Raw genomic sequence first — 144,179 nt, 5'->3', positions numbered from 1 at the left:
AGAGCCTCCATTTTTATTGCACCTCATTAATAGTTTTTTTTTTTTTTTTTATTTCAACTGGGTTAGATTTTAGTTCTTTTATTTCTCCGGAAAGGGTCTTTATTTCTCCAGACAGGGTTTCTTTAATATCTGCCATGCCTTTTTTGAGCCCAGCTAACACCTTGACAATCATCATTCTGAATTCGAGATCTGACATATTGCCAATGTTCGTATTCATTAGATCCCTAGCCTTCAGTAGTGCCTCTTTTTCTTTTTTTTTGTGGTGAGTTTTTCCATCTTGCCATTTTATCCAGATAGGAATATATGAACGAGAGAATAAAATACTAAAAAGGTGGCAAAAACCCCAGAAAAGTGTACACTAACCAAATCAGAAGAGACCCCAAATTGAGGGGAGAAGAAAAGGGGTAAAAAGAAGTTTAAATTTTTTTTTTTAAATTAAAAAAATATATATTAGACTGATGAATAGAATAGAGCCACCCATTTGATTTTGGGTGTATTTTGGTCTCAGACGAAAGTACCTCCCAAAATTTTAAAGAAAGAAAAACTTATATATATACAAAAATAAGGGTAAACATGATGAAGGGGTACAATATGACTGTAAAGATGAAAATTAAAAAAAATTCTAAAAAAGGAATTGTTAAAATAATTTGGTTGGGAAAAGAAAGAAAAAGAAAATGGAGAGAATTTGCTCAGGCTGAAGACTAGAACAAAGCCCTGTGCTAGATTTAGGGTGTATTCTCATCTATTAGAAGTTGTATCCCAAAATTTCTTAGAAGAAAAAACCCTAAATATATACAAAAATAAAGTTAGATATAACGAAGGATAAAATATGACTATAATAATGAAGTTAAAAAAAATTTTTAAGAAAGGTATTGTTAAGATAAACTAGTTAAAAACATTGAAAGCAGGAGAAAAATTTTTAAAAATTAGAATAAGAAAAATAATAAAATTTGAAAAATTAGGTAATTTTGCAAGATTAAAGAATCATGGGGAGAAAGCCAGGAATTCCGTGCTTTGCTTTCCCCTCCTCTAGTAATCTGCTGTTTTCATTGATCCATGAGCTTTGTCTTGGCTAGATGTTCTTGCTGATCTTCTGGGGGAGGGGCCTGTTGTAGTGATTCTCAAATGTCTTTGCTGGAGGCATAATTGCACTGCCCTTGCCAGAGGCCAGGCTAAGTAATGTTCTTGGGTTTGCTCTCGGGGGAACTTTTGTTCCCTGAATGCTTTCCATAGAGCTCTAGAGGATGGGAATGAAAATGGTAGCCTCCCAGTCTCCGGCCTGGAGGAGCTGAGAGCTCGGGGCCCCACTCCTCAGTGCGCCCTTGGAGAAAAGCACTCAATCACTCCTGACTCCCTGGTCTCTGGCTGTGCTCCGAGCTTGACCAGCCTGTGACCGAGTATTACTGTCTCTGGCACACAGCCCCGTTTGGAGTCTCCAAACCCAGTGGATTCCTGCCACTCTGCTCTTCCGGCAGGTCTCCCTGGATCTGCCACTTGTGGGGTCTCTGTTGACGGAGCCGTGGCCTGACTGTGCCATGGATCATGGTTTAAGGTAACCCCAAGCTGAGAACTCACTCCTTGGCTCTGTCTCTGTAGCCGACCTCCCTGCTCTGATACTTAGGAGCTCTGCTACACTCAGACACCCCCGATCCTTTTGTGACCCTGCGGGACCTGAGATCATGCTGTTCCTGCGAGGTCTCCACCCCCACTTAGCCTGGAGCGATGTCCCTTGGTGGAGCAGACCTTTAAAAATTTGAATTTTGTATTCCTTTGCTCCACCACTTGCCGGGAGCCAGCTCCTCCTCCCATAGTCTATCTTCCCGTTGCTTCAGATTCACTTCTCCACACGCCCTACCTTTCAGAAAGTGGTCAATTTTCTGTTTCTAGAATTGCTTCTCTTCTTCTCTTCTATCTCCTATTGGGTTTGTAGGTGTTCAGAATGGTTTGATAACTATCTAACTGAATTCCTGCGACCTGATATCATCTCAGTTGGCTACTCCTCTGCCATCTTGATTCCTCTTCCAAGATTATTCTGTTTTAATATGTTTAAATTAAAACACACTTTCAAAGACCTGGTCAAAGACCAACAAACTGTTGTTGTTGTTTGTTTGTTTTTTAATAATTGTGATGTAGAAAGGCTTGAGTTCAGTAGAATCAAATGCTTTGTTGAATCTATTTAAATATCTTCAAAAGTGAACTCACTGTTCATATTTACTATTGCTCTTCTTACAATGTTTTATTTTTCCATAGTAAGTGTTATCCCCTGATACCAAACTAAAGAAATAGATTATACAATAATAGAGTGTAATATATTAGGAAATAAGTTAAAGATACTCTAAATTCTTCAGCAAGATACTATTACTCAATTACTCTAGGCAGTGGGGGAATTTAAAAATAATAATAAGGAAATTATATGAGAGTCACTTTTACATAAGATTATCTAGAGTGGAAAAATATTTTCCCTAAGAACAAAAGTACATATGTTCTTTGCTGAAATAAAAAAGAAAAAATCCCTATACTAAACTTATTTTTGCCAATCTTTAAATTGGGTAATTGAGTTTTAAATTGAATCAAACCTCAAATGTCCTGTAGATTCATTGAATTACTGTTGTGTTTTCTCATAACACCATATGCAATACAATAAAAATGGTGCTGTGCCTTAATTCTTTTTTATTATCCAAGAATGGATTCCTCTGTTCTTCCATCCTACTCTGATTCCTCTCTGCTTTTATGGCTTTGTTCTGTAAGAGCATAGTCGCTCAGATTTAAGTGAGCACCCGGGTGGATTTAAGAGAGAATGCATCCCGAGGTCTCTCCCCTGGAAGTATTTCCAGAATGTATGATCTAAATTATTGGAATAATGGTTTAAATCTAACTCTGATAAATCTAGTCTTGTACCTCATATACGTAATGAAGCAAAATTAGAGAGATACATATACACATAAACAGCAGATAGTGTGAAAATGTAAATTTACTGAAAATGAACCTTTTATAATGGATAAGAACCTTTTTGAATGGTGTGTTAGAACAATTTTTTTCTTCCATATCAACCAACTTTATTTTCTAGTGCCACTTTTTTGGTGAAAATTGGAATTACCAAAACATGAACACTTCATATCTGCAGAGAACCTCATCTCCAAAATGTGATTATTTCTGTTAATTCCTTAATATTCTCCCCATTTTCACAGTATATTTAAGTATACAAATGATGTGTTTATAAAGTCTAATTACTAATTTTATATTCCTTGAATATGTGAAACACCTAAACTTTTTTTGAGTTGACATTCTGGTTTTAGGCAAATGCACATAGATGCACACAACTTCTTACACATTTTGTTAAGTTCTTCTATTTTTGATTACATTTTGCTAACATATTTTCATTGTTTCTAGGGCTGTCAGTAATGATAAGTGCATTGTCATAAGCAGATCACTTATACATGCATCTTGGCATAACTTGTTCAACTGTATCCATTTGTCTCTTCATTATTGAAAAAAAAAATGTTCCCCAATGCATACTATCTGCTAGAAAATGTGCCAGACGGTGTGTGTACAAGAAGCTCTGTTTTTTGACCTCATAGAATTGATTTTTCATTTTTATGAAAGACATAGAATAAGCAATTGCATACATAAAGAATAATAAGTGTTGTGATGTGAAAAGTATAGTGTCATCAGAGAGCATAATAAATAGTAACTCACCTAGTTATAGGATATTTGAAATCTTAAGGTGAGACCTAAAATATACCAGTGTAAACATTCTGATTTTAATAGATGATGTTTATTTTATTCATTTAACCTGGGTCAACTCCCAATATTCTACATATCAGATATATAGTAGGCATACAGAAAACCTATGGAAGGGGCACCTGGGTGGCTATTAAGCATCCGCCTTCGGCTCAGGTCATGGTCCCCGTGTCCTGGGATCGAGCCCCGCATTGGGCTCCCTGCTTGGCGAGAGGCCTGCTTCTCCCTCTCCCACTCCTCCTGCTTGTGTTCCCTCTCTCACTGTGTTTCTCTCTGTCAAATAAATAAAGAAAATTTTTAAATAACAAAACAAAACTATGGAATGAAGGATGGCTGAATAAGAGTTTGGCCAAGTGGTTTGGCAGTGAGGTAGGTGCAGGGTTGCAGAGAGAACAGAAATAAGAAGGACTTAAAGTAAGGGAATACAGAGGGAAAATGTTCGCCATTACCAGGGGAAGAATGAAGAGATTAAGCTGAAGAGGTAAATGTTGGCCAGATTCCCAAAGGTTTGTAAGATAATTAGAAAACACTGAAATGATCTAAACACATCATCATCGAATTATATTTCAGAAAGATCACTCTCTTTGCTCAGTGGAAGATAGCTTAGAAGAGCCAAATCTGGTAGAAGAGATTTTTAAAAACACTGTAAGGGTCATCAAGCTGAGATCAGATGGTCCTCAGACTAGTAAGATAACAGAGGTTTTCATGAAATGTGGGCATATTCCTGAAATACTTAGTTTAGAGATGTGACAGACTGGTTTTGACTAGATATGAGGAATGTGGGAGAGAGTGGCATCAAAAAGGATTCCCAGGTACTTAGAGAAGCAACAGTGGCAACTGAGGGAGAATCAGGCCCATGCATGTAGAATCTGAGATACTATGAAGGAACCCAGTTGACAGATGAAAGGAAGAGGTCTAAAAGGGCTGTCAGTTTCCTCCTCAATAAGTTGACAATATATGCCTCCAAGTTGGGAAGGGTAGTTTAGTGACTTAATGTCTAATTTGTAGGAAAGTAATTGACTGTTTCAGCTGAGAAGTCATTTCTGAGGATTTTGCTTTAAAAAAAATGGGAAGTTTAAGATGCTGTTACAATAGAGGCAAAGAGTTGGATCATGGAATCTAAACTAGACAGCCTAGTAAGTGGAGGCAGGAGGAAGTGGTGAAAGGAACTGAATGTTCTTGAATCAAAAATAGCATGTAGGAGTAATTGACCAGCTGTTTGGAGGGAAGCATTCTTATTATTCTAGGTTAATTAAGAGTATGAAGGCTTAAAATTTTTGTTAGAAAATTGAGTGTAAACATATAATCATATGTCAGTATCTACATGCTGAGCATGTAACTAAATTTATTGAAGCAACCAGGATGAGAAATAAGCCTTGCTATCTTATTTATCTTTTCTTCCTAATTGCAAAATAGAGAGGTGGATTCATCAACACGTTGGGCTAACACTGTTCAAAAATTAAAGTAGGTGAGAAATGACAGATGTCTAGCATCTCTCCACGGACTCATTGACATCTAGGCCAAACAGTCTGAGAGCAAATAGGGGACTATTTTCATGTGAAAATTGTTCTCTCAGGGCAAATACAAATTCCTGCATATTCTGATACACAGTGATGCAGTACTTCCACTTTTAGCTTCATCCCAGGCCAATATATATATGAATGAATTTCTTGGCTCTTTTATAGGACAGACTTCTTTTTATTTAGATGCTAAGAAATTCTAGTATATTATCTGTTCAAGAAAAAATCAATTGACAAAGGTATTTGGTGGTTCAAAAATTATTTATATAGTAGGGAATCAAAAAATACCTAATCTGAAATAAAATTAAATGAAACTATTTCACCTCCTAGACAATCCTGCTTTTGACAAATAGATAGGATCAGTTTAAATGGACACCACTGTCAACTCTCTCTGTTCATTGTTCTCCAAGAGAAAATAAAATGAGATAAATGATTTCTGAAATAAATGACTTCTATCTCTTTTATAAAGACAGGAGTTATAGGATAAATGTTTACATTCAACACTTCCAGGTGGTTGAATATTATACAGGAAGTTACTTAATTTTCTTCAAAATGAGCAAAAGTTCAGGAATGTAAATTCCTATTTTGCTAGGGAGATAATTGACTATTTTGTTGAGAAATCAATTCCAAAGATTTAGTTACTGTGAGAATGAAGATTCTGAGACAAAGGAGATGTGGAAAAAACCTGCTTAGCATTGTCAAAACAGAATGAATTGTATAAACACAGTCTATTGGGGAAGTAGGGAATGATTTTCTAGCTATGTCTGTAGGGATCTGAGCTTACTATGCTAAATTATTCCTCATTATCACTTTCAGTTTACCACATGAGTCTCCCAAATTTTATGTGGCATAGACCAAAATGAGTGAAATCAGGGAGAGGCCAATATATGATACTTCTAGATAAACCTAGCCAAGAAGCAGTCTCTTTTATTCCATTCTGAAATTATATATATATCTATATATAGATATAGATATAGATATAGATATAGTGATGACCTTTATCTGTTCTTAAAACACTGCTTGTTGTCATAATCATAAGGAAAGTGTTGAATTAGTAGTTTAAGCACGGACTTTATACTCTCACATCTAAGAAAAATGTTTTTAACTTTAGATCATCCCTTTTATAAGATAATCCCTTTTATAAGATAATAACCTTCATTGTTAGCCTGATACATGATTTAACAATATTTCATACCTGCCATTTTCTCCTTTTACTTCTGATTAAATAAAATCATGATGTCAAAACTGTGCAACTCAACATGGTAACTCCTAACATCTGTCTTTTTAAATTTAAATTTAAATTTAAGTTAATTAAAATCAGAGACAATAAAAATTCATATCTTTGGTCACACTAGCCCAATTTCAAATGCTCAAAAGCCGCATTTGACTAGAGGCTATTTCTTTATATTATAGAACATATCCATCACTCTACAAAGTTCTGTTGGACAGTACTATCATAGAGTTACACTGAAAACACTCCACTATACAGGTATCTGATCACTTCTAAAAGACTAGGTCATTATATTTTTATGGGTATTTTCCAATAAAGAAGCAACATGTGTTAAGAGAAGTTACATTGTTGGTTAAAAATTCAGACTAAATTTATGCAAGACAAAAACAAAGGTTACAATATAGGTTAGATTCTCTGTCTAGTCCACAAAACCTATTTAATAGTCATTGAACTGTATTAACCAACAGTAGTATTCTCAAGTCCTTCTGGGCCTTACAGATTTTTTGGCAGAAGTTTTTAAGGAGCGAGATTGTATATCCTCACTGACAGATCTCTAAATTTAAAACTATTTATACAACGAAGCAGTAAATAATCCAATAAATAATTCAGTCAGATTAGATTTACAGATATTTACTAAGCTTAAATGTAACTGTTAGGAATGAAATTTCCCCAAAGCTCAGTGATTAGAGTAGATTGCATTTTCAATTATATACAATGATACCTATTCTTTCTGCTTCTTTGTAAGGTGACCTTTACTTTCCCTAGAAAAAGTGGAATCTGTTTTCCCTACCCTTGAGTTTGGGCTGTCCAGGGCAGCCAGCCTTCCAGATTTGCCCAGGAGTACCCTGGTTTTAGCGTTGAAAGTCCTGTGCCTCAGGAAAAAATTGGCCCCAGGCAAAGAAGAATGGTCAGTGACCTTCACTGTCCCTGTGATTCATTCTGAGCAATACAGTGCAGAATAAGTATCTGTAACTTCTGAGGATGGGCTTTAAGAGATCTATAATTTCTACCTTCAATACTTGGAATGTTCTTTCTTAAAGTTAGTCACTATACTGTGAGGAAACTGAAGAAGCCACATTAGGAGGTCACATGGAGAACAAAGGCCCCATGCCGATAACATCAGCGAATCTCCCAACCAGCAGCTAATTCAAACTGATAACCTTGTAAAGGGTCATTTTGGACATTTTGGACTTTAATATACCTTCTTATCATTCCACATCAAGTAAGAACAAAAAACCAGCTTAGTTTACCCATGGAATCAGGAGAGATAGATAACGGTGGTTGTTTTAATCCTCTAGTTTGTGGATAGTTTTTATGTAGCAATGAATAATTGAAACAAGTGGCAAAAAGATCAGCAAATGTCTAAACATTAAATACTGCGTGTGGTAGAAAATGGATTGGCTGTGTGATCACTATGCTGATTTTTGAGCTCCAGATCCTCATTTTTTAGCTCTGGGATTTGGAACAGATCAGTTAGCCTAATTTCTTCCTGAATAAACTGGAGATTACAATATTTTACAAAACTTTGAGAATTTTTGGATAAGGTGACAAATACAGCCTTAAACCACAAAGTACTACAAGGATACAAGAAAATGTTACTATGTCAGCCATAAATAAGCAGTCATTATGCTATTATTAAAATGTAAATATAACAACATGTTTATTTAGAATATGAATTTCATTAAAGAGGGGCAGCTTAGATAGAGGTGAAAGTTACCATTGGTTTCCATGAAAGCTTATTAGTAAAATCTTGACTAGGAGGAAAAGCAACACATCCTATTCCTAACTTAGCCAAATACACTAAGGTACTTTGTATAATATCAAGATCTATCCCTTCATGTTCACTGAGAACCCACAAAATTATTTTAGACCTCATGAGACTCTTCGACATTTCATTTCACTATGGTCTTTCATTTTAGTATTTTAAAGTTTCAAGATTTACTTTGCTCCTAGTGTTAAATTCTCATTAGTTTTCCTGTTTTTTGTTTGTTTGTTTGTTTGTTGTTTGTTTTGGCTCATTTTCTCTGTGATATGGGCAATGTAAAAAGAATAACCCAGATAAAGTAACACACAACTTCTAGCTCCTATGATGATATAGGAAGAAAGTAATTCTGTTGCAGAAGGGTCTTTGAGACAATAGTGAAAAAGGAATGCTCTGTATTAAAAAACATTTAATAAGCATGCGACTTGAAATAAGTTTTTGGCTTATTTTGTTAGAAAAATTGACATTTGGTTAATGTACAGAAATACTATATTGTGAAAATTTTAATTAAAAATTTAGTAAACCCATGAAGAAAGGTTAACCATGTAACTTCCAGGTCTTAATATAGAAATGATGATAAAAGCATCTCTACAAAACCATAATGTTTTTTGGTGTCAGTGTATTTCAGAACATGGTAAAAATAAAGCTGAGTTTTTACCAGGCAAAATATTTTTATCCTTTTCATGGTTAGTATAATGCTGCTGAATTTTTAACTTTGTTATAGAGATCTGTTAAATTTTACTGCTAAAATTGAGGAAGGAAAATTATACACATGGGGTCTTTAACAGGTTCTGTGTCTAACAGCTTTGACACTATTCCACTGATTTTTGTCCCTGCCCTGATGGGTAGTCTTGAGAAGTGCCTGTTGTCTGGAGTCTAATGTCACAGCAATTAAATTCCCACAGGAAGCAGTAGCTTTAGGAGATGTGATTAGATCGGAGACACTGATGCTTGTTTTGATTTTGAAAATGCATCATCGATCAAGACTACTGATTTCAGCAATGGCTCTTGCTGAGGGGAGGCGTGGGCTTAGCTTCTGCCTTTATATTTCACTGTGGGGAAAATGAAGTCTTTGCCTGTCAAGCCTTTACTCTGATACAAGGCCAATGCCTTTAGCAGATAATCCCCCAAATGTCAAATAACCTTTATTTCCCAGAGGTCATGTTGATCTTTTTCTTTTCATTCTGACCTCAGAACAGACCTATTCATTTTACATCTGACATCAGACCGTGAGAAAACATAGTAAGTTTAAGCTTTTTTCCAGGGCTTGTTGGGATGCTTTTTGTTGTTGCTCTTACTGTTCTTTCCAACCCTAGCACCAGCCACCAAAGGAATGTGGTGTGTGTGTGTGTGTGTGTGTGCGTGCGTGTACACATATGTGTTGTTATTGTTCAAGGCATATCAGAGAAATTCTAAGCACTTCATTTAAGTCAACTAATTTTGGAAACAAAGGAAAGCATCAGTAATAGGAGGGAGTTGCCAAATGAAATTAATCACGAGTTTCTTGTTAATAGGCAAGATTTTCACCAGCCACCATTTTGGAACAGATTCCTCTCTTCCATGATTACCAGCCCTCTAAATCCCATAAGATATTTTTCAAAGGCCCTGCACATCTGAAAATGAAGTTAAATGATTCTACTCATTATATCCAGTGCATGTTTATTCACACAAAACTGCACTCTAATAGAGGTGACTCTATCATATATTGATGTTTAATTATCAGAGTAATATATATAATGAATATGCATGTGATATGAATTGTGGAATCAAATGATTGCCTGACCAATTATATAAGTTTACCAATCCATACTATTGAGAATCCTGTAGCTTTCCCTAAAAAGACCCTCAAAATTATTACTTTTTACTTCAACTGCCAAATTATCCTAAGGTTAATGTTCTCAATATTATCTCAACATTATTCTGTAAAGAAAAACTCAAAAAGTTAAAAACTCCTTTTTTTGTTGTTCCCAAAATAAAGAATGTTGGAGAAAAGTACTAGTTTAAAAATAAGTCAGCCTTTCCTAAAATTACTTATATTGCATTAAAATACATATTCTTCCTCATATGAAAACTGCTTTTCAAAAAAACAAAAAAGACAAATTACTTTTAAAATGATTTTAAAATGATTTACAATGATTAAGCTTCAATAACTGGGTCCACCATCAAGTTTTGTTATTTTAGGAAATATACATAATCTTATTAATCCTCAATTGTTTTACCTGCAAATGGGAATTATAATAATACTTAACTCACAAGGTTGTTGTGAGGATATAATTAGATATATATGTGAATCACTGTAATTGAGTGAATGATACAATAGTAAGAGGGCAGTAAATATTAGTGGCTGCTAGGCTAGCTCTTGAAATATAATTTTAAGGTATCATTTCTGTAAATATTGCTTTGCTTTAAGAATTAATCCTGAGTCTCCATTCAGAAGTATTTTCTTGGGTGCCAACTATGAGTGAGCAATGTGCTTGGAGCTTAGATTATGAACTAAGTTAGGACAAATTAGGAACTAAGAGTTTGGAATGGGACAAAGAATGGTGTACACACTCAAACACACAGCAATGGAGAGCTTCGATACATACTGTGGCAGCATCATAGAGGAATGTACACAGTGATCTGGGCCCCTAGCCCCTTCTAGACAAATGATGACAATCAATGACACAGAGGATGAAGAGGTATGGATCATGGTGATTGACTTGGAAGTATAATTAAAGCAAAGAACTACTAGCATGATCAAATGCACAAAGGTAGAAATAGCATAGGGCAGAACTGTAACTAAAGCACTGGATGAGAGCTAGGAGGACCTCGAATGTTCTTAGATGCTCTGACATTATTTGGTGGATGATAGGTGGTTGGTAAGCAGCTAAGAGATGTCATCAAACTTTGCATTTTAAGTAGACCATTATAGCAAAAATTGTAAGTATGCATTTACTTAGGGTCTCTGAGAAGGATTTAGGCTGGGTTCTTAATCTTTGTAACAGAAGATGAGTTAGGTCAAGAACTTGTTGGAGATAGAAGCCCATTGTTTTCAAAGGAACTGATACAGATACCCCTTTTCCCACAGTACACATACCATGAATGCTCCTTCAACCCTTTGGATACTATTACCACTTCACCTCAAACCACCTCCATAATTCATTGGTTTCAGGGATGCCACCACAAGAAAACTGAGGTGTTCTTTGTATGTGTTTTTAATTTCTCAAACTCTTTTAAAGTGTATTGATATTGCTGTATTTAAACCTAAATCAGATGGGCAGAAGGAGTAGACTGCACTTAGAGACAACTACTGCCAGATTGGGGAGGGTTTCTTCTGTGTCTTCTGTTACTTTGCAGCCACAGCTGACTTCAGGGATCAGATTTTAAGAGTAAAGGAAGATGAGAATGTTCCATCTCTGCTGCTTCATAACAAATCAGATTTAGGAGATAAAAAGAAGGTTTCTGTAGAAGAGATAGAGACCAGAGCCAATCAGTGGAATGTTAGCTATGTGGAAACATCTGCTAAAATGTGAGCTAATGTTGACAAAGTATTTTTTTTTTAATTTAATAAGGGAAAGTCTAGCAAGAAAGATGAAAGACCTCTGAAATGGAATTTGCTGTGGTTCTGATTACGTACACGTGAGATGTGCCTGGCCCAGCCTTCTGACTCACCTGGTTTGTACCATAAGTATCTCTGAGGGGCCTGCTCCCTGTGTCTGGTCTATAAGTGCCCATGCTAGTGGTTCAGTCCACCTTCCAGGATCCCAGGTTCATAAGACCCTAGATCACCTTCTCAGCACATTTGGCCCCCGGCATTCCTTGCATTTCTGGGTCAACTCAGCCTTTACCTGCTGGCTTCCTTGGTGTCAGGCCTTCCCAGTTGTTGCTGCCCTATGAGTTTGGTCTCAGCTTAATATGTAGAGAATATTGCTTATAATGTTACATATGCACACAATTATAAATATGCATGAACTTTGCAAACAATGAAAGTCCCAACTAGAGAAGAAAAAAACTAAAGATTTTGTGCCATGAGAAAAATAAATAAATAAGATGAAGTGAGTTGATAATTGAAATCATTAAGGTTGCACTGATACTGAAAAATGAGACTCATGTATCAAAAACACATTAAAGAAGTCATTTTAGCTTGTGGTCAAGAACTCTTCATGGATATGATACCAAATTTTCATGGATATGGTATCAAGGCAAAACATTTATTTATTTTTTCTTACCCACTCAGTATATGTTAGTTTCTAGCAATGTTTGCCATATATGAGGATGAACAGAATGGTTTGAAATAAGAAACAGAGCTTTAATGACCCAGGAATAATGGTCTCAGGATTCTGTGAGAATTTTACCTCTTGGGTTTAATAGAAAAGTCAAGACATAAAACATATCAAAGTACATGTACAATCTTGAAATAGTGACAAAATAAAATGTGTGATATTCTTGAATATTTTATCTATTATTAAAAATGTATTCAGTAATAGTACAAGCATCATTTATGGTATTGATTTGATTATGCCAGTTTATTTTTTTCACAGTATCATTCTTTGAATATATGCTGTTGAAAAAGATGCTGCAACATCATATACACAATGTGTTTATATAAACATGTATAGATATGTATAGACATATACATATATATACACATAGCCAATATATATGAATACTCAATACATATATATAAACATACTCAAGTGTGTGTTTTTTATATATACATATACATACCCAAGGATATTGGCAGTTTTTTCAAGTAATAGGTATTTTCAGATGAGGGTATTCTGTAAACAATGACATTTTAAAAGAAATATTTAACTGGAGCTTATTAATAGGATGAAGAGAAAACAAAAGTACATTGAAACTATGGGATTGTTCCTCATAAAATGGGAACATTGTGTTATTCAGATATAGTAATAGGTATATCTACTCAAGTTTATGAGAGCATATTATAAGGCAGTGACTTATTTATTAGCAAATAAATAATATGCATTTGCAGACCTAAGATAGTTTCAATTTGTTGAGTACTCAAGTAACTTCTTCAAGAACAATTTTTTTTTTCTGGGCGTATAGAGACAACTCATTCAAATAAATGATTTATAATCATAAAAGCAATTGTTGGTCAAGATTCTGCTTCTTAATGTGGCTTTTTTGGTGTTATTTTCTTTTTTTGTATTGACATTTTAGGTAATGTTAGCTTCTGTTTAAATGTAATAATTCTAAAAATGTAGGTTGTGATAAGCATCAAAGTTAAGAAAGAGGAGGGAAGGATTGGAAAGAGGGAGGTGAGTGGGATGACAGGGAGGAAAGAAGGAATGAGAGAGTGAGAAAAGAGAGAAATTGAAAGAAAAACAGAAAAAATAAAATATGAAAATGACATTTTCTACTAAGTAACTTTTACATGCAATGCACATGTTTTCAAGTAAGTACTGTATCAGAGGAAAAACTACTGTAAGCTTAAGTACAGTCTCAGGATTGTCAGGAAAACTGATTAATTTTGCTCTCATTCCCATTTTCTCAACAATCTTTGTCTTCAGAGTGGATAAATGCAGTGTCACTCTGGGTTCACTTGGCAATCTTAAAATTGTCACAAGAATGGATTGGGTGCCGTTTTCTCTTCTTGTTACAATCTTTGTCATGAGCTCTCACAGACCTTTTAATGCTTGATATGCTCTCATTCTCATTACATATTCTCATTCCCATAACAAAGATTATAATGAAAGAAGAAAATGTCATAAAATTAATCCATTCTCATAACAGTCTGTAACGAGGGCAGAAAATTGAGCAAAATTAATCCGTTCTCATAACAATCTGAAGATTGTAATGAGAACAGAAAATGGCATGAAATTTATCCTTCTTTTGACAATCTTTAAATTGTAACAGGACAGGAATGGGATACAAGATTAACAAGCCCTTGGGACAAAGGCTCTAAGTAGAAGTGAAAATCATACAAAATTAATTTGGGTATGTGTGTGTGTATGTATGTGTGGGGTGTGTGTTTGAGAAGGCCTGAAAGCCTGAAATTGTAATGCCTGGTTCCATTGGGATACCAAACTAAAAGCAGTAACTATTTTAATTTGCCCTAAAATACTAGAGCCTGACACCTTCGCTAAGATAGTGAATTAAAACAAATATAAATGTTCACTCTTCAAGTAGACCCTAAGGGCAAAACTGTTTAAGTAAGTAGGATAGTAGAGAAAGTGGAATTTGTTATTGAATTCATGAATTTATGAATAACCCGTTTGTTATCCAATAATTTTAATTTAAAAATCTTTGGAAATGAATAGTAGTAGATGTAGTCTGATATTGAGCAACAGTTGTGTGACCACAAAGTTTAATTCCTTTGTATGCGTAACTGGCCCCTGTGCCTATATGTATGCAAATTACAGTCGCCCATTTCCACTAGCGTACATCTGTGGTCAAATATCCAGATTTTTGGTTTACACTAACTTTTTAAAATAGTTTATCAGTTGTATAATTTCTTCAGTTAGTCACTTAATGAGTTGAATTTATGATTGCCTTTCAGAACGTTTTTGTTTTATAATATCCTCACTTGCTAAAAGGAAACTAAGGTCAAACAACACTTGCAGAGACTGCAAATCTATTCAAGCAGAACATGAACAGCTTTTTATTTGCCTTTATAATTGAAGTATAAACAATGTAATGAATTAATTGCTAATTATTTTTACTTATGAGGGCACACATATTTGTGCATAGAATGGATTTTAAAAATACTTATTTAGCACCAATGTTAAAACATCCATTATAAATGGATTTATGAATATATTCACACTTTACAAAAATTATAAACTTTTTTTCTGTGAGTACAGGACCTGTTACAAATAAGCAATAATTTTAGTTGCTTAAACAATAGCCTATGATTTTAAAGGTATACATTAGGAACTAATAATGAATGGCAATAATATTAAATACTTCACAAAGTTTTATTTTTATAGCATTAAAATGAAAAGTCTCATTTATGTATTGTTTTCCCTCATTAAAACTGAACCTCCAATAACATTTGAGAAAATTGAAAGTTTATCAGTGAAATTGCAATAAATTATTGGGATGCAAACCTATTTTGTGGTATTTTCCTGATACTTTACAAGGAAATATCTATTTGAAAACCCTTGTAGTTATGTATAATGATATCACTGGTTGAAATGCATTATTGAACATCAATTGTCTTGAACATAAAGATAGTATTCCAATAAATTGGAGGTATAATTAGCATCTTTAAAAAATATGCCTTCTTAAGTTGCACTATTAGGTTTTTCATACCCAGAGCCTAGCTGTGAATGATTTGCTGAACTGTATCTTCTCTGTTTCTTTTGACAAGAAAATATATACAACTGTAACTACAATTAAGAGTGCTTTTTTGATAAAAATAAAATTAGAGTCTAGGTCAAGTAAGTAAATCGAGACATGGTCATGGTGCCATATTTTGAGAAATTTGCAAGGCCTGGGTATAAATTGCCACCCATTTTTCTACATCCAGAAGAAAGATAAATATAGTGATTCATAGTACTTGTGAAACCTTCAGAAAGTAAACCTTTTGCTTCATGGAAAAATGAGAAATTTGGGAGGTGGCACTTTTCATCATCAACAAAAGCTATTTTTGCAGACCAAAGAAGAAATGAAAAACTTTTCATTTATTTAGCTGTTCCTGGAAAGGTTGTAAAAGGTCCTATCATGAAAGACGAAAAGGAAGAGCTGTTCATAGAAAGCTTTTAAAGAACAAACATCATAAGCTCAGATTCATATGGTAGGTGGAATATTGTAGGAAGGTGCAGGGGGCAAAAGCACCAGGATGTGATCCCAGAAAGAGGAGCCTCTTCTCTGTACTTTTTCCATTGTTCCCACCTTTTATATACTTAGCTATAGGTATGTTCCAATTTAATGTACTATTCTGTGTGGAAATCCAGGTTTCAAAAAAATATGAGTGGAAGTTCTCTTTTAAATTAGTTTTATTAAATAGTACACCATGGGGCAGCTTTACAGCGTATACTCAATATAATTCCAATGCAATAGGTACCATTATCAAAATGTGTTTATCATTCATGGTAGGCTTTTTCAAATTGTACTGGTATGGTACACCAGTCTTTGTATCTGAATATATTGATGCATACTACTAGTAACAATATACCTCATTGTCATTGTTTTACTGAAGTAAAAATTAGCCACTTCTGACCTGGGCAAAATTGAATATTTTCATTATAGCAAAATCATTAAAAAAAAACTTTCATGTGAAATATATGGAGAATGTGTTGTGTTTTCACCAATTATATGAGAATTCCTTTGCAGTGGAGGAAACTCCAAGAGATTGTGGTAACCATAGTGGCAGATGAAATAGAGCCTTAGAGAAGAAAAAAGGGACTTGATAATACAGGGAGGAGTGGAAGGCAGAGTACTGTGTGAGGAAAGGATGCAGAGAGAATAGAAAAGCTCCAGGTGACAGTGGTAACAGATTTGTGGGCTTGATTAAAGTGTTTGTTTTGTATATATGATGAAAATATTTTCCTCTTGGTCATCTACAAAATAGTAAATAATTTATATATTACTCTCTAATTCACCTATATAAACAGAATTTTGTTTTGGAAGCTTGAAGAATTGGATAAAGTGATACTGATGATACTGAGTTATACATGTGAGGAATGGAGCAAGATAATTCATATCTTGTATTCAGCTAGTGGATAGAACTTTTACCAAAATAGAGAAAACTGGACTTGGGATATGGCAGTTTCTCCAAACTTTGTCAGTCTGGGAGTATAGATATGATCCAAGATAATGAATAGATTATTTAATATATTTTAAAAGAAAGTTCTGGAAACATATTTTATCATAATGGTCAAGATAGTTCTCCAGGCAATATAAATTTTATTGGTTATCAGTAGAAATATACTTAAGAATGTCATTCAGGGCAATTACCTTAAAACTACCTACCACCAAAATCAACTTATATTCTACTTATATTCTACTAATAAGAAAAAAAAATGCTTTTTGTTACACTTTTGGCTTTATAACAGAATCTGAAAACATGTGGAAACTCAAATAAAAATGATCCCTCTCTTTATTTCTCTTTTTAAGTGTGACCCACCTCCATCCAACTGAGACTTTCTCATTCCTAATTTCAATTTTGGTTCCCATTCTTATTTTCTTATCTTTTATAAAGCATTATACAAAGTCTCAGAACTATTAGGACTCAGGACTAGTTTCTAAGACAGGCTTTGCTTGTAAGAAACAGCTGTCAGAAGTGACAGGGTACAATTGTTAAAATGTCTAAAATAAAGGCTAAATAAATTCCTACATATAAAGTGGTATTTTTCTTCTATGTCTAAACAAAGCATTTTCTTTCCATTCATGTTGTTTGCCAGACTTAATATATCACTTGTCTCATTCTTATTAAAATGAATTTTCAGTGCAGTGCTGCACATGATCAGTGAAATCCAAAGGAATTACCTATATTACTAATTCTAGACAGGACAGAACCACTTCATGATTTTAGTGTTGCTAGAAAAAAACAAACTGATCATTTTACTGGCTGAACATGTTATATTGAATTTTATTTGGTGGGAAGGAGTGTACAACTATACCTTTTCAATGGGTTTTGATTCACAGATTTAATTCAAATCTAGGGATTTAACACAAATATAGGGATTTAATATAAAGTTTATAGATTTCAGTTTGAGAGTTAACAGGGGAGCATAAAACCAAAACATAATTCAAGAGAGGTGTTGGTAAATAGGAAAAAAATAAAAATAAAAATAAAAATAAAATTTGGGGGCAGAACAAAATAAACTAAAGGAATTCAAAAGGAACCTTTGGCACTACTGTCAAGTAATCTAAAATGGGAGATAAAATGGTGTGGGGGGAAAAAAAAAGAAATGCCAAAATAACAAAGGAATCAGAATATGATTTTCTACCTTAGAGCCTAGGCTTTAGAAGATCAGGTCCTTGAGAAACATGAAGATGAATACAGACAATTCAGAATCATCATCAGAAGTAAAATGATAGGGAGATGGACAGACTCATCCATAGTTCGATACTAGAGAAAAGTGACTATGTTTCCAGGGGAACACAGTTTCCACAGTAAAGAGTGGTGCACAAGGAATATCTAGGCTTGAGATGATGACACCTTCCATTTGCAATGGTGGGTGGATACTGACCCACCTGGCAAGGTCTTCTGGGATGGAGCAATGGTTTGCTATGCTCAGAAAATGCTGCAGCTGAAGTAACTTCAGTGATAAGGGGCCTCTGAGAAGTTCTCAATACCACCTAGTAAATAATCTATTCATTAAAAAAATTAAAAATAAAATAAAATATATTAATCAACAAAGTAGTAGAATACTTATTTATTAACAAAACAAATCTGTGTGTGCATATAAAGGAAATGTTCACACAGTAATACACCGTTCATTGATTTGCTTTATTAATAGCTTTGAGATAATAAAAAGAATTATTTTTGTCTATTCGGTAATGATTTCTGTGCAGTCAGTCAGTAATTTCCTCTCTGTTCTTCTAGGTACAATGGAAGTCCAGGTTATTTCAGAGTCAACTTCATCAGTGAATGGAAGAGAAAGAACAAAGGAGAGAGGGAAACAGTAAGTTTGATGTTGAAATTTGTAATAACTTGCACCTAGGAAGTATAATTATTATGAGACTTTGCCTAGGTATCTATGATCTGCTATAAGTGAAGGGATTAGATATTGTACATTAGATATAAAATAATTAAAATGTTTAGATGAGCATAAATTACTTAATGGGGTAATTTATTGTTTTCTCTCTTGATTTGTACAATTTGGGAATTGTACAAAGAGGAGAAGATGAAACCATGACTAATGTTGACAGATGGTCTCATTTATTTTTGATACATACTCAAAAGGCTTGCAAAGTTTCATATTTCTAAAATTGTATTTGGTAGGTTTCCTTCTGGGTAGTGCAGGTCTCCTCTTCCTCCAAAAATAGTCTTTGTGTAGCAGAGGAACTGTTGTTGGATTATCTCCTATTTCTATACCAGTCTCTTTTACCCCAGCTGCCACTGCTGAGTCCTTACAGAAAAGTGAAAGGCCACAATAAAGACAGTATCCAGAATTTAGTTAACATGTGGAGGCAATATCCCTCTGTTTTGTTTCTGAAGAAACATAGACATTTTATTGAAACACTATGTAAGTTATGCTTTAAGATTTTCAAAAATTTAAATGTTTTTTAAAACAATGCTAGTATTGGTATCAATGTGTCAAATGTGAAACTAATAATGAATCACATAAATTATTACACTTAATATTTAGAGAGAAGAATCTTGAGGGTATGCACTTGAAAATCCATTATATACTGAGTTTTTACTTTCTACTATAATATTCCTTTAGTTTATTTTTTTATATTTTATTTATTTATTTGACAGAGAGAGAGAGAGAGAGAGAGATCACAAGTAGGCAGAGAGGCAGGCAGAGAGAGGGGGGAAGCAGGCTCCCCACTGAGCAGAGAGCCCCACGTGGGGCTCGATCCCAGGACCCTGAGATCATGACCTGAGCCAAAGGCAGAGGCTTAACCCACTGAGCCACCCAAGCGCTCCAATATTCCTTTAGTTTTAAGACCATTCATCATTTTTAAAGAAAATTGATCTTCACTAATAAATTGATGTTTTAATGTTTAAAACTTGTATTTATGAACTGAGAATCAATGAAAATATTAGAGAAATAATTTTATTTATGATTGCCTAAGTCATTGCTTAGCTTAATCATGTGAACTAGTTAGTTTATGCTGATTATAAGCAAAGGAATACTGTAATGGTAAATTGGAATATATCTTATTCATTATTGTACTTCTGTGATATAATCAAGAAACGTCTTTAGGGGCGCCTGGGTGGCTCAATGGGTTAAAGCCTCTGCCTTCAACTCAGGTCATGATCCCAGGGTCTTGGGATCAAGTCCCCAAGTCCGGCATCGCATCTGGCTCTCTGCTCAGCAGGGAGCCTGCTTCTTCCTCTTTCTCTGCCTGTCTCTCTGACTACTTGTGATCTCTGTCTGTCAAATAAATAACTAAATAAATAAATTAAATCTTTTACAAAAATAAATAAAAATAAAGAAAATTAAAAAAAAAAGAAAACATCTTTAAAAGGGAATTTTTATTTTAGCTTTTCCTTATAAAGCCTTATCTATAGCTTTAGGTGCTCATACTTAACCTTCATGTTGTAGTTGGCCTTAACAGATTTTCCTATTAAAAATAAGTTCATTTAAAAATAATGCAAAATATGTATGCAAATATATTATAAAATTAATTGATATATACATATATCAAGTAAAAATTGTGTTGATGAGAGATTCTACTGACATTTTATTTAATCATATATATCATACATACATACACACATATATATGGTATCATACTAAGCTATTTTTAAATTTTTTTCATTTGATATGTCATGTGGACAAAAATGAGGATTGAATGTGATAATAATATGTGGAAAATTTGTTGGAGGTAGTTTTTTGTTTTGTTTTTTTAGTGGATTGCTGTTCCAGTTACTATTGTTGCATAAAAATAGTCTCCAGAACTTAAAGGCTTAAAGCAATATTAATTATTTTGTTACTTCTCAGTTTTGGGTTAGGAATTTGGAATGTACTAGCAGGATAGTCTGGCTGCAGGTCTTTTTTGAAATTTTAGCTAGATGGTGGATGGAGCTGGAATAGCTGGTGATTGGAGAAGCTAGGGGCTTTGCTAGACATCTTTTTTTTATGTAGTTTCTGGGATGTGAGCCCTCCATGCTGGACCATCCTGAGTCCCCTCAGCATGGTGGCCTGAAGGCAGTTAGACTGCCTACATGACTGCTCAGAGCTCCAGCATTGGTGCTCACATGATCGAGTCAGAAGCTGAATCGCCTTTTATGATCTAGCTTTGGAAGTCACACATCATTTCCATCCTATTCTTTTTGATGAAATAGTCACAAATAGAATTATTCTGTCTGTGGGTATGATGATCATCAATTCTGGTTTGCTTGGAGACTGTCCTGGTGTTAACATTATAATCCCACCTCCTGGGAACCCCTAGGAGAGTTGTTCATCCTACTCTTAGTTAACAGAAAAGTGTTTAAGTTTAATAAATTTCTTTAGTAAATTTCAGCAGTGTTTTATTTCATGGTTATTGATTTTAGGGTTCTGTATAGCCACCATTTACCTTTATCAAACCATGAAGTCTCCAGTGTTATATTCTAGAAGAAAGATTGTTTTGCTTTAATTTAGCTTTTAATCTGTAATTACTTTTTGTATTATGGTAGAAAGGAGGTCAGGTTTATTTTCTTCCATATAATTTATTTATTTGTTTAATTTATTGGAAAGAGCACTTCCCCCAACAAATATTTATAAAATATATATGTGTGTGTGTGTGTGTGTATAATGTAATTGTTTTTACATGATTTCCACTGCATGATTAATAGAAATGTCTTTATGTCTTGAATTCTGGTACTAAAAGTCCTTCACTTTTGTGCTCTTATTATTCAGTATCACCTTGGTTATTCTAGATCTTTACATTTCCTTCTAGATTTTATAAGCAGCTTGTGGGTTTAAGAAAATGTATCTAGGATTGTATTGAAACTATGTATCAGTTTGGACAAAATGGGCATTTTAAATATACTCAGTCATTTAATATACTAACATGGTTTTGATGTACATTTATTTAGTTACTGAGTTTTTCTCAGTACTTCTCTGTATTTTCCAGTTTCAAGATCTTGCTTATTTTCATTATGTAATTTCCAGATATTTGATATTGATGTTCTTATAGAGAAATGTAACTGATATTTTAATTTCATTTTTTCTTGCTTCTTATGTGTGTGTATGTATGTGAATATGTGATTTTTTGTGTGTATGTATGTTGTATCTATATGATTTTTCACATACTGACCTTGTGTTTGGAAACCTTCCTAAATTATTTATTACTGTCAACATCTTATATTTAGATTATTTTGTATTCTCTGTGTAAAATGTATGTTATCTAAAGTAAAACTAACGTAGTTTTTTTTTTAACCGTATTTTTTTTCTGACCTGATTTTTTTTTTAAGATTTTATTTATTTATTTATTTATTTGACAGACAGAGATCACAAGTAGGCAGAGAGGCAGGCAGAGAGAGAGAGGGTGAAGCAGGCTCCCCGCCGAGCAGAGAGCCCGATGTGGGGCTCGATCACAGGACCCTGGGATCACGGCCTGAGCTGAAGGCAGAGGCTTCAACCCACTGAGCCACCCAGGCGCCCCTCTGACCTGACTTTAAAAGCTAAAATGTTCAGTAAAATTTGAATCGTAGTGTTACAGTATATCTAATCTTTATCTAGCCTTGGTCTAAAGTTTAATAGTGTGTCTAATTAGTGAGAAAACAGTCAACATTTTGTCTTTCAGTGTAATATTAGAGACAGATATATTTGGTAAATTCTCTTAGTTATAGTTTTAAAATGTTATTTGCTATGCCCAGTTTCATGAGAATAAAATTTTTAATGATAAAATGGTAGTGAATTTTAGCAAATAATTTTTCTAACTCTTTGGTTTTGTCCTTTATTTTGTTAATATGGTAAATCATAGGTAATGGTTTTCCATAAATAAATCCCACTTTATTATCATGTATTAACCATTTGATGCATCAACTGGATTAAATTTGCTGTGATTTTAAAATTTTCACATCAATTTTCATGGAAAAATCTTTTCCCTAATTTTTTCTTTCTGATGTCTTTGTTTCCAGGTTATGGTATCAGCATTATGCTGGTTACATAAAATGAGATAGAAAGTGTTGCTTTTTTTTTTTCTATTCTATGGGAGATTTTTAGGAACATTTGATACTATTTCTTCCTTAAGTATTTTGAAGAATGCAGCAGTGGAAATACCTGACCTATTTATTTTCTTTTTGACAAAGATTTTACATATGGATTAAATTTCTCTTACAGATATAAGATTATTCACATTTTCTATTCATTTTGTATTAGTATCAGTAAATTGAATTTCTAAGAAATTTGCCTATTTCTAAGAAATTTGCCTTAAAAATTCTAAGCTATTATCGTAAAGTTATATGTAATATCTGTTATTATATTTTTAGTATTTATAGTTGTGATGACCCTATTTCCATTTCCATTACTGCAATTTGTGTATTCTTGTTTATTCTTTCCTCTTAAGAGTTTATCAATTTTATAATTCTTTTTGAAGATCTACCAATTGGTTCTACTGATTTTTTTCTGTTGTACATCTGTTTTTGTTCTTTGATATTTCCTCATTTAATTTTTTTTTTACTTTCTTCTTTTATACTTTGGCTTTAATTTACTGTTGTTTTTCTCTGATTGAGTCAGAAGCTTAGATAATTTATTCTCAGTCTTTTCTTGGTAATATGTGCTTTTTAAGTCATAAATTTGGTACATTACACAAGTTTTGATATGTTTTATTTTCATTGTCATTCAGCTCAAAAGACTTCTTAATTTCTATTGTGGCATTTTTTTTGGGGGGGAGGGGTATTGGGGTCCTTAATTTCCAAACCCCTGCAAAAAGATATAGTATTCTACTGTGTGCTATACTGTACAATTTTTATTTTTAACTACTTAGAGTTTCTTTATGGCTTAAGTTAAAATCTACTTTTGTAAATGTTATATGTGTACTTTAGAAGAATCCTTTTTTCTACCATATAGGCATAATGATCTATAAGTATCTATCAGAGTAGGTTATTAAATTATATCATAAAAATCTTTCTTACCAATATGTTTAATTTGCATCACCTGTGGTACTGCGAGGTAATTGTTAAAATCTCTAGACAGGATGGTTGATGGCTTTCTCTCTTTTTGAGTTCTGTTTTCAAACTGTATATTTCGGTGGGTATCAAAATTGGATTTATATGTCTTTTTATCTAATTAAGCCATTTATCAGTATAGAATATTTTATTTATATCCAATGAACTTCTTGCTTTAAGGATTATTTTATCTGATAACATTAGTAGCACCCACTTTGATTTCCAGTGTTCACATGGTAAATATTTCTCCATCCATTTACTTTCAGTTTAATTGCGTCCTCATATTTAGAGAGGACTGTGTGTGTGCGTGTGTGTGTAATATTATTTTAACAATGTGGTTATCTTTGATTTTTACTAGGAGTCTTAATATCATTTAATTTAATGTAATTGGTAAATGAGTTGAATTTAAGTCTACCATATTGCTCCTGTTTCTAATTTATCCCATCTGTTCTTTGTTTATTCTGAATTTTTTTCTTTGATTTAATCAGATTTTAAATTACTTTACCATTTTATCATCTTTTAGCTTTTGTTTATGATTACTTCTGTTGATCTGTTAATTATACTATTCATTTTTTAATTTGTTAAAAACTACATTAAAACAACATATGAGCCACTTCTCAAATGTTGCCATAGGTAGGCTCCATTTACCCTCTATGTGCCATTTGTTCTATTCTTATGTTTTACTATGTGTTACAGATTCTGCGATAAATTCTATCATTACTCTAAGATGTCAATATTTGTTATATTTACCAATTTATTTACTCTTTTTGGAAACTTACAGTTTTTCTTAAAGGTTTTTTATTTCATCTGGGATGCTTTACCTTTAACATAAGTAACTACTTTTAGTATTTCTTAGGGTTCATATCTGTTGAAGACAAATTATTTCAGCTTTTCTCTTTTTTATAAAATCTTAATTCTGCCTTTGTTTTTGAATAATATTTTATTGTCATGTTATATCTTTCAATATTTTAAACCTGTAATTCTGTTGTATTCTGACTTTTATTGTTTCTGTTAAAAAGCCAGCTTTTTATTCCTTCATTTGCTTTTAAGTATTTTCAATCTGTATTTGTTTTGTTTTTGTTTTTAGCAATCTGTGATTTTCTTCATAGTTTTTCAGCTGTATGGTCACTGAATTGCTTGAATCTGTGGTTTTATATCTTTCATCAGGTTTAGACAATTCCTAGTCTTTTTTTTTTTTAAATATTTTTTCCAATATTCTCTTTTCTTCTCCTCTTATACCTCCACTACATATATTAGAAATATTTTGAACTCTTCTTTGTATATCTTTTGGTCTCCCCGCTTTTCTATTTTTTCCCCATGTTTCAGTTTGAAGATTTCTATTCATCTCTTTTTGAAATCACTAATCCCATCTTCTGTTAGTTATAGGCTTCTGTTGAACCATTCCATCAAGACTTTAACTAGTTATATATTGGTAGTTATATATTGGTACTTACAGGGTACAGATTAGATTCTTATTTCTATTGATTCCAGATATATTTTGAAGTTATTTTGCTTTTCATTCATTCTTTCTATATGCTATTCCATTTTATTTAGTATATTAATCACATTATCTGAGATCTTTGTGCATCACATCCAATATATGAATCATCCCTGGTTCTGCTGCTATTCACTAATAAACATAACTAGTAAATTTTTTAAAAGAGTTTGACGTTATAATTTCTTTTGAATATAAGTCACTTTTTGCAAGCTTGTAAACAGAATCAAATTAAGGCTGTCCAGTCCTCTAGGGATGCAGGCCAAGACTTGTGATCTTCAACAGAATAACATCATAATACAAGGTGCTAACAATGGGGTTATAAACACTAAGTAATTACCACTTACTTATATATTTCCCTTAGGAAACAGCCCAAATCCCAGAGCTTAAATGAATGATATATAGAACATCTCTATCTGCAGAGGACAGGATCACCCGAATTATATGCTTGGCTAAACTATTGGTAAACCAGATCAGAGCTAGCCATTAATTAATGAGCAGGGGAGATTTTTATATTTTAAAAACTTGCTCTGAGGTTTTTATAAAAAAAGGACAAAAACCACTTCTGATTGCTATTAATAAGAAAGGAAATAAAAAAATATTACAGATGCATCCAGACCAATATTTAATTTTGCCAGGACCTTCCACTAGAACACAAAGTTGGAGATAAGTATAGAGGATAAAATACTTAGATATTTTCAAAATAAATTACCCAACTGCCACCGGTATCTGTCCTTCCCCAAATGTGATTATCTAAGTGTTGGATATTGAGTGCTAGAATGCGGTGCACCAGAAGTCCAAAACTAGTAACTTTTTGTTTGCTAGAATTATGTATTATATATTATAGAATCCTGGATTTTTTACTTTTTTCTAAAAATTATTAGATTTTCTTCTTTCATGCACTTAAAAATTTATTGTTAAGTCATTGTTTAATATTTTTAGGACAGGTTATCTTAGGTTCTCCTTTTTTCAGTGTTGAAAATATCACCCCTTGGGTGTGCTTTTTATTCACAGTTAATGGTCTTTCTGGAATTTCAGTTAAAGATCCAGCATGGTCACCAGGGTCACTCCATTACAGCTGGGCTTGAAATCCAAATTCTGTTTCTTCACTTTATATTGCCTCTAAGATATTTTCACATTTTCCTGGCCTCCAAGTGGCTATGTTCTACTAAGCATGCACAGATATCAAGGACTTTTTCTCTGAAGACTTTTCCTCTCTAAGACTTTATCCCCTAAAATGCCACTTGTCTAAACAACTTTGATATGTAATATCTGTCACCTCTGCCAATTGAGATCTCTCTTTTTGTGGGTTCTCTTTCCTCACAGTATGATCTGGACTCTTCATTCAAGGCAAAACTACTGTGAATGTTGGCCTTATCTTCTAAGTTTATCTTGTCTCATAAATCGTGGCCCAAAGTTGATTATTGCCCAATACCTAAAAAAGAATTTCTTTATATATTTTGTTAGTTTTGAAAATAATATTTTTTCCTTCTCCCTCTCTTCTTCCTCCTCTTCTTCTTCCTAATTTTCCATGAAATTTAGAATTTGAACATGAAATACTTAGTGGAAAGTATGCCAATAACAGAGCAAATAAACATAGAGTGATCTATTCCAGTTCACATTTTAGTGCTACATGGAACAGTTTTCTCTCTTTTAAATTTTTTTTTTATTTTTTATTAACATATCACTGCACTTACCATAGCACATACCTTCCCCAATGTCCATAACCCAACCACCCTCTCCCTACCCTCTTCCTCCTGGCAACCCTCAGTTTGTTTTGTGAGATTAAGAGTCTCTTATGGTTTGTCTCCCTCCCAATCCCATCTTGCTTCATTTTTTCCTTCCCTACCCCCCAAACACCCCACTTTGCCTCTCAACTTCCTCATATCAGGGAGATCATATGATAATTGTTTTTCTCTGATTGACTTATTTCGCTCAGCATAATACCCTCTTGTTCCATTCACATCATCACAAATGGCAAGATTTTATTTCTTTTGGTGGCTGCATGGTATTCCATTGTATGTATATATACCACTTCTTCTTTATCCATTCATCTGTTGATGGACATCTAGGTTCTTTCCATTCTTTGGCTATTGTGGACATTGCTGCTATAAACATTCGGTGCACATGCCCTTTTGGATCACTACATTTGTATCTTTAGGGTAAATACCCAGTAGTGCAATTGCTGGGTCATATGTAGCTCTGTTTCCAACTTTTTGAGGAACCTCCATGCTGTTTTCCAGAGTGGCTGTACCAGCTTGCATTCCCACCAACAGTGTAGGAGGGTTCTCCTTTCTCTGCATCCTTGCCAGCATCTGTTGTTTCCTGACTTATTAATTTTAGCCATTCTGACTGGCATGAGGTGGTATCTCATTGTGGTTTTGATTTGTATTTCCCTGATGCCAAGTGATATGGAGCATTTTTTCATGTGTCTATTGGCCATCTGAATGTCTTCTTTGCAGAAATGTCTGTTCATGATTGAACAGTTTTCTGTACATTTTTTTAGGTTAACAAGCCAACACTGCAGCCGTTACTTTTATATGAGAGGATTTTTCTTCTAGTTCATTCAGTGTTTGGTAATAATATAACACAGTTTTAAAAAAACATACTTCTTTTACTTTTCTCTGCCTTCACTTTTGGGGCCTTAATTAATAAGGCTTTTCATTTGACTTGATTTCCAAGAGGGAAATGTATATAATATAATAACATTTATTCTAAAACTTTACATTTTTCCAAAGAATAATTGTAAATATTAAAAAGAGAAATTAATCATATTTGTGATACTTTAATGACATCATTGCCTGATCCTCAGAGTCTTCCTACAAGAGCAATATACACTATTTTAAGCCTCTTCGCAGTGTTTGGAAATAATACAAAGTCTAGTAAGAATCAGTAAAATAGTATGATAGAGAACCCTTACCTCAGTTTATAAATCTTGGTGTTTATGACTAAATTGCCTGAGTGCTGGTTTATAAACAGAGTACCAATTAGAAGTTTGTGGATTTTAAGAAATAATACTCCAAATTAGGTAAACTTATCTTTTTAGGGAACCCATTGACTAAAGAAAGAGAGATATTGTCCCAAGCTTCATATTAAACTTAATATTTACAAGTAAGGTATAATACCCAATTTCTTTTATGTACAAACTCTTTTAACATTATTGGTATACCTTGTGCTGGCAGGCTGCTCAAAAAGTGTTGCTTTTGTTTTGTTTTTCTGTAATCCAGTTCTCCTTAAATATGAATGTATATAGATATATCTATCTATAATCTAGATACCTAGATATCTCTATAATCTAGATATCTATATATCTAGATATATCTATCTATAATCTGTATATCTATTTCTATATCTGTATATCAACAGTGACATAAGGTGCCTGTTCAAAGTGTATGTCCTTTGGCTTCAAACTCAGAGATACCAAATGCCAAGTCTAGACTGGGGACTCAGATATATGCAGTATTGGAAATCTGATCCAAGTAGTTCAAGGACAATATTTGGTAAATACTACTGCGAGTACTCTAGTAAGTGCTCTGTAGCATTGGAGTTGTTGCTTAATATCTCTGAGACTGAATTTCCCATATTTTAGTAAATGGTATGATTAATCTAGCTCATCCTTTAGATAGAGTTTTAGATATATGGTAAGTATGGCAGTATTATCTATTTCTATATTTGCCAGTAGTCAGGAATCATAGGTCTCAGGATGAAATCATGGTAAGCTTATTGTATATAATAATTTATACATTTATGATGTTTTATACCTTTTTCCTTAATTGTTGCGTGTGCACACACTACATGCATGTACACACACACACTCACAAGTAAAAACCAAAACCAACCAAACAAAAAAACACTGTACAAATGAGAGCATTGAGCCTGAGAAAGAATAAATGATTTTTAAACTGAGAGTACAAAAGGACTGAGGTGGAACCCGAACCCAACCTGACAGATTCTGAGTTCGTTCTCCTCTGATTATACTGTAGGTCATCCCTGTTATCTCTGCTGATTAAATCATCAGAGAAAGAGTTGACCTACGCATTCCGTAAATATTTATTTAGTGCAAACTATGAAAAAGGCAATGTACAAGATACTAGATTATAACAGTTAATAAAGGCAACAAAAATCCTTGCCTTTATATGGGTTGCATTCTACAGTGGAGAGAAAAGAATGCAAAGAGGTTTTGAGCCATGTGTAAGTTGCAAGACCATGAGATAAAAATGTACCTGGCACATTTGAGAAAATCAAGGAAATCCATTTGTTTGTGAGTAGTGAGAAAGGAGAAGAGCAATAGGAGATAAGGTTAAACGTGTTAGATAGTTTTGTAGACCATCCATAGGACTTTGGCTTTTAACATAAATAAGATAGAAAGTCATTAAAGTTTTCTGATGAGAAAAGTACTATAATCCAATTTATATTGTTCCACATTAATTTTGGTTGCTATTTTGAGATTATTGTGAAAGATCTAAGTGCATAAGCAAAAAAGAAAAGAAGAAGAAAACTAGAAAGTTATTGAAATGAAAGATGTAAGTGATGTGGGCCAGCTTGGTAGCTGTGGAAGTAGAAAGAAGACACTATATTCCCTATTATAAGAGTAGAAATAATAGTATTTTCTAACAGATTGGATATTGGCTTTGAGAGAAAGAAATCAGAAATGATTCCCTTGGTCTTTCTTGACAGTATATTGAGCTGGGGACAGTTACAGAGAGCATTCCTTCCTTGGAGGAAGCCCATGATTTCACTTTGGACTTTTTAAGTTTGGAATGCCTAAGAGGCATTCAATTGTATAATCCTAATTATGGAGATGAACTCGAAGACCTAGAGTTCAGGGAAAGATTCAGATTGAAATCATAAAGGTGGGAGCCCTCAGCATATATATGAGATACATCCATGAGACTGGATGAGGTCTTTAAGTAGACACAATGAAAAAAGAGATACCAGGGCAGAAATTGAGAATGTAAGGAAGAAGCTAAAAGGGAGATTGAAAAATACCAAGCAATGTAGGAGTAAAACCAGATAAGGGTATTACTTTAGATACTTAGTGAAAAAAAAAAAAATGCTTTGAAGAAGACAAGATGCCTGCCAAAATATCCAGAGAGATTATAATCTTTGATGTTTCTCTGGATTTTTCTAAGACAGGAAATACTTCAGTGTTAAAGTATTTTATAAGGGACGCTTATGCTTAACCTGGACAGACTTAAAGTACAACTTTTGTTCTCTAATAGATACTAGACTCAACTTTAGATCAATTTTCAGTTTGGAAACTCTGTAACTCCAAAGAACTCTCCTAAGCTCTCCACTTTTATTTTCTCTTTCTTTTTTGACATCTGGGGACTTCTCTTTATTTAGCTTATCTTTATATATTTTTTTCCATTCATTTTCTAATTTATTCTACTTTTTGTGTGTTAATCAAGTGTTGACTTAATCAGAATCAGTCAGAGTTGTGTGATATTTTCCTTGACTATTCCATGAGAAACTTATGTCTGATTCCAAACTAAACACAATGCAGAATAAAACCATGTTATGGAACCAACCTGTCTTAAAATAAGCATGCTCCATTTTTTTGAGTTGGGCGGGGTCTTAGTTCCTCTTTCTTGGCAATCTTATTTTGTGAATTAGTTAGCCAGTAATATATAAGTCTTCTTCAGCACAATGAGTTCATGAAATTAAATCTTAAAATTATTTTTCTAAGTTCTCACATTACCATAGAAGTGGTATTTCATTTGTTTTTGTTTTTTGGAATTTTTTTTTCTTTTATTTTTGTCCTTGAAAAAAATGATATTAAATTGCCTTGATGTCATCTTTTCAAGAAAATTCAGGTATTGATTGAGTCTTTATAATAATGATCAATGTTGAACACATCAGAATGGGAAAAAATGGCAAATGAGAACCATTATGGGATATTCTCAGCACTTAGATTATGGCAGGTGTCCAATTCTCATTTATTAACCCTACTTATGCTTTCTGGGGCACATAGTAGACTGAGGTTCTCCTTGAAGTTAGGTATCCCCCATTTCCCTTTCACTTGATTTTCAAGAATGCCAGAGGAAAGACATACCAAAATGTTCAGTCTTGTTTTCGGTTAGCATCCAGAAATTATAAGATTTTAGATCACTAAAATCTATTATAAAGAAACTTTGAACATAAATTTGAGTAATTAACCCTTAAACAAGAGTATTCAGCTGATTATCAGTGGTACTTGCTTCCTGGAAGAGTCTAATTTCCCCTTATTAATAGTGAGTCTACCCAAGTTAGCTGTTCTGAACAGATTACACATTCTGGAGAGAAGATGAAAGTTTGGAAAAGGCAAAGGCAAAAGTAAAATCTATTGGGAAATAAAGTCAAGGCCTGATATGGGCAGAATAATGAAAAAAATGAATAAAGAGCTAAGAACAAGGCTAAGCACTTACAGAATGTTTAGTTAGTGCATCATCGTTAGTCTTGCTATTATTGAACCAAAAGGTTCTACATTACAACAGCCAGTGCTTTAATATTAATAAAGTGTTTTATATACAGTAATTGATTTGGTACATAGAACAAAGGGCAGGTCTTCTTGTCTTTACTGTACCAAGAAGAAGCTTTACTGTTTCTTTCCATTTTACTGCATGGCCTTCAGCCATGCTGAAGTAAAAGATCTGGAGAACTAAATCAGTTTCCTGATACACAAAATTGTTGTATGATTCCTATCAGTATGGAACTTATCCCAGTGTAAGCAGCCAGGTTTAACAGCAGGTAATAGACACCTTCATTTCAGAAAAAGAACCTGAGAAGGAGGGAGGAAAAAGGGAGGGTGGAAGGAAGGAAAGGAAGGAGTGAAGGAGAGAGAAACAGAATATGACTGTTTTTTTGTTTTTTTTTTTTTCCTGGCAATCAGAGATGTCTTTCTTCTGACAGATAATGTTTTAAAGAGAGGAAAATTTTCCATAGCTTCTTTCCACTATAGACAGCCTGAGGCTACATTCTGATATTCATTGAAGCTATTATGGCATTATTAGTTAGTTCTTGGTGAATGGAAATTATTGATAGAATACCCATAATTCTTAATAAGCATTCTAGGCAGGCTGAAATGTACTTCAGAATATATGTAAATGTACAGGCAAAGAAACTATTTCAGTTCTACTTTCCAGGAATATTTCAAGGCTCCATAGCTCATATCTATTTTATTTATTCAAGATGAGTAACTATCCTAGATGCTGATCATATGCTTTCTCCATGTTCAGTGGTTTCTTAGATCAACACTATTTGAGATAAATCAAAACAAAACAAAACAAAACAACCAAAGAGCAAAATCCTCAGCTTTCTTCTTGTGGTTCTTGTCTTCCTACTTTGCACTGTTTACTTCTTCCTTACCCCTTCCTGCCCCCAGCTCTGGAATCTTTTAGTAGATGAAATCTTTAGATTCTGACTTGGGTTCCTAGGGCCTGGGTAAAGATCTATGTTCTCTGTTTTTACTGTAAAGTAGGTTCACTAATTTCAGTTGTTATTTTTCTTAATTTAGAATATCTGGTATTCTTTACATCTTACTGATTCATTCTGCTTTTACTTGTAAATATTATTAGAACAAGTTATTTCTTTATAACATAATATATAAGTTGTCAAAAATTCAATGTGTACTGATAGCTAATGTATGAAAATACAACTGCATTAACCAGCTTTATGTTTTTTATAAAATAAAACTACACAATCAAGTAGGAGAATATGATACACAGTACTTTTTTTTTTTTACTTATATGTAGCCTTAAGAACTTTCCAAAACAAAGCACTTAACAATTTAGATTTTTTTAAAAGATTTTATTTATTTATTTGACAGACAGAGATCACAAGTAGGCAGAGAGGCAGGCAGAGAGAGAGGAAGGGAAGCAGGCTCCCTGCTGGACAGAGAGCCTGATGCGGGGCTCGATCCCAGGACCCTGGGATCATGACCTGAGCCAAAGGAAGAGGCTTTAACCCACTGAGCCACCCAGGCACCCCACCAATTTAGATTTTTAAAGACAGCTTTGCTTTTAGTGGTTTTGGTGTACATAGTTAAGAAGGATTTCTTTAGTTAGACATGTGTGCTGTTTCTAGGATTTTAAAATGATAACAGTGATTTTTAAAAATGATGTAATGATTAAACATGTGCATGTATATATATTTATTTGTACACAGTAAAAACACATAAGTATTATAAATATTTGAAGAAGAATTAGTAGTTCAAAGATGAGATGCCATTTGAATTTAATTAATTGCCTAGTTGCCTGGTCAAAAGTCAGAGATTTATTTTCTCATCTGTAGTATATACAAGCGCTTATTTCCTCTTGTCCTTATTGCACATTAGAACTCTGTAGTAGTTCATCTTATAGGGAAAATTTTATTCTAACATGGTTCTAATTTGAATATTGTAATATGTTGAACACTATATTATGAATATATATTTTGCATATGAATTCCCATTCTGCAGTTGCTGTTTTTCCCTTATAAATTGTTTGTTTTTGGCAGTTGCTCTTTTTCCCTTATAAATTCAAGTCATATTTCAATGTTAAATGAGTAATTATGTCTATCATATTTCCTGCAAATATTTTATATTTTCACTTTGATCAGATTATTTTTACATTGTAGGTATAGTTGTGGCACAAAAATTCTATTTTTATGTAGTCACATCATAGTAAATAAATAAAATTCACCTCCCTATTCCTGCTTCCACTGAAGTGTCTTTAATTTAATGTATTTTATATTTTAGGGTTACATATAAGATTTTGTTTATATAAGATTTTGTTTGAAAACTATTCATCTGGCCCTTTTTATTAATATAGTCATGGCTTAACCTGATAATAAGATTTCTCTCCAGTATGACTATACACTGTATTTAGTCTCTCATAATTAGAAATCCATGTCATAAATCCGAACCATATTCTGTATTCTCTCATTATGGTAATTATTTCTTGCTTTTATTCTATTGCTTTCTGCCAGGAATGTCTTTAATAGTCTTTATTTTTATAAAATCTTAGCAGAGTTCATTTTTGAAAGGCATTACAAGAGAAAACAACAGGGGACTTCAACAAATATTTGTTGTTCTGAATTGTCTTAGATGGCTATTATAGACATATTGAGTTGATTGTGGTTAAAGAATTTGGTGTGTGTCCTGATGCCAATATCTAAAGAAGTATAACTTTTGATAAAACTAAGTCACTTTTTTAAGACTATTAATTTTTAATTTTCAACTTCTTTATCTACAAAATAGAGATTATACAGGAGCACTGCCCAAGTTCATATGAGATAAAGTTAAATAATATTAAAATAAATGTTTGTAGTGGCATGAAGATAGACACATAGATCAATGGAACAGAATAGAGAGCCCAGAAATAAACCCACACTTATATGGCCAATTAATCTATGATAAAGGAGGCAAGACTATACTATGGAGAAAAGACAGTTGCTTCAGTAACTGGTACTGGGAAAACTAGACAGCTACATGCAAAATAATGAAATTGGACCACTTTTTAACACCATATGCAAAAATAAACTCAAAAAGGATTAAAGACCTAAACATGAGACCTGAAACCATAAAACTCTTTGAAAATAACACAGGTAGTAAGTTCTCTGACATTGGCTGTAGCAGCATTTTTCTAGATATGTCTCCTGAGGCAAGGGAAACAAAAGCAAAAATAAACTATTAGGACTACACTAAAGCAAAAAGCTTTTGCACAGTGAAGGAAACCAAGAACAAAATGAAAAAGCAACCTAAATGAATGGGGAAAGAATTTGCAAGTGATATATCTGATAAAGGGTTAATATCTAAAATATGTAAAGAACATGTACTACTCATCAAAAAAACCAAACAATCCAATTAAAAAATGGGCAGAGGACATGTACATACATTTTTTTAAAGGAAGACATACAGATGGCCAACAGACACATGAAAAGATGCTCAGCATCATTATTTATTAGGTAAATGTAAATCAAAACCATAATGAGACACCACTTTACACCTGTCAGAATGGCTAGGTGTAAAACACAAGAAATGACAAGTGTCAGTGAGGATGTGGAGAAAAAGGAACCCTTGTGCAGTGTTGATGGGAATGTAAAGTAGTATAGCCAGTGTAGAAAAAAGTATTGAAGTTTCTCAAAAAATTAAAAATAGAAATACCACATGATATTCTGGGGTTTTTACTCAAAGAAAACAAAGATACTAATTTAAAAAGATATATGCACCCCTATGTTTATTTCAGCATTATCTACAATGCCCATGATATGGAAGCAACCTAAGTGTCCATCAATATATGGATGGATAAAAAAGATATAGTATACACACACACACACCCCCCACAATGGAATATTGCACAGCTATAAAAAGGATGAATCTTGTCATCTGCAACAACATAGATGAAACTAGAGTATATAATGCTAAGTGAAGTCAGGCATAGAAAGAAAGATACAATATGGTTTCACTCATACGTGAAATCTAAGAAAATAAATGAATAAACAAACCAAAACCAGAATCAGACTTAAAAAATACAGAGAACAAACTGATGGTTGCCAGAGGAAAGGAAAATGGGAACATGGGCAAAATGGGTAAAAGGAAGTAGGAGATACAGGCCTCTAGTTATGGAATGAATAAGTCATAGAAGCAAAATATACAGATAGAGAATATAGTCAATGATATTATTATAGCAAATTACGATGACAGATGGTAGTTGCCCTTGTGGTGATATTAGCATAACATGTAGAGATATAGAATCACTATTTTGTGCACCCAAAACTAATGTAATATTGTGTGTCAATTATACTCAAATAAAAATAAGTAAGTAAATAAATAAATAATGTTTGTAAAAGCACTTTTTATATTATAATTTTGGAACAAAGTCTTAATTATTATGCTCACTTGAATATAAAAGTGAAGGGGTAAAGATTCGAATGGATTAAGATTTCTTTTTCTTTTTTGTTTTTAGAGTTTGTTTAAGATTTTATTTATTTCATGGATAGAGATCAAAGCAGGCAGAGAGACAGGTAGAGAGAGAGGGAGAGGCAGGCTCCCTGCTAAGCAGAGAGCCCGATGTGGGGCTCGATCCCAGGACCCTGGGATCATGACCTGAGCCGAAGGTAGAGGCTTTAACCCACTGAGCCACCCAGGTGCCCCAAGATTTCTTTTTTGAATAATTAAACTTATATTCCTTTAATAATTGGTTAATTGAAGTTGTCTTATTTTTATAAGCTTGTGTTATTCTCAGTCATTAATAAAGTTTAATAGGTCACTCAAGGACAGAATTCACTCTGAAGCCAGAATATTTCACTATATTGAGTTATTTTCAGAACTAAAAAGCTGGTACAAAAAAGTCTGTTAATCAGCTATCTAGTTTTAATAACTGTGGTCTAAGCCTATTTAAAATTATGAACAGTTAAGAAAAGTATCTATGATATACCCAATTATTTGACTTTCCAAATTTAGTTTATTTTTCCTTTTTCTTTGAAGGGTATGGAGCTAAATTTGTTATAAACATATACTGAGTAACAAATAGATATAATTCTAGAAGTTTCACTTTGAGAATAAAAATTTAACATTTATGTTTCTCCTGCATCTGCCAAAATCTCTTTCTATGGAATCAGAATGTACTCATTCATACAACAGCAAAATCTTAATGCCCAACTCCTGTTTTACCTAATCTGTCCCTGAACCTATCAACTCTAATTTCCAACTGAATTTGTTTTTCCATTCTCTGTCTATGCCACCACTGTCTTATTTGAGTTTTCATCATTTCTTTCACCTGGATAATTATAATAATTTCCTATTTGATGTGATTACCTCTAACTTTTTTCCCTCTTATCCATTTTTCAAAGTGCCACTAAAGTTGCACATTGAATCATGTCATATTCCTTTCTTATACATCCACACTTGCTTCCTATTCCATATATTCGTCTAACACTATATTCCTCTCTAAGATCTATAAGGCCACTCAGAATCTTGCCACAGTGGTATAGCTCAGTGGTAGAGCATTTGACTGCAGAATCTTGCCAGAGCTTATTTTTCCAGTTTCAGCATCATAAACAATAAATCCTCTGAACAATCAGATTATTTGTTATATGTTGCTTTGACTGACCTCTTGAATTTTCTTTTCTTTTCCCACTTCCAGCCTAACGAAACCCTACTCCTCCATTATAACATATATAAATGTCACTTCCTATGGGAATATTTTTTCTGGCCAACTCCATGATTACAATTACTTCCTCCTTTCTTTGTGGATCCTCCAATATATCAACATGGTTGGTATTTCTGTATTTGTTTTGTAATTGCCTATTTATTTTTAGGTCAAATTTGGGTCAGAATCAGATGTCATGTTTTTTCCATAGCTATACCTTTTAGTCTGTGGTGCATATTTGGCCATTGTGAATATCTATTGTTGTTTGGAAAGAGGAATAATGAAAAAGAGAGCTCAAATGATCTGTAAAGAAGGAGAAGGAGATACGGCATGTGAAATGGTATCCTTCACAGAGTAACATTTTTTTATTTTTATTTTCCCACAGCACTCTTGCCATTTGCAATAAGTCTCATCATTCATGGGTTGTTATTACTGAGGTCTTCACAGAAGAAATATTATTCCATTTCTGGCTGCTCTCTGCAGCACTTATACTTCATTATTTCCCTGTGGACTTTGTGTCCTTCAGTTTTTCTCACACTCCTTTTTTCTTCAGTAGTATCTGTGATGAAGGACTGATGCCAAGTAATCAACTTCATTTCTTTTGGAAAAAAAAATCTCACTCTGAACTGATGGTTTATTTTATAGACAAAAGCATCCCTCCATATTCTCTGCAAAACCTTAGAAGCATTTCAGCACAACATAGTGGAATATGCCAATTGATGAAATGCCAAAGCTCCATAATGGAAAACTAAGAGAAAGATAAAAATTCTTTTCACCTAAGAAATTGCTATTAGTTCAAGTAGCACTTAACAAGTGAAATGAATATGCCCTGGAGTAGAAATTTCATCTTTGGCAGCTGCAATACCTAAAACTCACTGGCTGTCCTTTGTTCCTGCTTATTCGGAGAGTCTCATTTTATAGGGAGGATGATTCAATTTGGGTTTAATTCCTCTTCTTTTTTTATAATCATAAAATGGGGTGTTGGGTGATCATATAGGGTTCTTCCACTTGCAAATTCCTCATTATTTAATGTAATGTCAGTTTAGCTTAAGAAGTACCTTTTGTTTTCTGCTACCCAGTTTTATTCAACCAAAGTGCATTTTTATGATATAGAACAGAGAGGAAGTGAATGTGGGCATGGGGTTGAGGAGGCAAAACAGACGAGGTTGGCAGATGGTTAATGATCCTTCTAGTTATATCCTCAGGGATAAGATGTTAAAAAAAACAAAGTACCTCAGTGTGTCATTATACAAGAAAAAAATAAAGAGGCAAGATAACCTGAGTTGAGGAAGGTATTGCAGCACTTAATTTACAGCTGTGGAAAGGTTTCTGATAACACTTTTTATGAGCAAAATTGGGTAAAATATATACATCTTCCATCTACTTCCACTTGAATAAAATATAATGAGTTCTGAGAGACAGAGAAGAGACAGTAGTCCCAATTAATTTGTAGCTAGATTATGTGACACTGGATTGAGGACATCCCCTCAAAGTGCCTACTAGCAGTAAGTAGGGGTGGTTCTTTTGTGTATTAGCCATTCAGTGGGTGGATTAGTTGTGAGTTCTCCAAATTTAGCAAATAAAAAGGAAGAATGCTTAATTAAATTTGAATTCAGATGAAAAATAATTTTAAGTATAGTATGTCCTGTGAAATGTACTAAAATATTCATTATCAGGAATTCTCATTTAACTGGACCTTCTATATTTTATCAGGCAATTCCTTATTAAGATATTAGAAATCTTTTAAATAAAGATTTTTTCCTGTCCTAGAAGCTTACATTCACAAAAGATGAGTGAAGAATACCAGACATACTGAGCATAGAGGGTGTTTTCCTCCAAACACCAGACGTTTTTAGATAAAAAATATTATCAATTATACCTTGATCTTCTTGAGCCTCAATATCTTAAGCTAGAAAGGCCAATATAAGACTGGTCACTGTTGGACACATATGTACCCTGAGAGTCCCAAATAACTCACCCAAGCCTCTGCCCTGAAGGATCTCTTGTATGGAGACCAGGAGACATATTGAAGGACATTTATTGTGTCATTGTTTATAAGGGTAAAAAATTGGAAACAGCTGGTTTGTCCATTGGTAAGAAAATACATGCAAACATATGGTCCATTCTTTAATTTTGAACACAGGGGTAATGTGGTTAATGTGTGGGCTCTGGATATGGAGAGCTTAGATTCAAATTCTGGCTTTATCATTTACAACCCATGTAGCATTCTGTAAGTGGCTTACCCATCTGTGTCCCATTTGGATCATCTGTAAAATGACAATATTTTAAAAATATAAATAAAATATGTAATGTAAAATGAATTACGACATATAAAGATATTCAAAGTCTGTCCCATATGACTATTGTGAGGATACAGCAAATTAAATATACATGTATTTAACATAGTGCTTGACACCAAGATCACCTTGAAAACCTGGAAATATTAAATATTAACTTCTATCAAAATGAAATATTATACAAAAGTAAAATAAATGAACCGAAAAAATGACAAGTAGCATTCATGTGAAACAAAACAGACAAAGCAATGCTATAAATTATCTGATGCTTATGTATATAGTAAATATGTGAAACCATATATTAAATGATAAATACAAAATTATGATGGTAGATGTCCCTGGGAATTGAGGGAGGGGCCAGTTTAGGGAATAAAATAGTTATTTATAAAGTTGTAAGTATTTTACTTAGAAAACCTGATGACAAAATCATAAAATGTTAATATTTTGCTCATTTTTGGTTTATGGATATTTGTCATATAGCCTAAGCAGTTTGCTGTATGTTCAAATGAATTTAAAAGTAGACAGTGTATAGATAAAAAGACTTGTAGCCCAATGAAAGTTCTTTGTTAAAGTGTTAATTTTTAAATTATGTTTGCTGAATTAATGTGCACATGTGATTCTGAAGAATCTTACCAAATAATTTAAGATATCTAACATTTATTGAAGGTCTAAAATATGCCGGGTGCGTTTTTAACACGACCATGATGTGAATTGGATTTTGCTGTTTCCACTTCAGTTATGAGGCTGAAGGGTAACTTTGCTAATTGCCAGTGTAAGAGGTAAGAAAGTTGGGAAGCATATCTATGTCTGCCTTACTTCAAAATTTATTCTCTTTTAATTTCATTTAATGCATCCTAATTTTACAAATGTTTATCTATCCCAGTTATCATAGACTGGTAATCTTTTTTTAGAAATTTTACTTTCCTATAATTAAAACTTATTAAAATAATGCATGATTTGTATGATATATATGTCTGTATATATATAGTTATTTTCAGTTCTACCCAGGCTATTAGCAGTTTTTTCACATGACATGTCAGGCTTTCAGGGGTAAGGAACATAATTTAAAACACAGAGGGAGTAAGCAATTCAGCTTAGCATAGGATTTGGGGTCAGGTTCTTTCTGGCATGTGGTATTTGAGTTTAAGACGAATAGCACATGAAGTCCTATTTTTAAACAGAAAAAAAAAACACATTAAACTATATTCTGTAGTTATATTTTTACCAAATGTTAAGCTAGTTTTAGCCTTTAGGGTTTGTTTCTGAAATAGGTGCTTTGATATTGCAGAAAAATATCCTGCTTAATGAAGACGCCAACTAGTATGTGACATAACCTCTATGTGTACTACATACACCCATAAAACACAAAGAATGAGGCTTACTGATGAGGTCTAGATGCAGAGCTTTAAAAATGTTTAAAAATGTTTGATTTTGACTTTCATTAAAAAAAACTTTTCATTTGTTATCACATACAAAGCAGATAACCATAAAATTTAATGTTGGCAACAGAATTAATTGATCATATTTCATAAACAGATTCTAAATGCACAATCTTCAGACAGAATAGGATAGGAGATGATAATGAAATGCATCTAAATGTGCAGTATTTAAGATGAAGAGATGTACTCATTTAATAATCATTTGAGAACGAGGGGGAAAAAAAAGACATAAATGTCCAATCCTTTGCTTAGTCTTGAATGCTGGAGATAAGTGCAAATTTAATAATATAATAAGTAATGGATAATGTTTTTGCACATGCATGATTTTTGAGTGCTTTCCAAAAAGCTTAAAATTTTTGCAATAGGACAAGTTCTAATAAGAACTAAAAACTAAATAATAATGGAGAACAGTCTCCTTATATTTTAAAAAGGTCATAATCCCTCTTCAAATAAAATTATTGAAGATACTTCTCAGATGTTTCTTCTTCTAGACTAAATTTTTAGTGAAAAAAATGATGGCTTCTTTTATAATATAATGCCTGAAAATATTTCCAAGGGATTTGAAGTTTATAGACATGCATGATTTACTTTTTTAAAATCTACATTAAGATCTATATTTATAATGTGACCAGTGTAAATGTGTGGCTAAAAGTAACTAACAATGGATGTGAGTCCAATAGCATTGCATGTATCAGAAGTAAAGGAATGATTATGCTTCACTTTGTAAAAACTTAATTTTTTTTTTCCTGTGAGTGAAAATCTTGCTTGAAGCCAGATACGCAGTATGATAGTCGAAGTTTCAGGAAATTAAAGTAAATCATTCATTTATTTTTTAAGAAAATTATTTAAACTAATGTTTAGGGATACCTGGGTGGCTCAATCCTTGAGCTTCTGTTTTTGGCTCAGGTCAAGATCCCTGCTCAGCAGCCTGCTTCTTGCTCTCCCACTCTCCCTGCTTACGTTCCCTCTCTTGCTGTCTTTCTCTGTCAAATAAATAAATAAAATCTTTAAAAAATAAGTAAGTAGGGGTGCCTGGGTGGCTCAGTGGGTTAAGCCGCTGCCTTCGGCTCAGGTCGTGATCTCAGAATCCTGGGATCGAGCCCCGCATCGGGCTCTCTACTTGGCGGGGAGCCTGCTTCCTCCTCTCTCTCTCTGCCTGCCTCTCTGCCTGCTTGTCATTTCTCTGTCAAATAAATAAATAAAATCTTTAAAAAAAAAAAATAAGTGAGTAAGTTAATGTTTAATTTCTACATTATTTTAGCCAAAGAATGGAATTAAACTTACTCTAATAAATAACTTATACAACTTAAAAAACTTAATATCAAAATATTAAATAGATTGCATAAGATAATAAAATATTAGCATACGTGTATTCTTTGATAGGAAAGAAATGGGCATTTATTCATCAATTTATTTCATTTCTTATAATCTGTCAAGAAAAATAAGTTTTTGTAACTCGAAGTAGAAGAGAATGGAGACTTGAAATTGCTGTTTTTCTTTACATCATCCTTCTGCATTTCTAAATTTTGATTTGAAAAATGAGGTGGTATCCATATGTAAGAAAAGTAAATAAAGAAGGAAAAGTAAATTCTTAATTTGTACAAATTATTTTAGAATACCATTAAAATATAGTTGGTATTTTATTTTTGTGAGAAATCAGTTTTCATACCTGTAATCATTATCTTTTTCTTTTGTAATGGTTATTATTGTTAAATAGAGTCTAGATAAATAAATTTTAGTATTTGTATTGTATCTGCTGTTCGTCTGCCTTCATATCCTTGGGAGACTATTAATATACCAAAGAGAAAATAATAGAATATTGAAATAGATTTTCATTGTATGGATAATGCATTTAGTCTGGGGTTACATGAAAAAATATACTCACCTATTATATGTGAATAAAATATATTCAAGTAAAATATATGATGACATAATTTCTATATCAGAACATGAAGTATGTATGTAAAATTGCACAAAATAAAAAAAAACTGAAAATGCAAAAATAATGAAAGGGAAGAATAAAGTTAATTACATGACCACAAAATCTCACATAATCTTGTTCAGCTTCACAATTTTTTTCTAAAATTCTAAAAGTATATTTTGTGAGGATAAGCATTATATTTGTCTTATTCTTTATTATTTGTCCCCAGCACCTGTGACAGGACTTGACACATAGTAAACAGTCAGTAAATGAAAGAAATATACATATCAGAGTTTTTCTTGTACAAATATACACACATATGTATGCACGTGTTGTTTTAAGTTTGGACAGGGAGTACACAGTAGAATAATTTTTAAATTCTCCATATACTTACTGATAGAGTAGTCTTATAAAATTTTGAGCAATTTTAATAATTTTCTTCTTGTAAAACTAGATTTTTTTTTAGATTTATTTTAGTTTTAGATTTATTAACTGTTTTGCATAAAAACTTCCTGAGCATAGGGTAAAAGAAGGATCTTTCTTTTTTAAACTTGTCGGTCCATTTTGAATGCATGAAACTGTACAGTGTATGCCACAATTGGGAAGGTTCTTTAATTGATGCTTGGTGATGAAGCTTTATCATTTAGTTTAATGAAATTATAGTGTGGGCCAGTAAGTAATCTGTTTAATTACAATTCTAAATTAATTCCATTAATGAAATATATCTGTGCATATTGTCCCTGTGCTTAGGCTGTGATTGTCCATTATCATTCTTTTACCAGCTCTGTGAATTATTGAGTTTCACTAATTAAATTTCATATTATGAGGTGTACATTAGGAAGTATGGAGGAAAATGCATCTTCTTTTTTCATGGAGATGATTTCTTGATTATTTGTTTAGCGCCTACTTAGCAAATACATAATCATCACAAAATTTTGTTTGCTTTTAGAAACATTCAGTACAACCAAAATATAACCTAGAAAATTAATTTCAAAGAACTTAATTCATATTGTGATACTATCTAACTGACCTCTAATTTACGGTCTGTTCTTTTTAATGGAATACAAATTTATTACCAAAAGATCAGAGTCCACATTAACAACTACACTCATTATTGTGATAATAACCCAGAAGTGTGATTTGCAAGGAAAAGTGAAGTGTCAGTGAAAAAAATTCCAGATAATGATTCTTCACAGTGATGAAGAGTGTAATTTATTGTCTTCATATTAATTTCAGGAATTCTAAATGCAGAACTTTTAACATTTAAACATGGTCTTCTCTCAATTTTTATCTTTTACAATCCTCTAAAACATGTGCAGCTAGATCACAAATTCAGGGGATTTTCATTTCATTCTAAAACAACCATCTCAGAATTTTTATTCCTGATTTTCTCACAAGGGCACAGGAGAAATCAGCACAACATTAGAATGAGCTGATGTATACAGGTTTTCTTATCAATTGTCTCTGTACATAGAGATGATACATATCCACCATTCTCTAATAATAAGTTCCTCCTTTTAAGCCTGTGTTTGAACCAGTGTCCTGATGGGTCTATCTCACAAGTCATGCAACAATAAAATAAAATAAAATAAGATTAAAACATCTAAATGAGGAAATTCAAGTAAATATTGCCATTTAGTGATAAAATGATATAATGCGCATGCCTTTAAACTTTTGCATGAAGGAGGAACTTTTAGGAAGGATCATTTAGTTCAGTTGTACTGAGGGTGTTTTCTAGTTTGCCAGATAACTATTGGTTTTTAACATCCATTTTATTTCTGTCTTACATCCATTTCTGTTAAATGAACAATATTTTCAACTGCATTAATATATCAAAGTTATTGATTCCTTTAAAGTGAATTGCATAAATGTTTCACTTCAAAGCATTTTAATACATACATAATATTTCTCAGTCTCCACACCATGAATAACTAGTGATCTTTATGCTGCTGCTTGTTCCAATATTGCTTTCACTTTACAATTAGGTGCCATTCCACAGAGGGCTACTGTGAATGTGGATGGCCCAATCTTTGGCAAGTATACACACAATTAAAGTCAAGGCTACCTTCCTGTCACCCAAGGTACAGAGAGATGCATTAAAACTAATAAAGCGATAAAAGGGGCCTGAAATTGAAGCAGTTTAAGAAATGACAGTTTAATGAAAGCAGTGTAAAAATACTATCACACTGATGGAAAACATCTGTCCTCCATGAATCTTGAATGATAGAAGGTTGTGTGGCTCTTGAGGAATGTGTTGCCAGCCTATGGTTATATCAACAGCAGGTCAGGCATGGCCTGTCTCTTTAATACCATAGTTATGACTGTCCAAATGTATACCATTCTACCCGATACTTTGGCTTCAACATCACAATAGGTCACTTTAAAGTTATTTTCACTGCTTCTTGGGCATTTCTTTCTTTCTTTCTTTCTTTCTTTCTTTCTTTCTTTCTTTCTTTTTTTTTTTTTTAAGACTTGGACTTTTCAATGGAGTGTGGGAATAACGCTATTGAACTATAAGGAAAAAGAAAATAAATGTATCATTGAGAACTGTTTATAAGTACTTTAATTCTGGTTATTGTAATAATCAAAATGCAACATACCCTTCTATGATTTAGTAAAATCATAGTTGTAATCACCAGTTCGTGGTTTCTTCTGTTTTTATTATAGCAGGTGAAGGTTTATAACAAGAGTGCATTAAAGATTGTGATTGTGTGAGGAAAGGGTTAATGTGTTTCTACATGGTATGTAAATTACCATGACAGACTTTCACAAGAGAGAAGAGAAAAATTTGTTTATGTTTCAAATTGGCAATAAGCAAGTGGATTAGTCTCATGCCCCAAATTTGGAAGAAAATGAAAGCTAATACTTTCAGTTAAAGATCATTATATCTTCCTTGCCTCTTATTCATTAAGAAGTAATTTTTCAAATCAAATTTTGCAGGTGAAAAGCCTATAATGTAGAATAAAAAATTTCCTTGGAGATAAGAAAAAAAAATTGAATTGCTTCTCACCTGCAAAAGTAGTTAATCTTGGTGCTATTCAGACATGCTAAATATTTAGTTATATGTGAGTTTAAAATAAATGTGTTTTCGTTCTTCAAGGAGTTCATCTCTCCATTTATTCCATTGATGGCAATGTTTTCCTATTTTTCCCCCTAGGATGAATTTATCCCGTCTATCAAGGCATCTTTAATCATTTATTCAGTCTTGTCTATCACATCTAGAATTGCATTCCAAAAGTGCCCGTGAGTTGGAGAGTAGGATGAGGGAGGGCAGGAATATATAAGTATGGTAGCTATGTACAAAATATGACTTTCCTATTTACATGTCTCAGTATTTTTTTAACAGATCATGAAAATTGGTATCATAATTTGCATAGGTTTAGGTTATTAGTCTCTTTTCTGTGATCCATAATGTTGTTATCATAGGAAAACTTTCCCTATATAAATTCAGACGCATTTTACCTGCGTAACTGGGTTACTCATAGACTGGGCCACATTTGTTCTGGTGCCCTCAGGAAACCTTGTATTGGTGAAAACCTTATTTCAGAGGGGAGTTCACTTGTGTTTTCTAGGTTAGATACAATAGTGATTTACATGTTGAAATCATTTGATGAAATAGCAGCTATTTGGAGACTTCCCAACATTTTTATATTATATAGTAAAAATGTTTTTTTGTAAGTCACTACACTTGTAAGTGGACTTACCCAAGTGTGAAACTAGGTCAGATTTCATATCAACACATTTAAATTCACATCTATAATTCTTCCCAACAATGTATTTTCCAAAACAAATCTAGCTTAATATTGAGGTATGAATTACCCTTCATTTTTAGAAACTAAAACTCTATGGAGGATTTAAATTTAAAAATTTTAGTATTTCTCTTCTTATGCATACTATTAAAAGGAACTTTTTATCCAGCACTCTTTCATTTCCAATGATACTTGAATTTTCATGATGTATCAGGAAGAAAAACTTAACTTGGTGCTAAATACCTTTAAACAACACTGCTTTAAGTCAGAGCAGTTTGTAGTATTTGTCAATTCAAGTAAAATGGTTTTTCTGAAAGCATGTCAATCAAAAAGAGAATATATTTGGTTTATAAACTATTAGTTTTGTAGAGCTATATTTAAACATAAATGGAGGTAAGGAAAAATCTAAGAACTGTTGTTAACCAATGATATCCTGTGGCTGCCATTTCAGTGTGCTAATGTTAAACATAAAAAATGATAATTAAATATATTCTAAAATTCTCTTATTTCACCTCTGCTTCAGTTATACTGACATTTCCATCAGAATTATAAGGGTGCCTGGCTGGCTCAGTTGGTCGAGCATGGAACTCTTGGTCTTGGGGTCATGAATTCAAGCCTCATGTTTCATTTCCTAGAAAAATTTTTGGTTCCTTCCTTAGCTGGTATGATAATGTGACAGTCTGCCACCTGATCCTTACCATTTAGCATTCTCTTTTACAAAATTAAAGATCTGTAATTTCAAGTAAGCCCAGTATGTCTTGTTTCATTCTAAGTAACCTGTAATCTAAATTTAGACTTTTCACTAATACGTTAGTTTTTTCTGCGACAGTTTCTCTTTAAGACTTCTTCCCGTGAGTTAGAAAATAGACAAGTGTTTTATACAAATTTCCTATCTTCACACAGAGAGTATGGTACAGAGTGTATAGTTTTAGTCCAATCTACCCAGCTTGAAATCCTACATCTCTTTATAGCATCGGTGCAAGGCCTCAAATTCAGTGAGTCTCCTTAGTTTCAGTTCTTTTCCTCTACTACCTCCACTTCATCCCCTTTCATTATTTGTAGGGTGAAGACACATGCAGTCTTACAGAGGTCTGCATGTTGCAAATAACCTTTATGGCATTATGATTTCACTACCGCCAATGTGAGCCTCAAATGCATGACAGATACAAATTCACTTTTCACTGTATCATTCATACAAACAAAAGGAAGTATCATTTTCCAATTCCTATTTTTCTTTTAACCCTAAAAATTTGGATAATGTGTGAGGTTTTGGCCTTATCTCTAATGAAGTCATAATAATAACCTACTTCTTCAGATTATTATGATGTTAACTTCCACCGCCCTCTCTGAGACTACTGATTAAGTAAGCAATTTCCATGTACATTATTATGCTTTGTTTCCAGGGTGCCAGAAGCCCTATGGGCATCCTCAACTCAATCTAAGGAGATTAAGACAGTGAATATCACATTGCATACTGCCAATCTAGAATCACTTAGACCCATTAATTATTTACAGCAAACACACCCAGAGAAAACACTCCATGTGCGATTCTAAAGCAGAAGCTCTCACTTGCAGAATGCTCCCTGAAGCAGAGACTAAAGAGCAGATACAAGAGGGAGGCAGTAATAATAGATGCAGGGACATTTTAATTTGTTTAAATTAGCGCTTAAATCTTTCATAATAGTGTTTAAAGCCTGGTTTTTAAAATAACTTCTATGTGAAATTTCACAGTAAATAATCATATCCTTAACACACTGGCCATCCAAAGAAAAGTGGGAATAGAAATTAAATTAAAAAATAGAGACTAATTTCCACTGCAGTTGAACCTTAAAAGTAGTTTGTTACTGAAATAGTTATTTTTAATGTATCTACTCATTATTGGGGAACAATTAGTATAGTTCCAATTTAGGGGACTTTTTTTTGTTGTTGGTATTGTGGATCTCTCTCTCTCTCTTTTTTTTTTTTAGTTTAAATTCAATTATCCAACATATAATGCATCGTTAGTTTTGATATAGTGTTCAATGTTTCATTAGTTGTGTATAGGACTTTCTCTATTTCACTCTGAATATAGATTCTTTAAAAACAAAGATATGGCACAGTTTCTGGTATTGTAATTTTTCTTTTGATAAATTATTTAATGGTACTCTGTCATGAAAAACCATCTGTTCCTTTCCTTTGTCTACCTCCTTTAAACTGTAAAGTCAAATACACCTGGCAATTTTAGTAACCAGGAAATTTTAGTCAATTATTGGAACCAATCCCACATTTTACGGCAGGGAAATGTTGCTCACTAAAGAGACATTGTATTCCTTCCTAATTTATCTAGTTACACCTCCCTAAATAATTAATAGCCCCACACTATTTTGAAGGTCTATAAGTCCCTCTTCATTAGTCTCTCTTTATACGTAGTTCTCTATTATTTGGGGGAGCTTTTCTCCCACCTGGGAAATGTTACGGCATCTAGTACACAATGTTCTATGAGCAAACTGGATTAATCTTCATATCTCTTGGGGAAATAGCTGTTTGTCAAGTTAGAATTTCAGATTTTCTCTGCCCAATCTAAGTATAGGTAAATGTAACTAGTCTTATTCAAAATACAAATTTCAAGTGCAGTTTAAGCCATGTGGTTCATTTTTTGTTCTACGTCTCAGCTTTGGCAAAGTGTAAAGGAGCAGAGCTTCTCACAAAAGCTACGCAATTTAAATTCTAGCAACCAGTTTGTTGATATGGGACTTATATGTTTTTAAAACTCAGACTTTAATCTGTGGGACAATTGTATTTCTATAAACATGATGGTCATTTAAAAAGTACAGTGCATGACTATTACTTTGCTATCTAGTGATTGTACCTATAATTTGTAAAAGATATTTTTAATACCTTTGGCTATTAAATAAAGCCACACCCTGGTAAGCATTCTGACAAAGGAGATAATTTACTTTTTTGTTTAGAGAGAAAGTATGTGAAAGACAGCAAAGTGTAAGATATAGCTATATCTCCTTCTTTTAATTACTCAACACCAGCATTAGACTGAGATCAGGAAAGTATAAAGTTATCTTTCTTCCAGTCTGTGTCTTTGTATGGGTCTGAGCACACATACACCTAGAAAGCTAGTCTTTCTCTGTAGAGAAACGTATTTATTTGTTTCAGCATTTCTGATAGTATTTATAACTATTAGGTATTATGTTTAAATAGTCAAAAAATTGGTGTTCCTCATTTTGCCTGTTTTAATAAATCAGTGTGTGCCTGCCTATTTCTTTCAGAAAGGGAATAAGCTCAGGAGTGAAAATTAGAGTGAGAGAGGGAAAGAGAGAGAGAATAAATAACTGCAAATCATTTCCAGTGACAATGAGTATCATTAATTTTTTGTATAATATAATGTAAAAATTATTACAATGATATAATTGCATATTCCATGTAGGGATTTTTTTAAAGATTTATTTATTCACTTTAAAGAGACAGAGAGAGAGCCAGTGCACACAAGTTGGTGGGAGGGGGGTGCCCAGAGAGAAAGAATCTTCAAGCAGACTCCTCACTGAGCAATGGAGCCAGATGTGGGGCTTGATCTCAAGACCCACGAGATCATGGCTTGAACCAAAACCAAGAGCTGGACTTAACCAACTGATACATCCAGGTGCCTTTCCATGTAGACATATTTTTAATGAATGATACAATTAAAAATATTTATGTGCAAAAGAGCCAGAACAGCCTACGCAATACTAAAGTAATATAAAATTGAAAGACTGACACTTCGGGCGCATGGGTGGCTTGGTGGGTTAAGCTTCTGCCTTCGGCTCAGGTCATGATCTCAGGGTCCTGATCGAGCCCCACATTGGGCTCTCTGCTCAGCAGGGAGCCTGCTTCCTCCTCTCTCTCTGCTGGCCTCTCTGCCTACTTGTGGTCTGTCTGTCTCTCTCTCTCTCTCTCTCTCTCTCTCTCTGTTAAATAAATAAATAAAATCATTAAAAGAAAAAAAAGAAAAGAAAGAAAGACTGACACTACACAACTTAAAGACTTACTGTAAAGCTACAGTTATCAAGATGCTGTGGTATTGACAATTAGATCAATGGAACAGAATGGAGAACTCCAAATAAGTACTGTCAATTGATCTTTGACAAAGAAGTTAAGACAATATAGTGGAGCAAAGACGGTCTCTTCAACAAGTGGTGCTAGAACAACTAGACATCTACAGGCAATAAAAATAATAAAATAATAAAATAAATAATAATAATAATAAATATATAAATATATAAAAGTATATAATATAAATAATTTATAATATATAAAATATATAATATATAAAATATATAAACATTTATATATTTTATATATTTACATATAAATATAATAATAAAAAATAATCTAGACACAGATCTTACACTCTTCCCAAAACTTGACTCTAAATTGATTGTAGATCTAAATGGAAAACACCAAACTGTAAAACTCCTACAAGATGGCACAATCTTGGGTATGGTGATGACTTCTTAGTTGTAACACCAAAGGCTCAATCCATGAAAGAAAGAACTAAGAAGTTGCACTTCATTAGAATTAAAAAATCTTACACTCTACACAAGACAGTGTCATGAGAATGAGAAGACAAGTCACAGACTGGGAGAAAATATTTGCAAAAGTTTGCTAAAAGTCTGTGATACCAAATATGTGAAGAATTCTTAGAATTCAACAATAAGAAAAGAAACCACCTGATTAAAAAGAAAAAATGGGCCAAAGACCTTAACTATCCCCCAAAATTCATATGTTGAAATCTAAACCCCAATGTGATAGTATTTGGTAGTATTTGGAGGTGGAACTTTGGGGAGGTGATCAGGTCATAATGATAGAGTCCTCATGAATGAAATTAATGCTCTTATAAAAGATTCCCCAGAGAACTCTCTTCCTTTTCTACCATGCAAGGACACAGTGAGAAGATGGCCTTCTGAACCAGCAAACTGGCTCTCAGAAAAGACCAAATCTGGAGCTTTGGTCTTGGATTTCCACGCTTCCAGAATTATATGAAATAATTGTTTGTCATTTAAGAAACCCATTCTAATCCGAATGGCCAACAGACACATGAAAAAGTGCTCCATATCACTCGGCACCAGTGAAATACAAATCAAAACCACAATGAAATATTACCTGTTAGAATGGCTAAAATTAACAAGTCAGGAAACAACAGGTGTTGGAGAGGATGCAGAGAAAGGGGAACTCTCCCACACTGTTGGTGGGAATGCAAGCTGGTGCAGCCACTCCAGAAAACAGCATGGAGGTTCCTGAAAAAGTTGAAAATAGAGCTACTCTGTGACCCAGCAATCACACTACCGGGTATTTATCCTAAAGATACAAATGTAGTGATCCGAAGGGGCATGTGCACCCGAATGTTTATAGCAGCAACGTCCGCAATATTGTGTATACACACACACACACACACACACACACACACACACATTCGCACGCATGCACACAAAATGGAATACTATGCAGCCATCAAAAGAAATGAAATCTTGCCATTTGCAATGACATGAATGAACAGAGGGTATTATGCTGAGCGAAATAAGTCAGTCAGAGAAAGACAATTATCATATGATCTCCCTGATATGAGAAATTTGAGAGGCAGAGTGGGGGATTTGGGAGGTAGGGAAGGAAAAAATGAGACCAGATGGAATCGGGAGGGAGACAAACCATAAGAGACTCTTAATCTCACAGAAGAAACAGGGTTGATGGGGGAAGGGGGGATATGGAGATGGTGATTGGGTTATGGACATTGGGGAGGGTATGTGATATGGTGAGTGCTGTGAAGTGTGTAAGCCTGACAATTCACAGACCTATATTCCTGGTGCAAATAGTACATTATATGTTAATAAAAAATAATTAATTTTAAAGAAAGGGGAAAAATAACCAGTCTACAGTATTTTTCCTGTAGCAGCCTGAACAGACTGAAAGAAATATCATTTTAAAAGATATGCAGGGGCACCTGGGTGGCTCAGTGGGTTGAGCCTCTGCCTTAGGCTCAGGTCATGATCCCGGGGCCCTGGAATCAAGCCCTGCATTGGGCTCTCTGCTCAGCGCGGAACCTGCTTCCCCCTCTCCCTCTGCCTGCCTCTCTGACTACTTGTGATCTCTGTCTGTCAAATAAATAAATAAATAAAATCTTTTTAAAAATATAAAAAAATAGAAAGGTATGCAGATGGCAAATAAGCCTATGAAAGGATGCTTCCTATAATACTCATCAGGGAAATACAAATTAAAACAACAATAAAATGCCATTATTCCTTAAAATGGTCAAAATCCAGAACACTGAGAACACCAAATGCTGGTTATGATATGGAGCAACAGGCACTATCATTCATTGCTGGAAGGAATGTACAATGGTACAGCCACTTCAGAATAGGGCTTTGTGGTTTCTCATAACATTAAAATGTATTCTTACTATATGATCCAGCAATCACCCTGTTTTCCATTTACCCAAAGGAGTTAAAATCACACAAAAACCTGCACATAAATGTTTATAGCAGTTTTGCTCATGATTACCAAAACCTGGAAGCCAACAAAATGTGCATCAGTAGGTGAATAGATAAATGTGGTACATCCAGACAATGGAATATTATTTAGGTCTGTAAAGAAATAACCTATGAAGCATGGGAAGACATACAGGACCCTTAAATATGTCTCACTAAATGAAAGAAACTAATCTGAAATTTATATGCTGTATGATCCCAACTATATGACATTCTGGGAAAGGCAAAGCCGCAGAGACAGTAAAACAGGTCAGTTTTGGCAGAGGTCAATGCACTAGGGGGGAGAATGAACAGGCAGAATACAGAGGATTTTTTGGACAGTGAAAATACTCCATATGGTACCATAATGCTAGATACATGTCATTATACAGTTGTGCAAAACCATACAATGTGCAAAACCAAAAATGAACTAAAATGTAAATGTGAACATGGGTGATTATCCCTATCAAGGCAGGTTCAGGAGTTGTAACAAATGTACCCTCTGGTGGAGGATGTTGGTAATGGGGGCGTGCTATGCCTGTGAGAGGGAAGGGAGTGTATGGGAAATCTCTGCACCTCCCTTCAGTTTTGCTGTCAACCTTAAGTTGTCCTAAAAAATAGCCTTAAAAACTTTTTAAAAATCACAAAGGCCACAATTTGGGATACATATTTACATTTTTATATATTGTAAAATATTTTTTCAATGGCAATTAATATAGGCATGTCACCAAAATTCTAATTTACTAAGTTAACACAAGAATCTTAGAAAATCAAATTTTCTGGGAAATGCATTCGTATCTGCCAATATATGCACATAACTTTTTCAACAGTATATGTAGGTCTTAAATTGCAACAGAAAGTGCTAATTTACTTGGAATCACATCAAATTTTGCTTTTTCATGTTATATGTATGTATACATAAAATGAGGTGCCCTTCATTTTTAAAGGACCATAAGTTAATAGGTTTTGACTATGTTGAATTATATGTTTAGGTATTTGCACGTTGGGTGTACATTATATATTACATGTAAATATGTTATAGATGATAGTAAGTATGACTATGGTAGTTCATATTTATTATCTATACAACACACATTCCCTTATTTACTCCAAAGCATCCTCCTGAAAAAGGTACTATATTGCTTCTGTTTTGTAGTGCCCAAACTGAGGCACAAAAAGAATGTCACCTAGTTAACATATGGTAAAATCTGGACTTCATCCCAAGTATTATTAACAGCCATGCTCTTTACAACAATGCCACAATGCCACTTGATGTCAACATGAGTATCTCACTTGAGACAGTTTGAAATTATTCCTAAAATTCAATAGATGTTTAGAGTCTCATCATTTTTCTCTTGAGACAAAACCCCTGTCTAGTATTAAACATTATCTAACACCTCTTTTGGTATTTAGATCTGTGATCTCATAGTTACCTTCACTCAGTAAGGAAACATTTTTCAGTCATCTTGGTATTATAGAAGTGTACTTCTAATCAATATTTAATAATAAATTTAACAAAAGAGTTGCAGTCATTAATTTGGAACTGATCATATATACAAGTGTTTGATATACTATAAATTTTTTAGTGAAAGAAATAACAAAATTATTATGTTTTATGATCTCAGTTCTCTTGAGCCTTACTTATATATACATAGGATATTTATCATATTTTGGTCTATCAGTTGTTAAATATTTTCTACATTTGCATTTAAAAGTAATTAAATTAGGTAAACAAAGATAACAATCCCACAAAGTCTATATAATGATATAGAAAAATATATACTAATAAGGGGAATACAGAACACATATTGTATAAAATTTATATTATAGCCATTGAAAGTTGAAGACAAGATTATGAATAAATACTGGAAGTGAAAATATAAAAATACATGAAATTAATAAGGCTCAGCGTATCAGTGAAATTAGTAAGGCCCAACTTATCAATGATTTTTGCCAAAGATTGTACTTTTGCTGTTGTATCTAAAACTCATCAAAAAACCCAGGTCACAGAGACTTTCTCTTGTTTCATTCTAGAACTTTTAAAATTTTAGATTTTACACGTAAGTCTGTAATCCATTTTGATTTAATTTTTGTGAAAAGTGTAAGGTCTCTGAGTTTTTTTTCCCCCTCACCAAATGTTGTAAATATTATCATTTCTCCTTTGTACCTTCATCAAAAATCAGTTTACTATATTTGTGTGAGTCTATTTTCAGGACTTTTGATTATTCTCCATTTATCTTTGTGTCTGTTTTTCAGCCATACCACACCATTTTGATTACTGTATCTTTATAATTACCCTTAAAATCAAGCTGACATCTCCAGTTTTTTCTTCTTTCTTAGTATTGTTTTGGCTATGCTAGGTATTTTGCCTTTCCACGTGAATTTTAAAGATAATTTGTTTTAGCTACAACTAGCTTATTGGGATTTTGTTTGAGATTACATTCAATCAATAGATCAAGATTTGACGTCCTAATAATATTGAGTCTTCCATTCATGAATATGAATATCTCTCCATTTTATTTACATGTGCTTTCATTTTCCTCAGCATTAATTTTTAGCAATTAGGTAAACATTAGGTAAAAACTAAGGAAATGTCAATAAAGTATGGCCTTTACTTAATAACATATCGATATTGGTTCATTAATCTTGGCAAATGTACCATTTTAATGTCAGATGTTAATAATAGGTAAATTGTGTTGGGGCATAATGGAACTCTGTACTATCTTTGCCATTTTTTCTGTATATCTAAAACTATACTAAAATTAAGAGTTTATATAAATAGGGAAACTATTGTCATAGTAATTGGATTGGGTAATTTTTTTCTATGAGTTTTTAAAGCTATTGTCATTAAATGTATATATTCAAAATGACTTTAATATTATAGTTTGGAAAGTCATATAAATTACACAAATATTTCTCTTTGTTCTTAGACATTATAGTGAATTTATATTATAATATTTTATGTACTAATCTATGTGATGATATTAAATGCCAACTAAATCTTACCTCATTAGCCTAAAGTACTAGAAAAACCTTCTAAAAAGTTATGGTTGTTCTAGGAATAATTTACAAACTAAGAGAATGTGGATAAATAATATCTAAGCATTTTCTGAAAGGAAATACATTTATTATTCTATTCTTAAATGCTAAATGACTATTAAGTATTTTTCTGTTTTGTTTTTAAAGTATAACTTCAGTCCTTACATTACAAACTGCAATCTATAAGTCATCTAAGAGAATGAATTTGCTAAATATTATAAAAATATGCAGATGGAATAGTTTCCCGTGGCTACAATAACAAATTGCCACAAACTTGTCTTAGAACTCATTCTCTCACATTCTGAAGACTAGAAGTTCAACTTCAGGTTCTAGAACATCAATCACAAGGTATCAGTAGGGCAGCAGTCTTTCTCTGTGGTGTAAGAATTTGTTTCTTGATTCTGTTGGCTTTGAGCGACTGTCTGCATTTCTTTCTTGTGGTCACATAACTCCAGTTTGTGCCTTATGGTCACATTGCCTTCTCTTCTGTGTATGTCTGATTTCTCTCTTATAAAAATACTTATGATTGGGTTTAGGGCCTATCTGGATAATCCAGGGTGATTTTCCCTTTGTCAGGATCCGTAATCACATCTGCAAAGACTCTTTTTTTTGGTATAGTAACATTTACCGTGATATTTTTGGGTGATCATTTTTTAACCTCTGCAGAGGGCAAGGAGGACACTTCCATTGTGGGTACTTATTTAACAAAACAAAGATGGCCTAGTGGTTCTATAAAGTTTAAGCAGCCATACTTCTGGGATATCTAGCAACTGAATAAAAACATCTAAGTACCTGCATGATAAATCTGCCTCTATCTCTATGGTTCTAAGAATGCCACAAACATGGGTGGGGGGAAATATGTGAAGGTGTGTTTTTGGGGGGAGTGCAGAAGGTGAGATGGAGGGATAGGAGGCTCTGCTCTTACTAATAAATGGAATTTATTTATAAGTCAGACACCCAGTTAAATCATAGGCTGACTGAATAATAGCAGAAAAATAGCTCACCTAACCAAACTTTTTCATTTACCACAAGGAAATGAATATGGAGATGTGGATAATTATCTAATATCACCTACATAACTAATGATAGAGCAAAAATTAAAACCCAGGTTTTATACTATTTTTGTTCCAGAATAAATAAGAAACGATTCTGAGAAATTACATCATTTGTTTTAGATCACACAATTTGTAAGCTACAAAGCCAGAACAATCCAGATTCTCTGTAAAAATGTACCTAGTCATGTCTAGAAATCTCTTTATTTCTCAGTCCTATTGCCCTTAGATATAATTACTGATAAATTTACTTTTATCAGTAACTTATTGTATTATGTTTGTTTTGTTTACTTACCTGTTTCCCTTCCAAGACTTGACTATTTGATATGGCTTTATTTATTCCTTAATCCTCAACCTTTGTGGACATTTATCTTCTCCTTTTTCCCTCTCTCCTTCTGTTTACCCATTTATGCATATATGAACATCATAGAAGAGAATTAAATCTAACATTCGGTTTTTGCTACAACTTTTTCAGTTCGAGCTAAACTCAACTTTCCCATAGGCAACCTGAAAGAAAGAATTGCAAATGAAGCCTTGAAATACATACACATATACACATACATATACATATATGACAATGTATATAACATACACATATATAACAATTAATGAAGATATATCCATATTTATGCAACTGTGTGTATGTATCTATGTGTCTGCACATATACACACATTAACCACATTAATGGTGGTTAAGTGACTCAGAAAATAGCACTGAAATCTTATGTTCACAAGGCATTAATGTTTAAAAAAAAAAAAAAAAGCAATTGGGTCACCTGGGTGGCTCAGTTGGTTAAGCATCTGCCTTTGACTCAGGTCATGATCTCAAGGTCCTGGAATGGAGCCTCATATTGGGCTCCCCACACAGTGGGGATCGCTTCTCCCTCTCCCTTTGCCTTCAGTTCCCCCTGCTTGTGCTTTCTCTGTCTGTCAAATAAATAAATAGAATCTTTAAAAAAAAAAAGAGCGAGAAAAGAGGAAAGCATGTACTAATGGACTATTTTTTTGGTAGTTTTCTTTTACTACCATAACAAATTGCCACAAATTTAGTGGCTTAAAATAAAATACCTTTATTATCTTATACTTCTATAGATCAGAAATTTGACATGAGACTCATTGGTCTAAAATCAAGATATATGCAGGATTATGTTCCTTTTTGGAGGTATTAAGAGAATTCATTTCCCTGTATTTTCCAGCTTCTAGAAATTATCCATTCTTTGGCTCCTGAGTCACTTCCATCTTCCAAAACCAGCAGTGGCCAGTTGAGCCTTTCTTCCATTACATTTTTTTTTGATCCTGACTCTTCTTTTGCCTGCACTTTTATTTTTAAAAACCCTGGTAATTACATTGGGCCCACCTAGATAATCTTTAAAAAAAAGTCCTATTTTCACATCAGTAGATTAGCAACTTTAATTTCCCTTTGTCATCTAATCTAAGATATTCATAGATTCTATGCATTTTATTGTGGACATTGTTGGACCCATTATTTCACTGAGCACACCCATCATGCTTCAATTTCCTGGAAGTTACTCTCAGAAACAATAGCTGTTATTTATATTGATGCACAAAAGCATCAATAAAATGTTGGAAGTGTACTGTGCTTGTTTAATTTCCAAAACACGATGGCAGTCATTAAAGGCTGATACTACATTTTTCCAATAGACTACAGAAAACAACTCCTTCATTTATAATGATGAATTTAAAAAGTGTTAACCCAGATTTTTGGATGATAATGGATCATATGGAATATATCATAGCATTAGAGAAAATGTTTATAAATCCATATCATCAAATATTTTGTTTTGGATTTAACTTTTACTAACTTGACAGAGTGATTTATTTTTTTGAAATTTAGATAAGGAACACTAATAAAGTGCTTATCTTGAACCATAAAATACATTCAGCAATACTTCATGATCATTTTGATAAGAATAATTCAAAATTTACTCATCATATTATCTATCCTAAAACTGCCCTTTTTACTTTGACTTATGGCATCTTATTGTCATTATGAATATCGCTTAAAAACTCAATCTTTTTTCAAAATCATTTGTTTCAAGTCTAGAATGATTTGATATTTTGAAGCATTTATATTTGTCTCTCATTAAAACTTTACATCCAGATGTGTATATGAAGTTATAAAGATCAGCATTTGCTAAGTAAGAACTTTAAAAATATTCTTTGGTTTGTTTTTAGTGTAAGAGCTAGGTAGCTTAACAGATAAAATGTTACCAGAATTTTTCCTTTAATTAGTTTATTGATAGTAGTAAAGTTCTCAAATTGATTTTTTAAAAGATTTTATTTTAAAGATTTATTTATTTGTTTATTTTAGAGAGGGACAGAGAGCAAACATTAGCAGGCAGAGGGGCACAGGGAGAGGGAGAGAGAATCTCAAGCCGACTCCATGCTCAGTGGGGAGCCTGACAAGGGGTCAGTCCCATGACCCTGAGATAATGACCTGAGCTCAAATCAAGAGTCAGATGCTTAACCAACTGAGCCACCCAGGTGCCCCTAAAGATTTTATTTTGAATAATCTCTACACCCAATATGGTGCTTGAACTCACAGGCCCCAACATCAAGACTAGCATGTTCTACTGACAGAGATAGCCAGTCACTCCTCAAATTGATTTTTTTTTTTTGAGCTTTAAATTATTTTTGCTCTGAATTCTTGCCTGTTATTCAGTAAATATTTTAAAAGTGAATGAAATTTATTATAAAGTAGCTATAAGATACTTTTGATTATAGAATATCTCATTTCAATGTTCTTGTGGAAAAAATACATGAAAATCTATTTCATCAATCATTGTTTTTTTAATTCACCCTTTATTGATTCAAACCTATTGAATCAGAGTGAGACCACTTAATAAATTACTTCTCTTAATAGCATCCAGTGGATGATTCAGACAAAATAATAGATTAAAATATCTTAACGAACACCATAATTTTCATGTATAATTCTTGCTAAGTCAAACATGTCAAAATTATTTTTCTTCCATAAACTAATCAAAGTGTGAGACATCCTTAGTCTTCAGAAGTTAATGTTACCAAAAAAACCCTCTTCTAATAAGGAATCTCACTTTTTAAGTTCTCTAGATTCTAATCTTAAAAGCATGGCTACCAGTTAGAGTATTTTTGTTTGTTTCTTTTTGTTTTTGTTTCAAAATCAGAGTATTTGAAAACTCATTTTAACTTTTTAAAAATTAGTCTTAATGATCAGAAATTTGATCAATGATCTATGAAGATTGTACCAGCCCTACAAAATATATATTTTTAAATTGAATATTAAATTATATTTAAGTTTTATTAAATTAAATTAAAATGCTCCCTTATTTGACAAGACAATACAGTGTTCTGTGTCATGCCATGAATTATATGAGTATACTTGTCAGTATAAATTTTCTGGCAATGGTAATAAAGAATTCTATCATTCATTGTATTGCTAGAGAGAATAATTGTTTCTTATTCATACTAACACAGCATTTCCATTACTTCTCACAAAAGCCTTGGCAATGCTTCAAAATGAATGTTATTACAAAATATTCTATTACAACATGGTAAATATATAACTTTCTTTTCCATAATGTCCACAGTTCTCCAAAGAGGACTTTACTTTGATTATGCTGATCTACTGTCAAGTGAGAAAAACCGACTTTCAGATTTTGCCTTACTGAAAGTATGAATGGGTTTTTTTCCTGGAAGTCCTCACCAGATTGCGTTGTCACATTGCAGACTTTGTTACTGACTTCTTTTTGTTTTCACTTCAACACTTGAATGTAAAGCTTCTATGCTTTACATCTACTATCTAGATATAAGGTAATATGTTTAGAAGTCAAAGATAAAAATTAATGTGTATTAAATATTTTAGTAAAAATTGAAGCATCTGAAGCTCATTTATTTTTAATTTAACAAGAAAGAGTCATAAAAGTAACAACTTGTTGAAGAGTTTAGTACTGATGAGTATTGGTGGGCTAATACTTGACAGTGCTCTCTTAATATTCATTAATATCAATGAGTGTTGGAATAATATAAGTTTTTCCTAAAACACATTTAAAATGTTAATTAATTATAAAAAACAAAGATTGTAAAAGGTTTCTGCCTATAGCAGTTATTATAGATAACTGCTATAAAGTACATTTATATGAAATAGTGTGAAATATCATGATATTAATATTATATACAGTTTTTATTTTCTTACTCAGTTTTTAATAGATCTATCAAATTGCATAAATATGTTATTAAAAATTAATCATTTTGTGTGTTTATTAGAAAGGGATAGGGTGGCTAAATGTAAACAAGGATTAACAAAATATTTGAGTACATATGCTTTATATAAGAATCATAAAATCTGTAACATGTATTTTCTTCATTATGCTTTGTAGCATGCACATGGGGATAGAATAACTAAGATATTCAGTATCTTGGCTCTTTGAGCTTACCATTTAGTTTTTCTCATATTGGAATTTTCATTCTTAACTTCCTTTATTTCTACACCTTCCTCTTTTTCACTCTAAGTTTTTCTTGTTCTTCAAGATAATTTTTAGTAATTTGATTCTCTTTCCCCATCACTCAGTCATTTAGACATCTACATATGTTACAGGATGTTCACATCAGTTTTGAAAGGTGAGTAAAGCAAGTAGGTGTTCTCGTAGGTCCACTGAAGTAATGACATTGTGCCATACTTGCCATTTTGACAATCTTCGATCTTGAGTCATTTCCATTATCAACTTTCTCCATTCTCCTTCTGAAGTTATTAACTCCATATTTCTTTGAGAATGACTTCACTCTTTTCCTTTCTTTTTAAAAAATGGAGTTAAACATCTTATTACACATACAGAAAAGCAAGAGCTGGTGTCAGCTCCATGCATCCCTAGTTCCACAGAATGACACAAAACCAGATACATCAGGTGACAGGTCATTTTATCATTTAGTTCTCAGCTCTATATTACAGCCCAATAGTTTTATACCCCAAAGGGAATGGGACAGAAAGGGAAGTGGAAATGGAAGGGAAGTATCCTTGTGGCAGCCTTCCATAGGTAGAGTGCTTACACAAGATAGGAAGATGACATACATTGCTCCCACCATGTTCCAGGGACAATCATGGAACATTGTATCAAGACTTGGATCAGTGGTTAAGCTTTGCCTATGTCTGCCCTATGTGGAGATAGGCAGGGTTTCCCAGGCTTCATGACGGATCTGTTCTCCTGTACTTACACAGCAGTTACTACTCTTTATTTTCTGTTTTGAGTCCAAGGCTAGGCTTTCATTATTTCCTCATTATACCTAGTGTTGTTTCCCTAGAAATTCCCATAACTAAAAATTCCCTCCAATTTCGGACCATCCTTCCTGTTCACTCTAGGGCTAGCTATATAGAGATTAAATCTAAGGGTAAAATTTATCTGTTCCAAATCTATTTAATGGTTTTCCATTGCTTTTGGAATGAAGTAACAGCCACATTTTTTAAGGATTTCACAATCTTGCCCCAAACCATTTTTCTAATCATTTCCCAATAATTTAATCTGATTGATTCACCATTTCCTGAGTATTCAGTGTAACTTGCCCTTATACTTCTCATGCCTAGAGCAGTTTTGCATGTCAATATTCTCTCCAGCAACAAATATGCATTACAAATGATTCCTTCCTTACCATTCCTTCTCAGTATATTAGAGGAAACTTTCCTACTTTTTACTTCCAGAGGTCTAGTTATTTCCTTCTTGCAATATATTGTTTCTTGTTTGTCTTATTGGTATTTTCATAGGTGACATGTATCTCTACTGTATAAAATATAAGAGTCATGTTACTTTTTATTTCCTTCTTGTTCTTAGTATGTAGGCTTTACTCAGTAAAATGTGCTCAATGAATTCCAGTGATTTACTATCAGTTCCAAATTCAGGCAGTATCTGTCACTTTTGTTAGTTGAACTCCATCCACATACAAGATCAAGAAAACAATTCTTGTTAGATAACTAACTTACAGAGAGACGTTATGTAGTATTCATTAACTACATTTTATAACCAGGGCATCTGGATGGCTCAGCTGGTTAAGCATCTGCCTTCAGGTCAGGTCATGATCCCAGGGTCCTGGGATTCAGCCCACCGTTGGGCCCTCTGCTCAGTGGGATGTCTGCTTCTCCCTCTCCCTCTGCTGCTCCCCCTACTTGCACTCCCTCTTCCTCTGTCCCCCTGTCAAATAAATAAATAAAATCTTTAGAGCAATCACAAGTAGGCAGAGTGGGAGACAGAGGGCTAGGGAAAAGCAGGCTCCCTGCTGAGCAGAGCCTGATGCAGGCCTGGATCCCACTACCCTGGGCTCATAACCTGACCTGAAAGCAGATGTTTAACCCACAGAGCCACCCAGGCACACCATAAATAAAATCTTCAAAACACACACACACACACACACACACACACACACATACACACACACAAAACAACCTGCATCACAGTTGCTGATTCACCCATAATTTACATCTTTTCTTCACTCAAAGTTGGTAATAGTAGAAGCACTGGTTCTATAGTTATGGTTTGAAATTGTTATGGTTTGAAACTACAACAATGATGGATCCAGGACATGTATATGCAACTGATATATTAGCAATTCTTACTCTAATAAGTAATTACAATATAATTTACGTTCCCCTGGCGTTTATTGTAAGATCATGTTGGGAAGTTGACATGAACAAGGAAAAATAGATAGGGAAAAAGGGACAGATAGGGAATAGGATACCCTACAGACATACCTCAGAGATACTGTGGGTTTGGTTCCAGACCATTGCAGTGAAATGATTATTGCAATGAAGTGAAGCAAATGAATTATTTTGGTTTCCACATGCATATAAAAGTTATGTTTATACTATATTATAGTCTATTAAGTATGCATTATGTCTAAAAATGTTTATGCCTTAATTAAAAATATTTTATTGCTTAAAAATGCTAATTATCATCTGAGCTTTCAGAGAGATGTAGTCTTTTTGCTGGTGGAAGGTCTTGCCTCAATGTTGATGGCTGCTGACTGACCAGGATGGTGGTTGCTAAAGGTTAGGGTGGCTATGGCAATTTCTGAAAATAAGACTGCAGTGAAGTTCGCCACATCAATTGACTTTTCCTTTCACAATTATTCTGCAGCATGTGATGCTTCTTGATAACATTTTAGCCACAGTAGAACTTTTTTTTCAAATTTGAAGTCAGTCATCTGAAACCCTGCTACTGCCTCATCTACTAAGTTTATGAAATATTCTAAATCCTTTGTTGACATTTCATCAATCCTTTTTTTTTTTAAAGAAGGAGAAGGCCTTTTTTTTCTTTAAGATTATATTTATTCATTTGAGAGAGGGACAGAGAGAGAATGAGGAGTAGGGGAGGCAGAGAGAGAAACAGACTCACCACTGAGCAATGAGGGCCTCGATCTCAGGACTCTGGGATCATGACCTGAGCCGAAGGCAGACACTTAACCAACTGAGCCACCCAGGCACCACAACCATGACAACAGTCTTCACAATATCTTCACCATGAGTAGATTCCATCTCAACAAATCACTTTCTTTCCTCATCCTTAAGAAACAACTTCTTAAAACTTTATCATGGGATTGCAGTAACTCTGTCACATCTTTAGGCTTTACTTCTAGTTTTAATTCACTTGGTGTTTCCACCTTATCTACATTTAGAGAGTTGAGTCCCTTCAACTCTCGAACCTTTCAAAGTCATCTATGAGGGTTGGAATCTGCTTCTTCCGAACTCCTGTTCATGTTGATCTTTATACCTCTTCCCATGAGTCATGAAAATTTCTACATGAGGAAGCCTAATCTCAAAAAGATAATTTATTTTTCCAAAGACACATCACTGAGAAATAACATGATCCAGTGCCTAATTCCAACTTACTGATTTTGTCCTTCATAATATTTTCCCTTAAATTTTTGAAATTTTAAAAAAATATAAACAATAAATCTTATTTAATAAGGAATATCAATTGATAAATCTGTATCACTAGATAAATTAAAGTACTAACTTAGATACAAAGTTTAAGAGAATATGAACTCTGTGCTGAGAGAACAATATAAAATACCATTTCCTACTTTAGAAGCTTAGTTTTTCTTTCAACTGTGTCTATCTCCATGCTTTTGTTAAAGTGACTTTAAAAATTATGAAAATAGAGAACAAGTTAGTGGTTGCAGGGGATTAGAGACATGGTGGAAAGGAAGGAGTTGGGTATGGCTACAAAAGTACAACAGAAGGGATCTTGGTGGTGATGGAACTGTTTGGTATCTTGACTATAATGTAAAACTAGTGCAGGTCATTGCCATTTTTGGAAACTTGGTAAAGGATACATGGAGTCTCTATTACTTTTTTGTAATTTCATATGGATACAATGATCTCAAAATGAAATTCTTAATTAAAAATTGCATCTTTAGGGGTGCCTGGGTGGCTCAGTGGGTTAAGCCTCTGCTTTTGGCTTAGGTCATGATCTCAGGGTCCTGGGATCGAGCCCTGCATCGGGCTCTCTGCTCAGCAGGAAGCCTGCTTCCCCTTCTTTCTCTGCCTGCCTCTCTGCCTACTTGTGATCTCTCTCTGACAAATAAATAAATAAAATCTTTAAAAACAAATAAAAATTGCATCTTTTTTAAACATAGTACCATTTTCAAGTTTTACCACTTCGAGAATATGCTGTAATTGAAGTGACCAAAAATTTTACTCAGAGTATGAAAATTACTATGAGTATAAAATGTTTAGGACAAATACTGAATTTATTTATGGAGGTCAAGAAAGCTATAGTGAAAAACATACTTTGATTTGTTGGGATAGTGTAGTGTGTTATAATAGGAAGCCTGATATTCTTAGTACCAGTTTAGGATTTCCTATTTTCTTTTTCATTTACCCATTGCTTTAAATCACATAATCCTGATGTTAGTCATTCTATATCATTTCTTAGGTCAGATGTGTATTTAGTTGCTTTAGTGTGCATATAAATAGCAATATTGTTTTAATTTTTTTTTTTAATTTTCTTGTTCTGCTCTAAGCCGAGGACAAAGTCAAAGAAATTATGTTGATATTTCTGCAATGTATCTATATTATAATTTAATTCTTACTATTAAAATGTTATTCCTGGCATTCTTATAACACTATTTGACCATTAGAACATCCTCCAGGCCTGAGTTCTGTAAAATGTGAGTGTGGGAATGGGTGATATTTATTACCCCATCTTAATCTAAATGTTAGGACTTCTAAGTTAAGTTCTTGTGTAATTTCTCAAATGCATTAGGCTTCTCAGAGTGAAAGCTGCCAAATTGCACCAAACAGATAATATCACACATAAATGATAAGAAACACTCCTGGATTAGATTTAGTTGGAGAGAACTGAGATGCATAGTTAAAGACTCTTATATACTAAAATGTTGTAATTACTTGAATTATAAGTTACCTATGATATCTTGGTAGCAATTACTGTGGATTGTAACATGATATTTATATTTTTACAGAGAACTAGGAGGAACATCCCAGAATTGCATAGCTAAACCTTTTATTTGTTCATTTATGTATCTATTTTATATGTCCAAATACAAAAGTAGAAGTATTACTTACTGTTTGGCTATGTTTTATTTGTAAGCCTGAACATTTTCATCATTGTATATGGAGAGGGAAAGAACCATGAGGAACAATATGTCTTCATTCAGAATCTAGAAATAGTTGTTTTCTGATGGAAAAAAGAAGCACATTTTGGAGAAAGGAGATGTATAATAAATTTTGAAGAAGGAGTTCTCATTCATATTTCTAAGGTGTAAAATCCCTTTGCCATCTTATTCATTCAAAATGGTTTTGAAGATTGACTCAGTCTTTGGCTACTTCAGATTAGGTCTTTTCCATGTCAAGTAGTTACCTGCTGAGATGATTCCTTTCTCATTCTTTATTGTTTCATTTTTTTTTTCTCTTTTCAGTGTGTCTCATGTCCAAAGCTCTTTGAGCTCTTTACAAAGCTTCATATAATGTAACTACCCAATTTAACTACCCAATTTATGCTCTCTTCACTTCAACCATTTTATGAATAACAAGACAGAATAAAGCTTCTTCCTCAGGTTTAGATATTGATCTTTTTTTCTGCCAAGAATGCTATTTATTCCAGATATACCACTCTTAGAATAACTTCCTTCCTAGACAATGATAATCTACAAGGCATAAAGATCAATATCAATTATCTCAATTCAGAAGTGAATAGTAAATCAGTAAGCCTTAAAACATAAATGAAGTGGGGGAACCTATCTAAGCCTTTAAAGACAATTGAAGAAATTGGGAATGAAAAATGTAAGGGAATTATTTATTATGTACTCAGAATGTTTTCTTTTCTTGATTAATTGTTCTTTGTGTATTTGTGTGTTTGGGTCTGTGAATAATAAGAAATATATAAAACAGCAGATAGTTACAGTCACAGAAATACCACAATTTACTGTTGAAAAGTAAAGACATTTTAAAAATAACTTAAATGGTAAACATGGCAATATCATTAAGCATTTTAAACAAAGAAACTGATTTTTTGTATCATTTTGTCTATAGCCAATCTTATTCTCATAGAATAAACATTCTGTTTTTATAGAATGCCTAACTCTATGAGGGTAAAATTACCCAAAATATGAACAATTACCTAATTTTGTCCACATATATTTTATTTGCAAATATTTTTAAGTTTTTTATTTTAATTCCAGTTAGTTAACATACAGTGTAATATTAGTTTCAGGTGTACAATATAGTGATTTAGCACTTACATACAATACCCCGTGCTCATCACAAGCGTGCTCCTTAATCCTCATCACCTATTTAACCCATCACCCCACCCACCTGCCCTCTGGTAACCATCAGTCTTTTCTCTATATTTAAAGGTCTGTTTCATGATTTGCCCCTCTCTCTCCTTTTTTTCCTTTTGCTCATTTGTTTTGGTTCTTAAATTCTACAGATGAGTGAAATCATATGGTATTGGTCTTTCTCTGACTGACTTATTTCACTTAACATAATACTCTTTAGCTCCATCCATGTTGTTGCAAATGACAAGATTTTTTTTTTTTTAATGGTCGGGTAACATTCCTTTGTATATATATGTCACATCTTCTTTTTCCATTCATCAGTTTATTGTCACTTAGGCTATTTTTGTAATTTGGCTATTATAGATCCTACTGCCATACACAGGGTGCATATATCCCTTTCAATTAGTATCTTTTATTCTTTGGATAAATGTGTAGTAGTGCAGTTGCTGGATGGTGGTGTAGTTCTATTTTTAACTTTTTGAGGAAACTCCGTATTGTTTTCCAGAGTGGCTGCTCCAGTTTGCATTCCCACCAACAGTGTACATCCTCACCAATATCTTTTGTTTCTTGTATTGTTGACTTAAGCCATTCTGACAGGTGTGAAGTCATATCTCATTGTAGTTTTTATTTTTATTTCCCTTATGATCAGTGATGTTGAGCATTGTTTCATGTGCCTGTTGGCCATCTACATGTCTTCTTTGGAAAAATGTCTATTCATGTCTTCTGCGCATTCTTAAATTGGATTATTTGTTTTTTGGCTGTTGAGTTTTATCAGTTTTTTATATATTTTGGATACCAACTTTTTTTTTTTCCAGATAAGTCATTTACAAATATCTTCTCCCATTCTGTAGGTTGCCTTTTAGTTTTGTTGATCATTTTCTTCACTATGCAGATGCTTTAAAAAAGAAAAGATTTTATTTATTTATTTCAGAGAGAGAAAGGGTACCGGCAGGGTGGGAAGAAAGGCAGAGGGAGAGGAAAAGGAGTCTCTCCTCTGAGCAGGGAGCCTGATGCGGGGCTGGATCCAAGGACCCTGAGACCACAACGTGAGCCAAAGGCTGATGTTTAATGAAATGAGCCACCCAGGTACCCTGCAGATACTTTTTATTTTAATGAAATCCCAGTAGTTTATTTTTGCTTCTCTTCCCCATACTCAAGATAACTAACTAGAAAGAAGTTGCTACAGCCTACGTCAGAGAGGTTACTGCTAGTTCTCCTCTAGGATTTTATGGTTTCAGGTCTCACATTTAGGTCTTTAATCCAGTTTTGCATTTGTTTTTGTGTGTGGTATAAGAAAGTGATGCAGTTTCGTTCTGCTGCATGTAGCTGTCCAGTTTTCCCAACACCTCTTATTGAAGAGCCTTTCTCTTTCCTTTGGATATTCTGTCCTACTTTGTTGAATATTAATTGACCATATAGTTCTAAGATCATTTCTAGGATTTCTGTTCTGTTCCATTGATCTATTTGTCTGTTTTTGTGCCAGTGCTATTCTGTCATGATCCCTACAACTTTGTAACATAACCTGAAGTCTGGAATTATGACGTGTCCAGCTTTGCTTTTCTTTTTCAAGATTGCTTTGGCAATTTGGGGCCTTTTGTGGCCCCATACAAATTTTAGCATTTTTTTTTTCTAGTTTTGTGAAAAATGTTGTTGGTATTTTGATAGGGATTGCTTTAAGTAGGTTGCTTTCGGTAGTATAGACCTTTAACAATATTCATTCTTCCAATATCCTCTCTCTCTAAAAGTCTTTATTATTTTGCCTTTAAAATATATTTCCAAGTGTCTGGCCAAAATTGTACTGGTCTGATTGAAATTATAGTTGGAACAGTGTAACTTTGTAATAGAAAGAGCCAATGGCATGAAAACTGTTCTTGAATTTAAAAATCTGTGCTTATATTTACTATTTTGAAATAGGGCAAGATGCAAATCCAACTTGATTCAAGTTCTCTTGTAATTAAATTTAAGTTTTACTGGATATCAGGTATTATAAGCTCAGTTTCTCTGGAAATGCAACCCTGTTTACCAACTAATGAGTCATTGAGTTAAATAAAGATAACAAACTCCTTTCTTCTTTGTAGACTATTAAAAGTGATAATTTGAGAAAACTTCCTGATATTATGAAATTTGAGAGCACCTATTTATATGATACAGATTAATTACAAAATACTAGAGGCAGCATTTTCCAAATGTGAAACTGTAGATAGTTTAACCATATTCACAGCTGAAAATTAATATTACCTAGAGCTCATACTGTTGTAATCATATTGAACTTGCTATTCTAAGAATGGTTTAAAGGATTTGCATAGTTTCCTGAATAGAAGATACAGGAAATCCTTGTTATTCATCACCGAATTTGGTACCCCCAAAAAAATTTTTTTAAAAACATAAGTAGGGAATTTACTGAGTTAAAAAAAAAGTGTTTTTAACATTACATTTTTTTGAGCAAAGGTAACATTTAACACCGTTTCTTAAGTCCTTTGGGCCACTTCCAGAACTTTCCAGTTTGATCAAATTCCTGCCACCTGACAAAATGCCATGGTCCCTGACCAGATTAACCATATCTGCTTTATAAATATCCTCTGTACAAACAAATTTTATTGCTAATGATCAATTACTGATTTAAGTTTGTTTTTTTTTCCTCAGATACCTTTCTTCAAATCCCATTTGTTTCATCTTCCTTCTAACACAGTCCTCTGAATAAATATGTTGTAGTGACCACAGATTGTTATAGCACATCAGACCCTGCTTTCTCATTCTTGCTTCCTTGATTAAACCATGAGTGAAACTTTATTTTATAGCAACTGCCTGACTAGCCAACTAACCAGGTGCTCTTGGCTCTTATATTTAAGTGATTAGATTTTGAAATAAACATACTCATCAAGTATTTACTGGAATATTAAGCATATTAAGGTTGTACTTCAGTGCTTCCTGGCCCAATAACCTTTCTTCCAGACCAGTTATTGAATTTGTAATCTTTCCTGGCCTCCATAAAAGAGAACCTACATATCTAAGCCATCTAAAGTAGTTATTATTTGCCCTGAAAATAAAACCTTTAAGTCTGTTGTGCTTCCTTTTGACTAGCCTTAACTGATAGTGTTGCTAATAAGGCCCCAACTATAGGTTTGGGGGTAGATATACTCCATAAGCTACACACCCTCATTCATCCTTATTTGATTTTTCACAGGTGCTCTCTCTCACACCTGGGCATTTTCTTGTGGTTCAGGAACAGTCGGGGAGAATGACTACCAAATGGGGACTTGAAAATAAAATTGGGCTTTAAACTATTACCTGTCTTCTTTTGTGTCTAATGTCTTTCATCTCCTAGTGTTGTCATTGCCACAGAATAAGAAGCAAAATACCGGTGTGCATGTCTGAAAAATTACTTCAGGGCAAAAATTAAACAGATCAATGAAAAGAAAGACACCTTGGACAAGATTATTAGATTTGATTAAATATACTAAATTGTTTAACACTATTTTGTGAAATTTAACTTAATTAAAATTATTTCTTTTATCATCACATTTAAAAAGTAAAAAAAAAATGTCATGGGTACTTTTAATGAAATAATATTAAATCAGAAAACAGAAAATCTTTAAAATCTAATTGGTCACTAGTAAAGCTTGCTGTCTTTCATTATAGGTAATACATTTCCTTTAAGTTCCTCCTTATCTCCTACATGTAAGATGCTCAGTTGCTCTTTAACTGCCATACAAAGGGACAAATTATTTGTCATATTAGAAAACTAGAAGCAACCATTTCGTATTTGCCACACAATTCAGCTTTAATTCACGAATATTTCCCGATTTTTTTTCCAACCTGTCTCAGCTGTTGGCTCTGTTCCCACTCCAATTATTTGTCTTTTGAATAACTGATATAACGTTCTAATAAATAACCGTACCTCTGTTTTTGCTCTCTTGCTTTCAGGTCGGCCATTGTGCCATTGTCAGTCATGATATTTCACATACATAAATGCTGTTCAGCTTGAAAGTCTCAGTGGTTTACAATAGTGTTAAATAAAACCCTTTGAGTCGCCAGGAAGGTTTCCATGGTTTGATTCCTTCCTATATCAATCAGTCATACCTTTCTCAGTCTATCCTTTACAGTTCATGACTCAATTATATTAAACATTTGAAGGTTGCCTAATAATGTAAGTTAATATTTGGTTCCATTTCTTTGGTGTTACTCCTAGTACCTAGAATAGTTTATCCCTTTTCTTGTCCTAGAGAATTCCTTTTCATTCTTTATGACTCAGTTTTGTCAGAAAATGATTCCATCATTTTGGTTTTTAAGTGCTTCTCTTCTTAGTTCCACAGGGACCCCGCACAAACTTTTTTGTCATGTATTTACACTGAAATAGTACTGTCATGTTTATTTTCAGTTGTTTGAAGGTACGCATCATATCTCAAGGCTTAGTACAAGGTTTAGTATCTTAGGGCTTAGTATGGTGTTTAGCATATAGTAGGCACTAGTCAAAGAGTACCAGTACACTAGAAAATAAATTTCTAAGAAGTTAGCACCATGCATGTCTCATCCTGATAAATTTCTTGCAGATGTTTAGTGCTTAGTATAGTGAGTGCTTATTAATCTTTATTGCGTGAATGAATGCCTGAATGAATGAATGAACTTCATCCCATTTGTTTTATATTCTTCTGGGTCCCATTATTAGGGATGTCTCTGACTAAAGATTTTCCACAACTTTTTCTTTTTTTAAGTTTTAATACACACCAGCATAGGATATTTAATTTAAATATGCTATAATTTTAAATAGATATCAGATCATTATGCATACAAAATAATATTAATTATAGCAACAGAAGAACATTCATAGCTCATAAAAATTATTATATTAGAACTTTGTCTCCCAGAGTCATTACACACTAATTTTATGTATGTTGTCCTGGGTAGGCTAATACACACATATATTTATAAGAAGACATGCAGCATTTGCTGAATTTCCACTTTTTTTTCTTTGTCTCTGTTTCACAAGTATTTGAAATCATAAAACAAAACTTAACATTACTACATGTATGATAGAGAAGCCAAGCTCTCTAGAATTATATTTTCCACATACCATTGAAAGAACAATTTAATATTAATTATTAATTTGAGGCTTATTAATACAAGAATTTGCTATTAAAATGTGGTATACTTGATACCACATAATTCTATGTTTCTTCCCCCATGTTGCTAGTTATTATTGAGTTTGACAATGCAAGGAAATTAAAAGTTCAAACAGAGCAAAAGTGATACAGAAAAATATCTAATCATACCAAAAATAATAACTAAATGTTTTGAAGATAAACTGAATTTCTGAATGATCCATACTTTTGCAAAAAATTGAGTAGTTGGGAAAATATATACTAGCCATAGGCTACTGGTTACTCTCTTCATTATCTTCTTAGATATTACCTGCAAGCAAATGTAACATCAGGCAGATCAGATTGGGAAAGGTGTTTTCACTGTCTTATCCACAGCACCACACCAATTCCCTATCTCTTTCTGTGTATGAGTTTAAATACATTTCTCACTCCAGAGTTGGCCATGAGACCCAGAATTAAAACAGTCAATAATTCTACATTGATAGGAAGGTGACCTCATTAGGTTTGATAAGAATAAGTGATTTCAGGACATAGGTGGCATATATTCTTAAGGTATATATTTTTCTACTTTTTTAATGGGAACATGAGAGCCTGAAACTAAAGACAGAGGAAGTAGGTAAAGAGTAGGTTTACACAAAGCCCAGAATGCTGCCTATGTAGAGAAAGCAGGGCTGAGAGATTGGGATGGGCAAATTTGTTTGATACCTGAATCAAACCATACTTAAAGCCAGACTTACCCATGAATTATAGCTTATATTAGCAAATAAGTTACTTCATTTGGCTTAAGCCAATTGAACTTTGGTTTTATTTAGCTGGCAACTGAAAATGTCTTTCCCTTTATAATACTGAAATAATAAAAGTCTTTATTCAGCCAGATTTCCATAAGGAGCTTTCTTTTATTCTATCCTGTTGCATCTAAGTATTTAAGCATATATCTTTGTATCTGAAGATATTCTTTAACAGGATTTATGAAAACACCGTTCTGGTTATTTTGTTCATGTAGTTTATCTTTCCTATTGGAAAAGGAATATCCATTTCACAGATGGGAAAACAGATGTTAGAGAGGTTAAGTAATTCATCTACTACCACGAAGCTGTTAAGTGATGGAACTAGGATTCTAAGTCAGACTGTGTGAACTCAGAGAGCACACCCTCTTAATTGCAATGGAATATTTTAAACACACCTTTATATGTGGTAAGTCCAAATGAGTAAGCAGAATAGAATAACAATGTGTACAGCAAAAATGTAAGGAAGGGAGAAATGACTATCCATTAAAGCTATTGCAATGTCATTTCCATCTTGGAGCACTGAGGAGAGGGGTCAATTTTAGGTTGGGTCTGAAGGCTCAAGTTAGCTTTTAGAGAAATAAGCAGGCTGCTTAGACAAAGTTTGAAATTACTTCCTTTATCTGTCTCAGAATAGAGTCTTATATCCAATTAAGCCTTTCCCTAGTTGAAGTTCAGACCTTCTCTGGCTGAGCAGAGGTGATTTCACAAACTTCGTATCTCAAGTCTCTAGAGCTGTAGCCAGATTTGGCTTTGGATGGCTATCTCTGGTACGGATATGAAATGCAGGTCACCATAATATTTTCCCAGAGTAGTGTGTATCAAAAATTGTCCTATAGAAAATAAAGTCCTTGGAGCAAGAGATCTGAGGAATTTGAGAAATATTACACAGAATATCTTCTTTTTGCAAAGTATAAAGTATATCAAGAAATAAATTAAAGTATCTGAGATATACTTCAAACATATTCACTTAGCACAGTTTTTTCCTAAATGAATCTGACAATATTTTTCTGGCATAGCACTGTTTAGCACTTTATGCTAAAAACACTGGCACAAACATCAATATGAAATTTTAAATCATATTATAACACTTTTGTCTTTTCATGACAATTAATTCTTAGTAAAATCATAAGCTTACACTCAGATGACCCAAAGAATAAAAAGACAAATATGAAATGAATACATTTTAACTTTCCTATTGTTTAGTGTTATGAAGTGCTTTTGATTGTATTTGGCAAAATTTATGCATTTTGTTATTAAAATTCTAATTTGATCAATAGATACCTGTGTCAAATATCTGTATAAAATGTCTATATTTGTTTTAAATGTCACATAGCTTTTCTTTAGAGTGCCTAATACAGAGGTATATATACACGATTGTTTACCGTGATATGTGTGTCTGAGAATTATCCATCTTTCTGGCAAAATAGCCTCAATTTGGAAATCCAAGTTTTCCAAGCAGTAAGAACACTGAATACATATAATTAGAACAGTGTGAAAAGCTAAGCTCAATTATACTCCTCAGTGTGAGTTGTACGGAAGACCTTCCCAGGTTTCATCTTCATGAGCTCCATTCTCTTCAGCTTTTGTATCAAAAGAGGATTAAGACCTGAAAGATGCTGAGAGTGGAGCAGACCTGTGCTGAGGGAGCTTTCTTAGCAGTAACACTTGAGAATATTTGGCCCTGATAAAAACAGTTGTCAGATTTTCTAGGAACCTTGAGCCTGGAAGCGATTGAAACTCGAGTTTACTCCTAATTGGAAAAAAGCCATGATAACAAAAATGGGCTTTTCTATTTGAATCTTTTTAAATGTTGGCCACTTTACTTATCCTGTCCTGTTTTTTGTCAGTCATTGTTTTACATACAAAGAAAGGAAATGCTGAGGATATCCTGAGAATCCTATGATTTCTAATAATTATTGTAAAGCCAATATCTAGATGTATTTTTCTTAACTTTTTGTAAACATAATTCTAAAAATGCAAATATCCTGTATTTTGCTGTGATTAAAATGATATCATATCCTCCCATGCTTATAGGGTTAATTTTAATTCCTGGGGGTACACAAGGGCATGCTGCCTCCATGAATAAAATAAAACTTTCATTTGTAGATTTTAAGACGGGAAGGAGTATTTTCAGAAATAAAGTAGCAGGAACAAGTGACATTACCTCTGTCATTCTGAATTCGATCTTCCCTTGAGGTCTTTCACTTGCTTTCCCTGCCATTACAAGCAGACTCTCTGCACATACAACTCATCCTTTAACTGTCTGTCCTAGTAGTACACAAAACTGCTTTGTTTAGTAGGAGACATCTGAAACTTCAGAAGGACTTTAGTAAAGACAACAAGGAAAAAAATAGGTATTAGGCATACATCATATATAAAATGGTGGGACTTCCAAAATAGAATTTTGAAACTTAGTGTATCAAGCTTGCTCCCTAGATACATATACCCAGATTCAATTCACTATCTAGATTAAACATTTCTGTGTTATGCCTGTAGTTTTGATGTGAACTTAGATCTCTTGCCCAATTTCTTTTTGGTCTAAATTTGAGTGTACTTTCACATTTAGAATGTTGTCCTGACATGTACTTGTCAGGAATTACCTCCTAGCTACTTTGGTGCCTTGATAGTTGTGGAAAGTTATATTATTCTCATCAAATATTTCTGTTTTCCCAGCAGAAGCATTATGTTTATTCAGCCTATCAATGTTCAGCCTGGCTGTGTGGACCATGTGACTTTGTAGTTCTCTCCCTCTGAGGTTAATGCTTAGCCCATTCCAGTGTTCACTTTTGTCTCTGTGACTTGCTTAGTCCTGTGTAATATAAATAGAAGAGATATTTGTCATTCTGAGCAGTGTATTTTAGAGTCATTAATTTCTTTTTTTTATTTTTTTAAAGATTTTATTTATTTATTTGACAGACAGAGATCACAAGTAGCCAGAGAGGCAGGCAGAGAGAGAGGAGGAAGCAGTCTCCCTGTAGAGCAGAGAGCCCAATGTGGGGCTCGATCCCAGGACCCTGGGATCATGACCTGACCTGAAGGCATAGGCTTTAACCCACTGAGCCACCCAAGTACCCCAAGAGTCATTAATTTCTTCCATCATTTTTGTTTCTTTTAATAATGCCGATAAGATGATGCCACAGCTCTTGGCCCCAAAGTGAAAAACATGCAGCTGGTTGGTGACAAATACGTAACATAAAGGAGAAAACAAAATCATGTATTACTGAATCCCATTAAAATTTGGGGTTTCTTTGTTACCACAACAAGCTTATCTTAATCTGACAAATACAATGGTTAAGACTAAAGGAGGCAGTTTCCTTTCTAGAGGCTGTCAGCTTGAATATTTACAGTATGTTTTACATTTCCATTTTAAGAATTTCTGTACTATTCTTCTTCATAACTTAAAGAATGGTAAGAACATTGTTTCATGCTACATGGGATTGCTGTAATGATAAATAAGAAAATAAATTTTAAAATGTTCTTTACATTCTATAGTCCTGAATAAACATTGTAATAGTCATAAAAATAACTGTAGGCCAAAAAAGTACTATTTTTTTTTTTATGTAATAACAAATTTTTTTTTCACATTTGAATTTTTAAAGTTGTGTTTGTAGAAGGCAGAATGTCCACTGAAGGAGCTAACAGATCATTTGAAGGAGTACTCTCTTAGTAGCAGAATTGAAAAGCCCAGGATGCCCTGAGCATCCTGGCGAGGCATCTTGGGAACCATTGTGCTTGAACTGGTCAGCTCATTCACAGTAAGGTGAGGCTTCTCACTGATATATCTGATTGCTCTCTGGTAGTTGATGCAGATGCAAAGGGGAATTGATACAGCTTTTTGCTTGCAGTCAATGCCTGCCTGTGGTTATTAGGCAGGCCCAGCTCTGACAGCATTTTTAATCTTCTGGACATGATAAGAGAGAGGCAATGACAGGAGTAAGGAGATAGTAGTTTCACCACAGGAATTGAACCTAAAAGTCAGAAAACCTAGGGCAAATATAATTCAAGTAGGTTTTATTTCTACTCTCAACCTCTATAACCAGTATGAATCAGTCTTGTCCTGGCCTTCTAACACCTTTTACTTCCATTCCCTCTGTTGAATGAAAGGGTCTTTCTTCAAGTTGACAAGTTCCTTTCTGAGGACTTCCACACCACACTTTTTCCAACCCCACTCAGTGTACTGACTCCTTAAGACACACACACATACACACACACATGCGCACATGCACACATGTAGACACACATACCCATCTCTTTCTTTGTAAGTCATTCCATTTGCTTTCAGTATGGCATTGTAAAACAAATTACTTTAAGGACATTTCTGCTTAAGCAATAGATATGAATAGCATATTCCTTTATTTGTGACAGAGTTGTTTAGATAATTCTGATATTTGTCAGACATGAGTCACAGTAGCCTTTATGCTTAAATCTTGTAGTTGTAATAAAAAAAAAATCATACATTTATAAAACATCGGATTTAGTCCTCCACATAATGCACTACCTATCTCCAGCAAACACTTTTAAAATTTATTAATATTTCCTCTATATACATCATCAAAAATAAAAGTTAAAAACAGAAGAATATTGATGGCCATTGAATAGTCCCATTGAGTTCAATATTGGGTTAAATTCTTGAAGCTGAGAGAAAAATGAGACTATTTTTTAAAAATTTTATCACCATAATAATAATAGTGTTTGCAGTGTTTGAAAAATTTCAGTATCTTTTATTAGTATTTGCATTTTGCAGAATGCTTCTCCAGAATTGCTTCATGTTTCTGGTAAATGCAAGGATGCCTTATAGTAACTCAGTCTTGACTATAATACTTTGCTCAGTATTTATTTATTGAATAAATTTGTCGATTTCTTTTAAATAAAACTAAATATTGTTCTCATTAAAAATTAATGTACTCCACAGAGAAAATCTAGTTTATGGATAAATTGTACCCAGAATTATTGTAATGTCTGTTGTATTAAAAATACAGCCAATAGCAAATATCATATTATGAATTGTCCCCTTTCAAAATTTATAAGCAGTTAGCGTAATTGTTTTAATTTAGAATTTAATATTTCATGCCTCATCTTAAATATGTTATTTCTTTTTCTCAAATAATAATTATGAAAGCACTTATGAGCCATGTATTTTTATTTAGATTGCTAAAGCTTATAAATTATATTAAAGGCTTGAGTTTAATTCTTATAATTAAGCATAAAAAATGAAAAATGCTATTTTCCTCAATGACTGACTTCAAGAAGAATCATAAAAAGAGACTAACAAAAATAAGTACTCAACTCATTTTATAGAACTTAAAATGTACATGGTTTTCTTAGACTCTTAAACAACATTGATTATAGAGTCAAACAAAATGCTGATTTAATTGTCCAATAATCTTTCATCAGTTTCCCCATTCAGGTAGTTCTGTGTGTGTGTATGTGTGTGTGTGTGTGTGTGTGTGTGTGTTTGTGACAGAGAGAAAGAGAGAGAGAGAGGAAGGAACAGATTTCTGAAGAAACTAATTCAGGATACTGTAGGTTTTTACTAGCTTTTTATTTGTTTATTTGTCTTAAGGGGGCAGCAAAGGCACACAAAGCATCTGCTGGTAGTATATTCATCCGAGGTGTCCTGAAATAAAATTAAATGCAAGCATTTTTGTGATAATAGAAGTTAAAGACAGTGTAGTGATGTTTCTCATTTCAAATCTTTATGAAAAACAAAGTCCAATGTTTTAGTAGGATGGAACCTTTTCTTGGCACTTATTAAAGATGCACAGTTTACCTATTCATTTAAGTATTTGCTATATGTCAAGTAAAGCAATTTACTTGGACAGGTATAAGGTGGTTGTGCTACCGTGAACTGTAACTGCATAGGAATGTTTTCACAAGCATAATTCATCTGCAGTTTCTTTCTTTAGTCATTACTAAAGCCTTGGGGACATAATATGTTAAAAATAAGATGCAAATTTCATACATGATTTTTTAAGAGCCACAGGTTCTATACAGACATGTTGATTTCATAAATGACTTAAATACAACTCAGATGATCTAATATAATTTGATTTTGACTAACTTTTAGATTCTATAAAGTAATGTCAAACATGTGTTTGTAGAACTAGAGAACAGTAGTTGTGAAATAATCCACACCCTTTCAGAAACAAGAACTTTACCATTGGGAAATTATTGAATCCTTTTGAAATACTAGGTAGCTGTTTATAGTAGCATACGGTTCCAAAATATGCATGGTAATAAATGTAAATTTAAATGACTGTTGTAAACTTTTCTAGTCCGCTGAGATTTACTGCTTAGAAATGTATAAATGTAATGCAAATGCCCCTGAAAATATGTACTTCTGGAATATATATCTATATCTGTATATATCCATACAAAGTAATGTGTAAAAGTTTAAGTATCAGACTAGTATTCCAATCAAATCACTTACAGATATTTATCTGTAATTCTATCAAGCCTGGCGATCAGGCTTCTAAACATTGAACCATTTCAAAACAATGAATTAGAAATTATAGGCACAGGATGCTTGGATGGCTCAGTCCATAAAAAGTCTGAGTCTTGATTTTCGCTCAGATCAGGTTCATGATCTCAGGGTCCTGAGATGAAGCCCCACATGGGGCTCTGCACTTAGCATGGAGTCTGTTTGTCCCTCTCCCTCTGCACCCCCCCGACTCATGCATACTCCCTCTCTCTCTGAAATACATAAATAATCAAAGAAAAAAAGGGTGCCTGGGTAGCTCAGTGAGTTAACCCTCTGCTTTCGGCTCAGGTCATGATCTCAGGGTCCTGGGATCCAGCCCCACATTGGGCTCTCTGTTCAGCAGGGAGCCTGCTTCCCCCTCTCTCTCTGCCTGCCTCTCTGCCTACTTGTGATCTCTCTCTCTGTGTCAAATAAATAAATAAAATCTTAAAGAAATAAAGAAATAAAAAGAAGTTATAGGCAGGCACACAGGGAAATGTACTGTGATGTGGGAAATGTGATGACATGTACTATTGTGGAATCAAAGAAACTATTTAAAAGATGACAATAGACATTTCAATAAATTCTTGGCCAGAAAGTATAAGAGCAGTTTTAAAAGGCTAAACAAGCATTTACTCAAAGCATAATTTGTATTACAATATTATGTGGTAATTGAAACTAAAGATGATTCCTGTCTTCTAGAAAAGCTTAAATGATCTTGAAAGTACTATTTAGTAAAGCAAGGAATGAATATATAGACACTATAATAGTTCAAAATTATAAGTAACCTAAATTTTAAATAACATAAAAATTAACAAATAGTAAAATAATGTTTGGTATTTCCATACATTAGTATATTAGGTTCCCATTAATTATGTTATTTTTCAATAATACTTGGCTAAAATAAAAATTAGTACTATATGTTAGGGACAAAATGCAGAGTATAAGAGCAAGTATTTAATATGTTACCTCTTTTGGTAAAATATATTTTATATTTAACAATTCACTGGAATAAAAATATTTTATTTTGTTGGCCACAGAAATATCTGGCCTTTACTTTTTTTTAATTTATTTCTTTTCAGCATAACAGAATTCATTGTTTATGCACCACACCTAGTACTCCATGTAATACGTGCCCATATGTAAATGTTTTAAAGAACATAACAAGTTTCAGTTTTATAAAATGTATTGTTTTCAAAAAATAAATAGAACTTCAGAGTCATTGATATATTTTGACTTATCAAATATATTTTGGTCATTCATTTTTCTGTGTTTCCAGCAAACATTTTTTGAATGTCCACTGTATACTATATGCTGTTCTAGGTCCTAGAGATATGCTACCGAAACATGCAAACCCTCCAAGAGCTTACAGTTTTTTATTTTAATCTGAGAGCTTACAGTAATTGATAAAGATAAATATGCAAACATATCACTGTAAGAGAGTGGGAAAATGTTTTACAATAGGGATCACAAGGACTATAAAACCACATAGAAGGAACAAGGAGAACTACATAGAAGTCAAGGAAAAGTAGTTTCCCTGAAGAAGTTATAGTTGGAAGGATAAGAGAGATTAGTAGGAATTACAAATAATAAAATGATAGGACAAGGGCAAGGGAGCACTTGTGTTGGACTACATATGGGAGGACATGGTGTGCTGGAGGACAGAAAAGGATTTTGTATATTTAAATCAAACATAGTAAGTAGGGAAGTGGTAAGACAAATAGGACAAGAGGCTCTCTAAAACTTAATCATATTTTTGGCCTTTACCTAGAGCAAATTGAGGACTATAAATCTTTAACCAGTCAAATGTCATAACTGGATTTGAAATTCAGATTGGTCATTCTGATTATTGGGTATAAAATAGATGGGAGGGAGACATGTATAAAACAAGGGGACTTGTCACAATGATCAAAAATTGGTGGTAATTTAGATCAAAGATTATGGGGACATAGACCAGGGTTATCATGGTACAGGAATTTGAAATTAAGGACTCACACATAATCAAGGAATTGAGACACCAAGTCATCCTTGGGTGAGCTGACTAAACTGAATCTCATCTCCTCTAAAGCCAGGTACAGGCTCTGGGATCAGTGACCCCACAAAGGTTCTACCAACTATTGGATGCTAGGTGAACAGCTTGCTAGATTTCTCTTCCTTTTTACCTTTTAAAATCCAACACTCTCTCTTTTTAATGCTGTAGAACAGAGGTTAAGTCAGGGATTCTTTCCTGCTAGCTGATAATACCTTTAGAGGTTATTCAGTGAAGCCAGCTGGCCTAATGCAGGTCTCTGGGCTCCCTCACCTGCTAATAACAGAGAGCTGTGGAATTCTCAATTGAGCCCCTAAAAAGTGAACTTTTGCTCAAAATGTATCACTGATCAGCGGCACACTCTTTTGCCAATTACCCTTTCTTCGTTAGTGCTTATAGATAGTTTTCCTCAACTATCTTCATATAGATGGCAGCAATCTGGGATGAAAATCTTCAGAGAAAGGGTACATTCAGTATTAGTACTTCCTAAGTTTCAGTTCTAAACTTTATAAAATGTACTAACTGATCATTGATTAACTGCTTTATAGAAGCATGGAGCTGGAGGGAATCATAATGCAAATACTTCAGCAGTTCCATTAAGTGACTTAGCTACATATTACATAGCTACAGAGTACATATATGTACATTTGATGTGATAGAGGCCCATTTAGCTCAAGAAGAATTGCATCATTCTGTGATATGAAATGTTTTTCTAAGATGATGGCTGGTATCTTATAAACTTGCACTGAGAATGGGTTCTTAAAATTCAAAGAAATTCATACAGTTTTCCACCAAATAAAAGAAATGGGAATAAGAGGAATAAAGAATTCTTGGTAAAGAGAAAAAAATTAGTAGTTAAATGGATCAATTTTGAAATGCATTTTGCAGTTCACTATCAACAGAATAAATAGTTTGTTGTATGTTTTTATTTGGGAATATATAAACATTGCCTCTCACATTATACTGTATATATCACTGATGGCTATTGGATAGTAATAGAGTGCTACTTCACTTGTTAATCATCTAACAAAGAGAATGTGACTTAGTGATCAATGGCAATTACATTAGAATTGCAACATATGGTAAATTGAATGTTTTTGTACAGTGGCATTTAGTTGTTTGGGACCATGTACCAAATTAATGGGAACATCAGGTAAATTTAACATCTTTACTGCTTTAATTGATCCTAAAGTAGGTAATTATGTTATCTATAAAGTCAATTTGTCCTTTTTCCATTATTTATGATGTGCAGTTGTGCACCAAGCATACACCAATCACAATGCAATTGCAACATATATGGTTGGAGCCTGTGCCAAATGCCACACAAAATATGAAAGAGAAATAAGCTGAAAGTTGCTCTGTACCAGGTGGTTTTTTTTTAAATTTATTAAACTGAAAGATTGTTTTACTATTTCTACTTTAGTTGCATTGTGGATGAAGTAAATATATAGTATTATATTAATCTTTTGAAGTTTCTAATAACCTGAAAAATTTTTCTTTTCAATTATTTTAAAGTTATCCTGACTATTCTGATTCTTTAATATCCTAGTACCTGTCTTGGTAAATTCAAAGCTTTGCATAATTAACAGTCACTGGGATTTTTTTACTCCACTTTGAAAGGAGAGGCAGTTTTTCAACTCTCCCTCATCACAAGTTCTCAACTCTGGCTGCACATTTGGATTACCTTTGGAGATAAAAACAAGTCACAGTTCCTAGATTCTACCCTTAAAAATTCTGATTAGGTCAGGGCAGAGGTATTTTTACAACCTCTCTAAGTAATTATGATACACAGTGAGCGATGGTAAGCGTAACTCTAAATATGGGTCCTACTACAATAGGAAAAGGTAAAAATTCAGTTTCTTTGATCTTGTACAACCATATTGACAGTAAAATTGGGATTTACTGGAGGGAAAAAGGCTTAAGACAAGCTGACATTTGGAAAAGCTGAGCAAGATGAGCAGTTAGCAAAATACTGTTGAATAATACTATTATTTAAAGTCTTATAAATATAAAAGTTTAGAGAGACTTTCACTTTTACAACTGAAAAGCAAAACAAAATGATGACATTTAGACCACTAAGAGGCAACTGAAACAAGAGGGTCGATAAAAATCACCTCCATTCCAGTATTTGGGGTTAACATATTCAGATGCCTAAGAGAAAGGGTCTCTGCTTGAAATTGGCAAATGATATTGACATTCACTGAGCACTTTCTATAATAGGCATATTTCATACCTTTTTACTTCTCAAAGCAATGCTAAGAAGTGGGTACTGTTATTCCAGATCTACAGAACACAAAATGTAGCACAGAGAGTTCAGTGATGTAGTTGAATCCATGAAGCTACTAAATGTCAAGTCATCTGGTCCAGTTTGACTCCAGAGCCCACGTTCCTGCCTGACCCTGATACCAGCTTCTGCATTATATGATGAATAATCTAGGTAAGGTACTCTATGGTCAGATAGCCAAGGCCTGGATCTGACATAAGGAGCGGGAACTGATTCCCCTTTCTATCTTATAAATCTGCTGCTTCTTTTCTGTGTGCATCTTGCAGTAATCTTGCCTTACATCTAACCAAGAGAACAGAAAGCCTCCCTGGCTGCCTGCCCTTTCAGAAGCCTGTGGGTGTCCCTGGAAGGAATAAAGAAATGTGATCAAAAGATAGCCATTGAAGAATTCATAGCCTTTTGTTTCCAGACTTGTTGGAAAACGTAAAATCTTCTTTGATATTTGTTCACCAAGATGATAATATACTTTCCTGTGAGATTCCTTATAGTACAAGAATTTAGAAGGATGCCTAATTTCCAGTTTTCATAATTGTAGATATAGAGGGTGAACTAGTAGTGACAAGGAAATAAAAATTTTACTGTTTTTTCCTTTTTTAAAAATTTATTTTCTCACCATAGCACATATGCTTTCCCATGTCCATCACCCAGACACCTCATCCCTCCCATACCCCTCCCCACCAGAAACCCTCAGTTTGTTTCTTGAGATTAAGAGTCTCTCATGGTCTGTCTCCCTCTCTGGTTTCATCTTGTTTCATTTTTCCCTCACTTCCCCTATGATCCTCTGTCTTATTTTTCAAATTCCACATATCAGTGTGATCATATGATAATTATCTTTCCCTGATTGACTTATTTTGCTTAACATAATACCTTCAAGTTCTATGCATGTCATTGCAAATGACAAGATTTCAGTTTTTGATGGCTGCATAGTATTCCATTATATCTATATCTATATATCTATATCTATGTCTATATCTATATCTATATATATCTCACATCTTCTTTATCCATTCATCTGTTGATGGACATCTAGACTCTTTCCATAGTTTGGCTATTGTGGACATTGCTGCTATAAATATTCGAGTGCATGTGACTCTTCAGATCACTACATTTGTATCTTTAGGGTAAATACCCAGTAGTGCAATTGCTGGGTTGTAGAGTAGCTCTATTTTCAACTTTTTGAGGAACCTCCATACTGTTTTCCAGAATGGCTGCACCAGCTTGTCCTTGAGTTGATATATGCAAAAAGTAAAAGAAATTTAATCTCTAAAATCCAGCCACTTATAATTAAGAACAGAGGTTACATTCACATATATGCAGGCCACAAATAAAATCTAAGAATGTGTAAAGAATTCATTACACACTAGAGTTTGTAGCGAAAGTTATAATGTAAGTAGAAAAGTTAGTTGTGGAAAAGGGAAGCTAGTAGAGGTATTCATTCCATTTTGTGTTGTTTTTTTTTTTTAAGCAGTAAAAGTGTAGCCTGAGATACCAAGTAAAGATGAGCTTTGATAAGAATATCTATTTTGAATGTCACATGAATCTAAAATAAGTTGAACTTAAGAGATGGATGGGAAGAAACACTAACGAAGATATTTTCACTTGTGACCCAAATACACAGGAGAGACATGGAAGAACAAATAGAGGGAGAAACAGAGAAAGACAGGGAAACAGAGAGTGAAAGAAAGGAAAGAGATAAATGAATTGGAATCTACCCTTGTAGCTGAATTCCAAAGGAACTTCTGAAGAAGACAATGCAGAAATAACTAGAAGAGTAAATCCAGTGAGCCTGTGATTTCTAAAACTGGAAAAAGTATAGATGATGTAAGAATTGCTGACAGCTCTCCAAAACTCTGCAGAAGGAAGGTATGATCCCATGAGAAAAGTCAAGACTGGGCCTTCACTGAACTTTGACATTCCTGCATGACAGTTGTTACAACTTTGAACTGAAGAGTTTGAGCTTCTGAGGACATCAGATGGTGTTATAATTAGCTATTTTAAGCAGATAATATAGCTTAGGGATGATATCAGATTCAGTTTCTGTGGGTGCAATAAGTAAAAACAGGCTGAATTTATTTCTTTTTCTTTCTGTATTTTTTGAAGTAACCATGCTATTTTCCATTTACAGAATTTTTTTTTATCTCTAAGCTCTTTACCACATAATAGCAAAAGAGGATTTTATATTCATAATGAAAAGTAAATATCCTTAGTGCTTATAAAATTGTCTTTTTAAAATTTTAGTTAAATCAGCCACTATAATATGTTTAGGAAAAAGTTTAGAAACAATAATATTTATTAAATTTTAACAGCTTCACTTTTTATCATTTCCTTATAACATCATCTTGTGAATTTAATTCACAGACAAAAAGTTGTATTCAAAAGTCAAAATAAAGTTATTTTTATAGCTGCTTTATAAAGTACATTGAAATCCTGCAATTAAAGTCATGTTGTAAAATAGTATCTGATTACATGAAACAATATTCATTATATAGTTATTATTATATAAAATTTTTAAGTTTAAAGCATGATGATTTTCTTAAAAAATAATATACATTTTTTGTTTAAATAATAGAAAGGAGATCTCAAAAAACTATATCATAGTGTTATTTATCTATGGATAGTTGAAGTGAGGAAATTATGGGAGATTTTTACGTCTTTTTATGCATCAGTGAATTCCAAATTGTGTACAACAAATGTTTAATATGATAAAAAGTTTAGTTTTTAAGTGACATCAAATAAATTACTAAATTCCATTTAGGAAAGGAATATGAAGTTTCTGATGGATATAAGAAACTTTGTAAAAAGATGTGGGCTTATGTGTTTATCTCCTTTGAGGATTAAATTACCGTCTTATTCAAACTTTATGTATTTGTAAATGACTACATAAAATATATAAAGTATGCTGTTAAAAGGAGAACTCTTTTTGTAATAGTCACACTTTAATCTCTTCACTGTGATTTTCTGCCAATATGATGAAAGCAGATCACTGTTCTTGGGTACATTCACAATAGAGCATTTTCTAGACTCTAGAGATGGATTTCAAGCTACCTCTGACCAGTAGTTATCTTAAATGTGAGTTGCATTATTCTTAGCTCCAAAAATCCTTTGATCTTTTTATGATGGGGCGAGGAAGAAGCTAACAGTGTTTCCATTTAGAAACTTTTTGGAAAAAGTATCTTGACTGGCATTTCCCTTTTCATTTACCAGCAGAAGTCTAAACATAAAGTATTTTAGTAAGCAGAAGTCTTTTTAATCATTTAACTTATGTTTATCACAAGGTGAAGTTTTCAACAGGAGCTGTGTATTTATTTCCTTTTATTAAGAAAAATAAAAATTGTCAGTTAAATATAGTTTACTGAAATGAAATCTTTATAGTACTTGTAAGATGTGCCTTAAGAGAAAAAAATAACAAAGACAATAAAAAAAGTTGCAAAATATGAAACTAGATTAATGTTTTCTGGCAGTGTCTAAGGAACATTAAAAACAAAAACAAAAACAGTGATTTTAGCCAACCCTGTCTGTCCAGCAGAGATTCAACTAAGTTAAAAAAAAAAAAAAGTTGCAAAACATCACCAATTTAGTCAAAACAGTCAATCTTCTAGCCCCATGAGGACACAACCTAAATGTGCCTATTTAAAGATCAAAGATATACTAAGATGATTTGGAACTTTGATCTTTACATGACTGTGGAGTTTCAAGAAATGCTATAGGGCCTTATTTTTTCATCACCACTTGACTTTTTCCAGCAACCTGTGTTATCTGTTGAACTACAAGTGCAGGGATGCATAGTTAGGAAGAGTACAGCAATTATGTGAGAAGCCCAGGGCAAGGACAGCTCTGGGGGAAACACATGTTCTATTTTATATACAAGTGATTTTCCAACGTAGAGATGAAGATTTTAAAATGCTTGTGCTCAGTTGAAGAACATTCAAAATACAGATTTTTATTTTTAAAGTAGTATTTTTAGATACATCAAGTCTTGAATACTGTAAGAAGGTCATTAACCAGACTGTTTAGGATTATATTTGTTCTGCATTGGTTATATTCACAAATGTCTTATATATCAATCATAAAGTCTTTTTCAGCACAATATATATGTTAGCTCTTTAAATAATTGTTATTCCACAGAACATAAAGAAGATAATAATTTCAGAAATCCTGTTTTGCCAACAAGATAGGGAATCTCTGTGATCAGACATTTTGTTAGATACCTCTCCATGCACTGAGACTTACCATTATTCATAGCTTGATAGAGTACTCTAACTTTGCTTTCCAGAGTATGTTATAGCATAGTACAGAATACTATAGTGTAAAATACAGGTAGTATCTTTAGAATAATTTTTTAATCTGTATGACCTCAGTTTATACTCTCAGATCAACAATGACCTATTCCATTTATATTTGTTAATATTAAATCTTATACTTTTTTAGTCATACCCATTTAGTATTTTCTTCTTTCTTCTGTCAAAGTGATTATCAGATGGAAACAGGCAAAATTAGTGAGAGTAATATGGGAAAGGATGCCTAGGACAAGTACATTTTTAAGTTAACTTTTAACTGCTGTAAATAAATATTGAATAAATCCCATCTTGTTTTTATGATGCAGTCTTAGAGAGGAGACTATCAAATCACCCAGATTTATTAAGTCTTGGAAAAATGAGGGAGATAAATTCAGGAGAGGAAGGAAGTGATACACTTTTGATTGATTAAAATATAGACCATTAACTTGGCCCTACTGCTAGAGAGTATTTGGAGATGTAGTTTTTTTGGAACACTTAGAGCAAAAAGAATCACTGTTCATTGGGAGCCATCATGGATTCAGTATGAATACTTTTTTCAGACTTCCCTCATCAAAAGCATATTCAGAACTCAATAACTCATCTGGAAAAACCTTCCATAATCCTCTTATGAGTAAGATGGAAAAATGAGTTGAATGACATTCATAATAATTTGAAGTAGTTTACTAGTGATCTGAGAATTAGTTTTATTTAACTCTGAAAGTGAGTTTTGAGGGAAACATATCTCCTGGCTATGTATATAACTTGACCTATTAAAATTTTCATTAATTTTTTTAGGGAGAAAGATAGATTTCATGTTATTGAATTTTCACAAGAAATGAAAAATATGAACTTTAGTTGCTAATTTGGATGATGGAACCAGACTCAAAGGAATTAGATCAGCTGAAGTTACATGCTTACCATCTCTCAAGATGAACTTTAATTGATAATTATAAACCTATACATCAACAGACAAATAGGCAAATAAAAAAAATCAATATAGGTAAAAGCTAGGTGAATATGGGTAAAGGCAGGCATGTAGAAGTCTGTGATATATCAGCCAAAATTTGTTTTGAAACAACCAGTGTGTAGTCCAATTAAAGCTGGGCCAAATTATGGCCAGTTTGGACAGGATTTTACATTCCAAAGAAATAAGATCAAATCTAATTAAAACATTATAATGCAGTCTGCATCATTATTGGAATCTCTCAAAGATGTAAAATAGTAAGTTTCCTTTCACCCCCAAAATCATTTTATTATATCACCTCCTTTCTAGGTGTATCTCTTCTATTCTTGTCACAATTTACTTCCCTATCTAATACCTTATCATTTAACTCTTGGCTTTTATGTGAGAATCTTTCACTTCTGGTATGTCTTAGCTCACATTTTGTCAGTGAAGAGGACATTTCTTAAGAACTCTCTATAACTCAGTACCGGTCCCATCTTCCCTAAAACAAAACAAAACTTTATATTTTTTATTTATTCATGATATTTATCATTTCTGACATATTTTTTACCTATCTACTCTAGCATATAATCTCCATAAATATTTGTTGCAAGAGTACTGGATAAGTCATGTGCCCTAAAAACCTTATATGCCTTATTTTAAAAATTAATTTTACCCCTGTAGTGTAATACCTAAACTTCAGTACAGACAAGACTCATCAGCCTTCTTTTTTTTGCATGTCCACTCTGATTATACTTGACCCTTGAAGTCATAGCCTCTCATAAAAGGAGGAGAAGAAAGAGGGTCTCATGGAAGGAAATAATTTCACCTCCTTTGTTTTCCCAATAAGATCACCTCTTCCCTCTTCTGCTTCTTAAATTTACTAAAATGACCCTATTATTGTTTTAATCAGAAGCTCCATTTTTCCCTTGATGCTTACTTGAAAAGTCTCCTAGGATTGACACTTAAGCAAGAAGAGGAGTTTAAGACTAATGCCTTGCAAATATATTGGCAAATTTATCAAATTTTGTGTGTTTGATATTCTTTAAAACATACTTGATAATTGCTTTAAGTTCAGGACATCATGCTGGAAGAGTTAAAACTATACTGTTGGTTCCTATAATAATTATTTTTGTAATTGTGATATAAATAGTAATAATTTATTGGGCAAGAAAGGCCTTTATGACCATTTCTGAGTATACATTGGTCTGTGTCCTTGAAATTTAAGTATCCCGCAGGTTCATGAATTATGAAATAAGTATTCATTTAAGATAAACTGGAGATGTTTTCATACTCATGTAGGGATCTTACCTTCTTTATCCAAAGTCATAAGACTTTGGAATATTAAACACAAAATATTCCAGGTAAATGTCCTTTTAATCAGATGTAGTATTTATATATCATTCAAGAGGTGTTTGACAAAAACTAAGAGCAGAATTGAAAGCCAGCTTCACAGAGAATGGAATCTGGAATGTTATTTCTCCATATTATGTTTCCTTTTTCTCCATATTAGATTTCATATAAATTTTCTTTCTTTTTAGATTAAGTTTCTCTACTTCTTGGCTCACATCAATGTATGGAAGTTGGGCGGCTATTTCTTATTTCATATATTATAGATGCAGCAGCACTGAGGAGAAGCTAATCAGGGTCTTGCAATTCCAAATTTCAAAGAGGAAACTGCCTAGTTCACATGGATTTAATGGTAATAGAGAACCACCAAATAAATAAATCTAGCAAATCAAGGGTTTATTCTGAACCAGATAGGAACCCCAAATCACCTACTTCACCTCTGGTAACCATCAGGTTGTTCTCTAGAGTTAAGAGTTTAGGAAAGCCTGGGTAGGGTAGCTCAGTTGGTTAACCATCTGCCTTCCGCTCAGGTCATGATCCCAGGACCTGCATTGGGCTCTTTGCTTGATGGGGAGACTGCTTTTCCCTCTGCCTGCCCTCTCATTCTTTTTTTTTTTTTAAATGAGACTTTAATTTATTGTTGCTTGAGATTAATGAGACCTTAATAAGTTATTACTCTTTGTTGTTTTATTGTTTTTATATTCCTATTTTATTATTTGAAATATTATTATTTTTATAGTTTTTTATTTTATTATTTTTTTCAGTGTTCCAAAATTCATTGTTTATGCACTATGCCCAGTGCTCCATGCAATACATGCCCTCCATAATACCCACCACCAGGCTCACCTAAGCCCTCACCCCGCTCCCCTCCAAAACTCTTAAGTTTGTTTCTCAGAGTTCACAATCTCTCATGATTTATCTCCCCCTCCAATTTCCCCCAACTCACTTCTCTGCTCCATCTCCCAGTTTCCTCCGTGTTATTCCTTATGCTCCACAAGTAAGTGAAACCATATGATAATTGACTTTCTCTGCTTGACTTAATTCACTCAGCATAATCTCCTCTAGTCCCATCCATGTTGATACAGAAGGTGGGTATTCATCCTTTCTGATGGAGGCATAATATTCCATATATGGACCATACCTTCTTTATCCACTCATTTGTTGAAGGGTGTCTTGGCTCTTTCCACGGTTTGTGGCCATTGCTGCTATGAACATTGGGGTATAGATGGCCCTTCTTTTCACTACATCTGTATCTTTGGGGTAAATATCCAGTAGTGCAATTGCGGGTTATAGGGTAGCTCTATTTTTAATTTCTTAAGGACTCTCCACACTGTTTTCCAAAGTGGTTGCACCAACTTGCATTCCCACCAACAGTGTAAGAGGGCTCCCCTTTCTCCACATCCTCTCCAATATATGTTGTTTACTGTCTTGTTAATTTTGGCCATTCTAACTGGTGTAAGGTGGTATCTCAATGTGGTCTTGATTTTAATCTCCCTGATGGCTAATGATGATGAACATTTTTTCATGTGTCTGTTAGCTATTTGTATGTCTTCACTGGAGAATTTCATGCCTTCTGCCCATTTGTTGACGTGATTATCTGTTTTGTGTGTGTTGAGTTTGAGGAGTTCTTTATAGATCTTGGATATCAGCCCTTTGTCTATAGTGTCATTTGAGAATATCTTCTCCCGTTCCATGGGTTGCCTCTTTGTTTCTTTTTTTTTTAATTGCTTTTAAGAATAAATTGTTGTTTTTTTTCTTTTTTAACGATTTTATTTCATTTGACAGATAGAGATCACAAGTAGACAGAGAGGCAGGCAGAGAAAAGAGGAGGAAATAGGCTCCCCGCCAAGCAGAGAGCCCCATGCAGGGCTCCATCCCGGGATCGTGGGATCATGACCTGAGCTGAAGGCAGAGGTTTTAACCCACTGAGCCACCCAGGCGCCCTTGCCTCTTTGTTTTGTTGACTGTTTCCTTTGCTGTGCAGAAGCTTTTGATCTTCATGAAGTCCCAAAAGTTCATTTTCGCTTTTGTTTCCTTTGCCTCTGGAGCCATATCTTGAAAGAAGCTGCTGTGGCCAAAGTCGAAGAGGTTACTGCCTATGTTCTCCTCTAGGATTTTGATAGATTCCTGCCTCTACATTGAAGTCTTTTATCCATTTTGAGTTATCTTTGTGTATGGTGTAAGAGAATGGTCGAGTTTCATTCTTCTACACATAGCTGTCCAATTTTCCCAGCACCATTTATTGAAGAGACTGTCTTTTTTCCACTGTATATTTGTTCCTGCTTCATTGAAGATTAGTTGACCATAGATTTGAGGGTCCGTATCCAGGCTCTCTACTCTGTTCCACTGGTCTATGTGTCTGTTTTTGTGCCAGTACCATGCTGTCTTGGTGATCATAGCTTTGTAGTAAAGCTTGAAATCAGGCAATGTGATGCCCCCAGTTTTTTCTTTTTCAACATTTCCTTAGTAATTCGGGGTCTCTTCTGGTTCCATATAAATTTTAGGATTGTTCCAGCTCTTTGAAAAATGTCAGTGGAATTTTGATCAGGATGGCATTAAAAGTATAGATTGCTGTAGTCAGTATAGACATTTTAACAATGTTTATTCTTCTGATCCCTGAGCATGTAATGCTCTTCCATCTTTTTGTGTCTTCTTCAATTTCTTTCATAACTGTTCTGTAGTTCTTCAAGTACAGATCCTTTACCTCTTTGATTAGGTTTATTCCCAGGTATCTTATGGTTCTTGGTCCTGTTATAAATGGAATCAATTCTCTAATTTCTCGTTCTGTATTTTCTTTGTTAGTATATAAGAAAGCAACTGATTTCTGTACATTGATTTTGTATCCTGCCACATTATTGAATTGCTGTATGAGTTCTAGTAGTTTGGGGATGGAGTATTTTGGGTTTTCCATATAATATAAAGAATTATGTCATCTTCAAAGAGAAAGAGAGTTTGACTCCTTCTTTGCCAATTTGAATACATTTTATTATTTTTTTGTTGTTGTCTGCTATTGCTAGGACTTCTAGTACTATGTTGAACAAGTGGTGAGAGTGGACATCCTTGTTGTGTCTAATTGCTGATAACCCATCTGTTCAAATTTACTATTTCTTCCTGATTCAGTTTTGGGAGGTTATATATTTCTAGGAATTTATCCATTTCTTCCAGTTTTTCCAATTTGTTGGCATATAGTTTTTCATAATATTCTCTTATAAGCCTTTGTATTTTTGTAGTGTCAGTTGTTATTTCTCCTCCTTCATTTCAGATTTTGAGTCTTCACTGTGTGTTTTGTTTGTTTCTTTGTTTGTTTGATGAGTCTGGCTAAAGGTTTATCAATTTTGTTGATCCTTTCAAAGAACCAGCTCCTGGTTTCATTGATTTGTTCTAATTTTTTGTTTGTTTTTTTTATTTGTTTCTGATCTAATTTTTATTATTTCCTTCCTTTTATGAGTTTTCAGTTTTGTTTGTTCTTCTTTTTCTAGCACCTTTAGATTAGGTTGGTTGTTTATTTGAAATTTTTCTTGTGCCTTGAGGTATACCTGTATTGCTATCAACTTATTTCTTGGAGCAACTTTTGCTGCATCCCAAAGATTTTAGACCACTGAGTTTTCATTTTCATTTGTCTCCAGCCATTTCTTTTTTAATTTCTTCTGATTTCTTGGTTGGCCCAATTATTGTTTAGTAATGTGTTATTTAACATCCATGTATTTGTGCTCTTTCCAGATTTTAAAAATTTTTTAAGATTTATTTATTTATTTGAAAGAGAAAGAGAATGTGGTGGCAACAAGAGAGAGAGAGAGAGAGGGAGAGAAAATAAGCAGGGAGAGGGACAGGGAGCAAGAGAAGCAGACTCCTCACTGAGCAAGGAGCTGGATGTGGGGCTCTGTCCCAGGACCATGGGATCATGACCTAAGGTAAGGCAGACACTTAACTGACTGAGCCACCTAGGCACCCCATTTCCAGATTTTTTTCTTGTGGTTGATTTCTAGTTTCAAAGCATTCTGGTCAAAAAAAGATGCGTGGAATTACTTGGATCTTTTTGAATTTGTTGAGACTTGTTTTGTGGTCTAATTTGTGATCTATTCTGGAGAATGTTCTATGCATACTTGAAAACAGTGTATTTTACTATTTTAGGATGAAATGTTTAGAATATATCTGTTAAATCCATCTGGTTCAATATGCTAATCAGAGTCCTGTTTCCTTTTTGATTTTCTGGTTTGTATGGTCTGTCCATCGATGTGAGTGGGGTGTTAGAGGGTTCCTACTATTATCATATTGCTATCAGTTACTTGCTTTATGTATTTGGGTGCTCCCATGTTGGTGCATAAATATTTGCAATTGTTATATCTTCTTGTTGAATTGTCTCCTTAATGATTATATAGTGTTCTTCTTTGTCACTTGTTAAGGTTTTTGTTATAAAGTCGATTTGTCCAATGTAAGTATTGCTACCCCAGCTTTTTCTTTTCCCACTTCATTTGCATGATAAATGTTTATCCATCTTTTCACTTTCAATCTGCATGTGTCTTTAGGTCTGAAATGAGTTTCTTGTAGGCAGCATATAGATGGGTCTTGCTTTTTTTTTTTTTAATACTTTATTTATTTGACAGAGAGAGAGAGATCACAAGTAGGCAGAGAGGCAGGCAGAGAGAAAGAGAGAGGAGGAAGCAGGCTCCCTGCTGAGCAGAGAGCCTGATGAGGGGCTCAGTCTCAGGACCCTGAGATCATGACCTGAGCCAAAGGCAGAGGTTTAACCCACTGAGCCACCCAGGTACCCCTGGGTCTTGCTTTTTTATCTGTTCTGACACCTTATATCTTTTGAGTGGAGCATTTAATCCATTTACATTCAAAGTAACTTATTGATAGGCATGTATTTATTGCCAGTTTGTTACTTGCTTTATGGTCGTTTTTGTGGTTGTTCTCTTTTCCTTTCCTCTATTGCTCTCTTCTCTCACAGTTTGTTGGCTTTCTTTAGTGATATATTTGAATTCATTTATTTTTATTTTTTGCATAACTATTACATTTTTTTAATTTGTGATTGCCGTAGGCTTGTATATAACATATTAAGCATATAGCATTCTATATTAAGTTGATGGTTACTTAAGTTTGAACATATTCTTTACTTCATTCTGCCCCACAGTTTAGGTATAGGGTATCATACTTTACATCCTTTTGTTTTGTGAATCCCTTGACTAATTTTTAATGGATACACCTGATTTTACTGCTTTTATACTTCCTACTTTTCTTACTTCTGGTTATGGTCTCTATGTCTGGGTTAGTAGTCATGAATTTCTCTCACTTTTGTTCATCTGGTAACCTGTTTTATTCTTATTCTGGATGATAGCCTTGCTGGGTAATCTTCTTTGCAAGTTTTTGTTTTCTTTTTTTCTTTTCTTTCAGCACTTTGAATATATCATGTCGCTCCTATCTACAGTGCAGTGTTTCTGCTGAAAAATAGCCTTATGGAGTTTAACTTATATGTAACTGTTTTCTTTTCTCATGTTACTTTTAAAATTCTCTCTTTATCACCACTATTTTGCATTTTAATTACTATGTGTCTTGGTGTGGACTTTCTTAGGTTGATTTTTTTGGGGGGGTCTCTGGGCCTCCTGGATCTGTATTTCTGTCTCCTTCACCAGATTTAGGAAGTTTTCAACTGTTAAGTCTTCAAATACATTTCTGTTTCATTTCTTCTCTCTTCTCTTTATGAGATCCCTTTAATGTGGATGTTATTATGCTTAACAGTGTCACTAGGTTCTCTAAGTCTATTTTTGTTTTTTAATAATTATTTTTTCTCTCTTCTGTTCACCTTGATTGCTTTCTATTACTCTGTCCTCTAGGTCACTGATTCATTCTTCTATATTCTCTAGTCTACTATTCATTCCAATCTAGTATATTTTTAATTTCAGTTATTGAGTTCTTCATCTCTGATTGGTTCTTTTGTATGTCTTCTATCTCTTTTTTAAGAGTTTTACTGAGGTCTTCCACTCTTTTCTCAAGTCTAGTGAGTATACTTATGACGATTACTGTAAATTCTCTATCAGGTGTATTACTTACTTCTGTTTAATTTATCTCTTTTGTGATTTTGTTCTCTTCTTTCATTTGGGACATTTTTGTCTTTCTCCTTATTTTGTCTAACTCTCTGTTCTGTGTGATAGGAAAGTCAGGTATGTCCCCACTCTTGAAAGTAGTGACCTTTAGAAGAAGAGGTCCTGTAGTGCCCTGCAGTGCAATGTCTCCTGTTCACCAGAACCTGGTGCTTCATGGTTGTCTCCTCTGTGTGTTTCATGGACACTAAGTTGTGGCTGAGCTACTTTTGCCTTTAGTCCACTCGTCTACAGTGGCTCACTTTGTTGTGGGCAGGCTTTGGCCTCTGTGTCGTTAGTGGGCCAATCTGGGCTCCCTTGGGCTTGAGTTGAGTCAGACCAATCATTTGCCATATATGCAGTAGCACTAAACTGCAGGGCACTTTCCCTTTGTTCCCCCTTGAGAAGCTTTCATTGGTGGATGGGGCCTGCAGTCAGACACAAGTTCTTACCTCATAGTTGGGACCATAGTGGAACTGATGTGTGTCATTATCATCCCCTCTCTCCAGAGCAGGAGTCAGAGCTGCTTGCACACTGCCTGACTTGTGGCACCACTTTGGATGGCCTTCAGCCAATAAATTACTGGAAGGAGCAGATCCACGGAAGCATAAGGGGCAGGGGTCACTGTGCCAAACGTAGACTCTTGACTTCTGTGACATAGTAATGTTGGTGTCTTCATTGCATTATCTTTAAAGTATGGTTGACCCATGAATGACACAGGTTTGAACTCATATATTCACTTATATGTGGATTTTTTCAATATATACAATACAGTCTTATAAATGTATTCCTTTTTCTTTATGATTTTCTTAATGGCATTTATTTTTCTCTCTTTATTATAAGAATACACTATATTATACTAATATCATGTAAAATATGTGTTAATGTTAATAGTAAGGCTTCTGGTAGACACTAGACTATTAGCTGAGTTTATATGAGGATTTTTGACTACATGGATATTTGGCACCCCAATCTATGCATTGTTTAAGAGTCAACTGTGATATCTTAGACACAATTTCATTATTATTATTATTTTTTATTTCTCCAGTTTCTCTGAAAAATGTAGTAAATCTGTCTTCAGACACTAGCATTGACAGTAAGGTGAAAATCAAGAGAAATAATGAGGATACAATATGGCAGAATAATCTCTTCACCCATCCTCATTTTTTTTGGGAGAGGGGCTCTTTCAGGGAACAAGAAAGCACAAGCACAGCAATAGAATCAGTAAACCTTAATGCCAAGTCTACCTTCTCTACCTTATACTCCAGGGTATATTTTTTTCTAATGATGTCATGAAGGCAATAATGGTGAGCTAACGTTATTTCAAAACTATAGTATTGAGGAAAATGATAGGCTTGTGCAGTACCCTAGATGTATGTGAACTTTCTGAAATAATACACTTATTATCCAGAACTCAGATCTTTTCATGATGGTCTCGGTTCCTGTTCTTTATTCAACTTATGTCAAAAACCACCCTAGTTAAACTCTCTGTGTAGTGTAACCAACAAGAAAAGGAAAACTATGACAACAACCAAGATTAGATTTTCTGTCAATTGTGATGGGTTGTTTAAGACAGATTTAATCTGATTATATAAAATAAATGTAACTACTTTAGTGAATAAGTTTAGTAAATTGCTGGACTCAGTTGGATGCAGATCAAGCATGTTCTTTTGTGTTCTTCTAGATTGTCTGGCTAGTATCTCAGGCAACTCCAAAGTTTTCCCACTCATTCTCAGGTATTATACAGACCATCAAACTCTGCAGGCCCTCATTTTTTCAAAATACTATGGACATGCCATACAGTAATATACTGGAGTCAGCCCATAATGGCTCTGGAGCAGTTTGTTAAATATTTAGGAATTTTGTGAGCCAGTTGTTAAACTGTTGGTCTCCTGAAATTGATCATGGTAGGTGCATTTATATCACTGATGTCACTAAACACAACAAATCAGGGCCTATTTATTAATTTATTTTCCAGAGAGGCGGTTTATCGTAAGCCGAAAGCTACGTCTAATGCTTTCAAAAGCTAACTTGAAGTGATTAAGTTTAAGAAAAGAAGTGACTCACTTTTTTCTTCCTTCCTGAGTAGGGGTGAACAGTACACTGATCTCCTATCTTAGATAAGTATATTATTTTCAGTCCCCATTTTTTCCAGTATTTTTTGTCTACCTGTCTGCCTGCCTTTCTTCCTTAACTTCCTTTGTCCATCTGTCCTTCCTTCCCTCCTTCCGTTCTTTTTACTTCTTTTTTTCATTTTATTTTAAAAATCAATTTAGGTGTTTTGGGTGGTGTTCGATAAACTGCTGCTACCAAGATAAAATTTTTACTCCTTCCAAGGTCATCATGGTTAATCTCTGGAATTTTGGACAATTTGATAAATTATTTCCCTGCTCTTAATACAAAAGAAAGTGTCACATTTAACATTCATAGACATAAAAAGCATTGAGACTACTTGTATTCTGGTTGTGTTACAGTTTGTAGTATACTTACTTGAACCACAGCAGATCTAGACTGTAAGAAATTCCCAAGTTACCAAATTTATGTAGGTACCCCTAGTACTTCCCAGAGAGCTTAATACAATATCTGAACTCTTGATCTTCTACTCTCTGCCACAAGAATTTTAAACATTTACCCCTTCCCTCAAACTTTTCATTATGTCATTATACCATACATCAGAGAAAACAGGTGCTATAAGGCAGCAGTTTATTTTCCCATCCATGTTCTGACCTCCAACCCCTACCAACATCTAAAGCTGTACTCTCTTCCAGCCCCCCGTTAGGATGGGGAAAGTATATGCCTTCTTACTTCAAGCTACATTCTTCTCTATATTCTTAGCGATCTCTCTGTTGCAGTCTTCAAACTCTTGCAAATCATGCAGTGTGAGCTTCTCCTTATTTCTTCCCTTATTAGGGATCCTTTTAGTCCTTATTCTATAACCATATTGTTCTTCCATCTATCATAATGCTCTATTTCATGAATAGTGCTTTTTTTCAGGTGCATTTTTTTCAGATTCTGGAATGGACATGCATTTTGTAATAAGGGCATATCACAATTGAATTGAAGCATTTTGTCTTTCTTAATGTTTCATTAAATAACAAGATATCTTAAAATCTAAGATACTGTAATATTGATAAAAATGTTATTTCTAGCAAAAGCCTTTGCTCATGTTTCTATTCTCATCGTTCTTATTTCTTACCTAGTTCTTATTTATCCTTTTGATTTGGCTTAACTATGTTTCTGCCAAGCATCTCAAATCCCTATATGATAATTTTGAGTTAAGTTAAATTAAACTAATTAAATTAAATATGTGAAGTAGATTATAACATATAAATAAGTTTATGGAGAAGATAAATAAGTGCAAAGCACAAAAACTGGATTTAGACAGGACTATAAGACTTGTCAGTTGTGCAAACTTGAATGAGTCTCATCAACTTGGAGAAGTTGGTTAGTCCAACTTTCTCATTTTTTAAAGGGAAGGAAAGACTAGGTGACTCAGCCAAGGGTATCCAGCTACTTTGTGATAAAGAACAAGACCTTAGATCAGAGATGGGCAATTTTTTTTGTATGCAGGACCAGACAGTCAATATTTTAGGCTTTGTAGGTCCTACACTCTTTGTTGCATTTACTCAACAGATGAAAACTATAGAATCAATGCAGTCAAGTACAATATGTAAATGAATGAACTTGACTCTATTCCAGCAACACTTTCTTTACAAAAACTAGTGGCACATTGAATTTTGGCCTTAGAATGTAGTTTGCCAACCCCTGTTATACAACATAAGAGAGAGAGCCTACATCCTTTCTGTTGTACAGACAGTGGCATATTTTGTGGAAGGAGGTAGACTAGGGTTATAGTTACTAAAAAACAAGAAGGGAGGAAAGTAAGACAAGAAAATGTGGCATGTGTGGTTCTGTTTTGGCATCTTAGGTGGTCATCTGAAAATACCTTAAATTATGTTGATTTTCAACATGAATTTCCAGAGAGTTTTCTTTTTCATAATAAAGTTTTATACGTAGAATCATACTCTAAGTTAGTTATAAAAAGGGATTAGTCTTTTGTAATTCAGTACCTTGAATGCTGAAACTTTCTGAAACAAATAGAACCTCCTATAATTTTAAAAGAAAAGAAATGTTGTTCCAAACCATTTCAAAGAGCAGAAATACAGGCTAAAGAAAGAAAAGGTGGGGTAGGGTGGGGAAAGTGCTTCAAAGATAGGTAGATTGATTTCATAAGGAAAAACTAAGATAAATTCTTAATTCCAGAGGCTTTTACCCATCAGCTTCTGCCAGTGTTACTCCTCTTCCTTCTGCATGTCAGTTACTGATACTTGAATGGGATATGTAGGATTAAGTTATTCTAACTGAATAACTAATAGAATAATAGAATCAGGAGCAGTTTCATTGTGAAGATAGGAAATATGATGACAATACTTAGTTTTGGTTTTTTTTTTTTTTTCATAAACTGATTCTGGAAACTGGGTCGTAGGCCTTGACCTATTAGAGATGTAAAGTGACAAAATAAGGTTAGCCAGTGAAGACCCATAGATGAAGTTTTTATGCACACATTACTAATGAGAAAAAGAATAAAGTATAAGAAATAATCTTGGAGAATGTGAGGCACCTGAACTCCTCACTGAGACGCGGTTGTTTCACAACAAAGTGCATACAGATCCCACTTGCTAGACTGGTGTTGACATTCTATGTTATAGGTTGTGTCAAAGACAATCTACAGGAGAGGCTGTCTACCTGTAGAAGGTCATGGAGTTAAACTGTCCGCCATGCTGACTTGGCACAGTGGCATTTATCACAGCACACAGGTTTCTTCTATGGCAACAGAACCTTCTCAGGCGTGAGAAGAAACCTGGCACTTTCTGCTACCTGCAGGGTTCTGTTTTTTGAAGCCAGGAAGGGCATCTGTAAAAGTTGGCTGCCTGCATGGCAGACCATGCAAAATGCCAAGGAGAGTGATTTATGTCCCATTCGCTGAGACTAAAGAGGAAATACACCGAGATTTTACTAATGAAAGGTCACGACAGTGAAACATTTTCATTACGCTCTTTTCAAAAAACGTAGGGTAAAAGTTACAGTTTCCACAATTTACAAATTTCTACTTCCTTGGCACTTTTATCTCTAAGACCTATATTGTGATAGCTATTTAACTGTAATATCCTTTTTTTTCCCCTTTAAAATGTTAATTTCAGTACTTCTATTTGTTTCTCAAGGGTAAAAAGGTAGACTACATTTCTTTTCTTTAACCTATCCCTATTTTGTTAAGTAAAATATTAATTACATAAAGTGTTTTTTAATCAGGTGATTAGGACACAGTCAGGACATACAGCATGGATAATCATGGACTTAAGAATTGTAAAGTTTTAAAGTTGGAAAGAAATAAGATCATTCAGGAGTCAAATCCCTTCTTTTTTATAAAAGTTTGAACTTGTGCCTTTAAGTTAGATTACTTGCTGAAATTTCCTATGAAGAAATAAAAAGCAAATAATAAAAATGATTGACTTTTCCCACATTGCTTCTAATTTTCATAACATATACTAACATAGCAGTTGGAAATACTTGGGTTAATGGCTAGTAATCAGTCCATTTTTATCTAATTTGAGTTTGAGTTTCTTTACTTGCCCATGTTCTTAGGAATTATTTCTTGATACTTAACTCCCAATGTCATTGTGCTAGGCCCTATGAAAGACAGAGATAAAAAAGACACAGACTCTGTTCCTTTAAGAAAAGAACTTCTGAAGTTTTGGTAACTCTCACAGAAGTCACCCATCAAATGCAGTCATTTGAATAATTTATGTGTTTATCGTTATTCTGTTTTTGAAATTTCTGAACACACAAGAGAAAAGGATAAAAGGAGGTTCTGACATGTTGTATAATCTAATGGATAAGAGAACACATGTATAATAATAGACATGACTGCATTTTAATTCTTATGTGGATGATCTTTTTTGCTGGAAGAACAAACCTAAAAAGGCAACAAAATGACACATACATTGACATGTCATAATCATCCAAAGTCCAAGGTTTACATTAAGGTTCATACTTGGTGTTTTACATTCTCTAGATTTGGATAAATGAATAGACAGGTATCCACCATGGTATCAAAAAGGGTATTTTTCATTGCCTTAAAAATGCTCTGCTCTGCCTGTTCATTTCCACTCCCTTAAACTCTATCAACCATTACTCTTTTTACTGTCTCCATAGTTTTGCCTTCCCTAGAATGTCAAATAGTTGGATTTATATAATAATTAGTCTTTTCAGATGGGCTTCTTTCACTTAGTAATTTGCAGTTAAGCTTCCTCCATGTCTTTTCATGGGTTGACAGCTCATTCCTTTTAGCACTTAACAATATTCCATTGTCTGGACTCTATTCACCTACTAAAAGACATCTTGGTTGCTTCCAGATTTTGGCAATTATGAGTAGAGCTGCTATCACTATCTATATGTAGGTTTTTATGCAGTTGTAAGTTTTCAGTTCTTCTGGATAAATACCAGGATGCACAATTGCTAGATCATATGGAAAGAGAATGTTTAGTTTTGTCAGAAACCACAAACTGCCTTCCACTGTGACTGTACTATTTTGTATTTTGCCCCAGAAATGAATGAGAGTTCCTGTTGCTCCACATCCTTGGCAACATTTAGTTTAGTCAGCGTTCTCAAATTTTGCCATTCTAATAGGTATATTGTGATACCTCAATGTTATACCTCAATGTTATTTTAATTTGCATTTTCCTGATGACATATGATGTGGAGTATCTTTCCATATGCTGATTTGCCATCTGTATATCTTCTTTGGTGAGGTATCTGCTAAGGTCTTTGGCCGAATTTGTAATTGGATTGTTAGCTTTCTTTATGTTCCTATAGAGATTGCTGTACTTCCAAGAATTCTTTGATTCTTTTGTACTGTGAATTTCTTTTGTATTGTGAAAAGAATATATATATATGTTCCTATGCGAAAACATCTATGTGTGTGTGTGTGTGTGTGTGTGTGTGTGTGTGTGTGTATGTTTCAATATTTGTAGTATCTGAATAAATGTAGGGAGGACTTTTCTGTTACCAAATGTTCATCAAGGAACAAACATTAGGGTTTGTCAATCATGGCCATTTTAAATCAGAAACACTCCTATAACCATAGCATATAAAATAAATAATAATGGGTAAATGTAAACTGACAATGTTTCCAACATCAAAATATGCTTTAGTTTTAAAATGGGAGATAAAGAAGACATGGGTTGTGGTAAAGTAAATGAGGAAAGAATGGGAAGAATAAAATTATGAGGTAGAAAAAGACCAGGAAGAACATAATGAGTCAAACACCTAGAAGATGTTTATTTGGGAAAATGATTCATAATGACACCTTGCTCTTCACTAAGCTGTGGGCTTAGTGCCATTACCTAACTTTGAAATGATAATTAGTTGAATATTCTGTATTTATAGTTACTCGATGGTTCTTCTTTAAGCCTTCAAAATTTATTCTGAAGAGTATGTTCTACTAAAAAAAAAAAAAGGAGTATGTGCCTAGGCAGGAAGAAGAGTACAACATGAAAAGATTAGAGCAATATTGCTCTTAATGTAGCAAAACTGGTATTAAAGCAGTGCTTGAATCTTGTAATATGTAATATTACATATTACAATATAATATGTAAAATACTATGTAAATACTTCCTAAGTAATCTTTCGAAGTAAATACTTCCTAAGTAATACTGAGACATTGTTATTATTCAAAAAATAAAAACAACAGTTTATGTGTATCTTTCATGTAGTCACATTATTCAAATGCAGCCTTATTGATTTCCATATAAAACTATTGGTCAAGTTTTTTTTTTTTAAATATTTCTTTCAATAGAAAACCATGTAATACCATGATAAATATTAAAGTCAAATTTCATGTTACTCTTTATATCCATAGCCACAACTTCTCACATATATGTATATATACTTAAATAGTACATTAAATAATGCATGCTGTGTAACCAATTTTGAATGTAAAAGATTCTTTTTTTTTTTCCTATTTGTTAACTTCATCTGTGGGAAGATTATAGTCTTTTCAGAACTCATTTACTGTGGAACAGGTAGGACAATTAAAGTGAATTATTGTGCTGAATTATCAGTTCACCTTGATGGAAACATGGTTGCCTCTATCCTATTGGTTAAGTATCATTTTTTATCTTAATAACAACTACTTCCATGTAAAGTGTTTTTAGTCTTATAGGATGATTTAACCTGAGATTTTAGTATTCCTTAGTAGAATAAATTTAAACTTTGGCCCCCAAACCAAAGTTTCAGGAAGTATTGTTTATATTTTTAAAATCAGATATGGAAGAGTACCAGGAAAGAAAATTTGTCATGTCTTCTTTAACAATGCGGATAATTTCTATCAGAGACACCAAATACCTTTAAATTTTGGAACTGAACATGAGAAACAGTTTGACAGACATTGTAAACAAGTATACAATAATTTGAATGCCAGACTTAATCATTTTTTAATTATGTAATCTTGAGCATGTTACCATTGCTCTCTGGGTGTCAATTTTTTAGCCTGTCATGTGGGGACAACAAAGACTACTTGATGGAGTTCATTGTTGTTATTGTAAGATAATGTAGGTAAATTACCTATAGCTCCTGATATAATTAATAATGTAATGGTTTTCTCTGCACATGATTAAAATACAAAAGCTTCTTATAAGGCAAGATGAAGAGCTTAAAATAATCTAATGAACCCAGTGCTGTTCCCATCAAATCTCTGGCCAAATAATTATTTTAATGATTAAGTTTATATAAATATAACCAATTTTAGCAGTTTTAATATAGTGAGCAATTAAAGAAGAAACAATTGTCCCAATCATTGCTTTTATTAGTGCTTTGTGTAATTTCTGCTTTGCATAGTTTCCATGTTCAGTTATAATAGAAAATATGGTTTAAAATGCTAAACTCAATGTTAATTATATCTCATCTTCTCCCCAAATTTGAACTTTGGCTCAAGGGGCCTGCGTAGTGTGCCATAATCTTCTTTCCCCTCCCTTTCCCTTTCCAGAATCTTGTTATGAAAAGAAGTGTGGTGTTCAGTGAATGAGAATTTTCCTCTGCTATTAACATGTCCCTCCCCATGGACTCTAGATCAGCCATTCTTGAAGGGCAGCCACACTAAGAAAGCATTAGAGGAATTTATGGGTTTTTATCAGCTATCTCATGATTGTTGGGCACCACTGAAAGTTGTTAGGAGGGTGGTAGATATCCTGCCATGTATGAAATACTCCTTCACAATAAAAAATTATCTGGTTTGACTGTTGATTGGGGCTAATACCACTATGGGGCTAATTCCACTACAAATAAATATCAACAGTACTTTAGCACAAATAATATTGAAAATTTTTGTAAGAAGGTGAATTAAAATCCTAGTAATTTTGGGGTGGCTGGGTGGTGCATAAGTTAAGCATCTGACTCTTGGTTTCAGCTTAGGTTATGATCTTCGAGTTGTGAGATTAAGCTCCACATCAGCTCCATACTCAGCTCAGAGTCTGCATTAGATTTTCTCTCTCTTCCCCCACCTCAAATAAGTGAAATATATCTTTAAAATACTAATAATTTAGGGAAAAGTTATTATAGAATGGGAACTTTAAGTATTAGAAAAATATTCTTTATTTTATTGATTAATTATTCATATTGTGCATTCTGCCTCCTCAGTGTATAATTTTATATACTGAGATATTGGTACTGAGTCAATGTCACTTTTGTCTAATTTTTTTTATTAGTATTAGTGGAACATTATAGGTATGACATAGTGTCCATTGAAGTTTTTTTATATAATAGTCATAGAGCAAACTATGACCTGTAAAGTAGTTTTAAAAATCAAGAAACTATAGTGGTAAGATGTAAATATTATTTACTACTCATTTTCAGATCTTACTAAAATTCTTCCATTTCCCAAAATTCACCCAGGGCACCTGGGTGACTCAATTGGTTAAGGGCCAACTCATGGTTTCAGTTCAGATCATGATCTCAGGGTCCTGGGATCAAGCCCTGTGTCAAGCTCCATGCTCAGCAAAGACTCTGCTGGAAATTCTCTCTCTCTCCTTATCCCTTTGTCTTCCCCCCAACCCTGCCCCGCCCATGCTCTCTCTTTCAAATAAATAAAAATTTAAAATAAATAAATAAATAATTCTATGTTGAATATTTAATTTTCTCAATACATTTTTAATTAAGTAGAATTTAATTTCACAATGAAAATAGCAAATAAATTATTACAAACTATTTTTAACAAGATTTAACATTGGGCATCATTTTTCTGATTCTTCCAGTGTTGAAGGTTTAAGGGTAAAAATAATAATAATAATAATAATATCCATCATGGCTGCAGGCAATGTTTGTGCATTGTTTCCTTTTCATAAGCTATCACTATTTGGTTGTCACACATTTCTATTATATAGCACTGAGAGGAAAAAAAAAGAAAACTAAACTAAAAATAAAATTTAGTGTCTTAAAACAATACTTTCATTTTGCCTACAATTCTTTTGACTAGGAATTTAAACAGACCACACAAGGATGGCTCTTATTTAACCCATGGTATTCAGGCCTAAAGTAGACTAGCTCAAATGATTAGAGATTGCTAAGATGACTCAGTCAGTGCCTTGTATCTGGAACCTTGGCTCTGGTCTTTGCTGAATACCTTTCCTGCTCCCTGTGACATCTACTAGGGCAGGGAAATTCAAGATGACTTTTTTATTCATTTGTCTGACACTTCAACTAGAATGACTCAAACTGCTGTGGCAAGGAATCTCTGTCTTATTTTATGTCATCTCTGATGTGTCTTAGTCTTTCTCACAGCATGGCTGACCCATGATAGTTCATCTTCCTATGTGGGGTCTGACATCCCCCAGAGTAATTCCCAAGAGACCAAAGTAGGACTTATAGGCAAATTATTCAATGTTATTTCTGCTACACTCTGTTAGTTACAGAGGGTTAGCCCAGATTCAATGAGGAGAGGAACTCCACAGGACATGAGAATCAGAAGGTATGGTTTATTGAGACTGGAGAAGAAAGATGTGTGTGAGGGGAGCACATCTTTGAAATTAGCTACCTTACCACACATAATGCCCTCTCTGTTCTGGCTTGTGGGTGAATGAGTGTGTTCTTTGGAGTGTCTTGCTTGACCTATTTTCTATTCAGAAATTCCACTAGTAATCATCTTCTACCAACAGTATGCTCCTTAACATTTTGCTTTTTTGTAAAATTCCATTATCTGGCAGGCAGCCTCTCAGTACGGATGCCAGTGAAATGGCCCATAGCTATTCTCTGAGGTGCCCAGTTAACCAGTGGGAAGCTCAAGCATCCTTTCCATACCAAGTCATGAAGTGTGTCAGTTTAAGAGGTCTTCTTTCTTTTATTCTGTCTGTCTGTCCCTCTCTCTGATACATCTTCTCTCTTCATTTTTGTCCAATTTTTTTCCCCTCTCTACCCAGAACCCACCCCAGCCAGACCCAAAGGCAGAACAAACATTCTATTTAAACCAACATTAATCTCTAGGAATGATTCTCAGAGAGCAATCCTTATTTGACTTCCAATAAAGTAAAGCACCCTTCTACTTTCCCCATTGAGAAGGCAAGTATTTTTCATTCATAAGAATATTCTGTCTACAAACAGACTGGAAATAATCTTTCACTTTTCTCTCTTCATCCTTCTGCTTTCAGTATTTTAGCCAACTGTTATGAGTAGGAGGAGATTGCTTATTTATTATGATTATGATAGGGCCAGTTCTTTTGCCTCTTAGGAAGGCTTGAATGAGACTATATGGCTCCAGTTATAGGTATCTTTCTTTAGAATGTAGAAAATCAGTGTCCTTGGTTTTCTTTTACCTATCTGCTTTAGTAGCAATTCCAGAAAAAAAAATTCTAATCAATATCATCCTATATAAACACTGCGACATTTTGTCTATACATTTCCTGATTTATGAAAATGTTCTGATTGACTGGAGTTTTCATTCTTGGAAAAAGATGTAACAGATTTCTTCCAACTCTGCTATCACATGGACAGAAAGGATGGTACAAATCAATTTGAAAGCAATCATAATAACAAGCACATTTCCAATTAGATAAAATGCTGATAGCCAAATTGCTAGGAGCTGGAGACTTACTACATAGACCTCTAGCAAAAGTTTTCTCCTTAAAGAACAAGTTGCTTAAGTAATTTGAACATAAAAGGTAAAAATATTATAAAGGAAAAAGAAAAGCAAAAGGATTCTTTTCATTTTGCTTTCTTTAGGTAAATATAATATCTTCTTATTTAACTTGTCAGTTTATTTAATGTGCAAATCTTGTGTTAAAACAGTCAGTCATATCATATGAAAGAATTTTTCAATGACTATCTTCTGTTCTACTGGGATACAGGTTTCCATTGTTAACAGGGAAGCTTCAGTTAAAACTAGCAGGAATCACTGTGTAGAGAATAAAGACACTCTACTCAGTGCACCCAAATTCAGTTTATAGCTGACAGACCACAATGCATCATTAGTGTCAGAAGGCATCAATTTTAGGATGGGTCAATTTGAAATGAAGTAATAAACTCTGGCTTAAGGAAAATGGCAAATATTATCTAACAGATGGCAAAGACATTAGTCATTTCTATCACATCTATTTATGTGATAAGTGGAAACAAAGAATTTCTGATTATAAATGAATAAGATGATATATTTGTTATGACTCTTTTGTATCCAAGTGACAGAAAACCAATGCATTACTGTTTAAGATTAAGACTGTCTGTGAGATAGGGAAAATGCAAAATAACGATTGCCCAATAAGAAAGAAATTATTTATCTTTCACAGAAACAAGCAGTTGAAGTCAGTATGGTGGCTCCAAAGATATGGAAAGCCAGCCTCCTTTCAATGTTTTGCACCATTAAGTTCAATGCACAGCTTCTACCTTGTGATATAGGTAACCATTTGAAGGCTCACTCTTACATCCACAATGTATCCAGCAAAAGGGAGAAAGAAGTAGAGATAGGGTCCTATCTAGCTTCAAGGAAACTTGGGAAATTTATCCTTTAGTGAGAGTTCTACATACCTGTTCTACTACTAAGAAAGGAAGGGAGAAGGGCTATTGGGAGGTTAACTGGAAGTGTCTGTCCACTCCCAACTTAAACTAGTTTAAGTAACAATGGAAACATTAAAATGTGGGATGGTTTATAAGAACCAAGAACAACTTAGGAGAGGTAAATATTCCAAGGCATTCAGACTCTGTCACCTGCTGTGTATATGCTTCATATTTTCTTCTCAGTCTTTCCAGTTTAAGTTACACCAAATGTCACTGCTGACAATGCTGAGGGTGATGACTTTCCAGTTTGTCTCCAGAATATCTGATTCTTTTTCTCACTTCTAGTTTCAAAATTCCCTGACGGTGCTTTTATCAGTTCAGTTTAGATCAGCCACCGATTTTTGAACCAATCAGCTATCACCAATGGAGCAAAGTATTTAAAATAGCATTCTTTTGTTAACTATTGGTGGGAAGGGGACCAGTTTCCAGAACAACGAGGAAATTGGATAAAACAAATGAGCAGTGAATTCTGGACGTATGTAATTTACTTACATATGCAATAATAATGATATCCATTTAAAAAAATCTCATGGTAGGGGAGCTGTCAGAACTCTTCTGTTTGCTTCCCAATAGCGAAGATCTCCTGTTATTTCCCTTCTAATTCATAAATCACAGTGGGATTTGATTTTCCAATTTCAGTCCTGGTCATTTATTATTTTAATTGATGGCCTATTTTGGGATGTTTTGCATTAGATTATGAAACACCTAATCTTCATTATGATGTGAAAAAATATTGAATCTATGGATATAAACTAACTTGATAGTTCACAAATCCTGATTAATGAAAGTTTCTTTGTCAAAGTGGACTTTTTTGGCATGACTTACTCTCTTGAAACAGTAGACAGAGAGTGATTCTACAGATAGCCTGAGCATGTTCTGTAACATCAAACCTAACCACAAGTCTTCTGGAATTGGTGTTTCTTGTATTCTATTGACCTTGTGTAGCCAAGAGTTCTGCTCCTTAAATATCTGGGTCAGAAGTTAATCAGCCTCACATAGTAGGCTATTTTCTTAAGACTTTAACCGTGTCAAATTGCAGTCAGTTTATTAAAGCTACTAGTTTGTGGCTTCATTCTGAAGTTCATGCAAAGCAGAAAAAGAATACCTTTTTTTTTTTTTCTAAAAAGAGATTTTGATTTTTCTTATATATGTGTGCTGTCTAGTATGTGATAAAAATCCCAGTAATCAGAATGGAATAAGGATCCTGATAAGCAGTACGAATTATCAGGAATTTATTTCTGTTGCTCACTGTGGTCTGCCTTTCATTATTCCACCCTACCCAGAAGAAGACGTTATGTTCTGTAGCTGCAAATAGATGGGGCAAGCAGGCTTCAAAAACACTTCTAAATCACTGAAGCCTACAACTATAATCATTCGGACATAGAAGTACATCATATACTACTTAGGTTGATGATATATAGATGATTTTTTTTAACCACCGACAGTATACCAGCATTCCTACAAGAACTTTACAATGTTGCCACATTAACATGTTAGGAGATGGTATGCACTATTGTTTGTGGAAGAGGAAGGTGATGAATTAATTTAAGTAACATGCCCAAAGTCACAACTAGATATAAATGGCAGAATCACAATTTGGACCATGATATAGATAGTTTAAAATGTTGGGGGTACCTGGGTGGCTCAGTGGGTTAAAGCCTCTGCCTTCAGCTCAGGTCATGATCTCAGGGTCCTGGGATTGAGCCCCGCATCAGGCTCTCTGCTCAGCGGGGAGCCTGCTTCCCCTCCTTCTCTCTCTGCCTGCCTCTCTGCCTACTTGTGATCTCTGTCTTGTCAAATAAATAAATAAATATATTTAAAAAATAGTTTAAAATGTTATGCTCTAAATTATGTTCTTTTATCAACTAACAATACCTCTCATCTGTGTAAATTTATTAACATTATTTTAATTTCTGTCTAAAGTGACCATATGATTGGAACTTTCATGACCACCTGAATTCTGTATCAGTTTCACAATGCACTTATTTAATAGTTTATTTTCTTAGGTCAGTTTATCCAGCAAATGTTTAAGTGATGTTTGTATTCAAGAACTAGCCAAGGTACTGATGAACAAAACAAGAGTCACTTTTAGAATCTTCTCCTCACAGAGTTTATGTGAGGTAAATAAAAAATTAATATCATGTTACTTGAACATATACTTTATTAGGTACTAGAAAAACAGTGGGGAGCGTGACAGACAAAATTCTTGACCTCATGGGGTTTGTATTCTATGAGATTATATTGAGTATTTAACAGACATCTGGGACCAAATGAATTTTCACAACTGACTTCACCATTAGAGGAAAACAGTAGGCCTGAGTCAGGAACAGATTTCTGTTTAGAGTAGGGTAAGCAGCTGTGGAGACTGTTGGATGACAAATTTAGAGAGACAGGTAGGGACAGATCCTATAGCCTTGTTGAGAGAGACAGTTTGGTTATTATTCTGAGTGACATGGGAGGCACTGAAAGTTTTTGAGCGGAAAAGGATCAGCTTCTGATTTATATCCTTAAAAAAGATCACTTTGTGGAGCTGAATGAATGTGCTGTAGGAAGATAAGAATGGAACAGGAGATCCAATGAGCAGACTTTTGTAATGCTATGTGTTTAGTGCTATATGGCAGTTTATCAGGTGGAATCACGAAGAAATTTAATAAAAACCAGCTAATTGTGGGTTTAAAAAAATATTAGAAACAAACTATAAAAATGAAACCATGGAAATATGAGGATCCATAAATCTCACTAACTTAAATATATAAATCAGCTTTTGTTTTTTCCTTCCCCCCTCCCTCCCTCCCACCCTTCCTTCCTCTATTCTTTTTCTTCTTGCTCTCTTGCTTTCCTTTTTCTTTCCAATAAAAAGTTAGGAGTACTTTGCAGTCTGCATAGACTCAGGGTCCATTCATTATAATTGAGAAATAACACAATTCTTTTTAAATGTAAAACAAGTAGGCTATGTAATCAGCTTCAAACAATTAAATATAAATCGATCTTTTACCTGAGAGAACGAGCTTGAAAAATACTAATCTTTGTAGTAACATTAGTCAACTTTGCTAATAAAAATATTATATAACCAATATAAGAGTTTTCTTCAAAGGCAAAATATATAGAGTTTCATAAAATAACCAAATTACGATTTCCCTCTGAAATGCCTTAACTTTTCAAGAATTTAACTAAGGGACTTACACAAAATATGGTGCCTAATGCAGAGAATTCGTGCCCTTTCCTTTGCTTGCACTTCACTATTTAATCTCAAAGAGGCCAGAGCTCTTAATTAAAGACAAAGATGGATATGCCTTGGTGCAAAGTTGTTTTTATTTCTGAATGAGCACACTTGTGAAACTGATTTCCTCAATAGCAGGGCCAGGTGGAGAGATGGAGGTCACCTCTGTGTAGCAGCATGCTCCTCCCAGGTCCACAGGAAGCCGGCAATGCTGTCTTCCTCAGTGACCAGATGGGCCAAGTCCTGCAGAATAGTCCACAGCCATTATTCTGTGCATCAGGCTGTGCAATTGATTTCAAGATAACAGACAAGAGGGAAAGGGTTGTCAGGCTTGACTGCCTCCTGTCAATGCAGGAGCCCTGGAACAGTGTAATTCAGAAATTTTTTGTCAATTTGGGTAAGCTAGGGTGGAATCCTGACAGGGCGATTCTTTATTTGTCATGCAGTTTGAAGGTGCAGTGGGATTCTGCAGCTTGTGCCTGGGCAGTGACTGGCCTGGCTAAAAACGTACGTCATGATACATGGCTCAATTTCACAGCAAGCCCCATGGAGGATTTTGTTTCATGGGCAGGAAAGAATAAAGAAGGAGGAAATGAAGGGCACAGTTTTTCAAAGCCTATCTAAGATATTCCATTTCTCTCAATGCCTGCATTGCCTTTATATGGTAGACTTATTTTCTTGTCATTTTCTAAATTCCAATTATCTGCAGAATATAAAATTACCTCTCTGCTTGTAATCAAATCAGTACTGTGGGAGAAACTAATATCTCAGGAACAGGGAAATATACTCTGAGTGTTGCTACAGTTATATTTTGACTTGGATTGGGCAAATCAGGTTACAATAATTGTGATATGTATGGATGGATTTAAAATCATGCATCAGGCTGTGCTAAATTGTGTGAAAAGTGTTTGAATGAAAACATTAATTACATAGGTAAACATCAAAGAGACTAGACAAGTTATGGCTTTGTTTTGTTTAATACTAGAGATATCAGAGCTGCTTGACTACAAATTACCTAGGGCCCTTTGTTTTACTTTATTTCATCTGTTGTACAAGTTCATGAACATTTAGGTTGTTGCTGTATGGTTTACAAATAATGATAATGTCAACATGGCTTTTCCCCAAGTTCTTCCTAAAATTTTAAAATGGGAAGTGAGGGGCCCATTAGAAGAAAAGGTTAACATTCTATTCAATAAATACTGAAAGCTCAGGTGCCTGTGGGATAGAAGTAAATTCCAGGAATAAAAGATAATCCAGTCACAAGTCACAGAAGCAATAGGAGAATTAAGTGAGATTTTTGAAATGAAATGGGTTTTCTATTTGGAATATCAGAAAAACAAATTGAAATGAAATGAAACCAAACCAAAACCAAAAAAGTACAGTGGACATTTTGTGGTTTTAGTTTAAGATATCGTTTTTAAGGAGTTCTGTATAATGTTGTTATGTAAAGATAAAAAGAAATTTAAAGACATAATCCTTGTCTTCAAAGAGCTTATATTTCTAGAGGAAGAATTTATTTAACAAATACTTTAGATACTTCCTGCTACAGGGAGACAATGTGTTGCCCTGGCACTTTATTGGTATTTCTAAACATTATTTTTAACCTAAGACATTAATAAAGATGTTTATCTGTGATAGTTGGTGGTATATCATAAGAAGCTGAATTTTCTCTTTGGTTTAAAATATATATGTTCATCATTTTTTGGGAAGATTGATTTTATTTATTTATTTATTTATTTATTTATTTATCAGAGAGAGGGAAAGAGTGAACAAGCACAAGCAGGCAGAGGCAGAAGCAGGCTCCGCACTGAGCAAGAAGCCCAATGTGGAGCTGGATCCCAGGATCCTGGGATCATGACCTGAGCCGAAGGAAGATGCTTCATGACTGAGCCACCCAGCATCCCTATGACCACCATTTTATTTGGTTACTGTATTTACTGTTGTTTTCCATAAATGTTTACAAAATAATCATGAATGATTCATAATTTGTAATCTTTTAACATGTAACTGTTTACAACTCTTATTTTATAATTCATAAGTAACATAGGCCCAAGAGAACCTTGATTTGGGATTCACTAGAAGGATAAAATTAATTTAAAAAAGAAGTTTGAATTTCTACTATAACAAATAAAATCTTAATAAAGATATTATTAAGGGCACCTGGGTGGGTCAGTCAGTTAAGTGGCTGCCCCAGGCTCAGGTCATGATCCCAGGGTGCTGAGATCTAGTCCTGAGTTGGGCTCCCTGCTCAGCAGGGAGATTGCTTCCCCCTCTCCCTCTGCCTGCTGCTGCCCCAGCTTCTGTGCTCCCCTCCCCTCTATCTGTGTCAAATAAGTAAATAAAATCTTTTAAGAATAAAAATAAAAAATAAACTCTTACTACTAAGTAACACAAGCTTATCAGACCTGCTTATTTGCAGGTAAGCTGATAAGATTTGCATATTCTTTTCTTGCTAGTATGTTAAATTTGGTATTTATGAAAGTAGGGTATGAATGTGTTTCTGAGATATTCATATGGCTTTATTCAGGATCTATATTGTTAATCTATATTGTTGTAATAGATTTGCTAATATTTTAGTAAAGACTTTTGCATCTGTATTCATGAAATATATTGACCTGTAGCTGGCTTTTATTTTTCTTTCTTTCTTTTTTTTTTTTTTTTTGGTAATGTCTATGTCTAATGATGTTAATGCAGGCCTCATAAAATAAGTTAGAAAATTGTTCCTAATTTATTTTCTGGGAGATTTTTGTGTGTTTGGCATTATTTATACTTTCATTTTGATAGCCTCCAACAGAAAAGCCATCCGGACTCAAAGTGTCCTTTGTGTGAATATTCTAAATTGCAGACTAAATTTTTATAAGAAAGATAGGGCAATTCAGCTTTTCTATTTCTTCTTATGACAATTTTGACAATTTATTTTCCAAGAAAGTTGTGTTTTTTATCTAAGTAGTTGTATTTATTATCACCAAGCTGTTCATAGTACTATCCTTTTACAGTATAATATCTGAAGGATTTGTAGTGATTGTTTCTCTTAAATTTTCAAGAGTGACTTTTTTTTTTTTAACTCAATCTTGTTAGAGTATTATAAAGTTTGTTGTTTTTTGCTAGGGATTGGACTTTAGTTTCATTTTTCTTTTCTTTGTTGTTTTTCTGTTTTCTATTTTGTTAATTTGTGCTATTTAGATTTATTATTTCTTGCTTTCTATTTGCTTTGGGTTTTATTTGATCATCTTATTCTAGAGTCTCATGAGGAAATCTCCAACCATTGATTTTTAGATCTTTCTTCTTTTCAAACATGGACAATTAAAGCTGTAATTTACCCTCTAAACACTATTTTAGATGTACCATACAAATATGCTATCTTGTGATGTCTTTTGAATTTCATGCCAAATGTTTCCTAGATCTCCTATAATTTTCCTTCCAAAATTTATTAATTATTTTGAAGAATGTTGGTTAATTTCTGAATATTTGTGAATGATCCAGATATGTTTTTCTGATTTCTAATTTGTATTCATTTTAATGAGGGAACATGCTATTTTATTTCAAATTTTTTAAATGTGTTATCAGACCCAAAATAGAGTATACCTTGGTGAGTGTTGCTTATGCATTTGAATGGAATGTGATTCTGCTATTGTTACATATGGTGTTCTTCAAATATCAAGTAGATCAAGTTGTTGATAGTGTAGACTAGGTCTTTTATATGCATACTCATTATTGGTCAACTTCTTATTCTGATGAGGAGGTTTTGAATGTCCAAAAATAATAGTGGATTTATTAATTTCTCCTTTGATTTCTCTCAGTTTTTTCTTCATACATCTTATAGCTCTATTGGTGTATATACATTTAGGATTTTTATATTTTTTAATAAATGTGTCTTTTTATCATTAATAGCCTTCTGTATCATGATAATATTCCTCAACCTCTATTTTCTCTGATATTATGGTAATTTAGATTTCTTATAATTAGAGTGAATACAGAATTTTTCCTATTTTAAATATCTAACCTTTCCATTTTTTATCTTCAAATACATTTTTATAGACACCATATAGTGGGCTTTTTTTAACATTTAAAAATTATCAGGGGGCGCCTGGGTGGCTCAGTTAAGTATCTGCCTTCAGCTCAGGTCATGATCCCAGGGTTCTGGGATTGAGCCCCTTGTGGAGCTCCCTGTTCAGTGGGGAGTCTGTCCCTCTCCCTCTACCCCTCTGCTTCCCATGCATTCTCTCTCTCTATCTAATAAATAAATAAATAAAATATTTTTAAAAAATTATCATAAAAATCTCCTTTGTTTCCCTTCTCTTGGGAATCACAATCCTATAGTCCCCAGAGTTCAATGTTATTTTATACATTGTGTCTATTTATTTGTTTATTTTTATTATGAGAGGACAAGTTCTCTACTAGTTACTTCAGAATGGTAGATTTGAATTCTTATGCTTTATTCTTTAAATAAATTTTTGAAATATAAGATATATGTTGCTTTTTTAGCAGCTATGAAATTATAATAGCTATATAATAATATTCAAAAAGAATTTACTTTGGTCTCAGGAAACTTATAACTTCGATCTGTATGCATTTTTTGTTTTAAGGAATTATGATACAGTCACCAATAAATTTCAAGTTAAAATATGTGTTAAAAGTATTAGGAAAACTATTTTGTGGGACAAGTGGACAGAAATATGAACTCATGGATTAAAAAAGGATTGATATAATTATTAAGGAGAAATATATTTTTAAAGTGTGAGGGTGGATTTAAAATTACTAGACATATAGATTATAGCAGATATATTTTACAGTGTTAAATCATTTTATTTGGTAAGACAACATGCTGGAAATTGTATCATTTTTATGTAGATTTATGATAACTTTTAAAAATACTTTAAATGTGATATAATTCCACTATTCTTTTTATCATTTATTACGGGTACTTGAACAGAAGAAATTTGAAGATCACTGTACATCACAGATTTTTGACAATTAGAAACCTTGGTGAGGAATATTTCGTGTAAAAGTGAGATGTAATCAAAGGCACAAAAAAAAGTGTCTCATATGTTTAGGGAACAGTGAGAAGCCCCAATATCTAGGAATGAAAGACTATTTGGAGGGCAACGGGGATACAAACATATACAGAACACACACATACACACATATCACACAAACAGAGCCACTTATAAAGGATTTTAGATGTTAATATGTAACAAAGTGGATGCTTTCATAGGTCTTTGAGCAAAAATATGACAGATAAGGTATTACCTGGATGATGTCTAATCTAGTGCAGTGTGCATAAACTGCTATTGCAGTTGTATAAGCATCAGGCACAAAGGATGTGGGTGTACAGCTAAGAGAATAAAGTTACTGTTTTGAACTAAAAAGTAGCAATTATGTAAAAATAGCATTACATGGGGGCGCCTGGGTGGCTCAGTGGGTTAAAGCCTCTGACTTAGGCTTGGGTCATGATCCCAAGGTCCTGGGATCGAGCCGCACAAGCTCTCTGCTCAGCAGGGAGCCTGCTTCCTCCTCTCTCTCACTCTGCCTGCCTCTCTGCCTACTTGATGACAGATAGAGATCTGTCAAATGAATAAATAAAATCTTAAAAGAAAAATAGCATTACATGTTTAAGGCCAAGATTTTGGATTTTTCCTTAGAATATATTTTTATGGGAATGCCTGGATGGCTCAGTCAGTTAAGCATCTGTCTTCAGCTCAAGTCATGATCTCAGGGTCTTGGGATCAAGTCCCACACTGGGCTCCTTGCTCAGCGGGGAGCTGGCTTCTCCTCCTGCCTGCTTCTCCCTCCGCTTCCCACTCTCTCTGCTTGTGTGCCCCTTCTCTCTCTCTCTGACAAATAAATAAACAAAATCTAAAAAAAAAAAAAAAAGAATATATTTTTATGAACGAAAATATATAATAGGATTCTATAACCAAATAATTTTTTAGTATTTTGAATACAGCAAATTGATTTTACTGAATGGCTATTACTAAAATTACACTTAACTGTTTATTTCTTTTTCCTTCATGTATTAAGTATGAAAGTATTTTGTTAGCTTAACCTAGGTCACAGTAGTTTTTCTCCACTTGCCTTGGTTTATCTGGCTCTTATAAAGCTCAAGCTAGCAAAGCCAGGTTTGGTAGGCCCACAAGCTCTCAATGTTCCTGATTATTCACTCAGGCTTCCTTCTGCCCTGAGGTTTCAGCATTGTCAATAGTAGAGATGTCATTAAAATAAAGTTTCTCTGTGTGGTACTTAAATGCTTCAACTAAAATTAATTGAGGCAAAATCTTAACTCATGTGGTGATCATACCAGCATTTATCCTCTATGACAATTGTTAAAGTTATCTCAACCCCAAATTTAATGGTCTAAAATGGTAACAGTGTATTATTTATGACAATTCTTTGGGTTGACTAATTAGTTCTCCTGTTTTACCACTTCATTTCTGCTGGTGCTCTGGCATGACTAGATGGTCTCACTCCCATGGCTGTTGGTTGATTCTAATTATTGCCCAAGAGCTCAACTGGTGTTGACAGCAAAAGGCTTCAGTTCTCCTCCATCCGCGCACTTCTGCGGAGCTGCTTGGGCTTCCTCACAATCTGATGCTCTTCAGGTAACTGAACTTCTTACAGTAGCTGGCTTTCAAACCTTTCAAATCAGACACTGCTATACCTTCTTAACTTTTAGGCCTGGAACTGGAAGAATGTCAGTGTTGTTGTCTTCTATTAGTAAAATCATATCATAGGAGCAGCCCAAAGTCTAGAAGGGTCTACACAGTGTGTGAATAATAAAATATAGTTCAACGGTGACAACAGAAGATTCAGTCTAATACAATAATATTCTATCAAAAGTGGCTCAACTGTTTTTTTTTTCTTTTAATGAGTTTTCTGGCTTTATTTTGCAATCCTGAAGGATTGTACTTCCTTTGCCGTTAAAACGGTAACTATAAGTTGACTAAGCCTAATATCCTAGAAATATCTAGCTACAAAGCTTTTTCCCAGAAATTTCTGTTTTCTAGAATATCACAAATATAACAGATTCTGAATAATAAAGAAATTAATGTTCTTTACATGGCTCATGTACATTTAAATCCTTTAAAAATAATATTGATGCCATTTTCCATTAAATATTGCACTTTCATAATTTTCTTAAAAACTGCTAAAGGTCGGGGCGCCTGGGTAGCTCAGTGGGTTAAAGCCTCTGCCTTTGGCTCAGGTCATGATCTCAGGGTTCTGGAATTGAGCCCCGCATCGGGCTCTCTGCTTAGCGGGGAGTGTGCTTCCCCCTCTCTCTGTCTCTGCCTGCCTCTCTGCCTGCTTGTGATCTCTGTCTGTCAAATAAATAAATAAATAAAATCTTAAAAAAAAAAAAAACCTGCTAAAGGTGTGTGTCTATTTGTGTCTGTTTATACATATATATATATATATATATATACATATATATATAATATGATATCACTGGATTATATAAATAAAAGTGAAAATCTAAGATTGTTAAAAATAAACATACTCAATTTCCTTCAATTCATGGAAAAAATGCTATAAGTAATTCCTTAAAAAGGAGGGCAGGTGGATTATACTCTTTTTTAAGGGTTCAGAGAATTATTATTTTGATTTTGTTTTTATATTTTATATTTATTTTAACTCTTTGTGAAAAGAAATACAATTAATATGGATAATAAGTTGAAACATAAAACACTCTAAGTTTTTGTAGCTCAAACGTTTATACTTTTCTGTTCATTCATCTCTACTCTCAAAAAAGCAAATAACTGTCTTCACCAAACAATAAAGGCTACAGAGTGCAGAAATGGCACTCAGTCTTTTATTTTTATATTCAATACAACCATATCCAAGGGACCTGTATTTTTGTATCTGCTTAATATCACATGTACGAATAGTGAATACAAATGCTGCTGACAAATAGTTTACAAAGTTAAGTATATCTTGAGAGTTTTTCTTTGTTTGATTGAGGGTTTTTCAGTTTACTAAGACAAAAATTGCTTCCAGCACTTGAAATGCGATCACATTGTTTAGATACGGATCCTCAAGTGTCCTGAATCACAGATATGTATCTTAAATGTCAGTAGGGACTGTCTGTGTTAATCCATCCTTTTTTAGACAAACATGCCCTTGGCAGATCTACTCAGGATTCAATGATGCTGTTTAATTGACAATTTAAAATTTGCAACATGCAATGCCTCTACTCCTAATCCCCAAACCATATTTATGTCTCTTGTAAGTCATAAGCAGGCCAAGGACACTGAGGTCTTTAAGTTTCAAGAGCCTGTGGGATCTGGAATGTATATCAGCCTGTACATATGTAACCTGCTGAGAAATAGCAGTGGTGCAGAAAAATATGGTTCTATTTCTTGATCAGTATAAGTTAAATTGTTCTTTATTTCCTCCCTTTCATTATGTATTTCTAGCTCAATGCTGTGAAACCCACTGACAGTAAATCCCTGGAAACTAGGGTGTGAGAGAAAAATTTGTTTACTTGTAGGGAAATTGCAATTACCTCCTACAGTTTTTTGGGATACAATTTGCAGACCACTTGTATTGAGTGTATTTTTTTACCAAGGACAATTTTTTTTTATTCTTTTGTGATGGAATTTAACAGTTTTTCCTAATACACGGTGGGGGGTGTTTGAATGGAGGAGGTTGTTGTTATGTTAGTAAATAAAAATGCATATGTATAATAACCATTTATGGTATCTTAGGTTGCTAAGATCTAACAGGATAAAATGAGAGAAGAGGCAATTCATGAAGATAGTGAGGGCAGAAAATGACTTACCAGATACAGATAATTAAAAATAAGCAAAAGACATGGTTATGGTCCCAATTTTCATACATAAACATTATGAAAATTTAGTATTTTTGATGATTTCAGAATGCTTTTATGGTAAGTAACATTGGAATAAAAGGTTTAATTTTTTGTTGTTTTATTTCTCTGTAAGAATTGTGTAAAAAGAGATGGGGTATTTACTTAAATTGTATGGCACATTTTTTTTTTTCTGTCAGAGTCTTAGAAATGAACATTTCAAGCAGATGATAATAAGAAAATTGCTATTTTAAGGAAGCCTGCATTATCTAAAAAATTAGATGAAAATAAGAAAGGGTTAAAAATTTAAGCAACTGAGTGTTTAAAGTCATTTCTGATGTAATTTGTAACCATTATGATTTGTAGATAATACAGTGTTGCAGAAGTAGAAAATACTATAGTGTAATAGATAAGGAAATGAATATATGATAAGAGTCATGGATCCTAATCTGAGAACTTTAAGAAATTTTAAGAACTATATTAAGAATATTAAGAGAACTATATTAAGAATATTAAGAGAGCTCCGATGAGCTCTCTATATATTAAGAGAGCTCCAATCTGAGAACTTTAAGAAATTTTAAGAACTATATTAAGAATATTAAGAGAACTATATTAAGAATATTAAGAGAGCTCCAATGAGCTCTCTTTTTTAATCTGAAGAATGGAGATAGAATAGGGATGGAGACATGCCTTAACAGCTTTGAAAGTTTTTGTGAAAGAGCAGGTAAAATGTTTGATTAGAAAAAAATGTTTGTTAAATAGAGTGCCAGTCCATTTCTGGCACAATAGAATAACAGGTACTCAATGTGATCTTTTACAATTTAATAAAATACTGTAAAAGTAGACAAAATATATGTGACAACTTATTTTAAGCATTGGACAAAAGGCAACACAGGACTTTAATCCTCTATAGAAGGGAAACATGTTAGATGAGCCCAGAGTTCACCTTTCCTGACTGTGGCACAGGGAAGTGAAGCCTGAAAGAGCATAGAGCTAGGAGACACAGAGAGGATTTATGGGACAGAACAGCTGAACTTCATTGGCAAGGTACTGAAGAGAAAGATGTTCCTAGGAGGAGTTAGATTAAGCAGACATTTTTGAAGGGCTCAGTCTTGAGTCCTGATTGATTTCTAGGGTGTACATTCAGAGGGTGAGACTCTGCAAGATTGAGAAGAAAATAGCTGCTGCTGGGATAATAAATGAATCAAGAGGCTGCTGGGTGACTGAGTTGGTTAAGCATCTACTTTCTGCTCAGCCCATGATCCCAGAGTTCTGGGATCAAGCCCCACATCACTCAGCAGGAAGTCTGCCTGCCGTCTCCCACCCCCCATGCACTCTGTCTCTCTCTCAAATATAAATAAATAAAATCTTTTTCAAAAATGAATCAAGATTCCTAAAGTATAATACTACTGAAAGACACTGGAATTTTAGTCCACCTAGAGTAGAGAGAGAGACCTTCTGAACAATGGGACATTTAGTTTAGATCACATCTTAAATATAGACCACATGCTCTAGAATAATGGCCCTATAGTAGAACCTAAGTAAAAGCTATAGCATACTTTCCCTAAAAGTCATCATCATCATCATCATTGTCTTCATCATCATCAAGACTAACAGATTACAGAAAATCTACCAGTAACTCAAATGCCTGCCAGAGCCAAAGTCAACACTTTCCAGAGAGAGATGACAGAAGCCAAATTCTCTGGAATGTATCATTAACAATGTCCAGCATGCAATCAAAATCTACTTGATATGTGAAAAAATGGAAAGTATTACCTTTCAACATGAGAAAAGACAATAAATAAAAACTAATCATGAGATTACCTAGAAGTTAGAATAAACAAAGACTTTAAAACAACTGTTACAGGGGCACTTGGGTGGCTCAGTGGGTTAAAACCTCTGCCTTCAGCTCCGGTCATGATTCCAGGCTGATGAGATCAAGCTCCACATTGGGCTCTCTGCTCAGCAGGGAGCCTGCTTCCCCCTATCTCTCTGCCTCCTCTCTGCCTACTTGTGATTTCTGTCTGTCAAATAAATAAATAATTAAAAAAAAAAAACTGTTACAAATATGCTCAAGAAAATACAAACATAGTGAATGATCTAATGGGAAATCTCATTATGGATATAGAAATTTTAAATAAGAAATAAATGGAAAGGTGAAGTTCATATTTACGAAAATGAGATTAAACAGATATAAAAAAAACTGTGTATAGATTATTTTAGTGCCCAGGGTCAAAAGACCTATAAAAGGTAAAAGAATGAGGGACACTTGGGTGGCTTAGTCAAATAAGCATCTTCTTGGGCTCAGGTCATGATCCCAGGGTCCTGGATTGAGCCCTGAGTCAGGTTCCCTGCTCAGTGGGGAGTCTGTTTCTCCCTCTGCACCCTGGCCCCACTGCTTGCTCATTCTCTCTCTCTCTCAAAATCCTAAAAAAAAAAAAAAAAAAAAAAAAAAAAAGGAATGATATAAGAAAATTTAAGTTAACTCCTAGAATGTTGAGGGAGTTTTGTAGTAGACCAGGGAAAGGAACAATTAGTGAAGAGAACTCTGTACACCAAGGGGAAAAAAATGTAGTGGGAATAAACATGAGGACGGATTCTCATATGTCTTGTTTGGAATGAGGAATTTTTGTTGAGTGAGGAGAGATCATTTCTGAGAGCCTTGAAGATACAGTATTGCAGCATAAGAAAGTTTGAATACATCACACCTACTCTACCCCTGTATATTATGTCAGACATATCTTCAGAATATAACAGTTCCATAGGTAAGGGACTGCATGATCAAACCATTGGAAAGTACAACCTGAAATAAAGTATAATTATTTCTTCTGAGAGCTACATGCTCACTTCTTTACTTGCTTCAGCTTTTTGCTCAAATATTACTTCATCAGTGAGAACTTTCCGGACCACTCTTTCTGAAATATCACCCTTTACATCTTGATCTAGGTGTTCACATAGTAATATACAAAAACTAATTGTACTGAGCCTGTAACAATAAAAAATGAAAAAGAACAATTCCTCACTTCTCATATTCTCTGTTTAACTTTCCATTATAAAATTCAATATGGGGGCGCCTGGGTGGCTCAGTGGGTTAAAGCCTCTGCCTTTGGCTCAGGTCATGATCCCAGGGTCCTGGGATCGAGCCCCGCATCGGGCTCTCTGCTCAGCAGGGAGCCTGCTTCCTCCTCTCTCTCTCTCTGCCTGCCTCTCTGCCTACCTGTGATCTGTCTGTCAAATAAATAAATAAAAATCTTAAAAAATATAAAAATAAAATTCAATATGTGGCATAGAGTATGTGGCATATACACTCAAGGGAATATGAATTTTATTCCTATTTTGTTTGCAGCTGTATATTTAGTGCCCAGAGCAAAGCCTGCACCTAGCATATACTAAGTGCTTGGCCATTTTTTTAAGATTCAATTTTTATTTATTTATTTGAGATAGAGCGAGAGAGCGTGAGAGAGCACGAGCTAGAGGAGAAGGGGACAGGGGCAGAGAGAGAAGCAGGCTCTCCCCTAAGCAGGGAGCCCAACACAGGGCTCAATCCCAGGACCCTGGGATCATGACCTGAGCTGAAGGCAGACACTTAACTGACGAGCCACCCAGGCACCCCTAAGTGCTTGCTCATTTTATGAATGGATAATTTCTCAGAATTTGATGCAGCTGTTAATTGTGAATCTATAAAAAAGAGATGTACTGTGATATTTTCAAGTATATATATGGAACTTATTTCCTGTATGTTTACTTTGGACTAGTATTCTGCTAGATGATTTAACTTGGATAAAAAGTTAAATGTCCACAAAGAAAACATTTGAGGAATATTATTTGTGCATCATAATCCAGAAAATGAAGATAGAGTAATTTGTCAGAAAATAAACAGAATCAGGCTAATGAAAAAACAAAATGAGACAACAATGACAAAAAAATCCAAGCACGAAGGAATGCCAGCTTAGACTACTTCAGTATGAAAATAAGAATGGTGGAAGAAAAAAGTATTCCAAGCTATTAAACCTTAAAAAAATAGAAATAGGATACTGATACTATATGAAGTTAAATAGCTTGGGGAATGCCATTTTAGGGAGAAATTACCTTACATTTACTTTTGTTTAATTTACTTTTTGTTTTTTAGTTCTTTTCAGTTATTCAATGAAACAGAAAATGCAGATTCTGGTCGGGGCTGGATGATGCTCTATTAGAGAATTGTAATAGGTTCTTCTGTATTCTGTAATCTGGTGGGACTGTAGTCAGCCCGTTCTAATGGAAGCAGGAGTTACTTAAGAATCATGATAATTGTATTGTGATATTTTAGATAGTTTCTGTAATTTAAGTGAGAAGCTCCTTCAAGAAATTTTTGCCTATAGAATATGAAGTGAAACATGCTTCATTGCTAATGTCAATACCAGTACATCTGCAATAATCAGCTATAGCAAGACCTTACTATAATATTAAATGAAACACACCACAAATATTTACTTCTAGTTGTTCTGTTAACTTATCACACTTACGACAAAGAGCATGGAAACATGTATGTGTGCTGGTCAATTTTCTATGTTAACTCGGCTAGGCCATGAAGCCTAGATATTTACTCACACATCATTCGAGATGTTCCCAAATACTTTCTGGGAGTGTGTTCTGTTTTTGGGATTAGGTTGACATTTCAATCATTTGAGTAAGACAGATTCCTCTCCATAAGGTGGATGAATCTCAACCAATCAGCTCGAGGCCTTCGTAGAATAAAAGGCTGACCTCTCCCAAAGCAGAGGGAATTCAGCACACTGCTTTTGCACTTCATCTGCAACACTGGCTCTTCCTGACTCACCAGCAGACTGCCTTTGGGCTCAAACTGCACCTCTTTGTGGAGTCTCCAGTCTATAAGCCTCCCCCATCAGATTTTGAACTCACCAAGCCACCCATGACCACATGAGACAACTCCTTAAAGTAAATCTCTTTGTATCCATACACACATCTTCTCATTTATATTTCTCTGGAGAAACCAGACTAATAAAATGTATAATTATAGAATTCAATAAGGTAATATGGAATTTTACATAGATATACACTACCTCAAGGAGGAGTTAAAATCATAAGCAATAAAATTAAGAAAATTGACATACACTTACTTGAATGCAAGCAAAAGTAAAAAGCCACATTATGTTTTTTTAAAATTCTGATATCCAGTTTAAAAGAAATTTAGATATCAGGTGTAATTTCATAAAATTACTTACATATAAATTATGTAATAAATTTTGTACTTTAAAAAACTATGTGTTACTTTATTTTCTTTACTTTAGGTAATTTAAGGATTTGTACCTTGTGTTTTCTTCTGTCTGGCATCACAATCACATATTAGAAAATAGATATTCTTTAAAATTCTCCTAATATATTATAGAAATATGTTGAAGTTGTGAATAGGTGAGCTCATATATAAGAATTATCTTTCATTTGATATTTTACCATATTGCCTTGGCAGAACCTATTGATTTGATAGGGGGAAAAAAAAAAAACCTTCTAAGTAATTGGATAGATACCATTTTAGTACTTTTACACAGATCATTTGTCCTATTGTGTATCAGAATAACTCTTCCATAGAAACTAAAATGAATAAACATCAGTTTGTCTATTTTTTAAGAACTGTGCCTTCAAATCATATTCTCACGAATGTATTTATTTGTGGAATATTAATAACTGGTTTTACAGGGCTTCAATTTCTGTGAATACATTTGCTCAGTCTGATTTTGATATATAGCAAAAATAATCATTTCCCAATGATTATAGCCTGTGTGAATAATATAAAAATACAAGAAACATGTATGGTTTAGAAATACAGTTTAAAAAGTAGAAGAAACTGCTAAAATTAAAAACAGAAATCTAAATTATTCAGTTTAATCCAGTAGTAACATGCCTTTCAAGTAGCATAAAAACTTGAAAAGTGCCTGAAAATATAGTACATTTTCTACATAAGCAAAGAGAAGGCTAGATTTAGGTTTAAGTAAACTTAATATACTCAGTACATTGGGTGAAACAGCTTGTGCACATCTGAGAATTTGCAGAGTTCTCAATAACAGAGGAACAATTTTTTGGTTCCATTTTTTTCTGGTTTTGGTTTTTCTTTATTTATTTTACAGGAACAATTCTTGATGGACTTTATCTTGATGGACTTGAGGAACAATTCTTGATGGAACAATTCTTGATGGACTTTATGATGTTTGGAATTCTTTTAACAACATGGCAAGCATCTTAAGACTAAAATGCTGTACTTTATTATAGGTTTCCAGGTTTTGGAGGAAGTGGTGGGGATGACTTGCATAATCCTTCTGGTTCAAATTTTGTTTAGATTTATCATGTATCTAATTTTGGTCACTAAAGATTCATCAAACACCTATTTCAAGCTAAGGTTGTTTTTACTTTATTTAAATACTTTGTGCCTCAAATCCCTTAAAAATTAAAACAATATTACTACGAATAACAACAAATTATTTAGTCCGTGCTACGTGATCCTCACTAAATGCTTTACATATATTATTTAACACAACCCATGAGGAGGACACCTGGGTGGGACAGTAGGTTAAGCATCGGGCTCTTGGTTTCAGTTCAAGTCATGATCTCAGGGTCATAAGATTGAGCACCATAGGATCTGCACCATCCTCCGTGCAGAATCTGCTTACAACTCTCTCTCCCTCTCTCTCTCTGCCCCTCCCCACCTCTCTCTCTTCATCTCTCTCTCTTTCTCTCAAATACATAAGTCTTTAAAAAAAAAAGATGGGGCTCCTGAGTGGCTTCTGATGTTGCCTCAGGTCATGATCTTAGGGTCATGGATTGAGCCCCATGTCTGGCTCCCTGCTCAGCATAGAGTCTGCCTGAGATTCTCTTTCTCTCCCTCTGCCTCTTCTCCTGTTCTGTCGCAGTCTCTTGATCTCTCAAAATAACAATAACAAATAAACAAAAAAATATAATCCATGAGGTAGTTATTATAAATATCTCTATATGGATATTATATATCTTGTATATATTACTTGACTTGCCTAATACTATGTTGCAAGTTAAGGAATACAGGCAAGGTCATGGCTTTCTCAAAATGTACACTTTTTTTAGTTAAGAGTTAAAAAAAAAAACAAACCTACCTCATAGTATTTATCATACACATCACTGGTGTTTCCTGGATTTTTCTCGAGACTATTGTCCCTATTATATTACCAAATAGAAGCCACCAGCATACTGAAAGTGATATAAAAATCAAACCATTACCTTTATAGTTTTTTATTCATTTTACATATAGGTATCTTCAATTTACATGTAGGTATCTTCAATTCATCATAGATCCTCAGGATTAAGAAATTTACCACAATTCTTCATTGCAGACAGATCAGAAAGAGACATTGAGTGAAAGATTGGAAGGGTGGTGTACACAGTTTGAAAATCAAATGTAAATCTTTTTAAATTCAAGACATCTTCATTTGTAGAAATAGAAATTGTGTCTGGGGTGAGAGACAGTCATGATATCTTATATTTGGGGTTCTCCAAAACAGAATATAGCTTATTTTACGTAGAGAATAGGCATTTTTTTTCCTTTAAGTTTCCCCACTTAATTCCACATACAGTCTATTGCTAGGGGTGTCTGTTGTATACATATTTTATAGGATTAAAAATATCACTTTTTGATGGCATGATACAACACAATGACATTCATATAGATGAAAGACAGAATTTATCATTCTCACAGATCCAAACTATAGAAGACTGCAAGGCAACATGCTTTGGGGAACAAGGATTGTCCTTATTTTTATTATTTGTTACTCCTAGACAGGGAGAGCTAGTGTATAGTGGCTCTGGAGTGCACTATGCCACATAAGGGAAATGTTTAAGTGTAGACACTTTCAGCTACTCAAGAAGGGTAACCAAACAATCTCAAACCAGGGCCTCAAAATGGGATCACAGCAGTCTCACACACAAAACAATAACAACAAAAATTATATTACGGTTAACCCCTTGATGTCTTGACATTAGTTTTGAGCTTAATTTTTTGGTGTGTTTGAGTGCCCCAAACAGTAGAGGAGAACTTTAGAGTATGGCATTGTAAGTTGTTCCAAAGAGCATAAAAAACATTTTATTAAGAGAGTAAATGGAGGAAGACAAGTTCAAGTATAAGAAGTCCTTATTGGTCAGCCCATAACTAAGTGTCCCATTATATGTCATTCACCAAGAAAACAGATAAGGAATTTCAAAGTTTACAATAATATCTTTGTAGACTTGTAAAATGTGTTAAAGTCTGAGTTATATTTTTTATTACAGTAGTATTTTGGTGTATTCCTTGAGTCAGGGTGGCAGATCCAACAGTTACGTTGTTGAAGGCTATGCACTGATGGTGTAATAAGGTAGATCAGTAGTATTTGTTTATAACCCAGGGGAAAGAGTGAATGTGGTGGATATCGTCTGAAATGCAGGATGTAAGGTCATCGTGGAAAGCTGGGGTTGCAAGTAGAAGGTATTGAAGAGTGAGTCTTATTCCTAGGGGGTACGGGGGTGACTCACATAAAACAGGTTCCCCTAGGGAAAACAATAATCTCCATTAATTTTTTGAGTGGCACTAACCTCTATCAGATATCCTTTCAGGCACAGAAGTTTAAGGGTATACATTTTGGCAGAGAACAAGAAGTATAAGAGGATCAGAGACTAAATAAATAATAATTCATGAATTGTAATAGAATTTCTAATATCAAAGGAAGAAAAGCAATAAATGTGCCAAGTCCAATTTGCCAGTGTCTTGAGAGGCTCAATCTGTAGACATTGTTAGGTCAGTGATCTCAGTGTCTGAGGTGAAGTTGTCTCTGGTGCCAGGGGAAAAGTCACCTCTACTTAGGAGGTCATGGGTTGGGGCAATGTCCTCTAAGTGATGTTATCTCCTTTGTGATGAAGACGTGAACTCTGGGACCATGAGGGTGTCATCCAAGATGTAAGATTTAGAGTATCCTTCTCTGGTGGATTTTGACTTGGTTTGATGTTGGTCATGTTTTTGTGTCTCCATGAAATTATAAGAAGGCTGAGACAATTGTGGAATTTTGGAGGTGACTTTGGGCCTTACAACTGACTTGCAAATAACTTTTAAGTCAAGGAACTTCGTAGGTACACAACTAGTAAAGACAATGCTGGCATCTATGATGCTGCTCTAATTGGAGCAAAGCTCTGAAACATGACACAATTAAAGCCCTAACTGAGGGTGGCCAAATTTAACAGATCTCAACAGTCCAGTGTTTCACCCAGTTGGATGATGTGAGTTATTCTACTGAAAATCAATTTTAATCACATGGCCCAAATTGGGTACATATTGTTAATAGGGTGTCAGATTGTTTGCCAATTAAAATATCTGTGACTGAAGTTGAAACTTTAGCATTAGCCTGTAGGCATGCCCTCCAAGTTAGTCAATGACAATAAGCCCTTTATTTCAGTTATTGGTTTGATTGGTGGCAGGCAAGCCAGGGAGGTTTTTGAGCTTAGGGGCCTTTATCAGCTAAACTTAATGGCTTGGGAGCTTCAGTATTTCCTGTGTTTGGTGGAAATAACAGCTTGTTTAGAGAGTTTAGGCCTCTGGATCACATATCGATGAAAGTATGCAGACCAATAATAAGACCAACAGTCAACAGAATGGAGTGTGGCTGCAATAGACAGGCTTTTGTTGCCTTATGTTGATTTTTGTCTAGCATGTATTGTTACCAAGGAGGACGGGTTGTTTGATTTCATAATTATGAGATATGGTGTTGATTCCATAATTATCTCCAAGTTTTATTTTTATTTACTAAGTGGAGTTTTTGTTTTGTTTTGCTTTGTTGCTGTTTTTAATCTTCTTTCTTACTGGTCTACTCTATTTGTGGGAATGGCCTGGGAACATTAATTTTAAAACCTGAATATTAAAGATTTTTTGAGTAATGGAAATTGTCTTTAATGGATCTCATACAAGATAGTGTTATGAATCTGTTGGATTAATACTTATTAAGCAGAGCCAAGGTGCCAGATGGTGATCACTATTTAACAGCAGACAATTAGAAGAGTTGATATAGAGAAGTTCATTGTGCAAAGGTCTTAGAAGAAATACCCAATATGCCTCTGAGGGCAAATGGGAGATCAAGGCAGAATACAGAGAGAGATGGTACCTGGGGCACGTGGCTTTATTAGGATCATGGGTGGAGTGCTTTGGCATTCCCAGGCTAAGGTTTCATTGGTCAATTCAAACCAAAGAGCAGGGTTTGGAAAAATCACGTAGGAGTGTTATTTAAGGAGCACATGAGGTGAAGGCTCTGAGAGGCAGGGGAGACTTTTGATCACAAGGGCTATTGAGGAAGCCATATCAGGAACTTGTATTAGCTTGTGACTCTTTGGGCTACTATCTAAGGCATGCACTTGGACCAGAGGACTTGTGTCAGTTTAAGATCACTGTGGTCTAATTGGCCAATAAAAATGGATGCCAAGGCAGCAACACAAGGATAGCTTGCTAAACTCTTGATAGATGGGCAGGTGCCTGGCCCACTTAGAACAGATAGCCATGAGATGATCTAGAGTTAATAGGTACTAGAAAAGTATGTGCCCTCCATCTGGGCTTCCAGCCTTTCTGAGATGGAGGCAGGATCAAAAACCCATAAAGGTAGAGAGATAGACTATTAAAGAACCTCATATATAATAAATGTATATAATGTATAATAAATATATATGTTATATATATAATATATATAATAAATATATAATAAATGTTTAAATACATAGAGACAAGACATATCCCTCTTTAAATATAGGAAAGTGTGATGGAAGGTTTTGCTAAAGTTGACATAAAATATGAGTTGGCCAGGAAGTCTTGAATTAAAAATGATAAAGGCCTGGGACAAGGTAGAGAACCATTTAGGGAGATGCATTTGTTATTTTGTAACTTTAATAGGAGTTCTGTGAGGAGCCCAATAGAGCCTTTCAATTAAACCAATTCCCTGGGACCTATCAGAGAAATGAAGGTTTCGTGGAATGCCTTTTTCAAAAATCCAGAATTGTGTATTCTGAGAAGTAAAATGTGTGTGTTGATGATTACTAGTAATGTCTGGTACTTCAAAAGGGATGAGAAATGGCCTTAGTATATGCAGAAATATGTGTAACCTCAATTTAGATTTTGGATACCTGTGAAGCAAGAGATTTCCAGAGTTTTCCATCATGAATGGAACAACTCTTTGGCAATAACTCAAAAGTTTGTAAAACTGTACAAATGAGATGATTTACTGCCCAGGGCAACATTAGGGTGACTGCCTGAAGTTTGGCCATTTTGTTAACCTTTAGATTCCATCTTCTGTCAGAGTCATCCTAGTGAAGAGGTAGAAGGCCACAACATTCCACTGAGTCTCTGTGACTTATGATCTTATAAGGATAACTGCAATGCTATCACACAGTCTAAGAACTTCCATTGCTATTCACTCAGTTAATCCCAAGGAACTTTCTAGGTAGTCAAGGGGTTTGAGGAAGGGTGACCTCAAGTATCATAGCATCTAGCAAAAGACTGAGAACAGGGAAGGCCATCCCCTCCTGCTGGTGGACCATGTCAGAGGGCTCAGACTTGGCTTTGTCTTATATCAAGAAGGCCTCAGTCACTCAGCGATGAGCTTCTGGGGTATTGCTTTCATGATCCAGGGCATAATGGGCAAATAGGTGAGGGGAGTCACAGGCTCACGATCTATCAGAGTTTTTATTTCCAGGTGATGCCAGTGTGTGGCAAACAATTGTAAGTCTTATTATATATAACATATAGGTAGAAAGAGCAGGGAAGGGGCGCCTGGGTGGCTCAGTGGGTTAAGCCTCTGTCTTCAGCTCAGGTCGTGATCTCAGGGTCCTGGGATCGAGCCCCCCATGGGGTTCTCTGCTCAGTGGGGAGCCTGCTTCCCTCTCTCTCTCTCTCTCTCTTTCTCTCCACCTGCCTCTCTGGCTACTTGTGATCTCTGTCAAGTAAATAAATAAAATTAAAAACAAAAAATAAAGAAAGAGCAGGGAATTTGTCTGTCTGTTTGTTTTGCACCAGAAGCCCATGGGCCACTTATGCCATCAGAAGTGGTCCAGAGATTCTAGGAGGCATGCAAGGAGGTTACCAAAGGCTCTACAGTGAAGAATTCTCTGAGGGCACCAATAGGAGTGTCTATTGGTTTTAATTTGGATATATTTTAGGACCTTCTGTCAGAAGGAGCTCCATTTAAGTTGGGCTGACTTGTAAGTAGAAGCATCATTAAGTAGAATTTGTAATAAGGAGTAGGTTGCCTCCAGAACTCAAGAAGGACCAAAATATGTTGGACTGGTATGTCCTAAGTACTGTGTTCAATGAAATCTCATGAAGAAGGATATGATCCATGTAATGTCTTAGCTAGCTTCCTAGAAAAAAAATGGATGTTGTTAAGACCTTTTCTATAAAGATGGCAAGGCTGCACAGAACTCTGTATTGTGTCAGTTCACAGATGAGAGCAAACTGTGCTTGACAGGCTATTGAAATAAGCACTGAGTAGAACATATTAGCCAAATTTGTAGTAGCAGAATATTTACTGGTTGCTGATCAGATAGAGTTAGTAATTTCAATAATACTAGGTTGTGTTAGTTTGCTAGGGCTGTCATAATAGAGTACCACAGACTAAGGTAAACAATAGAAATTTATTTTATCACAATTCTGGAGGCTAGAAATCCAAGATCATTGTGTTGGCAAAGTTGGTTTCATTCTGAGGCCTTTCTCCATGGCTTGTAGATGGTTGTCCTCTCCCTTTGTCTTCACCTGGTCTTTCTCCTGTACATATCTGTGTCCTAATCTCCTCTTCTTATAAGGACACTGGTCATATTAAATTAGGGCTCACCCATATGACCTCATTTTACCTCTTAAAAGACCCTATCTCAAAATACAGTCATAACCTAAGGTACTGGGGGTTAGGACTTTAACACGAATTTTGAGCAAACAAATTTCAGTTTGTAACATGGGTATTGAGTAGGACCTTAAAGTGTTGGACCACATCAATAAGATTGCAGGAATATACCATGAGGTGCCATTTATTCTTCCCAGGTTTGAAAATAGGCAAAATCTAATGCAGTGGCCATATTTGCAGTGGCAAAATCGGGCTATTAAATGAAGATACAGAGGATATTCACCACTTAACAAATTAGGTCTTTTATAATAAGTTTTAATTCTTGAAATCCCTGTTTTTCATTACATTGGGACATATTAGCCATTTTAACTGGAAGTCTATCGGGGGGTCTCATTTCATCAAGCCAATTTCTAAGTGCTAAAGACTTAACTTTAATTAATTACTCATTATGTCGAAACATCTATGGCCACTGCATTAGTCATGGTTCTCCAAGAAATAGTCCAGTAGGATATATAGAGATATGGAAAAGATTTATTATGGAAATTTGGCTTACCTGATTATGGTGATTGAGAAGTCCCACAGTATGCCATCTGCAGGCTGGAGAACCAGGAAATCCTGTGATACAACTCAGTCCTAATCCAAAGGCCTGAGAACAAGGGAAGTAGATGGTGTAATTCCCAGTCTAATGAAGGCCTGAGAACTTGGGGACCTCCAGTGCAAGGCTGCTGTCAGATATTTTAGAGCAATTGGTGCTATGAAGGAGAAATTTAAGCAAGTTTATAATTAAAGTGAGACATATCTATTTTTTTCTCTACTTTATACATGTTAATTTTTCTAAGATTATAGTAGGTACTTTTTAAATTTAGTGGGATCCTCAGCTAAAACTAATTTGAGCCCCAGTATTCAGTCCATAAAGCTTTGTCATTTGGTGCCTTGTAACAAATGTTAAAGCTTAGAACTTATTTCGTAGAGGCACAAAAGCCAATCAGTGCCCTTTTATGCTTTTCATCTTTTTGTTATATAAATTCTTTTGGCAAATTTTGGAATTTCATTTGGGTCAAATTATGGACATTGTGTGTGTGTTATGCATGTATGTGTGAGAGAGAGATAATATACCTGTATGTATGTACATACAGAAAGAAAGAGAGATCTTTTTTGTTTATTCATTTATTTTTAAATATTCTGGCCCTGTATCAGGTGTAATTTTTTTCTTGCATTCCTTTTTTTAATTTAAATTCAAATAGCCAACATAAAGTATATATTTAGTTTCAGATGTAGTGTTCAATAATTTATCAGTTTCATATAACACCCAGTGCTTATCACATCACGTGCCCTCCTTAATGCTCATCACCCAAATACCACAGCCCCCACCCACCCCATCCCTCAACACTGTTTGTTTTCTATAGTTAAGAGTCTCTCATGGTTAGGTACCTGGTTGGCTCAGTAAGTTAGGCATCTGTCTTCAGTTCAGGTCATGATCCCAGGGTCCTGGGATTGAGTCCCACATCGGGCTCCCTATTCATCGGGGGGCCTACTTCTCCCTCTGCTGCTCCCCCCGCTCATGCTCATTCTCTCTTCCTCTCTGCCTCTCTCTCGTACATGCACATGCACAAACATAAATAAAAAATATTTTTTTAAAAAGTCTTTAATGGTTTTTCTCCTTCTCTTATGACTTCCCATTCAGTTTTCCTTCCCTTACCCTATGATCCTCTCTGCACTGTTTCTTATATTCCACATATTAGTGAAGCCATTTGATAATTGTCTGTCTCTGATTGACTTGTTTCACTCAGCATAATACTGTCCAGTTCCACTCATGTCAGTATAAATAGTAAGTATTCATCCTTTCTGAGGGCTGAGTAATACTCCATTGTGTATATATACCACATCTTCTTATCCATTCATCCATTCATGGACATCTCAGCTCTTTCTACAGTTTGGCTATTGTGGGCATTGCAGCTATGAACATTGGGGTGCAGTTGTAATCATCAAGACAATGGCATAACAACACACACAGATTACCTAGAAATGGACCCTCAACTCTATGGTCAACTAATCTTTGACAAAGCAGAAAGGAATATCCAATGGAAAAAAGTTGGTCCGTTCAATAAATAATGCTGGAAAATTGGAAAGCCACGTTTAGAAGAATGAAACTGTACCATTTTCTTATACCATACACAAAGATAAACTCAAAATGGATGAAAAACCTCACTGTGAGACAGGAATCCAGCAAAATCCTAGAGGAAAACACAGGCAGCAACCTCTGTCACCTTGGCTGCAGCAACTTCTTGCTAGACACATCTCCAAAGGCAAGGGAAGTAAAAGCAAAAATGAACTATTGTGAGTTCATCAAGATTAAAAGTTTTTGCACAGCAAAGGAAACAGTCAACAAAACTAAAATGCAACCTATGAAATGGGAGAAGATATTTGCAAATGACATGTCAGTTAAATGGGTAGTATCCAAGATCTATAAAGAATTTACCAAACTCAACACTCAAACAAAGAATCCAATCAAGAAATGGGCATAAGACATGAACAGACGTTTCTCTATACAAGACATACAAATGGCTAAGAGACACATGAAAAAATATTCAACATCCCTTGGCATCAGGGAAATACAAATAAAAATTGCAGTGACATGCCATCTTACACCAGTCAGAATGGCTAAAATTAACAAGACAGGAAACAACAGATGTTAACAAGAATGCAGAGAAAGGGGAGCCCTCTTACACTATTGGTGGGAATGCAAGCTGGTATAAACACTCTGGAAGACAGTATGAAAGTTCCTCAAAAATATAAAAATAGAGCTACCATACAGCCCAGCAATTGCACTACTAGGTATTTACCCCAAAGATACAAATGTAGTGATCTTCCATTCCTTTTTGTTTTTCTTTTGAGCTTCTAGCTATCTGAAGGGTATTTTTTTTTCCTGTCCTTGATAACTCAGTATGACCCTCTTATGGGTCATAGGAAAAGAGGGAGGTAGGCTTATGACTGCCTTATACACGTCTGTCTCTCCTTCCAAGGCTTCTCTGTCTAACTCCCCATGATTGGGGTTCACACTTAGCTAAAATAACCCCTCCTTGGAATAGTGTAGTTAACCTCCTTGTCCAAAGTATCATTTCCTTTGCATGTTAATATATAGTTGTACTTATTAAGGTCCCAGCACAGTGGCTAGAAGGCTTGCATTACTTAGACAACTGGATAATTCCAGCAGATGTTCTTGGGGTGTGGAGGCATGCAGGGAGAAGATACTCTTCCCTTGTTTCAGAGGCCTCCTTTTGATTAAGCATTGGGCTTCTGGATTCAGATTGGAACTCATCATGTTCTTGAGGGTGAGAGTACATAAAGTTTGTTGATGATAACAACAATACATGTAGTAGCAAAGAAGATAAGTAGGTCACTACTGTCACCTGAGCCAACACCAACAAGATCAAGGTAACGTTTCTCTACTGTTGGGCAGCCTAACCAGTGTTTTCCTCCAATCCCCAAAACACAGACACTCTACAGTTCTGCACCCAAATAACTATAAAGAAGCACCAACACCAAAGAAGTGATAGGCCCCTAGAATAGGCCTCTGCTAATCACAGCCTTGATCTGAAACACAACTGAATGCTCAACCTGAGAAGATGTGATGCAAATGGCCTATTACTCATGTCACCCTAAGGTAGGTTTCATCTGGGTTAGTATCTAGCCCAAGAAGTTTAGCTAATTAATGCTACTAATTTTGAATATTCCCATACCCAGTATATTTGGATAAGGAGAGTCATGGCTCCTACCTATAGGCCCAGTGGCAAGCAGCAAGGCTTTAGCTTAGCTCACACTGCTCATGAGGTAGCTTGGAATCTATTAACAAGACAAGGGCAGTCCCAGGGCACCTGGGTTTCTCAGGTAAGCATCTGCACTCAGCTCAGGTAATGATTCCATGAGCCCTGCATTGAGCTTCCTGCTCAGTGAAGAGCCTGTTTCTCCCTCTCCCTCTGCTGCACCCTGTTCTTGTGCTCTCTCTCTCTGTCTCTGTCAAATAAATAAAATCTTAAAAAAAAAAAAAAAGACAAAAACAGTCCCTCATGAAGTTATCCAAGTGTTAGTGGTCAATGTCATGCCATCCTGCTCTCACAGTCAGTTGCTTTATAAGATTTAAAGATTCTTTTGATGGTGGAACACAACACAGTAAATGGGACTCATGGATCAGAAGCAAAACTCTTACTTAGAACTCCAGATGAGAAAAGACTACCAGGCAAGTCCAAACTCTGCAAAGAGGTTGTACCTGAACAGGGTAACAGCAAACTGAAACTGTCGATATCAACTTGTGTATGGTGAGGGGGATGAGGTTAGCAGGGTTTCTCAGGATCTCTGTGAATTGGCTAATTTTTATAGTTTCTCTTGGTCTATGGGGCATAAGGGCTGACCCTAGTTATCTGGACCTAGTTCACCGGGCCCAGGGTGATTAGGGCTTGTGTGTAGTTGCTTAAGTGTGCAAGAGCCAGATTTAAGGTTGGGTGTGGATATAACTGTTCAAGAAGGGAAGCTGACCAAATTCTAGCTCAAACTGGGTCTCAGAACTGGGTCAAGACAGCCTTAAAACAAATAAACCAAAAACAACTTATATTACATTATTTGATAATTTTTAAGAAGTGATTTTATATCAAGAAATGCTATCTGATGAAGCATGACTTGATGTAGATGTAATAATTAATGAAGTACATGGCTTGGCTAAAACAAGGATATATGAACTTGTTCCTTTGATCTATTAGAATCTTCATAGTCAACATTACCCTTGTGCATATGTTCATCCACTCTGATAAAAAATGAATTGTCATTTGACTTTCAGTGCAGAATTAATGTACATGAAACTCAGATTAGAGATGTTAACAAGTGGGAATAGGTGTAGAAATTGTTAAAATAGGTAGAGACTTATAGCACTTAGCTACTTTTTTTTTTTTTTTAACAAAGAAAATGTGGCATGGGGTCTTATTAAGGAACTTATACAAAGTCACAGGGTTTATAAATGCCAGAATCAAGATTTGAAACTCACTCTCTTGGTCTCCAGACTTGTCTTGAATTATTCTCTATGTGACACTCTTCTTCAGGCTTTGTGAACCAAGTTTCTTTAATCAAAGCTATTTAATTTTAGCAATTCTTAATCTCTGGAAACTGGATATTATTCATCTTCATCAAGATGAGGATTTCCTGATGTTATTTCTCAGGTTTATATTAAAGACATTAAAGAAGTCTTTTAGAGAAGACATTGAGAACTGTCAAATAATAAAATCATATTGTCAGACTGCTATCTTTGGGGCATAGACATAAAATAATCATAAACATATGGATTACATTTAATTTTACTGAGGAAAGCTTTAAGAAAATGGTAGAACCATCTTTGGGGGTTTTATCACTTAATTTTACAGAATCCATTTATCAGTGTTCACTAATTTCAATCAGATTAGTAACAGTGATACTCATATATCTTACTCACATCATGTTTTATGCTATACTCTACCTATCTAAATATATGCTTTGAAATTTTTTTTTACTTTAAAAGTATTAAGCCATGAGTATGTACTTTTAAATATTTTATAAAAGTCAATATAATTTCTATTCAGGCCACTCTCAAAATCTTCCCTCTTAATATCTTTAATATCAGAAATAATGGCATTTCAACTGCCTCTTTCCTTTTTCTTCTTTTCTGTCCAATTGATCTCTGTGTTACTGATTGCTTTGTAGTAGAACAGCATGAGTTACTACTCCTAAACAATATGATTCCACTCAAAATGATGCCTTTGGGCTACCAATCATAGGCAAAGCACAGCATGAGGGTTGTAAAACAAGATTGTGAACTCTACCCATGAGCCACAAAGATGTGCTCTTTCTATGTATCTTAGTAATTTTCCGCAAAAATTGGTTTCAAAGAATATTCTCGTATTTTTAAAACTCAAAACCTTTTACATGGAAACTTCTCTAACACCTTTTCTTAAAGTCTCTCTCGAACTGCCTCAAAGCTGCCATTGTTATTTAATTAAAAAAAAAAGGATGTGAATTCTTCGTAGGTTTTCTTTTTGTATGTATTTTAGTACAATAACATAGTACAATATTTAGTATAATATTTGGTGCAATATTTAATATAATAACTTTTTTAAAGTACAGTAAGTTTTCATGTGAGAGAGAGGAATAAGATGGTTGCACTGCTTTCTATTTCCTGGTTACTTTCTGTTTCCTGGGTTTTTAAATTTGCTTATCTGTCTGATTTTTTACCTCAAGAGCAAAAATTCCTGAATAAACTAAACTTTGAGAAACACTGGAATTCCAAGGAATTTTTTTTTAATTCTAATTCATTCATAGTTGTCTATCATTTGACTCTGATTATAACAAAATATAGAAACACTCCAACAACGCACTCCAACAATGAAGGATGCTGAAGAGACTAGGTAAGGTAAAAGAAATTTTAATCTTTTATCATTTTCCTAACAAAATTAATTGTCATATTTCATGGTTTCTGTTTGGCAATAAGAAGTTGCTGGTTAATTTTTTAAAAATGTTTTTTACTCAGGGTGTCTGGGTGGAGCAGTAGGTTCAGCTTAGGTTGCGATCTTAGAGTTGTGAGACCCAGATCTTGATCAGTCTCCATGCTCAGTGAAGAGTCTGCTTCAGATTCTTTCTTCTTCTCCCCCTGCCCCTCCTGCTTGTGCTCTGTCTCTCCCTCTAAAATATTTTTAAAAATATTGTTTATTCAAACAAATGGAACAGAATTGAAAGCCCAGAAATAAACCCACACATGTACAGTCAACTAAGCTTCCAAAAAGGTGCCAAGAAAATAGAAAGGGGAAAGAGTGGTGTCTTCAATAAATGGTACTGGGAAAACTAGATATTCACATGCAAAATAATAAAATTAAACCCTTATCTTAGACCATATACAAAAATCAGCTAAAGATAGATTAAAGATTTAGGGGCACCTGAGTAGCTCAGTTGATGAAGCAACTGCCTTCAGCTCTGGTCATGATCCCGAGGTCCTGGGATCGAGCCCCACGTCGGGCTCTCTGATCAGTGGACAGCCTGCTTTTCCTTCTCTCTCTGCTGCTCTGCCTGCTGTGTTCTCTCACTCTCCATCAAAAAAATAAATTTAACAAAAAAAAAAAAAAAAAGTCAAAAAAATTGATTAGATATTTAAATATAGCACCTGAAATTAAAACAATATATATATATATATATAAATACAAGGGAAGGAAAACCTAGAGTAAGTCTTACCTATTAGTCTTGATACTGATTTTTTGAACTTGATACCAAAACACAGGCAATAAAGCAAAAATAAATAAATGGCACTATATCAGTTAGCAAAAGAAAAAATAGAGGTTGAAAAGACCAACTACAGAATGGGAGAAAATATTTGTAAACCATATATATTATAAGAAATTAATACCCAAAGTATGTAAAAATTTCATACAACTTAATAGCTAATAATAATAATAATAATAATATCTTAGTTAAAAAGTAGGCAAGGGACCTAAGGAAGACAAACAAATGGCCATTGAAGCCAGATCTACTCAAGGAAATTAACCATCAAACCCCTCTGGGTCATTTACCTAGTGAATATTTGTGGTGTAGAGAGTGGAATATAATAATTGAGTGCTTCAGGTTTAAAAGTATATATTCTCAGAAAGATTTTTAATGACTGTTTTTCCTGGGTTGACAAACCATATCTCTATTTACTTGGCTAATTTGATAAAATTATATTTTTTGTTTTATTGTGTAGTATTCTAGTAAAGACATAGAAAAGCAATTTACCATGAATTTACTGGGTGGGAGCTGGCAGGAGGAGATTATTTTCCTTAAATATAAGGTTAAAGCATGAATCCTGGAACAGTGAGTTTCCCTAAAACTAATTTATCAACTTCCAAGTGTTTTCTCTTGGCTTTACCTGAACAAAGCTCTAAAGACATGGCTAGTATATTACTTTTTTTATGTGGTTTTATTTGATTTGAATGAAACTATAACCTTTATCCATTACATTTTATTTTAATTTTTATAACAATTTTATATTTGTTATATGTGTGTGTGTGTGTATTTATGAATCATTAAGAATCATGTCACCTGTGAAATAGACCCTTGTGTATTTTTTACCAGAACCAGAAGCAGCTGATAAGGGAGAATGATATAAAGGATAAAGAACACTAAAGTAGAAGTTGAAACACTATATTTCTTTCAGTAGATAGTTTTGACTTTCTTGGAGATTTGATTTCCTCTTAAATAAAGTGAAGGTACATAACTAAAGCATTTCTAATGTTTTTTAACATTGCTTTGTTTTGAATCAGTGAACCTTCTCTTGTTTCCATGTCTTGCTCTTGGAGCTCAACTGGGACACTCTATCAAGATGATACTACATCTGACCCTAAAATTCTGGTATTGAGCAGTGTGAGGGATAGAATAAGATGTCCATATCCTAATCCCCAAACATGTGACTAGGTTTTGTTATAAGTGAAAATGGAATGAAGTTCGTAGATAGAATTAAGATTTCGAATCAGCTAACTAATAAAATAGGGAAAT

This window comes from Lontra canadensis, unplaced genomic scaffold (genome assembly GCF_010015895.1).
Source record: "Lontra canadensis isolate GAN:19392208 unplaced genomic scaffold, GSC_riverotter_1.0 scaffold4, whole genome shotgun sequence".
Taxonomy (NCBI): domain Eukaryota; kingdom Metazoa; phylum Chordata; class Mammalia; order Carnivora; family Mustelidae; genus Lontra; species Lontra canadensis.
This window is presented reverse-complemented; position numbering follows the sequence as displayed.